This window comes from Leptodactylus fuscus, chromosome 11 (genome assembly GCF_031893055.1).
Source record: "Leptodactylus fuscus isolate aLepFus1 chromosome 11, aLepFus1.hap2, whole genome shotgun sequence".
In the NCBI taxonomy this organism is placed as follows: Eukaryota; Metazoa; Chordata; class Amphibia; order Anura; family Leptodactylidae; genus Leptodactylus; species Leptodactylus fuscus.
Window position 1 is genome coordinate 88810821 of NC_134275.1, and position 144179 is coordinate 88954999.

The window sequence follows — 144179 nt, forward strand, 5'->3', positions numbered from 1 at the left end:
CCCCCTGGAGCTCCTCTGATAGTTGTGCCCCCCTCCTGTATACACACACGGGGTGGAGCGGATGGAGCGGCCCCTGTATATAGGATTGCTCTGCCCCCCTGGAGCTCCTCTGATAGTTGTGCCCCCTCCTGTATACACACACGGGGTAGAGCGGATGGAGCGGCCCCTGTATATAGGATTACTCTGCCCCCCTGGAGCTCCTCTGATAGTTGTGCCCCCTCCTGTATACACACACGGGGTGGAGCGGATGGAGCGGCCCCTGTATATAGGATTGCTCTGCCCCCCTGGAGCTCCTCTGATAGTTGTGCCCCCTCCTGTATACACACACGGGGTGGAGCGGATGGAGCGGCCCCTGTATATAGGATTGCTCTGCCCCCCCTGGAGCTCCTCTGATAGTTGTGCCCCCTCCTGTATACACACACGGGGTGGAGCGGATGGAGCGGCCCCCTGTATATAGGATTGTTCTGCCCCCTGGAGCTCCTCTGATAGTTGTGCCCCCCTCCTGTATACACACACGGGGTGGTGCGGATGGAGCGGCCCCTGTATATAGGATTGCTCTGCCCCCCTGGAGCTCCTCTGATAGTTGTGCCCCCTCCTGTATACACACACGGGGTGGAGCGGATGGAGCGGCCCCTGTATATAGGATTGCTCTGCCCCCCTGGAGCTCCTCTGATAGTTGTGCCCCCTCCTGTATACACACACGGGGTGGAGCGGATGGAGCGGCCCCTGTATATAGGATTGCTCTGCCCCCTGGAGCTCCTCTGATAGTTGTGCCCCCTCCTGTATACACACACGGGGTGGAGCGGATGGAGCGGCCCCTGTATATAGGATTGCTCTGCCCCCTGGAGCTCCTCTGATAGTTGTGCCCCCTCCTGTATACACACACGGGGTGGAGCGGATGGAGCGGCCCCTGTATATAGGATTGCTCTGCCCCCCTGGAGCTCCTCTGATAGTTGTGCCCCCTCCTGTATACACACACGGGGTGGAGCGGATGGAGCGGCCCCTGTATATAGGATTGTTCTGCCCCCCTGGAGCTCCTCTGATAGTTGTGCCCCCTCCTGTATACACACACGGGGTGGAGCGGATGGAGCGGCCCCTGTATATAGGATTACTCTGCCCCCCTGGAGCTCCTCTGATAGTTGTGCCCCCTCCTGTATACACACACGGGGTGGAGCGGATGGAGCGGCCCCTGTATATAGGATTGCTCTGCCCCCTGGAGCTCCTCTGATAGTTGTGCCCCCTCCTGTATACACACACGGGGTGGAGCGGATGGAGCGGCCCCTGTATATAGGATTGCTCTGCCCCCTGGAGCTCCTCTGATAGTTGTGCCCCCTCCTGTATACACACACGGGGTGGAGTGGATGGAGCGGCCCCTGTATATAGGATTGCTCTGCCCCCTGGAGCTCCTCTGATAGTTGTGCCCCCCTCCTGTATACACACACGGGGTGGAGTGGATGGAGCGGCCCCTGTATATAGGATTGCTCTGCCCCCCTGGAGCTCCTCTGATAGTTGTGCGCCCCTCCTGTATACACACACGGGGTGGAGCGGATGGAGCGGCCCCTGTATATAGGATTGCTCTGCCCCCCTGGAGCTCCTCTGATAGTTGTGCCCCCTCCTGTATACACACACGGGGTGGAGTGGATGGAGCGGCCCCTGTATATAGGATTGCTCTGCCCCCCTGGAGCTCCTCTGATAGTTGTGCCCCCTCCTGTATACACACACGGGGTGGAGCGGATGGAGCGGGCCCCCTGTATATAGGATTGTTCTGCCCCCTGGAACTCCTCTGATAGTTGTGCCCCCTCCTGTATACACACACGGGGTGGAGCGGATGGAGCGGCCCCTGTATATAGGATTACTCTGCCCCCCTGGAGCTCCTCTGATAGTTGTGCCCCCTCCTGTATACACACACGGGGTGGAGCGGATGGAGCGGCCCCTGTATATAGGATTGTTCTGTCCCCCTGGAGCTCCTCTGATAGTTGTGCCCCCTCCTGTATACACACACGGGGTGGAGCGGATGGAGCGGCCCCCTGTATATAGGATTACTCTGCCCCCCTGGAGCTCCTCTGATAGTTGTGCCCCTCCTGTATACACACACGGGGTGGAGCGGATGGAGCGGCCCCTGTATATAGGATTGCTCTGCCCCCCTGGAGCTCCTCTGATAGTTGTGCCCCCTCCTGTATACACACACGGGGTGGAGCGGATGGAGTGGCCCCTGTATATAGGATTGCTCTGCCCCCCTGGAGCTCCTCTGATAGTTGTGCCCCCTCCTGTATACACACACGGGGTGGAGCGGATGGAGCGGCCCCTGTATATAGGATTGTTCTGCCCCCTGGAGCTCCTCTGATAGTTGTGCGCCCTCCTGTATACACACACGGGGTGGAGCGGATGGAGCGGCCCCTGTATATAGGATTGCTCTGCCCCCCTGGAGCTCCTCTGATAGTTGTGCCCCCTCCTGTATACACACACGGGGTGGAGCGGATGGAGCGGCCCCTGTATATAGGATTGCTCTGCCCCCCTGGAGCTCCTCTGATAGTTGTGCCCCCTCCTGTATACACACACGGGGTGGAGCGGATGGAGTGGCCCCTGTATATAGGATTGCTCTGCCCCCCTGGAGCTCCTCTGATAGTTGTGCCCCCTCCTGTATACACACACGGGGTGGAGCGGATGGAGCGGCCCCTGTATATAGGATTGTTCTGTCCCCCCTGGAGCTCCTCTGATAGTTGTGCCCCCTCCTGTATACACACACGGGGTGGAGCGGATGGAGCGGCCCCTGTATATAGGATTGCTCTGCCCCCTGGAGCTCCTCTGATAGTTGTGCCCCCTCCTGTATACACACACGGGGTGGAGCGGATGGAGCGGCCCCTGTATATAGGATTGTTCTGCCCCCCTGGAGCTCCTCTGATAGTTGTGCCCCCTCCTGTATACACACACGGGGTGGTACGGGGTGGAGCGGATGGAGCGGCCCCTGTATATAGGATTACTCTGCCCCCCTGGAGCTCCTCTGATAGTTGTGCCCCCTCCTGTATACACACACGGGGTGGAGCGGATGGAGCGGCCCCTGTATATAGGATTGCTCTGCCCCCTGGAGCTCCTCTGATAGTTGTGCGCCCTCCTGTATACACACACGGGGTGGAGCGGATGGAGCGGCCCCTGTATATAGGATTGCTCTGCCCCCTGGAGCTCCTCTGATAGTTGTGCCCCCTCCTGTATACACACACGGGGTGGAGCGGATGGAGCGGCCCCTGTATATAGGATTGTTCTGCCCCCCTGGAGCTCCTCTGATAGTTGTGCCCCCTCCTGTATACACACACGGGGTGGAGCGGATGGAGCGGCCCCTGTATATAGGATTGTTCTGTCCCCCTGGAGCTCCTCTGATAGTTGTGCCCCCTCCTGTATACACACACGGGGTGGAGCGGATGGAGCGGCCCCTGTATATAGGATTGCTCTGCCCCCCTGGAGCTCCTCTGATAGTTGTGCCCCCTCCTGTATACACACACGGGGTGGAGCGGATGGAGCGGCCCCTGTATATAGGATTGTTCTGTCCCCCTGGAGCTCCTCTGATAGTTGTGCCCCCTCCTGTATACACACACGGGGTGGAGCGGATGGAGCGACCCCTGTATATAGGATTGTTCTGTCCCCCTGGAGCTCCTCTGATAGTTGTGCCCCCTCCTGTATACACACACGGGGTGGAGCGGATGGAGCGGCCCCTGTATATAGGATTACTCTGCCCCCCTGGAGCTCCTCTGATAGTTGTGCCCCCTCCTGTATACACACACGGGGTGGAGCGGATGGAGCGGCCCCTGTATATAGGATTGCTCTGCCCCCTGGAGCTCCTCTGATAGTTGTGCCCCCTCCTGTATACACACACGGGGTGGAGCGGATGGAGCGGCCCCTGTATATAGGATTGCTCTGCCCCCCTGGAGCTCCTCTGATAGTTGTGCCCCCTCCTGTATACACACACGGGGTGGAGCGGATGGAGCGGCCCCTGTATATAGGATTGCTCTGCCCCCCTGGAGCTCCTCTGATAGTTGTGCCCCCTCCTGTATACACACACGGGGTGGAGCGGATGGAGCGGCCCCTGTATATAGGATTGCTCTGCCCCCTGGAGCTCCTCTGATAGTTGTGCGCCCTCCTGTATACACACACGGGGTGGAGCGGATGGAGCGGCCCCTGTATATAGGATTGCTCTGCCCCCTGGAGCTCCTCTGATAGTTGTGCCCCCTCCTGTATACACACACGGGGTGGAGCGGATGGAGCGGCCCCTGTATATAGGATTGTTCTGCCCCCCTGGAGCTCCTCTGATAGTTGTGCCCCCTCCTGTATACACACACGGGGTGGAGCGGATGGAGCGGCCCCTGTATATAGGATTGTTCTGTCCCCCTGGAGCTCCTCTGATAGTTGTGCCCCCTCCTGTATACACACACGGGGTGGAGCGGATGGAGCGGCCCCTGTATATAGGATTGCTCTGCCCCCCTGGAGCTCCTCTGATAGTTGTGCCCCCTCCTGTATACACACACGGGGTGGAGCGGATGGAGCGGCCCCTGTATATAGGATTGCTCTGCCCCCTGGAGCTCCTCTGATAGTTGTGCCCCCTCCTGTATACACACACGGGGTGGTGCGGATGGAGCGGCCCCTGTATATAGGATTGCTCTGACCCCCTGGAGCTCCTCTGATAGTTGTGCCCCCTCCTGTATACACACACGGGGTGGAGCGGATGGAGCGGCCCCTGTATATAGGATTGTTCTGCCCCCCTGGAGCTCCTCTGATAGTTGTGCCCCCTCCTGTATACACACACGGGGTGGAGCGGATGGAGCGGCCCCTGTATATAGGATTGCTCTGCCCCCCTGGAGCTCCTCTGATAGTTGTGCCCCCTCCTGTATACACACACGGGGTGGAGCGGATGGAGCGGCCCCTGTATATAGGATTGTTCTGCCCCCCTGGAGCTCCTCTGATAGTTGTGCGCCCTCCTGTATACACACACGGGGTGGTGCGGATGGAGCGGCCCCTGTATATAGGATTACTCTGCCCCCCTGGAGCTCCTCTGATAGTTGTGCCCCCTCCTGTATACACACACGGGGTGGAGCGGATGGAGCGGCCCCTGTATATAGGATTACTCTGCCCCCCTGGAGCTCCTCTGATAGTTGTGCCCCCTCCTGTATACACACACGGGGTGGAGCGGATGGAGCGGCCCCTGTATATAGGATTACTCTGCCCCCCTGGAGCTCCTCTGATAGTTGTGCCCCCTCCTGTATACACACACGGGGTGGAGCGGATGGAGCGGCCCCTGTATATAGGATTGCTCTGCCCCCTGGAGCTCCTCTGATAGTTGTGCCCCCTCCTGTATACACACACGGGGTGGAGCGGATGGAGCGGCCCCTGTATATAGGATTGCTCTGCCCCCCTGGAGCTCCTCTGATAGTTGTGCCCCCTCCTGTATACACACACGGGGTGGAGCGGATGGAGCGGCCCCTGTATATAGGATTACTCTGCCCCCCTGGAGTTCCTCTGATAGTTGTGCCCCCTCCTGTATACACACACGGGGTGGAGCGGATGGAGCGGCCCCTGTATATAGGATTGCTCTGCCCCCTGGAGCTCCTCTGATAGTTGTGCCCCCTCCTGTATACACACACGGGGTGGAGCGGATGGAGCGGCCCCTGTATATAGGATTGCTCTGCCCCCCTGGAGCTCCTCTGATAGTTGTGCGCCCTCCTGTATACACACAAGGGGTGGAGCGGATGGAGCGGCCCCTGTATATAGGATTGTTCTGTCCCCCTGGAGCTCCTCTGATAGTTGTGCCCCCTCCTGTATACACACACGGGGTGGAGCGGATGGAGCGGCCCCTGTATATAGGATTGCTCTGCCCCCCTGGAGCTCCTCTGATAGTTGTGCCCCCTCCTGTATACACACACGGGGTGGAGCGGATGGAGCGGCCCCTGTATATAGGATTACTCTGCCCCCCTGGAGCTCCTCTGATAGTTGTGCCCCCTCCTGTATACACACACGGGGTGGAGCGGATGGAGCGGCCCCTGTATATAGGATTGTTCTGCCCCCCTGGAGCTCCTCTGATAGTTGTGCCCCCTCCTGTATACACACACGGGGTGGAGCGGATGGAGCGGCCCCTGTATATAGGATTGCTCTGCCCCCCTGGAGCTCCTCTGATAGTTGTGCCCCCTCCTGTATACACACACGGGGTGGAGCGGATGGAGCGGCCCCTGTATATAGGATTGTTCTGCCCCCTGGAGCTCCTCTGATAGTTGTGCCCCCTCCTGTATACACACACGGGGTGGAGCGGATGGAGCGGCCCCTGTATATAGGATTGTTCTGCCCCCCTGGAGCTCCTCTGATAGTTGTGCCCCCTCCTGTATACACACAAGGGGTGGAGCGGATGGAGCGGCCCCTGTATATAGGATTGTTCTGCCCCCTGGAGCTCCTCTGATAGTTGTGCCCCCTCCTGTATACACACACGGGGTGGAGCGGATGGAGCGGCCCCTGTATATAGGATTGTTCTGCCCCCTGGAGCTCCTCTGATAGTTGTGCCCCCTCCTGTATACACACACGGGGTGGAGCGGATGGAGCGGCCCCTGTATATAGGATTGCTCTGCCCCCCTGGAGCTCCTCTGATAGTTGTGCCCCCTCCTGTATACACACACGGGGTGGTGCGGATGGAGCGGCCCCTGTATATAGGATTGTTCTGCCCCCTGGAGCTCCTCTGATAGTTGTGCCCCCTCCTGTATACACACACGGGGTGGAGCGGATGGAGCGGCCCCTGTATATAGGATTGCTCTGCCCCCCTGGAGCTCCTCTGATAGTTGTGCCCCCTCCTGTATACACACACGGGGTGGAGCGGATGGAGCAGCCCCTGTATATAGGATTGCTCTGCCCCCCTGGAGCTCCTCTGATAGTTGTGCCCCCTCCTGTATACACACACGGGGTGGAGCGGATGGAGCGGCCCCTGTATATAGGATTACTCTGCCCCCTGGAGCTCCTCTGATAGTTGTGCCCCCTCCTGTATACACACACGGGGTGGAGAGGATGGAGCGGCCCCTGTATATAGGATTGCTCTGCCCCCCTGGAGCTCCTCTGATAGTTGTGCCCCCTCCTGTATACACACACGGGGTGGAGCGGATGGAGCGGCCCCTGTATATAGGATTGTTCTGCCCCCTGGAGCTCCTCTGATAGTTGTGCCCCCTCCTGTATACACACACGGGGTGGTGCGGATGGAGCGGCCCCTGTATATAGGATTGCTCTGCCCCCTCGAGCTCCTCTGATAGTTGTGCCCCCTCCTGTATACACACACGGGGTGGAGCGGATGGAGCGGCCCCTGTATATAGGATTGCTCTGCCCCCTGGAGCTCCTCTGATAGTTGTGCCCCCTCCTGTATACACACACGGGGTGGTGCGGATGGAGCGGCCCCTGTATATAGGATTGCTCTGCCCCCTGGAGCTCCTCTGATAGTTGTGCCCCCTCCTGTATACACACACGGGGTGGAGCGGATGGAGCGGCCCCTGTATATAGGATTGCTCTGCCCCCTGGAGCTCCTCTGATAGTTGTGCCCCCTCCTGTATACACACACGGGGTGGAGCGGATGGAGCGGCCCCTGTATATAGGATTGTTCTGCCCCCTGGAGCTCCTCTGATAGTTGTGCCCCCTCCTGTATACACACACGGGGTGGAGCGGATGGAGCGGCCCCTGTATATAGGATTGTTCTGTCCCCCTGGAGCTCCTCTGATAGTTGTGCCCCCTCCTGTATACACACACGGGGTGGAGCGGATGGAGCGGCCCCTGTATATAGGATTGCTCTGCCCCCTGGAGCTCCTCTGATAGTTGTGCCCCCTCCTGTATACACACACGGGGTGGAGCGGATGGAGCGGCCCCTGTATATAGGATTACTCTGCCCCCCTGGAGCTCCTCTGATAGTTGTGCACCCTCCTGTATACACACACGGGGTGGAGCGGATGGAGCGGCCCCTGTATATAGGATTGCTCTGCCCCCCTGGAGCTCCTCTGATAGTTGTGCCCCCTCCTGTATACACACACGGGGTGGTGCGGATGGAGCGGCCCCTGTATATAGGATTGCTCTGCCCCCCTGGAGCTCCTCTGATAGTTGTGCCCCCTCCTGTATACACACACGGGGTGGAGCGGATGGAGCGGCCCCTGTATATAGGATTGCTCTGCCCCCTGGAGCTCCTCTGATAGTTGTGCCCCCTCCTGTATACACACACGGGGTGGAGCGGATGGAGCGGCCCCTGTATATAGGATTGTTCTGTCCCCCTGGAGCTCCTCTGATAGTTGTGCCCCCTCCTGTATACACACACGGGGTGGAGCGGATGGAGCGGCCCCTGTATATAGGATTGCTCTGCCCCCCTGGAGCTCCTCTGATAGTTGTGCCCCCTCCTGTATACACACACGGGGTGGAGCGGATGGAGCGGCCCCTGTATATAGGATTGCTCTGCCCCCCTGGAGCTCCTCTGATAGTTGTGCCCCCTCCTGTATACACACACGGGGTGGAGCGGATGGAGCGGCCCCTGTATATAGGATTGCTCTGCCCCCCTGGAGCTCCTCTGATAGTTGTGCCCCCTCCTGTATACACACACAAGGGGTGGAGCGGATGGAGCGGCCCCTGTATATAGGATTACTCTGCCCCCCTGGAGCTCCTCTGATAGTTGTGCCCCCTCCTGTATACACACACGGGGTGGAGCGGATGGAGCGGCCCCTGTATATAGGATTGTTCTGTCCCCCTGGAGCTCCTCTGATAGTTGTGCCCCCTCCTGTATACACACACGGGGTGGAGCGGATGGAGCGGCCCCTGTATATAGGATTACTCTGCCCCCCTGGAGCTCCTCTGATAGTTGTGCCCCCTCCTGTATACACACACGGGGTGGAGCGGATGGAGCGGCCCCTGTATATAGGATTACTCTGCCCCCTGGAGCTCCTCTGATAGTTGTGCCCCCTCCTGTATACACACACGGGGTGGAACGGATGGAGCGGCCCCTGTATATAGGATTACTCTGCCCCCCTGGAGCTCCTCTGATAGTTGTGCCCCCTCCTGTATACACACACGGGGTGGAGCGGATGGAGCGGCCCCTGTATATAGGATTGCTCTGCCCCCCTGGAGCTCCTCTGATAGTTGTGCCCCCTCCTGTATACACACACGGGGTGGAGCGGATGGAGCGGCCCCTGTATATAGGATTGCTCTGCCCCCCTGGAGCTCCTCTGATAGTTGTGCCCCCTCCTGTATACACACACGGGGTGGAGCGGATGGAGCGGCCCCTGTATATAGGATTGTTCTGCCCCCCTGGAGCTCCTCTGATAGTTGTGCCCCCTCCTGTATACACACACGGGGTGGAGCGGATGGAGCGGCCCCTGTATATAGGATTGCTCTGCCCCCCTGGAGCTCCTCTGATAGTTGTGCCCCCTCCTGTATACACACACGGGGTGGAGCGGATGGAGCGGCCCCTGTATATAGGATTGCTCTGCCCCCCTGGAGCTCCTCTGATAGTTGTGCCCCCTCCTGTATACACACACGGGGTGGAGCGGATGGAGCGGCCCCTGTATATAGGATTGTTCTGCCCCCTGGAGCTCCTCTGATAGTTGTGCCCCCTCCTGTATACACACACGGGGTGGAGCGGATGGAGCGGCCCCTGTATATAGGATTGCTCTGCCCCCCTGGAGCTCCTCTGATAGTTGTGCCCCCTCCTGTATACACACACGGGGTGGAGCGGATGGAGCGGTCCCTGTATATAGGATTGCTCTGCCCCCCTGGAGCTCCTCTGATAGTTGTGCCCCCTCCTGTATACACACACGGGGTGGAGCGGATGGAGCGGCCCCTGTATATAGGATTGCTCTGCCCCCCTGGAGCTCCTCTGATAGTTGTGCCCCCTCCTGTATACACACACGGGGTGGAGCGGATGGAGCGGCCCCTGTATATAGGATTGCTCTGCCCCCCTGGAGCTCCTCTGATAGTTGTGCCCCCTCCTGTATACACACACGGGGTGGAGCGGATGGAGCGGCCCCTGTATATAGGATTGCTCTGCCCCCTGGAGCTCCTCTGATAGTTGTGCCCCCTCCTGTATACACGGCCTCTGTCTATTACTAAGCTTAGCTGATAGGGGCTGGGGCTCTTCTCCGGTCAGGCTCACTACTGCCCTCTGGAGGGGAGGGGGGCGAAGCAGAGAAGTCTCAGCTGCCGCTGTATGGACAGAAGGAGGGAGCGCGGCAGCCGGTGAGGACACAGATTGTGTTTGCGGGGCTATAAACACAGGAAATGAAGACTTGATATGTTTGTCTACGAGTAAAACCTCTTAGATTTATAACTAATGGTCTGATCTGGTAGAAAAATACCGAGAGCAGGAGAGACAAGGTGATTGTACAACTGCGGACACTGCGATGGCCTTACCATGGGGGGCTCGGATCTTCAGTATACTTGAGGCGGAGGAATGTTAGAAGAGACAGTGGCAATACATGGCGGAGGAGGAAGTCTAGTAGTCAACAATCTCTTATTACACAGGTACACTACCCAAAAGTAGCCTCTAGAAGACTGTTTATAAGGCAGCTGGGGAAGCATTTATACGCCCTCTTGTGGAAGACCGGTGTCTAATCAGACCACAGCTGTATCCATTTTATATCTGCCTGAGATATTCTGTGAATAAAGGGCCAGCCAGGGGTGAACCTGCCCCTTTCGCCGCCCGAGGCGAAGTGCAGAAAGTCGCCCCCCCCCCCTTTGCCGGGAGAGGGGGTGGAGTCGGGGCGGGGCTTAACGGAGGGGGTGGGGTTTAGCACCGTTCGCCGGCAGAGAGCAGGCCCGGAGACTGCCTGCGCTCTGCCTGAGCGTGCGGGGAGGCTGCTGGAGCAGCGCTGCTCCAGTGGCCTCCCCAAACCACCGCTCCGTGCTAAGCCAGTCCAGGACAGCTTGTCCTAGACTGGCTTAGGTTAGCAAAAATGCCGCCCTCCCTGAGGCCCTGGCATAGTGCCGCCTGAAGCGCTCGCTTCAGCTTGCCTCATGGGAGGTGCGGCACTGGGGCCAGCACTATGGAAAAGGAGCAGTAAATGCCCAAGATTTGGCTGCGCTGGTCATGGTGGCCTATGGGGCCCTGTGTGGCATTGAGATGAAGGGGAGGACATCTTTTTCTGTCCCCCTCTCATATAGATTGTAAGCGAACAAGAGAGGAGACAACAACGAAAACATCCAATGAGAAAGAACAAATACTGGGGCGACTCGGCCATCTGCACCTCCAGCATGTGTGTAACTTACACCCTATAGGATTGCGTCACTCATACAATATACTGCGCTCGGCCATCTCCACCCCCAGCATGTGTGTAACTTAAACCCTATAAGATTGCGTCATTCATACAATATACTGCGCTCGGCCATCTCCACCCCCAGCATGTGTGTAACTTACACCCTATAGGATTGTGTCACCCATACAATATACTGCGCTCGGCCATCTCCACCTCCAGCATGTGTGTAACTTACATCCTATAAGATTGCGTCATTCATACAATATACTGCGCTCGGCCATCTCCACCTCCAGCATGTGTGTAACTTACACCCTATAAGATTGCGTCATTCATACAATATACTGCGCTCGGCCATCTCCACCTCCAGCATGTGTGTAACTTACAGCCTATAGGATTGCGTCATTCATACAATATACTGCACTCGGCCATCTCCACCCCCAGCATGTGTGTAACTTACACCCTATAAGATTGCGTCATTCATACAATATACTGCACTCGGCCATCTCCACCCCCAGCATGTGTGTAACTTACACCCTATAGGATTGCGTCAGTCATACAATATACTGCGCTCGGCCATCTCCACCTCCAGCATGTGTGTAACTTACACCCTATAGGATTGCGTCATTCATACAATATACTGCGCTCGGCCATCTCCACCTCCAGCATGTGTGTAACTTACACCCTATAGGATTGCGTCATTCATACAATATACTGCGCTCGGCCATCTCCACCTCCAGCATGTGTGTAACTTACACCCTATAGGATTGCGTCATTCATACAATATACTGCGCTCGGCCATCTCCACCCCCAGCATGTGTGTAACTTACACCCTATAGGATTGCGTCATTCATACAATATACTGCGCTCGGCCATCTCCACCCCCAGCATGTGTGTAACTTACACCCTATAGGATTGCGTCATTCATACAATATACTGCGCTCGGCCATCTCCACCCCCAGCATGTGTGTAACTTACACCCTATAGGATTGCGTCATTCATACAATATACTGCGCTCGGCCATCTCCACCTCCAGCATGTGTGTAACTTACACCCTATAGGATTGCGTCACTCATACAATATACTGCGCTCGGCCATCTCCACCCCCAGCATGTGTGTAACTTACACCCTATAGGATTGCGTCATTCATACAATATACTGCGCTCGGCCATCTCCACCTCCAGCATGTGTGTAACTTACACCCTATAGGATTGCGTCATTCATACAATATACTGCGCTCGGCCATCTCCACCTCCAGCATGTGTGTAACTTACACCCTATAGGATTGCGTCACTCATACAATATACTGCGCTCGGCCATCTCCACCTCCAGCATGTGTGTAACTTACACCCTATAGGATTGCGTCATTCATACAATATACTGCGCTCGGCCATCTCCACCTCCAGCATGTGTGTAACTTACACCCTATAGGATTGCGTCACTCATACAATATACTGCGCTCGGCCATCTCCACCTCCAGCATGTGTGTAACTTACACCCTATAGGATTGCGTCATTCATACAATATACTGCGCTCGGCCATCTCCACCCCCAGCATGTGTGTAACTTACACCCTATAGGATTGCGTCATTCATACAATATACTGCGCTCGGCCATCTCCACCTCCAGCATGTGTGTAACTTACACCCTATAGGATTACGTCATTCATACAATATACTGCGCTCGGCCATCTCCACCCCCAGCATGTGTGTAACTTGCACCCTATAGGATTGCGTCATTCATACAATATACTGCGCTCGGCCATCTCCACCTCCAGCATGTGTGTAACTTACACCCTAGAGGATTGCGTCACTCATACAATATACTGCACTCGGCCATCTCCACCTCCAGCATGTGTGTAACTTACACCCTATAGGATTGCGTCATTCATACAATATACTGCGCTCGGTCATCTCCACCCCCAGCATGTGTGTAACTTACACCCTATAGGATTGCGTCATTCATACAATATACTGCGCTCGGCCATCTCCACCCCCAGCATGTGTGTAACTTACACCCTATAGGATTGCGTCACTCATACAATATACTGCGCTCGGCCATCTCCACCCCCAGCATGTGTGTAACTTACACCCTATAGGATTGCGTCATTCATACAATATACTGCACTCGGCCATCTCCACCCCCAGCATGTGTGTAACTTACACCCTATAGGATTGCGTCACTCATACAATATACTGCGCTCGGCCATCTCCACCTCCAGCATGTGTGTAACTTACACCCTATAGGATTGCGTCACTCATACAATATATTGCACTCGGCCATCTCCACCCCCAACATGTGTGTAACTTACACCCTATAGGATTGCGTCATTCATACAATATACTGGGCTCGGCCATCTCCACCTCCAGCATGTGTGTAACTTACTCCCTAGAGGATTGCGTCATTCATACAATATACTGCGCTCGGCCATCTCCACCCCCAGCATGTATGTAACTTACAGCCTAGAGGATTGCGTCATTCATACAATATACTGCACTCGGCCATCTCCACCCCCAGCATGTGTGTAACTTACACCCTATAAGATTGCGTCATTCATACAATATACTGCGCTCGGCCATCTCCACCCCCAGCATGTGTGTAACTTACTCCCTAGAGGATTGCGTCATTCATACAATATACTGCGCTCGGCCATCTCCACCCCCAGCATGTGTGTAACTTACACCCTAGAGGATTGCGTCATTCATACAATATACTGCGCTCGGCCATCTCCGCCTCCAGCATGTGTGTAACTTACTTCCTAGAGGATTGCGTCATTCATACAATATACTGCGCTCGGCCATCTCCACCTCCAGCATGTGTGTAACTTACACCCTATAAGATTGCGTCATTCATACAATATACTGCGCTCGGCCATCTCCGCCTCCAGCATGTGTGTAACTTACTTCCTAGAGGATTGCGTCATTCATACAATATACTGCGCTCGGCCATCTCCACCTCCAGCATGTGTGTAACTTCCACCCTATAGGATTGCGTCATTCATACAATATACTGCGCTCGGCCATCTCCACCTCCATCATGTGTGTAACTTACACCCTATAGGATTGCGTCATTCATACAATATACTGCGCTCGGCCATCTCCACCCCCAGCGTGTGTGTAACTTACACCCTATAAGATTGCGTCACTCATACAATATACTGCGCTCGGCCATCTCCACCTCCAGCATGTGTGTAACTTACTCCCTATAGGATTGCGTCATTCATACAATATACTGCGCTCAGCCATCTCCACCCCCAGCATGTGTGTAACTTACACCCTATAGGATTGCGTCATTCATACAATATACTGCGCTCGGCCATCTCCACCTCCAGCATGTGTGTAACTTACACCCTATAGGATTGCGTCATTCATACAATATACTGCGCTCGGCCATCTCCACCTCCAGCATGTGTGTAACTTACACCCTATAGGATTGCGTCATTCATACAATATACTGCGCTCGGCCATCTCCACCTCCAGCATGTGTGTAACTTACACCCTATAGGATTGCGTCATTCATACAATATACTGCGCTCGGCCATCTCCACCCCCAGCATGTGTGTAACTTACACCCTATAGGATTGCGTCATTCATACAATATACTGCACTCGGCCATCTCCACCCCCAGCATGTGTGTAACTTACACCCTATAGGATTGCGTCATTCATACAATATACTGCGCTCGGCCATCTCCACCTCCAGCATGTGTGTAACTTACACCCTATAGGATTGCGTCATTCATACAATATACTGCGCTCGGCCATCTCCACCTCCAGCATGTGTGTAACTTACACCCTATAGGATTGCGTCATTCATACAATATACTGCGCTCGGCCATCTCCACCTCCAGCATGTGTGTAACTTACACCCTATAGGATTGCGTCATTCATACAATATACTGCGCTCGGCCATCTCCACCCCCAGCATGTGTGTAACTTACACCCTATAAGATTGCGTCACTCATACAATATACTCTGCTCGGCCATCTCCACCTCCAGCATGTGTGTAACTTACACCCTATAGGATTGCGTCATTCATACAATATACTGCGCTCGGCCATCTCCACCTCCAGCATGTGTGTAACTTACACCCTATAAGATTGCGTCATTCATACAATATACTGCGCTCGGCCATCTCCACCCCCAGCATGTGTGTAACTTACACCCTATAAGATTGCGTCACTCATACAATATACTCTGCTCGGCCATCTCCACCCCCAGCATGTGTGTAACTTCCACCCCATAGGATTGCGTCATTCATACAATATACTGCACTTGGCCATCTCCACCCCCAGCATGTGTGTAACTTACACCCTATAGGATTGCGTCATTCATACAATATACTGCGCTCGGCCATCTCCACCCCCAGCATGTGTGTAACTTACACCCTATAGGATTGCGTCATTCATACAATATACTGCGCTCGGCCATCTCCACCCCCAGCATGTGTGTAACTTACACCCTATAGGATTGCGTCATTCATACAATATACTGCGCTCGGCCATCTCCACCTCCAGCGTGTGTAACTTACACCCTATAGGATTGCATAATTCATACAATATACTCCGCTCGGCCATCTCCACCTCCAGCATGTGTGTAACTTACACCCTATAGGATTGCGTCATTCATACAATATACTGCGCTCGGCCATCTCCACCCCCAGCGTGTGTGTAACTTACACCCTATAAGATTGCGTCACTCATACAATATACTGCGCTCGGCCATCTCCACCTCCATCATGTGTGTAACTTACACCCTATAGGATTGCGTCAGTCATACAATATACTGCGCTCGGCCATCTCCACCCCCAGCGTGTGTGTAACTTACACCCTATAAGATTGCGTCACTCATACAATATACTGCGCTCGGCCATCTCCACCTCCAGCATGTGTGTAACTTACTCCCTATAGGATTGCGTCATTCATACAATATACTGCGCTCAGCCATCTCCACCCCCAGCATGTGTGTAACTTACACCCTATAGGATTGCGTCATTCATACAATATACTGCGCTCGGCCATCTCCACCCCCAGCATGTGTGTAACTTACACCCTATAGGATTGCGTCATTCATACAATATACTGCGCTCGGCCATCTCCACCTCCAGCATGTGTGTAACTTACACCCTATAGGATTGCGTCATTCATACAATATACTGCGCTCGGCCATCTCCACCTCCAGCATGTGTGTAACTTACACCCTATAGGATTGCGTCATTCATACAATATACTGCGCTCGGCCATCTCCACCTCCAGCATGTGTGTAACTTACACCCTATAGGATTGCGTCATTCATACAATATACTGCGCTCGGCCATCTCCACCCCCAGCATGTGTGTAACTTACACCCTATAGGATTGCGTCATTCATACAATATACTGCGCTCGGCCATCTCCACCTCCAGCATGTGTGTAACTTACACCCTATAGGATTGCGTCATTCATACAATATACTGCGCTCGGCCATCTCCACCCCCAGCATGTGTGTAACTTACACCCTATAAGATTGCGTCACTCATACAATATACTCTGCTCGGCCATCTCCACCTCCAGCATGTGTGTAACTTACACCCTATAGGATTGCGTCATTCATACAATATACTGCGCTCGGCCATCTCCACCTCCAGCATGTGTGTAACTTACACCCTATAAGATTGCGTCATTCATACAATATACTGCGCTCGGCCATCTCCACCCCCAGCATGTGTGTAACTTACACCCTATAAGATTGCGTCACTCATACAATATACTCTGCTCGGCCATCTCCACCCCCAGCATGTGTGTAACTTCCACCCTATAGGATTGCGTCATTCATACAATATACTGCACTTGGCCATCTCCACCCCCAGCATGTGTGTAACTTACACCCTATAGGATTGCGTCATTCATACAATATACTGCGCTCGGCCATCTCCACCCCCAGCATGTGTGTAACTTACACCCTATAGGATTGCGTCATTCATACAATATACTGCGCTCGGCCATCTCCACCCCCAGCATGTGTGTAACTTACACCCTATAGGATTGCGTCATTCATACAATATACTGCGCTCGGCCATCTCCACCTCCAGCGTGTGTAACTTACACCCTATAGGATTGCATAATTCATACAATATACTCCGCTCGGCCATCTCCACCTCCAGCATGTGTGTAACTTACACCCTATAGGATTGCGTCATTCATACAATATACTGCGCTCGGCCATCTCCACCCCCAGCGTGTGTGTAACTTACACCCTATAAGATTGCGTCATTCATACAATATACTGCGCTCGGCCATCTCCACCCCCAGCATGTGTGTAACTTACACCCTAGAGGATTGCGTCATTCATACAATATACTGCACTCGGCCATCTCCACCTCCATCATGTGTGTAACTTACACCCTATAGGATTGCGTCAGTCATACAATATACTGCGCTCGGCCATCTCCACCCCCAGCGTGTGTGTAACTTACACCCTATAAGATTGCGTCACTCATACAATATACTGCGCTCGGCCATCTCCACCTCCAGCATGTGTGTAACTTACTCCCTATAGGATTGCGTCATTCATACAATATACTGCGCTCAGCCATCTCCACCCCCAGCATGTGTGTAACTTACACCCTAGAGGATTGCGTCATTCATACAATATACTGCGCTCGGCCATCTCCACCCCCAGCATGTGTGTAACTTACACCCTATAGGATTGCGTCATTCATACAATATACTACGCTCGGCCATCTCCACCTCCAGCATGTGTGTAACTTCCACCCTATAGGATTGCGTCATTCATACAATATACTGCGCTCGGCCATCTCCACCTCCAGCATGTGTGTAACTTACACCCTATAGGATTGTGTCATTCATACAATATACTGCGCTCGGCCATCTCCACCCCCAGCATGTGTGTAACTTACACCCTATAGGATTGCGTCATTCATACAATATACTGCGCTCGGCCATCTCCACCTCCAGCATGTGTGTAACTTACACCCTATAGGATTGCGTCATTCATACAATATACTACGCTCGGCCATCTCCACCTCCAGCATGTGTGTAACTTACACCCTATAGGATTGCGTCATTCATACAGTATACTGCGCTCGGCCATCTCCACCTCCAGCATGTGTGTAACTTACACCCTATAGGATTGCGTCATTCATACAATATACTGCGCTCGGCCATCTCCACCTCCAGCATGTGTGTAACTTACACCCTATAGGATTGCGTCATTCATACAATATACTGCACTCGGCCATCTCCACCCCCAGCATGTGTGTAACTTACACCCTATAGGATTGTGTCATTCATACAATATACTGCGCTCGGCCATCTCCACCTCCAGCATGTGTGTAACTTACACCCTATAGGATTGCGTCACTCATACAATATACTGCGCTCGGCCATCTCCACCCCCAGCATGTGTGTAACTTACACCCTATAAGATTGCGTCACTCATACAATATACTGCGCTCGGCCATCTCCACCTCCAGCATGTGTGTAACTTACACCCTAGAGGATTGCGTCATTCATACAATATACTGCGCTCGGCCATCTCCACCCCCAGCATGTGTGTAACTTACACCCTATAGGATTGCGTCATTCATACAATATACTGCGCTCGGCAATCTCCACCCCCAGCATGTGTGTAACTTACACCCTATAGGATTGCGTCATTCATACAATATACTGCACTCGGCCATCTCCACCTCCAGCATGTGTGTAACTTACAGCCTATAGGATTGCGTCATTCATACAATATACTGCACTCGGCCATCTCCACCCCCAGCATGTGTGTAACTTACACCCTATAGGATTGCGTCATTCATACAATATACTGCGCTCGGCCATCTCCACCTCCAGCATGTGTGTAACTTACACCCTATAGGATTGCGTCATTCATACAATATACTGCGCTCGGCCATCTCCACCTCCAGCATGTGTGTAACTTACACCCTAGAGGATTGCGTCATTCATACAATATACTGCGCTCGGCCATCTCCACCTCCAGCATGTGTGTAACTTACACCCTATAGGATTGTGTCACTCATACAATATACTGCGCTCGGCCATCTCCACCTCCAGCATGTGTGTAACTTACACCCTATAGGATTGCGTCATTCATACAATATACTGAGCTCGGCCATCTCCACCTCCAGCATGTGTGTAACTTACACCCTATAGGATTGCGTCATTCATACAATATACTGCACTCGGCCATCTCCACCCCCAGCATGTGTGTAACTTACACCCTATAGGATTGCGTCATTCATACAATATACTGAGCTCGGCCATCTCCACCTCCAGCATGTGTGTAACTTACACCCTATAGGATTGCGTCATTCATACAATATACTGCACTCGGCCATCTCCACCCCCAGCATGTGTGTAACTTACACCCTATAGGATTGCGTCATTCATACAATATACTGCGCTCGGCCATCTCCACCTCCAGCATGTGTGTAACTTACACCCTATAGGATTGCGTCATTCATACAATATACTGCACTCGGCCATCTCCACCCCCAGCATGTGTGTAACTTACACCTTAGAGGATTGTGTCATTCATACAATATACTGCACTCGGCCATCTCCACCTTCAGCATGTGTGTAACTTACACCCTAGAGGATTGCGTCATTCATACAATATACTGCGCTCGGCCATCTCCACCTCCAGCATGTGTGTAACTTACACCCTATAAGATTGCGTCATTCATACAATATACTGCGCTCGGCCATCTCCACCCCCAGCATGTGTGTAACTTACACCCTATAGGATTGCGTCATTCATACAATTTACTGCGCTCGGCCATCTCCACCCCCAGCATGTGTGTAACTTACACCCTAGAGGATTGCGTCACTCATACAATATACTGCGCTCGGCCATCTCCACCCCCAGCATGTGTGTAACTTACACCCTATAGGATTGCGTCATTCATACAATATACTGCACTCGGCCATCTCCACCCCCAGCATGTGTGTAACTTACACCTTAGAGGATTGTGTCATTCATACAATATACTGCACTCGGCCATCTCCACCTTCAGCATGTGTGTAACTTACACCCTAGAGGATTGCGTCATTCATACAATATACTGCGCTCGGCCATCTCCACCTCCAGCATGTGTGTAACTTACACCCTATAAGATTGCGTCATTCATACAATATACTGCGCTCGGCCATCTCCACCCCCAGCATGTGTGTAACTTACACCCTATAGGATTGCGTCATTCATACAATTTACTGCGCTCGGCCATCTCCACCCCCAGCATGTGTGTAACTTACACCCTAGAGGATTGCGTCACTCATACAATATACTGCGCTCGGCCATCTCCACCCCCAGCATGTGTGTAACTTACACCCTAGAGGATTGTGTCACTCATACAATATACTGCGCTTGGCCATCTCCACCTCCAGCATGTATGTAACTTACACCCTAGAGGGTTGCGTCATTCATACAATATACTGCGCTCCGGTATTGTATGATAAAGAGAATGCAGTTACTGGGACAATCCACAGATCATCGCATGACGTTCTGGTTACAGGACATGGCAGGAAAAAAGTATAAGAAATGTCCCGTATTCTGGACCGTGCGCTATTGTGTGGAGTCGCTGCGGCTATAAGATAAGATAAGATAATCCTTTAATAGTCCCACAGTGCGGATACTCAGCATGTTACAGCAGCCTAGTAATACAGATACAGGATAATACACAGGAATATATTACAGGACACACAGACTGAGGAGAGAAGATATACCAGGAGTCCATAGCAGCTAAGGAACGGGAGAGAAAGAGGAAGACGTCATAATCATAATCATTAGTTCTCTGTGCGGAGTGTCTGCGCTGGGTCTGATGTAGATTATACAGCCTGGTCGCGGTTGGAAGGAAGGACCTGCGATAGCTCCTTCTCACACTTGGGGTGAAGCAGACGGTCGCTTACAGTGCTGCCAAGTCCCATCAGGGTCCCATACATGGGGTGGGATTTGTTCTCCCGCATGGACCTCACCACGGACAGTGTCCTTCTGTCACCCACCACCTGTACTGGGTCCAAGGGGCCCCCCAGGACAGAGCTGGCCCTCCTGATCAGCCTGTCAAGTCTATTTCTGTCCCTGGCTGGTATACAGCGCCCCCAGCAGGCCACACCGAAAAAGATGGCTGAAGCAACCACAGAGTTGAAGAAGGCCCTAAGAAGTGTCCCCTGGACTCTGAAGGCCCTAAGAAGTGTCCCCTGGACTCCCGGCCCTAAGAAGTGTCCCCTGGACTCTGAAGGCCCTAAGAAGTGTCCCCTGGACCCCCGGCCCTAAGAAGTGGCCCCTGGACTCCAAAGGCCCTCAGCCTCCTGAGCAGGTAGAGTCTGCTGTGGCCCTTTCTGTGCAGCGCTTCCAGGTGGTCAGCCCAGTCTAGTTTATTATTGAGGAGCGCACCCAGATACTTATAGGTCCTGACTATCTTACTACATGTTCCTTGGATCTCTACTGATGAAAGGTATAGAAAGTAGAAAGGTATAATAGGTGATAGCTATAACATATAAGGCTGGATCGGGCCTGAGGATACTAATATGGTGGAGCAGCTACGAGACGCAGGAACGTATAGAGAGTCCTATAGAGAGACTCCAGAGGATACGAGAGTGCAAAGATGGCTGTGGTTAGCCGAGAGGTGCAGGAGGCAGAGCCAAGAAAACGTGCAAGGGAGTGTCTGGAGAGAAGTCTCTGCCTTCATGGCTGCTGTTTATACTTGTAGGAGATAACACAGGAATTGCCATGAACAGATGTTGCACTCTGCACCCTAAACACTCCCCGCCTGCTCTCAGTGACTGTATCCTGGCAGATCGCCCTTGTGCTATATAAATACAGAAGGACACAGTACACACAGCGCTGTAGTCACCAGGGACCAGGACACAGTACACACAGCGCTGTAGTCACCGGGGACCAGGACACAGTACACACAGCGCTGTAGTCACCAGGGACCAGGACACAGTACACACAGCGCAGTAGTCACCAGGGACCAGGACACAGTACACACAGCGCTGTAGTCACCAGGGACCAGGACACAGTACACACAGCGCAGTAGTCACCAGGGACCAGGACACAGTACACACAGCGCTGTAGTCACCAGGGACCAGGACACAGTACACACAGCGCAGTAGTCACCACGGAGCAGGACACAGTACACACAGCGCTGTAGTCACCAGGGACCAGGACACAGTACACACAGCGCAGTAGTCACCACGGAGCAGGACACAGTACACACAGCGCTGTAGTCACCAGGGACCAGGACACAGTACACACAGCGCTGTAGTCACCAGGGAGCAGGACACAGTACACACAGTGCTGTAGTCACCAGGGACCAGGACACAGTACACACAGCGCAGTAGTCACCAGGGACCAGGACACAGTACACACAGCGCTGTAGTCACCAGGGACCAGGACACAGTACACACAGCGCAGTAGTCACCAGGGACCAGGACACAGTACACACAGCGCTGTAGTCACCAGGGACCAGGACACAGTACACACAGCGCTGTAGTCACCAGGGACCAGGACACAGTACACACAGCGCTGTAGTCACCGGGGAGCAGGACACAGTACACACAGCGCTGTAGTCACCGGGGAGCAGGACACAGTACACACAGCGCTGCAGTCACCGGGGAGCAGGACACAATACACACAGTGCTGCAGTCACCGGGGAGCAGGACACAGTACACACCGCGCTGTAGTCTCAGGATGGCTCTGAATATTGCAGTAACGCTTCTCCTGGCCACTGGGGTCGCTCTACTCATATATCTCATTAAATGGTGGGGAAGGGTCAAACATAGGAACCTGCCCCCAGGACCGACCCCTCTGCCCGGCCTGGGGAATATCCTTCAGATCAGCACCTCAGAACTACCCCAGTCACTACTTAAGGTAAGTACCGTACAATGATCTGCAATGTTACCGTTATCAGGGCGCTGGTCACACAGGAGCTCCCACTACAAATCTGTTGAAATATCCGGGTGATCCAGTAATGCACAAGGTTATGTTAGATGGGTCACACAACAATAAGCTGATCCCAGGAGGTGCCAGTGCTGGAACCGTCAGCAACCGCCTGATCCTTGTGGGGGAGTCCAGCACCAAGTGTCCAATGTACCTGCAGCACCCCAATATTCATGTGTGAACATGGCCGCCGGGCGCTATTATATGATGTTTTCTCTCTCTAGCTCAGTGAGACGTACGGACCGGTCTATACCATCTACTTAGCAAAGTTTCAGATAGTAGTACTGACGGGATACGATGCGGTGAAGGAGGCGTTGGTGGACCGCGGTGACGTGTTTAGTGATAGGTCAGAAGTAGGAGCCGGAGAATTTTTTTCTAAGGAGTTTGGTAAGTCAATAACATAAAGGACTAAGATAAAACACAAAACAAGTCATTTTATATCATTTCAGTGTGAAGTTTTAATGTGTATAATATATTGTATTTATGACTTTTAATCCTCATAGAATATGTATTCAGGGTTGTCCTATATCAGCCGCCCTGACCCAGTATGTACAGCAAAGTATCCTGATAAAGGGGTTTAGTGAATATCCTCATTTCACCTTGCTACATAGATAACACGCAGCGCCATAATAGTACAGCAGCGGAGCTCTACCTGCTACATAGATAACATGCAGCGCCATAATAGTACAGCAGCGGAGCTCTACCTGCTACATAGATAACATGCAGCGCCATAATAGTACAGCAGCGGAGCTCTACCTGCTACATAGATAACACGCAGCGCCATAATAGTACAGCAGCGGAGCTCTACCTGCTACATAGATAACACGCAGCGCCATAATAGTACAGCACCAGAGCTCTACCTGCTACATAGATAACACACAGCGCCATAATAGTACAGCAGCGGAGCTCTACCTGCTACATAGATAACACGCAGCGCCATAATAGTACAGCACCGGAGCTCTACCTGCTACATAGATAACACGCAGCGCCATAATAGTACAGCACCGGAGCTCTACCTGCTACATAGATAACACGCAGCGCCATAATAGTACAGCAGCGGAGCTCTACCTGCTACATAGATAACACGCAGTAATATAATAGTACAGCACCGGAGCTCTACCTGCTACATAGATAACACGCAGCGCCATAATAGTACAGCAGCGGAGCTCTACCTGCTACATAGATAACACTCATTAATATAATAGTACAGCAGCGGAGCTCTACCTGCTACATAGATAACACGCAGTGCCATAATAGTACAGCACCGGAGCTCTACCTGCTACATAGATAACACGCAGCGCCATAATAGTACAGCAGCGGAGCTCTACCTGCTACATAGATAACACGCAGCGCCATAATAGTACAGCAGCGGAGCTCTACCTGCTACATAGATAACACGCAGCGCCATAATAGTACAGCAGCGGAGCTCTACCTGCTACATAGATAACACGCAGCGCCATAATAGTACAGCACCGGAGCTCTACCTGCTACATAGATAACACGCAGCGCCATAATAGTACAGCAGCGGAGCTCTACCTGCTACATAGATAACACTCATTAATATAATAGTACAGCAGCGGAGCTCTACCTGCTACATAGATAACACGCAGTGCCATAATAGTACAGCAGCGGAGCTCTACCTGCTACATAGATAACACTCAGTAATATAATAGTACAGCACCGGAGCTCTACCTGCTACATAGATAACACGCAGCGCCATAATAGTACAGCAGCGGAGCTCTACCTGCTACATAGATAACACGCAGCGCCATAATAGTACAGCAGCGGAGCTCTACCTGCTACATAGATAACACGCAGCGCCATAATAGTACAGCACCGGAGCTCTACCTGCTACATAGATAACACGCAGCGCCATAATAGTACAGCAGCGGAGCTCTACCTGCTACATAGATAACACGCAGCGCCATAATAGTACAGCAGCGGAGCTCTACCTGCTACATAGATAACACGCAGCGCCATAATAGTACAGCAGCGGAGCTCTACCTGCTACATAGATAACACGCAGCGCCATAATAGTACAGCAGCGGAGCTCTACCTGCTACATAGATAACACGCAGCGCCATAATAGTACAGCAGCGGAGCTCTACCTGCTACATAGATAACACGCAGCGCCATAATAGTACAGCACCGGAGCTCTACCTGCTACATAGATAACACGCAGCGCCATAATAGTACAGCAGCGGAGCTCTACCTGCTACATAGATAACACGCAGCGCCATAATAGTACAGCAGCGGAGCTCTACCTGCTACATAGATAACACGCAGCGCCATAATAGTACAGCACCGGAGCTCTACCTGCTACATAGATAACACGCAGCGCCATAATAGTACAGCAGCGGAGCTCTACCTGCTACATAGATAACACGCAGTGCCATAATAGTACAGCACCGGAGCTCTACCTGCTACATAGATAACACGCAGCGCCATAATAGTACAGCACCGGAGCTCTACCTGCTACATAGATAACACGCAGCGCCATAATAGTACAGCAGCGGAGCTCTACCTGCTACATAGATAACACGCAGCGCCATAATAGTACAGCAGCGGAGCTCTACCTGCTACATAGATAACACTCAGTAATATAATAGTACAGCACCGGAGCTCTACCTGCTACATAGATAACATGCAGCGCCATAATAGTACAGCAGCGGAGCTCTACCTGCTACATAGATAACACGCAGCGCCATAATAGTACAGCACCGGAGCTCTACCTGCTACATAGATAACACGCAGCGCCATAATAGTACAGCAGCGGAGCTCTACCTGCTACATAGATAACACGCAGCGCCATAATAGTACAGCACCGGAGCTCTACCTGCTACATAGATAACACGCAGCGCCATAATAGTACAGCAGCGGAGCTCTACCTGCTACATAGATAACACTCAGTAATATAATAGTACAGCACCGGAGCTCTACCTGCTACATAGATAACATGCAGCGCCATAATAGTACAGCAGCGGAGCTCTACCTGCTACATAGATAACACGCAGCGCCATAATAGTACAGCACCGGAGCTCTACCTGCTACATAGATAACATGCAGCGCCATAATAGTACAGCAACTGAGCCCAATAATGGCTGACGGACGTCCGCTTCACCCCAGGGACCACCGGTCATTATTCTTGTGATTCTGCAGCAAGTCCAGCAATACCTGCTCATCTGCTTTGGGTTAAGGAGATCTGGACCTTACCGGATGATTTCTTGTCTCGCTATTCTTACTTTATGACTGTGCTGAGCTCTTGTTATATTATCTCCTGTCACTTTCTTTATGGTCTTGTCTTCTTCTTCTTTTCTAATTCTAAGACTGGTTGCACTTTCAGGGGTCATTGCAAGCAGCGGAGAAAGGTGGAAAATCCTTCGGCGGTTTTCTCTGACAACTTTGAGAAATTTTGGAATGGGGAAGAGAAGCATTGAAGAAAGAATCCAGGAAGAAGCCGGCTGTCTCATTGAGAAATTTATGAAGGAGAAAGGTGGGCAGAGTTCCAAAATATGGTGTAACATTCATTGGTCACATGGTCTGTTGGCAGACCCATCCAGAAAAACAAGGTAGAGCTGCCATGCTAAGCCCAGGTTGTGCTGTTCTGAACTTTTCCATCCGGCACATCTTTTTCTGTTATGTCACATGTGATGGGGTTGTGGTAATGACTTCATTTATCTGCCCCCTTCATCTACCCCCATTGTAGGTTTGTAGGGGCATTTTGACATTCCTTTTTTTTTTGCCGATTTCTCTTTGGTCTTCTGAGCTCCTCTGCAGGGCTGATCAGGCTCCTCTTGCACAGAGATGATGAAAGTAATGACCGACATCTCTTCATATTTACAGACCATTCCATTAACCCAGAAGACATCCTGAGACTCGCTGTGTCCAATGTCATCTGCTCTGTTGTGTTTGGTGAAAGGTTTGACTACGAAGACCCAAAGTTCTTGACTCTCATATCGTATATTCACAATCTCTCTGAGATGTTTAACAGCCGATCAGGACAGGTAACTATTATACAATATCTAAAATGTAAATGGACAGATTGTAATAATCAAGGATTAGGGTTGAGCAATCGGGATCGGAAAAGATCGGATTCCGATCGGCGATCGAGTAACTTTCATGATCCCGATCTTTTCCAGCGGGATCGAGGTCGGAGGTTATCTCAAGATCGGCTCAACCTTAAAAGTGACTTTTTCCATAGAGAAGCATTGACTAGGGTTGAGGATCGGGATCAGAAAAGATCGATTACAATCGGCGATCGAGCAAATTTCACAAACGCGATCAGGATCAGGATCGGCTGGAAAATGATTGGAAATCGGATTTTAACATCAATCCTGAAATTTCAACCCTATTAAGGATTTGTTACCATTCACTACTGATGGGCGAACTGCATCAGAGCAGATAGTGGATGGCCCAAAAAGACCGGGGCACTGGAGGATGCTTTGGCAAAGCGCAGGCGCAGGGCATCCTATTATTCTTCAGTCTCCAGAGTATAGTAATAAACTTTGGTGGATTTGTCAGTAATCTCCAAAATTTTGGGTTCAGCCAAACCTAAAATTTTGTAAATGTGTAATGAACTTGTTACAAAGTGGTTGGTCCATCTCGATACATATAACATTAGCAATCTGTCTCCATGGTAACAGACTACAAACAAACCCTGTGTTGTCGGATCCTCCCGTCATATTCTCTTCCTTCTGTCTCGTACATCTCACTAAGATACATTTGGTAGATTAGGAAACTATTGTGGACCAGTTATAGTGAGTGCGGCTGCGGGGTCGCACCGTGCAAGGACTGGTTTTAGTTTGAAGAACTTTCGCTATGTTCAGGACTTGCAGACATAACATGGAAGGATTTCTACAATGTTGTCTCAAATATTGTTACTTTTCTATTACTTTTGTTTCTTAAATTAGTTATATAACATGTTCCCGACCATAATGAAGCGCCTTCCGGGTCCTCACCAGACGATGATCAAGACTATGAATACGTTGAATCAGTCCATTAAGGAGATGTTGGATACGCACCGAGACACCCTGGATGAGAACTGCCCCCGAGACTTCATCGATTGCTTCCTCATAAAGATGGAGGAGGTGAGTTTGTAGATGACTGAAAAAACCCTTTTGAGTAACATATTTGAAGGTGCTTATTAGAGATTGGTGAACCTCACTAGATTGGGTTGATGAATATTCCCGAGGTTCTGCCCCAGAGGCCGGAAGTGGCCAGATGCCGCAATGATACCTAGAAAGCGGGACTTAAAGGGAATATAACAGGTTGTTACTTTACTCACCTCCTCTGGGACTCCATTTACTATATTCTGGGATTTGAGGAGACCCCAGAGTGTAATGATGTTTCACGGATGATGAACCCCAAAAGTTTTGGGTTCAGGTAGAGCAGAAAACATTTAGAAAATCTGGGTCCTATCCGAATTGAGTCCTATCCGAATCGGTTTGTTCATCCCAGTGCTAATAACAAATCATTCTATTGGCTGCTAATTCAATCTTGTATTTCTATTCTCTGTTCTGTTCTAAAATCCATCGTGTGCAAAATAATAATCAGTGTTTAATGTCCAGGAAAAAAATAATCCGGACACTGAATTTCACGATACAAATCTAGCGGCGACCATATTAGATTTATTCTTTGCTGGAACGGAGACCACGAGTATGACCCTGAGATACGGCCTCCTTACACTCATCAAATATCCTGAAATACAAGGTAATAACCAGTTTTAGGGGGGGGGGGGGGGGGTAACGTGTGAAAATAACATATCATGCTCCGCTTCTAGGGCTGTAGCTATGGGTGATGCAGAGGTCATATCCCGGCTACACAAGAAGAGACCACTATCATAAATGGCACTGTAGGTGGGTGACCCTGTTATAGATTATTCTTTGGGGTCCAGGAACTGGAACTTAAAGGGGTTGTTCAGGTTCATACATGTCAATGAAGAAAGCAGGGAGGGGGCAGAAAATAAAAATGCATAAATACCTGGGACTGGCTGGGAAAGAAAGAAACAGACATAGAGCAGATTCTCCTCTTCTTACTGTGTGCGGGGTATGGCAGCTAGTCTCCATCCAACAGCTCAGAGAGAACTATCAACTCCAGATACAGCATGCCGAGGGTTACAGTCATATCATGGCCAGGTATAATGTCACTCCTCACATTCACATACTTCAGCAGTTTATCCTTAAAAGTCAACAAGACGACAGGTAGCCTTTAGGATTAATGTCCACCGATAACCCCGAGTCTGGTTCAGTGATAACTTTATTACATATTACATGATTGTTACATTTGTTCCCTTGGCCATCCTGTATGACATCACTTTTATCCATATTGCACCAATTTTACCCTTTGTCCATACCTCCAGCTTTCCCCAGTCCCACTGTCATATTATTGTCCTCTATGATGACTTTACAGAGGTCACTTCATGGTCCTACAGATTTCGGATTGTTGTATTGTTCTGTATGTGTATGAGCTACAAGTATTGTTATATTTCGGTTGATTTAGTTGTCATTGTGCTATGAACACAATACTAGATAATACTAGAAATGTGTCCCTTCTTCTGTTTTTGTTAATTTTAGCAAAGCTCCACCAAGAGATTGACAGTGTAATAGGCAGAGATCGGAGTCCATCCATAGAAGACAGAAGTAAGATGCCCTATACAGAGGCCGTGATCCACGAGATCCAGAGATTTGCTGATATTGTCCCTTCAGGACTTCCCCACGCCGCCAGCAAGGACACGACCTTCAGAGGATATCACATTCCTAAGGTGCAGTATTGTCCTCTTCCAAACCCTTTGACCCCCGCTTCACATCTGTGTTCAATATTCTGTATGGGAAGTCCACTTGGGGATCCCCTGAAAGTAAACCTATACGCAGTTAGCTAAGAAACCTCATGGACCCCATAGATTATAATGGGTTTGTGTGGTTTCCGCACAAAACAAGCGGAGAGAAAAGTGGTGCTTGCAACACAGTACAATACATATTAAGGGGCACAGAAGTACAATATACAGTAATGGCAGAGATCCTATACTATATATTACCCTATACATTACACTATACATTACACTATACATTACCCTATACATTACACCCTACACTACATTAACATTGTAACAAAGCCTCACACATCAATCAGCTAAACAATAGACTTCAGCCAAGCGATTACATCTTACTCCCTGAAGGATTCATATTCCAGCACTCCCGAACATTATCTTATTAATAGAGATGAGCGAGTAGTATTCGATCGAGTAGGTATTGGATAGAATACTACGGTATTCGAAATACTCGTACTTGATCGACTACCACTTGCTGTTCGAATGGAAAAGTTTGATGCAGAACCAGCATTGATTGGCTGAATGCTATACAGTCATCCAATCACCGCTGGTTCTTCTCCTACCTCTAGAAGTCTTCTCCGTGCAGCGTCCCCGCGGCGTCTTCCGGCTCTGAATTCACTCTGCCAGGCATCGGGCCTGGGCAGAGCCAACTGTGCATGTCTGCTTGTAGTGCTTGTAGTGCGGGCATGCGTAGTTGGCTCTGCCCAGGCCCGATGCCTGGCAGAGTGAATGAAGAGCCGGAAGACGCCGCGGGGACGCTGCACGGAGAAGACTTCTCGGAGGATCCAGCCCGACCCTCACTCGTGGACTTGGTAAGTATAATTTGATTGAACGTTGCCTACCCCTGAAATGAGCATTTTCCCCCCATAGACTATAATAGGGTTCGATATTCGATTTGAGTAGTCGAATATTGAGGGGCGACTCGAAACGAATATCGAACCTCGGACATTTTACTGTTCGCTCATCTCTACTTATTAACAAATAACTTTGAAACTCTTATTGAAAAGGAAACAATATTTACCTGTCACCTCTTTGGTGAATTTGGTGAAAAACTGAATTTCCTTATAAATTTCCAGCCTTTCAATAGCCGGCACTAGAGACAGACTCTCCCCTCTTTCCTATATATGAAGAAGATAAAATATTTGCATCCTTTTCTCAAATTCCCCAAGGAAACATTCAGGACTGTTATGTCTCCCCCACCCATACAATGGCCTCCATAAGAAGACATAGTCCTCCCCGATCCACATCAGCGGCCTCTCAGTGCCCTGATTTGCCTGATGAGGGGCGAGGGCTCTGACTCGGAGATCTGCACATGGGTTATCATAGCTTTTTGGAAACGTTTTCTTTGGTTTCTCTTGAGTTAGATCCTAAATCAAGATTTCTGTAAGGGTTTTTCTGCAATGTGTGAATGGGATTAGCCGAAATTCACTTTGCAGGTCCTGGAAAACGCGACATTGTTTTGCTGCAACATTTTCATGATGGCCAAGATCCTGCATTTTCGCAACGTGCGGCCCCAGCCTAATAGACTTGAAATTAAAGGGTTATTATAACCTTCTAATAGGCTCTACTATGAACACAGTTTTCCATCATTGGGAAGTAATTTCCATAACTTTTACCATTTCTAGACATAATTTTACAGATCTCCACATTTTATACATTTTCTTTCAGGGCACCATGGTGATCCCACTCCTGACCTCTGTCCTTAAAGACCCCAAACAATTCAAGAACCCGCATGCGTTTGATCCTGGGCACTTTCTGGATGACAATGGTCGCTTTAAGAAAAGTGATGCCTTTATGCCGTTCTCCGCAGGTAAGAGATTATTACTTCCTAATTATTAATAGTAATCAATGACTGAGGTGGAGCTTGGTAGGAATCTGGGGTTGGACATATAAAATACTTCCAGCATCTTCTACTTTGATCTGGTTGGCGGACCTAGGCTAGGTTTAAAAGCCCCACAAAATACTCCCCCAGCAGCCCCATAAAATACTCCCCCGGCAACCCCACAAAATACTCCCCCAGCAACCCCACAAAATACTCCCCCGGCAACCCCACAAAATACTCCCCCAGCAACCCCACAAAATACTCCCCCAGCAACCCCACAAAATACTCCCCCGGCAACCCCCCAAAATACTCCCCCAGCAACCCCACAAAATACTCCCCCAGCAACCCCACAAAATACTCCCCCAGCAACCCCACAAAATACTCCCCCGGCAACCCCCCAAAATACTCCCCCAGCAACCCCACAAAATACTCCCCAAGCAACCCCACAAAATACTCCCCCGGCAACCCCACAAAATACTCCCCCAGCAACCCCACAAAATACTCCCCCGGCAGCCCCACAAAATACTCCCCCAGCATCCCCACAAAATACTCCCCCAGCAACCCCACAAAATACTCCCCCGGCAACCCCACAAAATACTCCCCCAGCATCCCCACAAAATACTCCCCCAGCAACCCCACAAAATACTCCCCCGGCAACCCCACAAAATACTCCCCCGGCAACCCCACAAAATACTCCCCCAGCAACCCCCCAAAATACTCCCCCAGCAACCCCCCAAAATACTCCCCCAGCAACCCCACAAAATACACCCCCGGCAACCCCACAAAATACTCCCCCAGCAACCCCACAAAATACTCCCCCGGCAGCCCCACAAAATACTCCCCCAGCAACCCCACAAAATACACCCCCGGCAACCCCACAAAATACTCCCCCGGCAGCCCCACAAAATACTCCCCCAGCATCCCACAAAATACTCCCCCGGCAACTCCACAAAATACTCCCCCGGCAACCCCACAAAATACTCCCCCGGCAACCCCACAAAATACTCCCCCAGCAACCCCACAAAATACTCCCCCAGCAACCCCACAAAATACACCCCCGGCAACCCCACAAAATACACCCCCGGCAACCCCCCAAAATACTCCCCCGGCAACCCCACAAAATACTCCCCCAGCAGCCCCACAAAATACTCCCCCGGCAACCCCACAAAATACTCCCCCAGCAACCCCACAAAATACTCCCCCAGCAGCCCCACAAAATACTCCCCCGGCAACCCCCCAAAATACTCCCCCAGCAACCCCCCAAAATACTCCCCCAGCAACCCCACAAAATACACCCCCGGCAACCCCACAAAATACTCCCCCAGCAACCCCACAAAATACTCCCCCAGCAACCCCACAAAATACTCCCCCGGCAGCCCCACAAAATACTCCCCCAGCATCCCCACAAAATACTCCCCCGGCAACCCCACAAAATACTCCCCCAGCAACTCCACAAAATACTCCCCCGGCAACTCCACAAAATACTCCCCCGGCAACCCCACAAAATACTCCCCCGGCAACCCCACAAAATACACCCCCGGCAACCCCACAAAATACTCCCCCAGCAGCCCCACAAAATACTCCCCAAGCAACCCCACAAAATACTCCCCCGGCAACCCCACAAAATACTCCCCCAGCAGCCCCACAAAATACTCCCCAAGCAACCCCACAAAATACTCCCCCGGCAGCCCCACAAAATACTCCCCCAGCATCCCACAAAATACTCCCCCGGCAACTCCACAAAATACTCCCCCGGCAACCCCACAAAATACTCCCCCGGCAACCCCACAAAATACTCCCCCAGCAACCCCACAAAATACTCCCCCAGCAACCCCACAAAATACACCCCCGGCAACCCCACAAAATACTCCCCCAGCAGCCCCACAAAATACTCCCCCGGCAACCCCACAAAATACTCCCCCAGCAACCCCACAAAATACTCCCCCAGCAGCCCCACAAAATACTCCCCCGGCAACCCCCCAAAATACTCCCCCAGCAACCCCCCAAAATACTCCCCCAGCAACCCCACAAAATACACCCCCGGCAACCCCACAAAATACTCCCCCAGCAACCCCACAAAATACTCCCCCAGCAACCCCACAAAATACTCCCCCGGCAGCCCCACAAAATACTCCCCCAGCATCCCACAAAATACTCCCCCGGCAACTCCACAAAATACTCCCCCGGCAACCCCACAAAATACTCCCCCGGCAACCCCACAAAATACACCCCCGGCAACCCCACAAAATACTCCCCCAGCAGCCCCACAAAATACTCCCCAAGCAACCCCACAAAATACTCCCCCGGCAACCCCACAAAATACTCCCCCGGCAACCCCACAAAATACTCCCCCAGCAACCCCCCAAAATACTCCCCCAGCAACCCCACAAAATACTCCCCCAGCAACCCCACAAAATACTCCCCCAGCAGCCCCACAAAATACTCCCCCAGCATCCCACAAAATACACCCCCGGCAACCCCACAAAATACTCCCCCAGCAACCCCACAAAATACTCCCCCGGCAACCCCACAAAATACTCCCCCGGCAACCCCACAAAATACACCCCCGGCAACCCCACAAAATACTCCCCCAGCAACCCCACAAAATACACCCCCGGCAACCCCACAAAATACTCCCCCAGCAACCCCACAAAATACTCCCCCAGCAACCCCACAAAATACTCCCCCGGCAACCCCACAAAATACTCCCCCGGCAACCCCACAAAATACACCCCCGGCAACCCCACAAAATACTCCCCCGGCAACCCCACAAAATACACCCCCGGCAACCCCACAAAATACTCCCCCGGCAACCCCACAAAATACTCCCCCAGCAAAGTTTCACTCAATCTTTCATTGTCTGTGTTTGTTCTGTCTTCTCAGGTAAACGTATCTGCGTGGGAGAAGGTCTGGCCCGGATGGAGCTTTTCCTCTTTCTAACCACTATATTGCAAAGGTTTACCTTGGAGCCCACCGAAGACCGAAGCAATCTGAGTATCGGCCCTGAGCCCAACACTAACGCTTCACGACCTCGTCCTTACCGGATGAAAGTCATCCCTCGGCTTTGAGTTGAAGACAAACTTCTCATACAAATAAAATGTGCACTAGATTTTTTATGTAGGTTGTGAGCCCCATATAGTGATCACAATGTACATTCTTTTTTCCTATCAGAAGCTCACCCTATACAATCAAGTTTACAATAACTCAGAATTAGGGTTGAGCCGATCTTGAAATTTCAGGATCGTTTTTAAAATCCGGTTTCCATTCATTTTCCATCTGAGCCCAATCCCAATTCCGATCCCAATGCAAGTCAATAGGATTTTTTTTTAATTATCGAAGATCGAAAAACAATCCTATTCACTACACAGCATGGAGTCCAAACATTTTAACAATTTTTGGACTCCACGCTGTGTAGTGATTAAAAAAAAAAATCCCCCAGCTACTTAGCCCACCTGGTGTCCACTTACCTGCACAGATCCGCTGCCGCTGCTGTTCTTCTCAGTCCAGTCCTCTCTCACTGACATGCCTTCAGAGCGCCGTGCGCAGCCCCACCTCCCTAGGCTAGTGTTAGAGATGATGGGAATAGGCGGGGCTTGCTGTGGCTCCTAAGCCACAAGCCCCACCTTCTCCCAGCATTTCTAACACTAGTCTAGAGAGGCGGGGGCACGCAGGGCGCTCTGAAGGCATGTCAACGAGAGAGAAGAGGAGCGAGAAGAACGGGGAGCGTCAGCACTTCTGTGCAGGTAAGTTGAGCGATCGGGATCGGAATTCTGTTCCTGATCTTTTTTAGGCGGTATCAGAATTCGATCGCGATCGTGAAATTTACTCAATCGCCGGTCGGGATCCGATCTTTTCCGATCCCGATTGCTCAACCTTACTCAGAATATGAAAATAATAAAACTCATAAAATACAGAATAAAAAGCTGCTGCCATTTACCGCTTGTTCTTTATTATTTGCTACTGTGGTGTTGTGACAATTTCCCGACACCACCTGGTAAGAGGCCACTCATCAGCGATTACTATTTCACTTTGTCATTTCCAATATTATACTATCATTGGCGCTCGCTGTCTCTTCTTTGTTGTATCCTTACAATATATTATCTGTCACTGACTAAGATACTAAATAAAAAACTAGGACCGAAATTTTGCTTCCTTTTAGAACTATTTTCACAAGAAAACAACATTTGTCATTTTCTTACTCTCTAGTGAATGTTACCTACACACTCCGCTATCTCTTCCTTTCCTGGTGACATCATCCTTCTCTTTGTACTGTTCACCTTCCTGTATCTTATCTTTACTCCATGTTACAATGTTACTGTACTATATATAGTATACGGCTGTGATAAGAAACCATAAAAACTCCAATAAAGATAGGAATTCTTCTGTAGACCGATTTCTAAAGAGAGACTACAGATTGACTATTGTGTCTTATGTCTCTTTCATTTTCACTTTTCTTATGGCGCACAATGTCTTGATGTTGTTTGTTTACACTTACTACGTTTATTCAGCCGTCCTTTCTGAACTTACTGTGATGGGAAATATGGGATATACAGGATATACAGGATATATATATATATATATATATATATATATATATATATATATATATGAGAATTCTCCTTACTAGAGGTCTGTAACTTGCTATTTTTTAGGTTTCCCATAAATAATCCAATAAGTACAAAGTAATTTGTATTATATTTTAGAGAATGCCTTGACTTGTGTAGTAAAAGGGCCGATCTCAAGTTGGTAAAAAAGATCTGTCCATTGGCCTTCGTGTGTTCCTGACATAAATCCATATATGTCTAACTCAGATCAGAACAATATGGGGACAAGATGGTGAGAAACTCCTTTGGTTCATTATATAATTACTGTCTATTATTATTTGGAGGTTCTTTGTCCATTGCCATCTCAGCTATATTGTTGCCGTGTTACAATCCACTGAGAGTGTATCGGCAAGTGAAGAGACAGAGCAAGGAACTTCTTCTACTATGGAGCAAATGGTCTCATGTGTCTCGGCAAACTCTTTAAACACTAAGGGTAAGTTCAGACGGGGGCCGGAGGCCGCCTCAGGTCCCGATCCAAAGAACGGGTAGCTGCGTCTGAAAGCCGGTGCACTGCACTGGCATCCAGCCACACACTCTGCTCCAGATTAGGCCCAATGAATGGACCTAATCCGGAGGAGGGAGTGTCTTCAGGCCGAATCGCGAGGCGAAACAGCCTGAAGAATCAGCACCTCCCTTTTTTTTCCGGGAGCCGGAACAAAGTGGCTCCTGGAAAAAAACTCCTGAGCGGCTCCCATTGATTTTAATGGGAGCTATCTTTTTGGTGAAGATTTTGAGGTGAATATGGCCTCAAAACACTAACCAAAAATCTCCGTGTGAACTTACCCTTAGAATGTATTCAACCATTTCCAGCCCTGCCTCTACATCCTCCTATTACAGCTTTGTCTCCAGTGTCACCGTCTCCCAGTCCCAGCACCTTATATAGCCTTCCATTGTGAAGCGAAACAAAAAAAATCTCCAAGTACAGATACTTCCGTGAACACGACGTCCTTGGCTCTTTCTACAGTATCTGCAATGGCTCTTATCACAAATATATGCACATAATCTATACTCACTGTGTACTAAGCTCAAAGTTCATTTGTTGATAAACCGGGGTCTACCACACGTCAAACCGTTGCATCTGAATCTGACAAAGCCGGCTTACACCCATGTCTTCAATTAACATGACCAAACCCATTTGTAATGATCTAGATTTAGCAAAAATTTAAGTTTTTCAATTCATCTTGGACAAATTGGAAAAATGACCGCTGCCATGTATAATATGATGAAGCAGAGCATATAGGAGGAGAATCATAGGATTGGTATGACCTAGAAAGGCTTTTGCCATCATCCTCTGAAAGCCAATGATGAGCGGTGGGTGGAGAAGTCACAGTGATGATGTCACAGAGAGAGGAGCCATGTTGTGAACATAATAGCAGAGAGAGAGCTAAATTTTAGGAGTTTTAGACGTTGGCCTACATACGACCAATAACCCCAGACTACATAATGTGCAGCGGCCATTCACAGCTTCTAGGTATGATTGCCTGCTTGACCGCCCCAGATGAATGTAATTGTTTGTTCTTTAACTATTTACTAATGAATTGTTTTTTTATTGTTTTTTTTTTGCTTGTTCGGTTGATGGATTTCTTTGTATTCAAGGACTGTTGACGACAAACTTTTTAGTTTTAAATAAGAATATTTGACAAAGGATATTACAGGGCATAGTGTGATGAATTCCTTTTTTTTATGTTTCTGTCTGGTAACATTATGAAGGTGGATCCAGGAAGTAGAGCCACTAAACCTCCATTATCAGCCTAGCACTTACCACCATCAGGGGGACCAGAAGGAGTCTGGTATTATCTAGCACCCAGCCATATAGTAATAATCAGGTACTAAGTGTTAGGATTGGGTCCCGCAGGGTTCTCTCTCAGCGCACAGCACCACCTACGGGTCAATCTAACTCTTGCCCTCGGCCTCGGGTAGTGAGGTGTCTGGAATGTAAGTCCAGCCTTCGGCCTACTGAGCATGCTCAGACATTTCGGAGACGCTCAGGGGCTAAGTGCCATTCTTTCCCTACTGTGCATGCTCAGACATTTTGCCCATACTGAGCATGATCGGTGACATCATGGCCACTGCCCTGTTGGGCGGGGACTAGCCTTTATATGGTGTGAGCCAACGCCCGCCCGATACTCACACTTTGACTAACTACCTTGAGACAGGAGGTTAGGGGCAGGTTCCAGTTAATGGTAGGAGCAGTCTCTAGGGATCTAGGTAGGATTCCTGCCAGTGGTAATCAATAGCCATTTAACTCCTCACTTTGTAGCTCCTAGCTATTGCAGGAGCGTGTTTTGTTGCTGATCTGGGGTGAAGTTTAACCCTTGGCAGCCTTGCTGTTTCAGCTGTACTGTGCACCTGTCCAGTGAGGTTAACTGGCAGGTTGTTGTTGCAGCTTGTTCACATTGTGTACCGCGCCACATGACTGCCAGTGCAGTTTAACTGGTAGCACACTATTCAGACCTTCTGGGCCTGTGGACCTTGCTGCAGTGCCTTGCAGACTAGCGGGTCTGTCATTTAAAAATATTATTTTTAAACATATACACAGAACCGTAACACTGGGGCAACCATAGGCTGGTATTATTAGGTTGGGAATGCCTAAGATTGTGGGTCCTCATATCCTAGTAATATTAGGCTGTAGTTGCTTTATTGTATTTATTTGGTTATGAAAAACAGAGGGGGATAAATTATTGATAAAATGACACCGGGTCAAGCTCACAAGTTCAGGTAAATTTGCAGTTAAAAAACTCAAGAATGGAATAAAGGCATCACTTTTCTTACAAAAACCTTTCTCATCCAGGAACTGTCCAGGATCAAACTCATCCGGGTTCTTGAAGTGTTTGGGGGCTTTTCAGGACGAAGCTGAGGACTGGAAACACGATGGTGCACTGAAAGTAAATGTATAAAATATCAAGATTTTTTAAAGTATGTCTATAAATGTTTAACATTGTGGAAATGAGTTCTTCATGGAAGAGGGAAACTGTGTCTAGTGTTACATGCTGGAAGGTCAGAGCAGCGCCTCAATTCCATATGAAACATGAAACGTAACAATGAGGTCGAGCTCGCAGGTTGCAGAGAATCTGATCTTTTCTTCTCTGCTAATTCCACACCTGAGATTGACTCCAAAAATTGGCCTTAATTTGGTGTTGCTGTGAGTGTTCAGACCTTCAGAGGCGTCATTTTTTAAATCATAGATATTACAATTTTACTAATATGGTGGAGCGGCTGCCAACGGTTAAACTATGGTGGAGCGGGCGCAGCTACAAGACGTAGGAACGTATAGAGAATCCTATAGAGGGACTCCAGAGGATACGAGAGTGCAAAGATGGCTGTGGTTAGCCGAGAGGTGCAGGAGGCAGAGCCAAGAAAACGTGCAAGGGAGTGTCTGGAGAGAAGTCTCTGCCTTCAGGGCTGCTGTTTATACTGGTAGGAGATAACACAGGAATTGCTATGAACATATATTGCACTCTGCACCCTAAACACTCCCCGCCTGCTCTCAGATCGCCCTTGTGCTATATAGATATAGAAGGACATAGTGCACACAGCGCTATAGTGACCGGCGAGCAGGACACAGTACACACAGCGCTGTAGTGACCGGAGGGAAGGACACAATACACACAGCGCTGTAGTCACCAGGGACCAGGACACAGTACACACAGCGCTGTAGTGACCGGAGGGAAGGACACAATACACACAGCGCTGTAGTCACCAGGGACCAGGACACAGTACACACAGCGCTGTAGTCACAGGATGGCTCTGAATATTGGATCAACTCTTCTCTTGGCCACTGGGGTCGCTCTACTCATATACCTCATTAAATGGTGGGGAAGGGTCAAACATAGGAACCTGCCCCCAGGACCGACCCCTCTGCCCGGCCTGGGGAATATGCTGCAGATCAGCAACTCCGAACTACCCCAGTCACTACTTAAGGTAAGTACCGTACGATCATCTGCAATGTTACCGTTATCAGGGCGCTGGTCAAGGTAACGAGTATTTGGTCAGACACAAGTATTTCCTATTTAGTTCATGTCAATGGGACTTCTGAAGATGGCTGAGCCTATACTACACTATACTATGTACCGCGCTCCCATAGACTGGGGCACAACTGTCCAACAACCGTATCATTCAGAACAGAGAGCAAAGCAGCCCAGTTTTCAGGATCCTTGGGGTGATCAGACCCCATTATTTGTAACGTATCCCCATTCTGAGATGAATACCGTAGATAGATGGTTACCGTAGATGACAGTACATAGCAGTCTGTATTCTGATGACATTCACAGGGTAAGAGGAAGATCTGAGGCCCCATCGCTGTCCTGTGACAGGACTGATGTGACTTAGGATGGAAGCTAATGTGATGATGAATGTATATGATGGGGATTATGTGCAGTATATAGATATATGTGTATAGGGGATAGGACATTAGTATCACTGTGTATAACGAAAGGTCTTGTGTAATGAGAAGAACAAGGTTATGTTAGATGGGTCACATAACAATAAGCTGATCCCAGGAGGTGCCAGTGCTGGAACCATCAGCAACCGCCTGATCCTTGTGGGGGAGTCCAGCACCAAGTGTCCAATGTACCTGCAGCACCCCAATATTCATGTGTGAACATGGCCGCCGGGCGCTATTTTATGATGTTTTCTCTCTCTCTAGCTCAGTGAGACGTACGGACCGGTCTATACCATCTACTTAGCAAAGTTTCAGATAGTAGTAATGACGGGATACGATGCGGTGAAGGAGGCGTTGGTGGACCGCGGCGACGTGTTTAGTGATAGGACAGAAGTAGGAGCCGGCGAGATTTTATCTAATGAGTTTGGTAAGTCAATAACATAAAGGACTAAGATAAAACACAAAACAAGTCATTTTATATCATTATCAATATATAATTATTAGAGATGAGCGAGTAGTATTCAATCGAGTAGGTATTCGATCCAATACTACGGTACTCGAAATACTCGCACTCGATCAAGTACCACTCACTATTCGAATGTAAAAGTTCGATGCAGAACCAGCATTGATTGGCCGAATGCTATACAGTCATCCAATCACCGCTGGTTCTTCTCCGACCTTTAGAAGTCTTCTCCGTGCAGCGTCCCCGCGGCGTCTTCCGGCTCTTCATTCACTCCACGGGGCATCGGGCCTGGGCAGAGCCGACTGTGCATGTCAGTATTCACCCCAGGGACCACCGGTCAGTATTCACCCCAGGGACCACCGGTCATTATTCACCCCAGGGACCACCTGTCAGTATTCACCCCAGGGACCACCGGTCATTATTCACCCCAGGGACCACCTGTCATTATTCACCCCAGGGACCACCTGTCAGTATTCACCCCAGGGACCACCTGTCATTATTCACCCCAGGGACCACCTGTCAGTATTCACCCCAGGGACCACCTGTCAGTATTCACCTCAGGGACCACCGGTCATTATTCACCCCAGGGACCACCTGTCAGTATTCACCCCAGGAACCACCTGTCAGTATTCACCCCAGGGACCACCTGTCATTATTCTCCCCAGGGACCACCTGTCATTATTCTCCCCAGGGACCACCTGTCATTATTCTCCCCAGGGACCACCTGTCAGTATTTTCCCCAGGGACCACCGGTCAGTATTCTCCCCAGGGACCACCGGTCAGTATTCACCCCAGGGACCACCGGTCAGTATTCTCCCCAGGGACCACCGGTCAGTATTCTCCCCAGGGACCACCGGTCAGTATTCTCCCCAGGGACCACCGGTCAGTATTCACCCCAGGGACCACCGGTCAGTATTCTCCCCAGGGACCACCGGTCAGTATTCTCCCCAGGGACCACCTGTCAGTATTCTCCCCAGGGACCACCTGTCATTATTCTCCCCAGGGACCACCTGTCATTATTCTCCCCAGGGACCACCTGTCAGTATTCTCCCCAGGGACCACCTGTCATTATTCTCCCCAGGGACCACCTGTCATTATTCTCCCCAGGGACCACCTGTCAGTATTCTCCCCAGGGACCACCTGTCAGTATTCACCCCAGGGACCACCTGTCATTATTCTCCCCAGGGACCACCTGTCATTATTCTCCCCAGGGACCACCTGTCATTATTCTCCCCAGGGACCACCTGTCAGTATTCTCCCCAGGGACCACCTGTCATTATTCTCCCCAGGGACCACCTGTCATTATTCTCCCCAGGGACCACCTGTCAGTATTCTCCCCAGGGACCACCTGTCAGTATTCACCCCAGGGACCACCTGTCATTATTCTCCCCAGGGACCACCTGTCATTATTCTCCCCAGGGACCACCTGTCATTATTCTCCCCAGGGACCACCTGTCAGTATTCTCCCCAGGGACCACCTGTCAATATTCTCCCTAGGGACCACCTGTCAGTATTCACCCCAGGGACCACCTGTCAATATTCACCCCAGGGACCACCTGTCAGTATTTTCCCCAGGGACCACCGGTCAGTATTCTCCCCAGGGACCACCGGTCAGTATTCTCCCCAGGGACCACCGGTCAGTATTCACCCCAGGGACCACCGGTCAGTATTCTCCCCAGGGACCACCGGTCAGTATTCACCCCAGGGACCACCGGTCAGTATTCTCCCCAGGGACCACCTGTCAGTATTCACCCCAGGGACCACCTGTCAGTATTCTCCCCAGGGACCACCTGTCAGTATTCTCCCCAGGGACCACCTGTCATTATTCTCCCCAGGGACCACCGGTCATTATTCTCCCCAGGGACCACCGGTCAGTATTCACCCCAAGGACCACCGGTCATTATTCTCCCCAGGGACCACCTGTCAGTATTCACCCCAGGGACCACCTGTCAGTATTCACCCCAGGGGCCACCTGTCATTATTCTCCCCAGGGACCACCTGTCAGTATTCTCCCCAGGGACCACCTGTCAGTATTCTCCCCAGGGACCACCTGTCAGTATTTTCCCCAGGGACCACCTGTCAGTATTCTCCCCAGGGACCACCTGTCAGTATTCACCCCAGGGACCACCTGTCATTATTCTCCCCAGGGACCACCTGTCAGTATTCTCCCCAGGGACCACCTGTCAGTATTCTCCCCAGGGACCACCTGTCAGTATTTTCCCCAGGGACCACCTGTCAGTATTCACCCCAGGGACCACCGGTTATTATTCTCCCCAGGGACCACCTGTCAGTATTTTCCCCAGGGACCACCTGTCAGTATTCTCCCCAGGGACCACCGGTTATTATTCACCCCAGGGACCACCTGTCAGTATTCACCCCAGGGACCACCTGTCAGTATTTTCCCCAGGGACCACCTGTCAGTATTCACCCCAGGGACCACCTGTCAGTATTTTCCCCAGGGACCACCTGTCAGTATTCTCCCCAGGGACCACCGGTTATTATTCACCCCAGGGACCACCTGTCATTATTCTCCCCAGGGACCACCGGTCATTTTTCTCCCCAGGGACCACCTGTCAGTATTTTCCCCAGGGACCACCTGTCAGTATTCTCCCCAGGGACCACCGGTTATTATTCACCCCAGGGACCACCTGTCATTATTCTCCCCAGGGACCACCGGTCATTTTTCTCCCCAGGGACCACCTGTCAGTATTTTCCCCAGGGACCACCTGTCAGTATTCTCCCCAGGGACCACCTGTCAGTATTTTCCCCAGGGACCACCTGTCAGTATTCTCCCCAGGGACCACCTGTCAGTATTCTCCCCAGGGACCACCTGTCTGTATTCTCCCCAGGGACCACCTGTCAGTATTCACGCCAGGGACCACCTGTCAGTATTCTCCCCAGGGACCACCTGTCAGTATTCTCCCCAGGGACCACCTGTCAGTATTTTCCCCAGGGACCACCTGTCAGTATTCTCCCCAGGGACCACCTGTCAGTATTCTCCCCAGGGACCACCTGTCAGTATTCTCCCCAGGGACCACCTGTCAGTATTCTCCCCAGGGACCACCTGTCAGTATTCTTGTGATCCCTCAGTAAGTCCAGCAATACCTGCTCATCTGCTTTGGGATAAGGAGATCTGGACCTTCTTGGATGATTTCTTGTCTCACTCTATGACTTTGCTGAGCTCTTGTTATATTGTTTCTTGTCTGTTCCTTTATCATCTTGTCTTCTTTGTCTCTACTTCTATCACTTATTACACTTACAGGGATCATTGCAAGCAGCGGAGAAAGGTGGAAAATAATTCGTAGATTTTCCCTGACAACTTTGAGAAATTTTGGAATGGGGAAGAGGAGCATTGAAGAAAGAATCCAAGAAGAAGCCCGATGTCTCGCTCAGAAAGTTTTGAAAGACAAAAGTAGGTTGAGGTCCAAAATATCTGTCACACTCCCCGGCTGGTCGTACATAGGAAATAGCTGGTGACCAATATCCATGTAGATGGACTTATAAGAACATTCCCATCATTGTATTTATGTCCATAGCTTATCCCATAGATGCCTGATCGATGAGGTCTCACGTCTATGAACCACCTCAACCTCAAGAACAAGGTTCTGCCCCGACCACAAGTGAATGGACAGTGGCCATGTATGTGCAAGTCTCTCCGATGACTTGTACAGGAGCTCAGGTTGTAGCTGAACATGGCGTCTCTCCATTCACCTGCAGCCACTGACGGGGCCCCTTTAATGTAGGTGACATACAGTCCTATGAAAAAGTTTGTGCACCCCTATTAATCTTAATCATTTTTAGTTCTAAATATTTTGGTGTTTGCAACAGCCATTTCAGTTTGATATATCTAATAACTGATGGACACAGTAATATTTCAGGATTGAAATGAGGTTTATTGTACTAACAGAAAATGTGCAATACGCATTAAACCAAAATTTGACCGGTGCAAAAGTATGGGCACCTCAACAGAAAAGTGACATTAATATTTAGTAGATCCTCCTTTTGCAAAGATAACAGCCTCTAGTCGCTTCCTGTAGCTTTTAATCAGTTCCTGGATCCTGGATGAAGGGATTTTGGACCATTTCTTTCTACAAAACAATTCAAGTTCAGTTAAATTTGATGGTCGCCGAGCATGGACAGCCCGCTCTCAAATGATCTGAAAACAAAGATTGTTCAACATAGTTGTTCAGGGGAAGGATACAAAACGTTGTCTCAGAGATTTAACCTGTCAGTTTCCACTGTGAGGAACATAGTAAGGAAATGGAAGAGCACAGGGACAGTTCTTGTTAAGCCCAGAAGTGGCAGGCCAAGAAAAATATCAGAAAGGCAGAGAAGAAGAATGGTGAGAAGAGTCAAGGACAATCCACAGACCACCTCCAAAGAGCTGCAGCATCATCTTGCTGCAGATGGTGTCACTGTGCATCGGTCAACTATACAGCGCACTTTACACAAATAGAAGCTGTATGGGAGAGTGATGAGAAAGAAGCCGTTTCTGCACGTACGCCACAAATAGAGTTGCCTGAGGTATGAAAAAGCACATTTGGACAAGGCAGCTTCATTTTGGAAACAAAGATTGAGTTGTTTGGTTATAAAAAAAAAAGGCGTTATGCATGGCGTCCAAAAAGAAACAGCATTCCAAGAAAAACACATGCTACCCACTGTAAGATTTGGTGGAGGTTCCATCATGTTTTGGGGCTGTGTAGCCAATGCCGGCACCGGGAATCTTGTTAAAGTTGAGGGTCGCATGGATTCCACTCAGTATCAGCAGATTCTTGAGAATAATATTCAAGAATCAGTGACGAAGTTGAAGTTACGCCGGGGATGGAGATTTCAGCAAGACAATGATCCAAAACACCGCTCCAAATCCTCAGGCATTCATGCAGAGGAACAATTACAATGTTCTGGAATGGCCATCCCAGTCCCCAGACCTGAATATCATTGAACATCTGTGGGATGATTTGAAGCGGGCTGTCCATGCTCGGCGACCATCTAACTTAACTGAACTTGAATTGTTTGTCCAAAATACCTTTATCCAGGATCCAGGAACTGATTAAAAGCTACAGGAAGCGACTAGAGGCTGTTATCTTTGCAAAAGGAGGATCTACTAAATATTAATGTCACTTTTCTGTTGAGGTGCCCATACTTTTGCACCAGTCAAATTTTGGTTTAATGTATATTGCACATTTTCTGTTAGTACAATAAACCTCATTTCAATCCTGAAATATTACTGTGTCCATCAGTTATTAGATATATCAAACTGAAATGGCTGTTGCAAATACCAAAATATTTAGAACTAAAAATGATTAAGATTAATAGGGGTGCCCAAACTTTTTCATAGGACTGTAGATTGTTATGTCACTGGGGATGGGGCGAGAACATGTGATGTGGTTGTGTTCATTTTCTTAGTTTATGTCTTTAATTTTTGTATATTTATTATACAGTCTGCCCCCCCCCCCCTTCCCATAATAAACCTCTGAGGGCATTTTTGCTGGGGCTAATACATTACATTACAGTCTTCTGGTCTACACTGCAGGGATGACCTTGGTGCCGCTATAGGATGTACAACTATGAGCTTACAAAGAAGCGATGAAAGTAATGACCGACATCTCCTTTATATTTACAGACAATTCCATTAACCCAGAAGACATCCTGAGACTCGCTGTGTCCAATGTCATCTGCTCCGTTGTGTTTGGTGAAAGGTTTGACTATGAAGACCCAAAGTTCTTGACTCTCATGTCACTTATTCACGATCTTTCTGAGCTGTTCAACAGCCGATCAGCGATGGTAAATATTATAGAATATCTCTCATGTATATGGATACAATGTAACGATCAAGGATTTATTACCATTCACTACTAGTGATGGGCGAACCCTGTAAGATTATGTTTACAAATAATTGTAATGGACATGGGGTATTCTACTGGAAATTATTTGGGTAGTAATTCAAGGGAAAAACAATGATAAGGACATCATACTAGGCGTTTATTACAGACCACCAGGACAGACAGAAGACATGGATGAGATTTTTTCACAGCAAATGACCACGCTCTCAAAGAAACATGAAATAGTGATCATGGGAGACTTCAATTACCCTGACATTCATTGGGAAACCCACACAGCCAAGAGTAAAGGCTCCATCAAATTTTTATCCTCTCTAGCAGACAACTTCATTGCCCAGCTAGTAGAAGAAAACACGAGAGGAACATCCATTTTGGACCTAGTCCTAACCAACAAAGAGCACATGGTTAAGGGACTACGGGTAGCAGGGACACTGGGATTCAGCGATCATGCTATACTTGAGTTTGGGGTTGCAAGAAGAAGAAGACCTGAGAAGACACAGACTTCAAGGCTCGACTTTAGCAGGGCAGACTTCAAGAGCCTGAAGGCAAGGGTTAGCAGAATTCCATGGTGCAAAATTCTTAAGCACAAAAATGCACATGAAGGGTGGGAAATCTTCCGTAGGGAAATCATTAAAGCACAGGAACTAACAATACCTAGAAGGAAGAAAAATGGGAAGCACCTAAAAATATCAGGATGGATGACCAAAAAATTACATAACCTGCTAAAAAGGAAAAAGGAAACCTACAAAAAGTGGAAGATGGGAAGTATACCTAAGGAAGAGTACACAGCAGTCTGCAGACTCTGCAGACAAGCATCAAAGGAGCTAAGGCTGAACACGAAGTGAAGCTTGCAAAAGAGGCAAAGAGTAAGGTAAAAGGATTTTGGGGATATGTTAAAAGCAAAAGAAAAGTGAAGGAGACCATTGGAGTCCTGAAGAATGACAAAGGAGAAACAGTTAACATGGTGGAACAGCAGGCGGAGCTACTAAATTCATATTTTGTATCCGTCTTCTCCCAAGAAACGAATGGAAATATCGACATTAATGGTGATGGAGATGAGGGGAAGGAGGACTCCAAGCTGACTATAAGCAAAGGTCTGGTAAGAGAGCACTTAGCCAAGTTACAGGAAACCAAGTCCCCAGGACCAGATGATTTACACCCTAGAGTCCTGAAAGAGATAGCAGAGGAAATAACAGAACCCCTTGCTATAATCTTCGGTAAGTCATGGGAAACAGGAGTGGTCCCTTTAGATTGGAAAAGGGCAAATGTTGTCCCCATCTACAAAAAGGGGAAAAGGGACGATCCAGGAAATTACAGGCCGGTAAGTCTGACCTCGATAGCAGGAAAAATCTTTGAGCAAATTGTCAAGGAACATTTACTTCGGTACCTGGATGGGAAGGCATTAATTAACCAGAGCCAGCACGGCTTTATGACCAATAAATCTTGTCAGACTAACCTGATTTCCTTCTACAACAAAATCACTGAATGGTTGGACCAAGGGAATGCCGTGGACATAGTATATCTTGACTTCAGTAAGGCATTTGATAAAGTATCACATAACCTTCTTATTGAAAAAATGATTAAGTATGGCTTTGACAAAAAATCAGTTCGGTGGATTCACAACTGGCTTAATGATCGGGCACAACGAGTAATACTAAATGGCTACACATCCAACTGGAAGAAAGTCAAAAGCGGGGTGCCGCAGGGCTCTGTTCTGGGCCCAGTACTGTTTAATATCTTTATAAATGATCTGGACGATGGAATTATTGGGGAACTCATAAAATTTGCAGATGATACGAAGATAGGAGGAATAGCCAACACTAGAGAGGAGAGAGAGTGTATTCAAAAGGACTTAGACACACTGGAACAATGGGCTGAGGCCAACAAAATGGGATTTAACAGGGACAAATGCAAAGTTCTACATCTGGGTAACAGAAATGTAAAAAACATATACAGTCCTATGAAAAAGTTTGGGCACCCCTATTAATCTTAATCATTTTTAGTTCTAAATATTTTGGTATTTGCAGCAGCCATTTCAGTTTGATATATCTAATAACTGATGGACACAGTAATATTTCAGGATTGAAATGAGGTTTATTGTACTAACAGAAAATGTGCAATATGCAATAAACCAAAATTTGACTGGTGCAAAAGTATTGGCACCTCAACAGAAAAGTGACATTAATATTTAGTAGATCCTCCTTTTGCAAAGATAACAGCCTCTAGTCGCTTCCTGTAGCTTTTAATCAGTTCCTGGATCCTGGATGAAGGGATTTTGGACCATTTCTTTCTACAAAACAATTCAAGTTCAGTTAAGTTTGATGGTCGCCGAGCATGGACAGCCCGCTCTCAAATGATCTGAAAACAAAGATTGCTCAACATAGTTGTTCAGGGGAAGGATACAAAACGTTGTCTCAGAGATGTAACCTGTCAGTTTCCACTGTGAGGAACATAGTAAGGAAATGGAAGACCACAGGGACAGTTCTTGTTAAGCCCAGAAGTGGCAGGCCAAGAAAAATATCAGAAAGGCAGAGAAGAAGAATGGTGAGAACAGTCAAGGACAATCCACAGACACCTCCAAAGAGCTGCAGCATCATCTTGCTGCAGATGGTGTCACTGTGCATCGGTCAACTATACAGCGCACTTTGCACAAATAGAAGCTGTATGGGAGAGTGATGAGAAAGAAGCTGTTTCTGCACGTACGCCACTGGGGACTGGGTCTGGGTCTGGGGACTGGGATGGCCATTCCAGAACATTGTAATTGTTCCTCTGCATGAATGCCTGAGTTGATTTGGAGCAGTGTTTTGGATCATTGTCTTGCTGAAATCTCCATCCCCGGCGTAACTTCAACTTCGTCACTGATTCTTGAACATTATTCTCAAGAATCTGCTGATACTGAGTGGAATCCATGCGACTCTCAACTTTAACAAGATTCCCGATGCCGGCATTGGCCACACAGCCCCAAAGCATGATGGAACCTCCACCAAATCTTACAGTGGGTAGCATGTGTTTTTCTTGGAATGCTGTTTCTTTTTGGACGCCATGCATAACGCCTTTTTTTTATAACCAAACAACTCAATTTTTGTTTCCAAAATGAAGCTGCCTTCTCCAAATGTGCTTTTTCATACCTCAGGCAACTCTATTTGTGGCGTACGTGCAGAAACGGCTTCTTTCTCATCACTCTCCCATACAGCTTCTATTTGTGCAAAGTGCGCTGTATAGTTGACCGATGCACAGTGACACCATCTGCAGCAAGATGATGCTGCAGCTCTTTGGAGGTGTCTGTGGATTGTCCTTGACTGTTCTCACCATTCTTCTTCTCTGCCTTTCTGATATTTTTCTTGGCCTGCCACTTTTGGGCTTAACAAGAACTGTCCCTGTGGTCTTCCATTTCCTTACTATGTTCCTCACAGTGGAAACTGACAGGTTAAATCTCTGAGACAACGTTTTGTATCCTTCCCCTGAACAACTATGTTGAACAATCTTTGTTTTCAGATCATTTGAGAGCGGCCTGTCCATGCTCGGTGACCATCAAACTTAACTGAACTTGAATTGTTTTGTAGAAAGAAATGGTCCAAAATCCCTTTATCCAGGAACTGATTAAAAGCTACAGGAAGCGACTAGAGGCTGTTATCTTTGCAAAAGGAGGATCTACTAAATATTAATGTCACTTTTCTGTGGAGGTGCCCATATTTTTGCACCGGTCAAATTTTGGTTTAATGCATATTGCGCATTTTCTGTTAGTACAATAAACCTCATTTCAATCCTGAAATATTACTGTGTCCATCAGTTATTAGATATATCAAACTGAAATGGCTGCTGCAAACACCAAAATATTTAGAACTAAAAATGATTAAGATTAATAGGGGTGCCCAAACTTTTTCATAGGACTGTATAGTATGGGAGGAATAGAACTAAGTGATAGCATAGGGGAAAAGGACTTGGGCATAATAGTAGATCACAAATTCAACATGAGCCAACAGTGCGGTGCTGCTGCAAAAAAGGCGAATACAATTCTGGGATGTATTAAGACAAGCATTGAATCTAGATGAAGAGAGGTCATTATTCCGCTGTCCTCTTCCCTGGTCAGACCACACCTGGAATACTGTGTACAGTTCTGGGCGCCTCAATTCAAGAAAGACATCGATATATTGGAGCAAGTCCAGAGAAGAGCAACCAAAATGGTGGAAGGTCTGCAAACCATGTCCTATGAGGAGCGGCTAAAAGAACTGGGATTGTTTAGTTTGCAGAAGAGAAGGCTGAGGGGAGATTTAATAGCAGTCTACAAATATCTGAAAGGTAGTCACAGTGCAGAGGGATCTCCCCTATTCTCATTAGCACAAGGAAGTACAAGAAGCAATGGGATGAAACGAAAGGGAAAGAGATACAGATTAGACATTAGGAAAAACTTTCTGACAGTGAGGGGAGTGAGAGAGTGGAATAGGCTGCCACGGGAGGTGGTGGGCGCTCCATCAATGGAAATCTTCAAGCGGAATCTGGATAAACATAAACCTGCACTCGCAGGGGGTTGGACCCGATGGCCCTTGAGGTCCCTTCCAACTCTACCATAAGAATAAGAATAAGAATGTATTTTTTGGAAAATGCTGTATTGTCAAACCCTGATGATGTCAACGACCCTCACATGATGTGTCAGGCCAAAGCGCAGGCCTCAGTGGCCATCTGGGGGCCAGAAGACATGGTGGATGGGTCGGAAAGGCCCGAACACTGAAGGATGCTTTGGCAAAGTGCAGGAAAGGTGAGTATCTTCCATGGCGTCCAATTATTATACCTTAGGCCAGAAGAGACCCCAGAGAATAATAAGAAACTTTGGTGGATTTGTCAGCATTTTGTGTTCAGCTAAAGCTAACATTTTGGAAATTGTGTAATGAACTTGTTACAAAGTGGTTGGTCCATCTCGATACATATAACATTAGCAATCTGTCTCCATGGTAACAGACTACAAACAACCCCTGTGTTGTCGGATCCTCCCGTCATATTCTCTTCCTTCTGTCTCGTACATCTCACTAAGATACATTTGGTAGATTAGGAAACTATTGTGGACCAGTTATAGTGAGTGCGGCTGCGGGGTCGCACCGTGCAAGGACTGTTTCTAGTTTGAAGACCTTTTGCTATGTTCAGGAATTGCAGACATAAAATGGAAGGATTTTTACAATGTTGTCTCAAATATTGTTACTTTTTCTATTTTTTTTTTTTTTTTAATTAGTTACTTACCATGTTCCCGACCATAATGAAGCGCATTCCGGGTCCTCATCAAATGATGATCAAAATTATGGATAAGATAAAACAATTTATTAAGGAGATGCTGAACACGCACCGAGCCACCCTGGATGAGAACTGCCCCCGAGACTTCATCGATTGCTTCCTCATAAAGATGGAGGAGGTGGGTTTGTAGATAACTGATTGGTTTTCGATGAATGTCCCTGAGGTTCTATCACAGAGGCCCGAAGTGGCTAGATGCTGTCGTGATGTCTAGAAACGGGGCGGTAAAGGGAATATTAAAAGTTTTTACTTTTACTCCCCTCCTCTAGGCCTCCAATTATTATATTCTGGGATTTGAGGAGACTCCAGAGTATAATTGTAAGGGAATTGCTAGCTGCTGGTGAACCCTGGGGAGAGGGGCACAAGAGACAGTGAACCCTAAGCTGAAACCCCCCGCTGTCCCTGTCCCTGCCAGTCCTATCCTAAGTAATAGGCAACAACTGGTCGACAGGCCCTTCCTATAGATGTGACGACACAAAACGCAGATAAGACAAACAACAACAAAGGGAGGTCAGCTAGCCGAGGGTCCAGTAACAGTCGAGCAACGCAGTACAGAATCAAAATGCCAAAGAATAGTCAAAGGGTAAGCCAGAGGTCAAGAATAAGAATACAGAAAAGCCAGCTCACACGAGGCAATAGCAGGCACCAATGTGAATGTCAGCAAACAATAAATAGGAAGGAAGAACCCGCCCCAGACCTGGCTGTCAATCACACAGAAAAAACAAGCATTAACCATTAGAGGGGCAGAGGCAAACCAAGGTGAAGGAGATGAGTGTGGTGGTAAATTGGTCAATCAATTACCAAGGTGAAGGAATAGGAACCCAAAGCAAAGTATCAAAACTGAACATGTCAGAATGAGAGCGGATGGCACAGAAGTTCGAGCGGACATAACAACAATAATGTTTCATGGTTGATGAACCCCAAAACTTTTGGATTTTAGCAGAGCACAAAAGTTAGGGAAAAAATTTTTCAAATCCGAATTGGCTCCCGTCTGAATCGGGTTGTTCAGCCCCAGTGATAATAACAACAAATCATTCTATTGGCTGCTAATTCACTGCTGTATTTCTATTATCTGTGACGTCTTAACTTGCGTTGTGTGTAAAAGAATAATACGTTTTTAATTTCCAGGAAAAAAATAATCCAGACACAGAATTTCATGATGCAAATCTAGAGGCGACAATATTAGACTTATTCTTTGCTGGGACGGAGACGACGAGTATGACCCTGAGATACGCCCTTCTTATACTCATCAAATATCCGGAAATACAAGGTAATAACCAGTTTTATTTTTGTTTGTCTGTTTGTTTTGTTAAATGTGAAAATAATATATCCTTCTCCACTTTCACTAGGTTCACACTTGCAATAGGGTTTCCATTCTTCGGGTCCATATAGGAACCCAAAAAAACGGAAACCCAATCCACTTAAAAAGAGGCTACCCCAGAAGCCCATGGACCCCATAGACTGTAATGAGGTTCGCTCAGTTTCCATCTGAGAAATGCGAAGAGTACAGCGCTGCTTGCAGGACGTTTCTCTCAGCATTTATCAAGTGGAATGGGGGATGGAATCCCTGAAATGGAATCCGGGCGCAGGTGTGAAGCTAGCCTTTTAGGCTGCATTCACACAGAGTAACGCCAGGCGTCATTTGTGTGTAATTTGTGTGTCTTTTACGGCCGTCATAAAACGTTTACATAGAGTTCTATAGGAAAAGACGGCCGTCATTGTAAGCAGTAAATTACGGCCGTCTTTTCCTATAGAACTCTATGTAAACGTTTTATGACGGCCGTAAAAGACACGCAAATTACACACAAATGACGCCTGGCGTTATTCTGTGTGAATGCAGCCTTATAGGGTTGTAGATATAGGGTATATTCCTTCTACACAAGAGAGCACTATCATAGGTAGCACATGGCACTGTAGGCGGGTGATCCTGTTGTAGACTTTATTTTGGGGTCCAGGAACTTGATGTTAAAGGGATTGTTCGGGTTCATACGTTTGAATGCAGAAAGCAGAGGAGTTTTAAAAATAAAAATGCATTAATACTAGGGTTGAGCAATCATGTTCGGAAAAGATCGGATTCCGATCGGCGGTCGAGAAAATTTCACGATCGCCATCGTAATTCTAAACATGATCTTTTTAGGTGGGAGTGTATACTCAGTGTGAAACTCCGCTGTGGTTTCATAGGAATGAATGGAAACAGCTGGCACACAGCCTTAACCCTCTGCGTGACGGCTGCGTCCATTCTTTCAAATGGGAGACTAGCTAACATCTCTAGTAGCTACTTAACTGCAGAGATGGCTGGTCCGATGCCCGGTGTTCTCGTTCTTCTTCGCCTCACTGCCCCCTGCCTCCCAGGTTGGTGTTAAAGAGCTAGGAAGAAGGTGGGGCTTGTGGCTTAGGAGAGTGTGGGCGGGTACAGGGCGAGGAGACGTGATGTCTCCCCTCCCAGTACCCGCCCACACTCTCCTAACCTGGGAGTCGGGGGCAGCGAGGCAAAGAAGAACGAGAACACCGGGCACTGGAGCAGCCATCTCTGCAGGTAAGTGGACACCAGGGGGGACTAAGTAGCCAGAGGATTAAAAAAATCCTCTGGCTACTTAGTGATTAAAAAAAATCACTACACAGCGTGGATTCTAACAATTAAAGCGTTCTCTTGTTAGATTCCATGCTGTATAGTGAATAGGATTGCTTTTAAAATCTGATCTCCGATTAGTAAAAAAATCCCATTGACTTCCATTGGGATCGGAATTGGGATTGAGATCGGGTTCGAATGAAAAATTATTGGAAATCGGATTTCGAAATCAATCCTGAAAAGTCAAGATTGGCTCAACCCCAATTAATACTTACCTGCACCATCCCCCTCTGCTCCTGCACTGGGCTGCCCGTAGCCTCCTCTGCTCTGTTGTTATAGAGAGACGCTGCAGCAGTGAAGGCGATGGGGCTGCTGCAGGCATTCATCTCTTTCAGTATACAGAGTTGGGTTTGGTTGCAGCATTCCCATCGATGTGATATAATGCCTGCAGTCACTCTGTGTACAAACAGGCCAGAGATGTCAGACCCCCTGTAGGAACACCGCAGAGGATACAGGTAAGTATTAAAGCATTTTAATTTCTTAAACCTCCACTGCTGCCTGCATTCAAATGTCTGAACCTGAACAATCCCTTTAATATTCTGCTCCTGAATATCAGTCATGTCCAAGAACATCACCAGTTCATCCTCCTCCCCCACTATAACCCAGAAATGCAACAGAATCCATAATAATAGGTCTGAGCTATTGGTAGACTCCGCTCAAGAGGCACGGGCTAGGCAATAGAGGATAGAGTTCTACTTTACGCCCATGGACCAGTGGACACACCGGGGAGATTTTCTAAGCAGAGTACCTCTACCAGGTTATAGTCCTCTCTACATCGAGCTGAAGAGATGCAAGTACATTGAAACAGCTGTCCTCGATTGAGAGACTATACCTGGTGATAATCCCAGCGTCCTTGCAAAACAAAGGCCTCTTGTCATAAGACAGGCTTACACATTTCAGTGAGCGCCCTCTATTGGTTTGCAATACTGAGACAGCAACTGTCTTCCTAATTACATCATGGAAGGCAGATTTGCATATTCTTCCCATAGTTCCTTGCAAAGTGGAGTGCTAAAGGCTTAACAAGTCTCCACACACCTATATGGTGGTCTCTCCCTAAGGAGTGACAATATCCCCGTAACTCTTGGAAGGTCGAGCATGCTGCGAAAGGGAGCAGCCTTTATTGGGTTATTTCACTGGAGTTCTGTCTTCCTAACTACATCAGGGAAGATGCCCCAGTGGGGGTAAACAAGTTAAAAAAAACTACATCAGGGAAGACAGGCTTGCACATTCCAGTGAGCGCTCTCTATTGGTGTGCAATACAGAGGCAGCATCTGACTTCCTAATTACATCATGGAAGACAGATTTGCATATTCTTCCCATGGTCCTTTGCAAAGTGGAGTGCTAAAGGCTTAATGAGTCTCCACACACCTATATGGTGGTCTCTCCATAAGGAGTGACAATATCCCCTTAAGCAGAGTGAGTCAGGATTCTTCATATTTTGCACCAGAAAACAAACAAGTTGTGACACTTTTACAACTGATAAAGACTTTGTGGAAGGTGGTCATGGCCATAGAGATGGTCCTGTCTCATGTACATAGAATTTTGGAGCTGTAGCACATTGTCCACCTCCATATTGTGTCTGTGTTTTGGACTAGTCTAGCTATTTCCTTCTTACACAAAGGTTCTCCCCCTTCTCTATTCTACTTTACCTGTCTCCTTCTACCGGGAACGCGTCGCGCTGTGCCCATAGCCTTCAATACTTCTCTATTGTGCAGGCTTCCAGTGGTAGGGGAGCAGGAGTTCAGTAGTCAGGTAAGGCAGAGGAGGCTGAATACAGCACATGGATAGTCTGTGGGGGGGTTGGGGCTGCAGTTGTTGTCCGGATTCAGGTATCTAAAGACCAGGGAAATGTTCCGTCATATCTCAGGAGCTGCAGTGAAGCTGTAGAGTGTTTGTGGCCAGAAAAGGTGAAGTTCCAAGGAACTGAAAGATCTCCAGCAAGGAGGTCTCCTGGGTGTACAGACTGTATTCAGTTAACTGGACACAATGCTAACACAAAGCAAGAAGTGTCAGGGTCCCTTATATATAGGCAGTCCAATCAGGGCGAACTCAGTAGAAACAGAGGATGAGCCTCACGAGTAGGTGCAACACAATAGTCCAGTAGACAACTATTCAATCAGCTCAGCAAAGAAGGAGACACAGAACAAGGCACCAGGAAACAGGATCAAATCCTGACACCCACATTGCGCAATAGAGATGTATTGTCAGCTTCGGCGATACAGACTCCATTGCACATGCACGTGCCGATGTTATCGGAGGAGGAGCCGTATAATGGAGTGGATGGGGGGGGAGTAGTAGCTTTACTTACATCAGTAAGACTCATTGTTTCCCTATATATGTCCTGCAAGGTCCTGGGACTGTTTGGGAGTGAAAGAAACAGACATAGAGCAGATTCTCCTCTTCTTACTGTGTGCGGGATATGGCAGCTAGTCTCCATCCAACAGCTCAGAGAGAACTACCAACTCCAGATACAGCATGCCGAGGGTTAAAGTCACATCATGGCCAGGAATAATGGCACTCCTCGCATTCACATACTTTAGCGGTAGAGATGAGCGAGTAGACCCTCAATATTTGACTATTCAATTGAATATTGAATCCCATTATAGTCTATGGGAAAAAAAATGCTTGTTTCAAGGGAAACCAAAATTCGACCAATTGGAGTCACCAAGTCCTCAATGACACCCCAGGGAATGATGCCAACACCTCTGCAATGTAACTGGGACAGCAGGGGGAACATGTCTGGGGGCATCTAACACACTGGGACAGCAGGGGAAGCATGTCTGGGGGCATCTAACACACTGGGACAGCAGGGGGAGCATGTCTGGGGGCATCTAACACACTGGGACAGCAGGGGAAGCATGTCTGGGGGCATCTAACACACTGGGACAGCAGGGGGAGCATGTCTGGGGGCATCTAACATACTGGGACAGCAGGGGGAGCATGTCTGGGGGCATCTAACACACTGGGACAGCAGGGGGAGCATGTCTGGGGGCATCTAACACACTGGGACAGCAGGGGGAGCATGTCTGGGGGCATCTAACATACTGGGACAGCAGGGGGAGCATGTCTGGGGGCATCTAACATGCCCAAGTCCCAGGATTACCCCACTATCACAGCCTATCAACTAAACACTCAAACCTCAATATAACCTGTATGGAAAATGGAAAAATACCTGGAAACCTTCTTTCCTCTACATTAGTATGGACAGAAACCCAAATTTAAAGCTAAAGAAAGATTAGCATACACCCCTTTAAATCACATTGCCCACGACAAGCACAGATGACATAGGCAATGGGAAATCCAACAGCCCCCAGCCTTAACTGTCATTGTGTCAGGTGAGCCCTGCCAAACTATAGTGCCCAAATACCTCTGTATGTTAGAAGTATATACTCAGCTCAAAACAGGTATATACCAGGAGATGGGAAAGGTATATTGGGGGGGGGGAAAGGTGGTACGGAATTGGAGCTCTAACATGGGCTTTTGGGAAACTGAACCAAATCTGAAAACCGCTATTCTTATAGATTTGAGGTCAGCTGATTTAGCCAGCCAATGACTGTTGCCTACGTTGTCCTAGTTTCTGTCCCACCTCCCCTGCACAGTCATTGCTGTAAAAAAAAGCGCCAGGGATCGAGCGGTATTCACTCATCACTATTTAGCAGTTTATCCTTAAAAGTCAACCACACGACAAGGAGCCTTTCGGATTAATGTCCACCGATATCCCCGAGTCTATGTCAGTGATCACTTTACTATATAATACATAATTGTTACGTTTGGCCATACTGTATGACATCACTTTTATCCAAATTATACCAGTTTTACCATGTCCCCATACCTCCAGCTTTCCCCAGTCCTACTGTAATATTACATCATATTGTCCTCTATGATGTCCTCTAAACAATCTGATTCCTTAGTTGTCATCGTGCTATGAATACAATTAGAATACAAAGTAATGTTCTGTTTTTCTTAATTTTAGCAAAAATTCACCAAGAGATTGACAATGTAATAGGCAGAGATCGGAGTCCATCGATGGAAGACAAGAGTAAGATGCCGTATACAGAGGCCGTGATCCACGAGATCCAGAGATTTGCAGATATTGTCCCCGCAGGAGTTCCCCACGCCGCCAGCAAGGACACGACCTTCAGAGGATATCACATTCCTAAGGTGCGCTCTGTTGTCTTCCAATCCTCCGGACTCTCTTATCTTTTCACATCAGTATTATTACTGTATATCACTACTATCATAGTGTCTATGATCACTCAGCTCTAGGTGTATCTATAGCAGAGGCTGCTGTGCTGATGATTCGTCTCTGCCCTGCATACACATAGAGCAGACAGTGCACACATACACTTCCGGTGCACGGTGGAAGCTCATTAACATATAAATAAAAATGGACTTATTCAAAATCTGCTGAGGCAATTTAGATACTAAAGGTAGGTGTGGAAAAGCCTTTCTAAAGGCCTCTGGGAAGGTCGGGCATGATGTTAAAGGGAGCACCCCCTAGTGGGCTGCATGACTGAGGCACTGTCTTCCTATATACATCATGGAAGACAGATTTGCATATTCTTCCCATGATCCCTCACAGTGGAGCGCATATGGCTTAATAAGACTCCACACAATTACATGGTGGTCTCCCCCTAAGGAGTGACGATATCCCCTTATCCCTGTCTAGAAGCCTCTCACCTCGGCCAAGTCAGTCTTCTCTGCACCGGGCTGAAGAGATCCAATCAGATTGAAACAGCTGTCCTCGGCTGAGAGACTGTACTTGGTAAAATCCCACATCATTCTAGCAAAGGCCTCTGGGAAGGTCGGGTATGATGTTAAAGGGAGTGCCCCCTAGTGGGCTGCATGACTGAGGCACTATCTTCCTATTTACATCATGGAAGACAGATTTGCATATTCTTCCCATTTCTAAAGGCTATGCAAGGATGTGCTTATCTAAACATTACTTTTCCCAATGATAGAGCCCCTTTAAATGATCACCCTAATTTCTATAATTACTTTTAGGGCACAGTGTTGTTTCCAGTCCTGACCTCTGTCCTGAAAGACCCCAAACATTTCAAGAACCCGAATGAGTTTGATCCTGGACACTTTTTGGATGAGAAAGGTTGTTTTAAGAAAAGTGATGCCTTTATGCCATTCTCCGCAGGTAAGAGGTCATGTCTATGACTGAGATGGAGCGCCATAGGATCCTGGGGTTAGACATGCTAAAATATTCTCAGGACCTCCTATTTTGATCTGGCTGGTGGCCCTAAGCTAGGCTTAATAAGGCCAAAAACATGGCTTGATTTGGTGAAAGGGATTTTCCTGGAGTATAAAATGTATGCTCTATCCTTAGGCGAGGTCATCAATATCATATCAGCAATGATCTGACTCCCTGCGTCCCCACCATCAGCCATGGGCTCAGAAAATCACCACTTCCTCTATACTGGCCGGTGACTTCACAACCTCTGGTCACATGGCCATGCTGTAGCTTCTAATAAATGGGACAGAACCGCAGTACCAAGCACAGCCACTAGACAACATATGGCACTGTGCTTGATAAGCAGTTAAGAGGTCACTGCACTTATCTCAGTGTCACCTCCTTCAAGAAGATTATTGGCAGTTCTGGTTGTCAGACACTAAAGATTTTCTATTGATGTTCTATTTTAAAGGAGTGTCCCCCTTGTTTTGAAGGGATAACCTTGAAATAAATGTTTTTTTGTTTTTTTTTTGTATGTTTGTTTTTTATCACACAATCAATTATTAAGACAAAAAACAGAAAACTTTACTGGACAGAAATATTTGCAATGCTTTGTGGAGTCACCTTTTGCTGAATTTTACAGATATACTGCTGTCACAAAATACTCCCCCGACAGCCGCACAAAATACTCCCCCAGCTGCCCTATAAAATACTCCCTTAGCAACCCAGCAAAATACTCCCCCAGCAACCCAACAAAATACTCCCCCAGGAGCCCCACAAAATACTCCCCCAGCAGCCCCATAAAATACTCCCCCAGTAGCCCTATAAAATTCTCCCCTGACAGCCCTACAAAATACTCCCCAGTAACCCCATAAAACACTCCCCTGACAGCCCCACAAAATACTCCTCTGCAGCCCTATAAAATACTCCCCCAGCAGCCCCATAAAATACTCACCAGTAGCCCCATAAAATACTCCCCCAGCAGCCCCATAAAATACTCACCAGTAGCCCCATAAAATACTCCTCCAGTAGCCCCATAAAATACTCCCCAGCAGCCCCATAAAATACTCCCCTGCAGCCCCATAAAATACTCCCCTGACAGCCCCACAAAATACTCCCCAGTAGCCCCATAAAACATTCCCCTGACAGCCCCATAAAATACTCCCCTGCAGCCCCATAAAATACTCCTCTGCAGCCCTATAAAATACTCCCCCAGCAGCCCCATAAAATACTCACCAGTAGCCCCATAAAATACTCCCCTGCAGCCCCATAAAATACTCCCCTCACAGCCCTACAAAATACTCCCCAGTAACCCCATAAAACACTCCCCTGACAGCCCCACAAAATACTCCTCTGCAGCCCTATAAAATACTCCCCCAGCAGCCCCATAAAATACTCACCAGTAGCCCCATAAAATACTCCCCCAGTAGCCCCATAAAATACTCCCCAGTAGCCCCATAAAATACTCCCCTGCAGCCCCACAAAATACTCCCCAGTAGCCCCATAAAACATTCCCCTGACAGCCCCACAAAATACTCCTCTGCAGCCCCATAAAATACTCCACAGTAGCCCCATAAAATACTCCACAGTAGCCCCATAAAATACTCCCGTGCAGCCCCATAAAATACTCCCCTGACAGCCCCATAAAATACTCCCCAGTAGCCCCATAAAATACTCCCCTGACAGCCCCATAAAATACTCCCCAGTAGCCCCATAAAACATTCCCCTGACAGCCCCACAAAATACTCCTCTGCAGCCCCATAAAATACTCCACAGTAGCCCCATAAAATACTCCACAGTAGCCCCATAAAATACTCCCCTGCAGCCCCATAAAATACTCCCCTGACAGCCCCACAAAATACTCCCCAGTAGCCCCATAAAACATTCCCCTGACAGCCCCACAAAATACTCCTCTGCAGCCCCATAAAATACTCCACAGTAGCCCCATAAAATACTCCCCCAGTAGCCCCATAAAATACTCCCCCAGCAGCCCCATAAAATACTCCTCCAGCAGGCCCATAAAATACTCCTCCAGCAGGCCCATAAAATACTCCCCCAGCAGCCCCATAAAATACTCCCCCAGTAGCCCCATAAAATACTCCCCCAGCAGCCCCATAAAATACTCCTCCAGCAGGCCCATAAAATACTCCTCCAGCAGGCCCATAAAATACTCCCCCAGCAGCCCCATAAAATACTCCCCCAGCAGCCCCATAAAATACTCCCCAGTAGCCCCATAAAATACTCCCGACAGCCCCATAAAATACTCACCAGTAGCCCCATAAAATACTCCCCTGCAGCCACATAAAATACTCCCCCAGCAGCTCTATAAGATACTCCTCCGACCACCCCACAAAATACTCCCCCAGCAAAGTTTCACTCAATCTTTCATTGTCTATGTTTGTTCTGTCTTCTCAGGGAAGCGTATCTGCGTGGGAGAAGGTCTGGCCCGGATGGAGCTTTTCCTCTTTCTAACCACTATATTGCAAAGGTTTACCTTGGAGCCCACCGAGGACAGGAACAATCTGAGTATCGGCCCTGAGCCCAACACTAACGCTTCACGACCTCGTCCGTACCAGATGAAAGTCATCCCTCGCTTATGAGCTGGAGACAAACTTCTCATATAACTGTAAAGAGAAGGTTCTTCACCTCCAGACAAGATGGCTGCTCGAAAGGATATTGATTGAAAAAAATAATAAAAATAACCTTTTTCCACAAAAATTAGTTCATCTCCATTTCTTTTTGTGCAGTGTCCGTGTAAGTGACCAATGTCCAGTCTCTTACCCTATAAAAGGGTTTACATTGATAGACAATCAATGTCTGGACAATGCTTTTCGGTATTTCAAGACCAGTCCCCCATACACTTATTAACCCCATAAGAACCTATGGCCACCACAACCACATTAGCTAGTAAATGCACATCAATGCTGTATATGAAAACCGCAGTTAGCGGGATCATGAAGGTTGGCCCCACTACTTAGGGATTGACTGGTCAATGGTCAAATGGTTTTCACCGCATATCGCCTGTTTATGCAATGCTGCATCTAACCACCTCCTGATGAACCTTAGGATAAGGGAAACGCGTTGAGGTTATTTATATGACTTAGTAAGGGAAGACCACTGGAGAAGTTCCACTCGGTAGTAGAGCAAGTACAGGATTGACAGGGCTCATTACACTTCTGTGGGTATCTTTTGATGATATGCATTCTCATATGCAGCATTTATGTGCATTTCCTAGCTAATGTGGTTGTGGTGGCCATTGGTTCTTACGGGGTTAATAAGTGTATGGGGGACTGCTCTTGAAATACCGAAAAGCATTGTCCAGACCTACTTAGAGGCACACCCTATTTTGAAACACTAGAGCTACCACAACCTACTTATTTCCTCTGACAATCATTGATTGAGGACATTGGGATATTTAGAAGGGGTTGTTGGGCTTGGATTTTAAAGATTCTAATTAAAAGTTATATTTTAATAATTTTGGCCACAAGTAAGGACCTTCATTAGTGTATACCATATTAGAGAAGATGGCGCCGCACTGAGTGGCTGCCTCAATACAGAGCTCCAAGCTGAGAGCAACCTTTATCTTCGTTTTCACTCTTTTTCTCTGTATCTTCAAGAATCCTGTAACCAAGCAAACTAGCACTATGAATTAGCAACTATAAATCGAATGGAAGATCCTGTGGAGTATTTTTTTTTCCCTTTTGTTTCTATTGTTAAGCATGGACAAGACCTGGTTCAGCTGGTTTCCTGTGTCTACACATGTGCCTTTTACCATCCCCCCAGGAGCTAAGGACAGCATGGTCACCATGCAGCATGGAGGAGAAACCTACATGGAAATGCGGACTTCTTCTTTCAAGGAGATGATTTTTGTGTGAAGATGCTACAGCTGACTGGTATTTCTTTCTATTACTGTGGACACGTGGGACTCTGTTACAACCTGGGAACCATCACCCACCTACCCATGTGTTTATGGAAGCTTGGCAAGAGAGCAGCACCCTGTCTACCTGGATGGCTTCAGACCTCTCTGGGCTGTAGAACACAGTGGAAAGAAGAAAGGAGGAGGAGGAGGAGGAAGAGGAGGGCTTGTGATGAAGGACATTTGGGGCATTTTTTTTTGTGGTTATTGAACAATAGCGCTGATGCAAGATACCGAACTATCAGCTGTGAGCAGGAGATCTCACCACCTACCAAAGGAACTACCACATGTTATCATGATAGCTGCATATGTCCCCCACCTCTGCAAAAAAATGTTTCTGCCTGTTATATCTACATGCTGTGACCCCCCTCCTCATGTCCTCTAACCACAGTCGGGCTGTATTATTAAAGGAGTTGTCCCGTCACAAGGCTCCTATCTATAATGCTTGTAAATGTGAATGTAAGACTTTTCCTAAATACATTGCTTCAGCAAAACTGCTTTGTTTGGCCGTTATCTCACTTTATTCATTTTTTTGTGGCCACAGCCCTGACCTAGCTGCTCCTGAGTCAAGTGATGTATCTGCTGCTCTCAGGGGGAGGGAGGAGGGGCTAAGTGCACGGGAGTGAGCCTGGAAGGGGGGGGTAGTTTACCCTTTGGGGGACAGGTGAAGCCAGCAACATCGCTATGCTTCTGCCCTGCATGAAGCCAGCAGCGGCAGAAGCGATGCTGCTATTCCGGGGTGGAGGAGCGGAATAACAGCATCGCTTCTGCCGCTGCTGGCTACATGCAGGGCAGGAGCGTAGCGATGTTGCTGGCTTCACCTGTGCCGGCGTCTAACTCCCCGGCATCCGCTGTAATAGGCGGATGCTGGGGACTGTTAGACGCCGGCACAGGCACATTGCTATGCTTCTGCCCTGCATGAAGCCAGCAGCGGCAGAAGCGATGCTGTTCCGCTCCGGGGTCACATATGCAAAGCCAAGCGGCGAGATGCCGCCGGCCCTGCGTGCAAGCTCATACACCAGTCTAGCCTTCACAATGCTAATACAGAACAGGGTGTTGGGTCTGTATTTGTATTGTGAAGGCTAGACTGGTGTATGAGCGCGCACGCAGGGCCGGCGGCATCTCGCCGCTTGGCTTTGCATATGTGACCCCGCCCACCAATGACGAGACAAAGCCGGAAGACTGAAGATTTTAGAGGAACGAAGACGGGTAAGTATGCGATGTGGGACAACCCCTTTAACATCAATCCGCACAGAGAACTAAATGATCCTGCAGTGTGTCTGTGTTTCTTTCTTTTTCGTTGCTCTGATTCCTAGGATTTCTTTATCTGCCATGAGCTTGTATGTGTTTCTCTCTTGTTATATACTACTGTACCATCTATGAAACTGTATCACTGAATATACCCATTATGGGACTATCAAAGGATTATCTTATCTTATCTTATTACAATCCACTAAGAGTGTATCGGCAAGTGAAGTGACAGAGCAAGGAATCCTTCCAGTATGGAACAGATGGTCTCATGTATCTTGGCAAACTCTCTAAGCACTTCAATCCTATAGAAAGTATTCTCCCATGTCCAGCCCTGACACAGCATCCTCCTATCACAGCTTTGTATCCAGTGTCCCATCTCCCAGTCCCAATAATAACTTATGTAGCCTTCCATTGTGAAAGGGAAAAAAAATCACTAACTAAAAGTATTTCAGTAAATGTGACATTGTCGGCTATTTCAACAGAATCTGCGGCGGCTCTTATCAAAAATGCACTAAATCAGATCACCTGCAATGGCCGCAGACGTGCGCATTGTTTAAGAAATAAAATAATGTGATCCAGATTTGAAGCCTGCAGGTATGGTAGAGAGGTCACATTGATGATGACGTAGCCGCTGTGTCAGATCAGGGGAGCCATGTTGGGAACATAATACCAAGGAGACAAACCAAACCATTCAACGCACTGATAGAGGGAAAAGTATCAAATAAGGCTGTACAATTACAGAATAACAGGAGAGGACTCTGGAGCTTAGATTAGATTAGATTAGAAAGCTTTGTGTAATTTAGCTCAATAGATAGTGGCTCAGGCAGAGGAATCATGGGCGCGGGGGAGGGGAGAAGCGTCCTACTCTCTCTACCCCCCATCCTGACACTTTTTTGCAGTAGTCCATGATTTATCCATTATATACTGTCTGACCTGCCAACTGTAAACCTTGAGTGACAAATCACTTTCTTTGTTAACCATTTGTGTAGCAATGCCCAACACTGCAGTCACATCACAGTAACCCTTTGAGTGTCAAATAATGTTTTTTTATCTGCAGCATTAGAGGAGTTCAGTCTATTTGGGGTTTTTGCAGTCTGTGTGATTGCACATTCACTTGTGTCACATTGCCAGACTTGTATTTTTTTCATGCAGACTGTGTGACTTTCAGGTCAGCTATAGCAGATAACTTAGTACTGGGCCTACATATTGTACTTACGTGGCAGCGGCGGTCGCCGATGACAAATGTTATGGCCTAGTGAAAATAGTCTGAAAAGGAGAGAAAATCCTAAACTAATATTATAAATGTGAACGTTTGTGTGTTTGGATGTTTGTTCCACTATCACGCCGCAATGGCCAAATGGATTTCAATGAAATTTCGCACATACTTAGACTGTCACCCGGAAAAGAACATAGGTGCCTCAGAATCCACGTATATCGCTGACTTTGCCGACAAATTTGGCACCAAATTTGCGGTCCGTGTAGGCTGAAGGACCTCACATGACGTCACCATGTCAGGCGTGGGGCTCCGATTGGACCAGGCCACTACGGGGCTGGAGCTATACAGCAACAAGCCGGCCGCACACTGATATGAACAACATGGCATCGTGCATGCCCGCAGCCGAGAGCTGCACATGCTGGCATCGCTGGAACCCAGCGCGCAGCGTGGACTGGTGAGTCGGCCGGGGCCCCAGGGATCGGCAGGGGTAGACAGAAGGGTGGGGAGGGTGTGTACATGTAGGAACAGGGTGGAAGACGTGGTGTGGGAAGGGGCCCGGAGTCGCAGGTTCGGAATGAAGGTGGGAGCAAGCGAATGGGAGAGCGGGTAGGGAAAAAAGTGGAGCGTCCAGGGGCGAGAGGAACGGTAGTGGACCGGCGGGGCGCAAGGTCAAGTTCCATCGGTGCACTGGTGTTGCATAGGCCTGCTGCACCCACACAGCAAATGCAGGGGGTCATGGGTATAGCTAATTCCAAATAATTTTAGTTCTTGTGTAATCTATTAGTCATAAGGATAGTTCTAGCAATGTAAACCAGTCGAAAATGACTCTAGGATGAGATACAGTATATAATATATTCTATAATAAAACTAACACGGTCAATGCACAAAGTAAATGAAACGAGTATATGAATATTTATGGAAACAATATCTCTCAAATATTAGAGCAGTCTTTTTGTTTTGTGAGGTGAATAACCTCGAGGCTTTATTTGTATGAGAAGTTTGTCTCTATCTCAAAAGCGAGGGATGACTTTCATCTGATATGAACAAGGTCTTGAAGCGTTAGTGTTGGGCTCGGGTCTTATGCTCAGATTCCTTCTGTCTTCCGTGGGCTCCAAGGTAAACTTTTGCAATATAGTGGTTAGAAAGAGGAAAAGCTCCATTCGGGCCAGACCTTCTCCTACGCAGATACGTTTGCCTGAGAAGACAAAAAATGATACAGAATAAACACTTGAGTTAAATTTTAGGAGTTTTAGCAGTTGGGCTACAGTCCACTAATGACCTACGATAACCCCGGACCACATGATGGGACGCAGCCATTCACAGATCCTAGGTATGATTGCCTGCTTTACACGCCCAGGTCAGTATAATCGTTCTTTTAATATTTGGTAATACGTTTTGTTCTATTTTTAGTTATTTTGCTAGTTCGGTTGTTGGAGGACTTCACATTCAAGGACTGTTGATTATCAAATTTTTTCTTTTAAATAAACACATTTCACAAGGGATATTATGAGGCATGGTGCAATGAATTCATCTTCTTATAATTCTGTCTGATAATATTACAGGAGCCAGGCAATAGGCTAACACTAAACCCCAATTATCATTATAGCACTCACCACCATCAGGGGGGCCAGAAGTAGTTGGGTATGATCTGGTATCCAGCCATATAGGAATGATCAGGTACATAGGCTACTATTAATAGGCTGGGAATGCGTAAGACTGTGGATCCTCATACACTGGTAATACTAGAATGTGGTTTATTGTATTTATTTGGTCATGAAAAACAGAAGGGATAAATAATTGGAAAAAAAATGACACAGGGTCATGTTCACAAGTTCAGGTAAATTTGCAGTTAAAAAAACTCATTGCAGTACTGAATGTCAGAAACCGTATTTGTGTCTTGAAACAATACACAGTTTCTTACATGCAGCAATGCAATACCAATTTTAACCACAAATTAATAGAGATGAGCAAGTAGTGAAATATTCGAGATTCAATATTTGCTTCAAGTAAAGCCTCAATATTAGACTACTCGATCGAATATCGAATCCCATTATAGTCTATGGGAAAAAAAATGCTCGTTTCAGGGGAAACCACTATTCGACTAAAGGAGAGTCACCAAGTCCACGAGTAGCAGGAGGAGAGTGTTTAGGAGGAGCGCTGTGCAGTTATTATAGTCTATGGGGTCGGTGCACTTTAACTGCACAGCGCTTGTAATTGCGCTGATATTCCGTTCGGGGGGATCCTCCTGTGGAATCCTTCCTGACGGGAGGCAAGCACTAATGTGAACCGGCCCTTACTCATCCTGCAGAATTAGCATTGATTGGCCGAATGGTATACACTGTATAGCATTCGGCCAATCAATGCTGGTTCTGCAGCAGGCTTGTGATCATGTGATCATATGTAGAGATGAGCGAGTACTATTCGAAACTCCCGTTTCGAATAGCACGCACCCATACGAATGAATGGACGCAGCCTGCACGCAGGGGGTTAAGCAGCCGGCCACTTCTATTCACTCCTATGGGTGCGTTCTATTCGAAACGGGAGTTTCAAATAGTACTCACTCAGTATGTAATCGCGGACCACATACAGAAGCAATGATGGTTTTGTCACTGCTTGTAGTCTCTGTACAGAGAGATCAAAGGGAGCTGGGGAGTTCTGCAATGAGGCAAGAAAGGGAGGAGGAGATCCAACAAAGAAGTTGCACAATGGAATATTTTGCACAAGCAGCACAATTTTTTCTTGACTGTTAATCCTGATACATTATATCAAGCCCAACTTGAGTCATAGCTAAAATTGTGCAAGTTAGCAAGCAGTAATCTCTTACCTGCGGAGAATGGCATAAAGGCTTCACTTTTCTTAAAGCGACCATTGTCATCCAGAAAGTGTCCAGGATCAAACTCATGCGGGTTCTTAAAATGTTTGGGGTCTTTCAGAACAGAGGTCAGGAGTGGGAAGACCATAACTCCCTGAAATAAAATGTATGAAATATCGAGATCATTTAAAGTAAGTCTAGAAATGTTTAAAGGAATGGAAATGAGTTCTCGATGGAAAAGGGAAACTGTGTCTAGTGTTACCTACTGGAAGGCAAGAGCAGTGGTGTAATCCCATGGGTGACCCTTAACATAGACTCAATCCAAAAACTATTGTTCCTTCATGAAGAAAACCCCTCTGTTTCAGAGTTTTTTGCCAATCATCAGTGCAAAGTAGAGTACCAGATGGGTGAGAGGCCATTCCCCATCACTTCTGTGCTATAGTGTAGTGTATGGTGTAATGTATAGTGTAGGATCTCTGCCTTTACTGTATATTGGTGGTTATGTGCCATGCGGGGACTGGAAAAAAGGATTTGTGTACTGTGCAGCGGCCAAATATGGGAAATTTTTGATCTTGGAATGAGGGGGCATGTCCTGCATTTGTTTTTTTTTGGGGGGGCACTTTCTATAATTTGCCTCAGACAGCAGAGAGGCTAGCTTCACCCCCGATTGTGCCTAGCCTTGATTGAGATGAACTAGGTATACATAAGAGCAATATAAAGAAGACACAAGGTGACAAGGTTTGGGAGTCCAGTATATTGCACCTTAGGAATGTGATATCCCCTGAAGGTCGTGTCCTTGCTGACAGTATGGGGCAATGCTGTAGGGAGAAGATCAGCAAATCTCATGGATCACAGCCTCTGTATAAGGCATCTTACTTCTGTCTTCTATCGATGGACTCCGATTTTCACCTATTACCTTATCAATCTCCTCATGGATTTTTGCTAAAAAAAAAAAAAAAACAGAACAAGGGACACTCACTCATATTACTGTATATTATAACTAGAGATGAGCGAGCAGTGAAACATTCGAGATTTGATATTCGTTTCGAGTAGAGCCTCAATATTAGACTACTCAATCGAATCCCATTATAGTCTATGGGGAAAATGCTCGTTTCAGGGGAAACCACTATTCAACTAAAGGAGAGTCACCAAGTCCAGGAGTAGCAGGAGGAGAGTGTTTAGGAGGAGCGCTGTGCAGTTATTATAGTCTATGGGGTCCGTGCGCTTTAACTGTACAGCGCTTGCAGTTGCGCTGATAAAAAGTAAGCTCCCTCGTAACCGCAAGCTGCCAGCTCTCCCGACTAGCAAAGACGAGCCTGCGGCCAATCAAAATCAAAATCAGACCACAATGGAGACTGCTGTGGTCTGATCTTAGACTCCGCCTCCTCAAAGACGAGCCTCCAGCAGAACCAGCATTGATTGGCCGAATGCTGTACACTGGCCAATCAACGCTGGTCAATTCATTCCTATGAGAATGTCTGGCCTCAACCTAAAGGAGCTCTCTGGTCCCAATGGGCAGTGGAAGCAGGGCTAGTGCATAGATGGCATACTGGTGATATCTGTATGCCGCCTATGTCATTCAGTCACGGCCTGTGACACATACATGGTCGTGTGCATGCCGCCAAGCCCTGTTTTTGTCCATTACTTGACTTATAACTGATTCTGCAGTTTTCCCCTCTGCAAACAATAGCTGGAGTCATCAGTTCTCCCTGAGCTGGTGGGTAGAGACTAGCTGCCATACACTGCATACAGTAAGTACAGGAACATCTTCTCAATAACTGTCTCACTCAGAAACAGCCCCATGTAGGACACGTATAGAGAAGTACTGACATGTAAGTAAAGCGATTGTGATAGAAAGCTTCCATTAAAGGGATTCTACCATTAAAACCTTTTTTTCTCTCCCTTACACATCGGAATAGCCGTAAGAAAGGCTATTCGTCTCCTACCTTTAGAAGTCTTCTTCTCCATGCCATTTGGTTAAAATCCAGTTTTCTGCTGGTATGCAAATAAGTTCTCTCACAGCACTGGGGGCAGGCCCCAGCATGCAAACAGCACTGGGGGCGTTCCCAATGCTGCGAGAGAACTCTCCAGCAACGTCTCTATCTTCAGGAACAGGGAAGAAGACGCGGTGAAGACCCCATCCTGAAAAAAATGGAGGTGGCGCTGGAGAGTTCTCTTGCAGCATTGGGGACGCCCCCAGTGCTGTTTGAGCGCTGGGGCCCATCCCCAATGCTGCGAGATAACTCATCTGCATACCAGCGGAAAACGGGATTTTAACCGAACGGCAGGCCAGAGAAGATATCTAAAGGTAGGAGACGAATAGCCTTTCTTAAGGCTATTCCAACGCTTAAGGGAGAAAAAAAAGGTTTTAATGGTAGAATCCCTTTAAGCTCCAGCACCAGTCTAAGTCTATATTTCTTGTCTTATCTCCTGAACTTCCTTTTTACTCCTCTCATTCTCCTCTCCATAGACTTCTATAGGCATATGCTGCCTATAACTACAACCCTATAAGAAGAGTATGATATGATTTTTTCTCCAAAAAAACAAACAAACAAAAAACTGGTCATTACCTTGTATTTCTGGATATTTCATGAATATAAGAAGACCGTATCTCAGGGTCAGACCTGTGGTCTCTGTTCCTGCAAAGAATAAATCCAGTATTGTTGCCTCTAGATTCTTCTCATGAAATTCTGTGTCCGGATTATTTTTTTCCTGAAAATTGAAGTATTATTATTATTATTATTATTATTATTATTATTTTATACAATGTGACAAAATGTAACAATAATGACCAATAACATTAAATATCACTACATCAGCCTATGGAAGGATTTCTTATAACATTCTACAGTAATTTTAAAGATTGTTGACTGTTTTTTCTATAGACTCCTGTAATGGGCCACTGCCACCCCGGAATTGCTCCTAAACTCTAGGGTTGAGCCAATCTTGAAATTTCAGGATTGTTTTTAAAATCCAATTTCCGATCATTTTCCATTGGAACCCGATCCCGATCCCAATTCCGATCCTAATGCAAGTCATTATTTTTTTTAATAATCGAAGACCGGAATTTAAAAATGATCCTATTCACTACACAGCATGGAGTCCAAAAATTGTTAAAATTTTTGGAATCCACGCTGTGTAGTGATTAAAAAAAATCCCCTGGCTAATTAGCCCCCCTGGTGTCTGCTTACGAGCACAGGTCCGCTGCCGCTCCCCGTTCTTCCCAGTCCGGTCCTCTCTCACTGACATGCCTTCAAAGTGCCGTGCGCAGCCCCACCTCCCTAGGGTAGTGTTAAAAATGATGGGAGTAGGTGGGGCTTATTGTGGCTTAGGAGAGTGTGGGTGGGGAGATGTGAGTGCATCACTCACGTCTCCCCTCCCAGTACCCACCCATACTCTCCTAAGCCAAAAGCCCCGCCTTCTCCCAGCATCTCTAACACTAGTCTAGGGAGGCGGGGGCGCACACGGTGCTCTGAAGGTCAATGAGAGAGGACTGGGAAGAACGGGGAGCGGCAGCGGATCTGTGCAGGTAAGTTGAGTGAAGTTCATGAGTAGATAGATACCATCTACTGTTCTGTTTCCTCCCTGCTGTGCCATATACTGGTCTCTGCTACATCTCCATAACTGTACATTGACTTGTCTATCTACTCTTCTGCTTCGTCCCTGCTTTACTGTATACTCAGCTCTGCTACATCTCAGATGTAGCAGAGCTGGGTATACAATGAAACAGGGAAGAAGCAGAAGAATGGCAGGCTTCGGTAAATCACTCTGTGCTGTGCTGCTGTGAGATGAGCGAGTACTATTCGAAACTCCCATTTCGAATAACACACTCCCATAGGAATGAATGGATGCAGCCGGCATGCAGGAGGTTCAGCAGCCGCTTCCATTCATTGCTACGGGAGTTTCAAATAGTACTCGCTCATCAGATACTATAGCTTTTCCTGCAATGATTGGCCACTAGCCAAGCATTGTGGGAAATAACCTCCAACCTTGACCCCGCCGGAAAAGATTGGGATCAGAATTCCAATCGCGATCATGAAATTTATTGGATCGCCGATCGGAATCCGAACATTTCTGATCCCGATCGCTCAACCCTACTAAACTCTTTATCTGGTGATGTAGGACGGATTAGTCACATCGTGAGTTTTGCTGCTGAGAAAATGAACCATTATTGTATATGTAAATGTCATGTTTGCTGTACCCGGGCAGGGTCGCACCTTCTGGGTAGCCACTTTTTTTAAGGTTGTCACGCAGTCCTGCTCCCAAGTCTAACATGTCCAATGGACAGGGATTTGCAGCAATCACAAAAGCGAGAGGTGTGACCCCGCCCTGAGTGCACCCAACAGCTCATTTGCATATGGAATATAAATGTCATTTATCAGCAGTGAGATTGTACATTGATACAAGGAAGGTAAATTCCTTATTCCAGCCCTACAATAGTATATACGGGGTGTAGAAGCCGTTCTGGTCGTTGCAGACTCTCTACCCACCTGTTCCATCCTTATGAGGAAGCAATCGATGAAGTCTCGGGGACAGTTCTCATCCAGGGTCGCTCGGTGCGCGTCCACCATCTCCGTAATAAACTTTCTCAGATTATCCATAAGTGTGAACATCATCTGGTGCGGGCCCGGAAGGCGCTTCATTAGGGTCGGGGAGATGTTATATAACTAATTCGAGGAAGAAAGGAATAGAACAAACTCTAATGTTCTTCTATTAGCTGAATGTACATTATATACAATGTAGCAATAAAGGTTTTTCATTGACTTTTTATTGTTTTTTCGTTGTTTTCTGTGATAAGATTTCAGGCTACAGCAGTTTAACCAGTTGCAGGAGTTCGGGTTATGTCTGCTACCTCTGTCATTGTTCAATCGCTTAAAAGCATAAGCAAACCTTTACCAAAAATTATTTGGAGATATCTAGAGATGAGCGAACAGTGAAATATTTGAGGTTCGATATTCGTTTTGAGTAGAGCCTCAATATTAGACTACTCGATCGAATATCAAATCCCATTATAGTCTATGGGGAAAAAATGCTCATTTCAGGGGAAACAATTATTCGACTAAAGGAGAGTCACCAAGTCCACGAGTAGCAGGAGGAGAGTGTATAGGAGGAGCGCTGTGCAGTTAAAGCGCACGGACCCCATGATAGTCTACGGGGTCTGTGCGCATTAACTGCACAGCGCTAGGAATGAATTGACCAGCGTTGATTGGCCAGTGTACAGCATTCGGCCAATCAACACTGGTCCTGCCGGAGGCTCGTCTGTGAGGAGGCGGAGTCTAAAATCAGACCACAATGGAGACTACTGTGGCCAATCAACGCTGGTCAATTCATTCCCTCGTAACAGCAAGCTGCCAGCTCTCCCGACTGGCAAGGACGAGCCTGTTGCATAACCAGCGTTGATATGCAGAATGCTATACACAGTAGTTACTGTAGTTACGCCACTGGGCGCCATTAAACCTCCTCCATAATGGTTATGGATTTAGCCGAACAAAGGTCTGTTGACCGAAACGTTGCAATTTTTTTTTTTTTTTTTTTTAAATGTAGATTGGTAGCCCCACATAGAGCTCACAATGTACATTTTTCCCTATCAGTATGTCTTTGGAATATGGGATGGAAATCCATGCAAACACGGGGAGAACATACAAACTCCTTGCAGATGTTTTTTTGTCCTTGGCGGGATTTGAACACCAGGACTCCAGCGCTGCAAGGCTGCAGTGCTAACCACTGAGCCACCGTGTGGCCCCGAAACGTTGCAATTTTGTCAACTACGATAACAATTTTTTCATCTACTACTCTGCGTAACTTTCTTCCAAACATATTTTTGAAAATGTTTTCTTCCCAAGCAAGATTTGGTGGGTGTAGCAATATTTATGCTCTTAAATCCTCCTGAAATGACTCCTGTGAGGTCTCCCCACCGCTAGTAGTGACCCCTCCCCCAATAGTGACATCTCACACATTACACATATTAGATGATATTTACCATGGCTTTACGACTTTGGAGCAGCTTAAAAAGATCGTGAAAATTTAACATGAGAGTCACAGATTTTTGGTCTTCATAGTCAAATCTCTCCCCAAACACAACGGAGCAGATGACGTTGGACACAGCGAGTCTCAGTATATATTCGGGGTCAAGAGGAGTGTCTGTAAATATAAGGAGATGGTCAGCCATTACTTTGACAGATCTGCTGGGACACAGGTATTGATGACCTATGATTAGGATCATCACCGATATCTGCCCCCCGCCCATCAGCTATCGAAGAGACCACAACATTACAATAAGTGCTGCAGATCATTCACTACCCACCAAACACAGCGCTGTGCATTAGACGTTGTCTTGGCTGGGTCTGAGCTACAAACAGACCATGTGACTAATGAACATGATGGACATGGCCTGTGAACTAGTGACAGCACCTTGTAGAGTCGCTTTTGCACTTTCCAAAGATGTCTTTCCTATTCTGCATTGCAGCTCCTTTATCCTTCATTCCTTCTTTCACACCATGTATATTAGCTTTGTTTAGCTTGTATATAATAATATATCCTTGTATTCAGTGCTCAGTATACAGGTCACATATGGGACTATCCTGCTGACCTTGTAGTCTAATATACCCAGCGAGAAACAAATCCCTTTTATCGATACGAGGACGGTTTGGGATCTCTTTGTATCCTAATTTTTACTATTTTTAATAAGTAATAAGTATAATAAAGAGACGGATTATTTTAAATGTAACTGTAATAACTCCAAGTGTTTTTTTTATTTCGGATGTATAGCTATAAGAGACGTTGTTTCTCTGAAGTTTGCATCTATCTGTTAGAGTGATACTGATATTCCTGCTGACGGACTCCCTTTAATTTACAATAAATACAGGAGGAAAGTACAGACCCTGGTAATGATGACTATGAGATGTATAGTCTGGTGTTACTGAAGCTGTTGTTAGGCATCAACTTCAAAGGATCAGCCGATCTGTTGACACAATGGAGGAAAGAAGAACCAAATATGTTGGGTTTAGACCAGTTCATTCCTTTGCTCACCCATCCCCTTTCTACATGTTTATGGATATGAAGGTACATCGTATCGCATAGGATATGCCGTAAATGCATTGATAGATGGGGATCCCAGCTTTGGGACCTGCATCTACCTCGAAAACGGAGTGGAGTGTTGGTCGGTCGGAAGTGATTGTAGCGGCTGTGCAAGTAATTGCAGAAGCTCACCCATACGTGGCCACTATCCATTCACTTGTAGCATGGACAGGGCCCTGTTCTTGGGATTGAGGCAGGTCACAGAGGTGGGACCCCATCTATCAGGCATTTATAACATAGGCTATGGATACAGGCTGAGATGGGAATGTCCCTGCAAGTCTATACACATATGTATTGGTGACCATTTCATATAGAGGCCAACCTGGGAGTATGAGAAATATTTTGGACCTGGACACACCTTTTTCTTTCATAAGTTTCTCGGTGAGACAGCCGGCTTCCTCTTGGATTCTTTCTTCAATGCTTCTCTTCCCCATTCCAAAATTTCTCAAAGTTGTCAGAGAAAATCGCCGAATGGTTTTCCACTTTTCTCCGTTGCTTACAATGATCCCTGGAAGTGCAACCAGTGTTGGAATTTGCAAATCGAAACAGATAAGAATGAATATAGCAAAGTAAGATCAATGATACATTGTGTCACTGCCCAACATTGACTGAGTCCACCGAAAGTAGATGTGCAGGTCTTGTTGGGATCATTGAGGTATCACACGGATGCTGAGAGGGAGAATCCCAGGGTTGAACAGATATCCAGTCTGCCATTTTTAAAACATTTATTGAGCACTGTTTTATTTGAGAGTTAAGATAAAACTTTTTTCTTATTTTCTTCCTATTCACTCGAATGAGGGCAGAGCGGCAAGTTCTCCTTTATACAGTGGACAAGGCCTTCTGCTCCCCGGCTGCCTGGCTCATCTGATCTGTGCTGATACTGATATTCTATCCTCAGGATAGGTCCTCAGTACACAATATATCCTCCAGCCTAGAAAAAGACCAAACTAACATCTCGCCCAACAGATACTCTTGCTGTGGACCCGCGGCCTTACTTACTGATCCCTGTTCCCGCTCCTGGCCGCCTCCGCTTCCCTTTCTGCCCCCGAGGGGCCCAGTGCATCTCATGTGACGTCGCTTTCAGCGAAGTCCTGGTACTGTTCATGTATGTAAACATAGAGCAACACCCCTGTCACTGGACGATGCCTAAACTGTATCCCCATCTATACCAACCGATAGGAAACAACCTGCAATACCATGCAAGCCACCTGATATAAAAACTCCTTCTAAGCCTCCTTACCGAGATATTGCCCTATACATACAAGGTAAGGGGGTTCAGGGTGACTGATATAGGACTAACCTGCAAATATATCGCATAAGGACTGACCTGAGAACTTCTGGAATAATTCCCCAAATCTGCTATTTGCTTTATATCAAACATGACAAAATATTCATTATACATTAAAATCATTAAAAAATGACCAGTTATTGTTATTTTAGGCATTCGTGTTATCGGCTTACCAAACTCCTTAGAAAGAATATCCCCGGTTCCTATTGGTGCCCTTTCGCTAAACACGTCACTGCGATCCACCAACGCCTCCTTCACCGCATCGTACCCGGTCAGTACGATTATCTGATACCTTACAACGTAGAGGGTATAGACCGGTCCGTACGTCTCACTCAGCTAGAAACAGAGAATAGCCTACTAATATTATAAAAGTGAAAGTTTGGATGTTTTTTGTGTTTGTTTCTCTTTCACGCAAAAACGGCTGAGCGGATTTGGATGGAATTCGACACGCAGATAGTCTGTAACCTTGATTAACCTATAGGCTACTTTTTATCCTGTAACAACAAAGTGAACCAGCCACACAAAATATATGAATAAAAATTAACTTTTATTAAGTGCTCCTAAAAAGGTGTAGCAACATATATACATACAAAATATATAAACAAACATAAAACAAAATCATATAGGGGTAGACAATGCTACAAATACCAACTTGTCAGCCATGGAATGTACACTGGATGGCAACACTAATATCATGGTACAAAGGGCTCAACCATAGCTAAGACTGAAAGTGTCCAATAATAAAGTGTTGTAAATGGAAAGAACAAATAATCAGTGTAATAACCCACAGATAGCTATGAGACTGCCCACATAGGATGAGCCAAGATTAGCCTCCAGACATACCAACAGTAAAGGGACCCGCCGCGCGTTTCACCTGTGCTTGACAGGCTTATTATTGGACACTTTCAGTTAATTTTTATTCATATATTTTGTGTGGCTGGTTCACTTTGTTGCTATGGTCATTTACCCACACATAATTTGTTATATTTGCCTCTATTGTTTACTACTTTTTATCCTGGTAAATGACATGGCTTCAAGACTGTTATGAATTTATGTTAATATACTATACCATCCTACTAATATTAAACTACTCTTGCCAGCAGGACAATCGTTCAGCTACTTGCAGTTTGCTGATAAAGCCAGTTCTGTTATCTCTCTATTTAAACACACAGATAACACTGAGTCCATTGTGTACAAACATCTGCATATTATCTGATCTGCATAAGTGTTCTGTGTCCTGTTCAGCCAGAGGGAGGAGGGGGGAGAGGAGGGAGGAGGGGCGTGGGGGGAGAGGAGGGGCGTGGGGGGAGAGGAGGGGCGAGGGGGGAGAGAAGGGAGCAGGGGGAGAAAAATACAGGAAGTGAGAAGCAGACACAGCAGGCAGAATGCTGAGACACTGAGATGGAAAAACCCCTTTGATCTAAATTGGCAGTTTGCCAATTTTAAACATGCCAGGAAAATGAAATTTTAATGTGTTGCAATATTCTCAAAAAACAAGACCTATGAAGGAAGCCAGAAGTCTACACACTTCTTCTCAAGCAGAGCTGAGGAGGATTGAGCAAGCTAGGTGTCAGGCGACTCTTAGACCAGCCAAAACGTCGGAGCAGGTGGATCATCGATGCCAACAACACACAGACGAAGTCACAGGCAGAAGCTAGTATAATATAATTGTGTATGTAACACGTGTTATAGGTCTGAGCAGGAAGACAATACCTAGAGATAAGGATACTGTAGAGTGAGATTGATGAGATTTTCTCTGGAAACGTTTTCTGGATCTCATAAGAAGGGTCTACAGTCCCCACACAAGCTGCTAATATACTAACAAAGAATACGATACCCGGGCAGAGCAGCTCTCTGGAAGATACAACATGTCCATGCACTAGATTCATTTCAATGGCCACCGTGCAATGCTTCATGTCCCCTGTGGGGGTGCTGCAGACACATTGAATACTTGGAGTTGGATTCCTTCGCAGGTGGTTGCTGATGGGGGTTCTTTCCGCAGTATTTTTATAGCATTTTTGCAGTTTTCCTTTACAGAATTTCCATTATTCCTATATGGAAAATGTTGACATTTCCGTAGGTATATTTGACATGATGTGCTTTTCAAAAATGCCACTATTTTGGAAAACACAGCTTTCCCGCTGCAGAATGACAGCAAGCACAGATCAAAAATATACCATACAGATGAGGATACAGGACAGATCAGGGCACAGGATAGATCAGGGCACAGGACAGATCAGGGTACAGGACAGATCAGGGCACAGGACAGATCGGGGCACAGGACAGATCAGGGCACAGGACAGATCGGGGTACAGGACAGATCAGGGCACAGGACAGATCAGGGTACAGGACAGATCAGGGTACAGGACAGATCAGGGCACAGGACAGATCAGGGTACAGGACAGATAGGGGCACAGGACAGATCAGGGCACAGGACAGATCAGGGCACAGGACAGATCAGGGTACAGGACAGATAGGGGCACAGGACAGATCAGGGCACAGGACAGATCAGGGCACAGGACAGATCAGGGCACAGGACAGATCAGGACACAGGACAGATCAGGGTACAGGACAGATCAGGGCACAGGACAGATCAGGGTACAGGACAGATCAGGGTACAGGACAGATCAGGGCACAGGACAGATCAGGGTACAGGACAGATCAGGGTACAGGACAGATCAGGGTACAGGACAGATCAGGGTACAGGACAGATCAGGGTACAGGACAGATCAGGGCACAGGACAGATCAGGGTACAGGACAGATCAGGGCACAGGACAGATCAGGGCACAGGACAGATCAGGGTACAGGACAGATCAGGGTACAGGACAGATCAGGGCACAGGACAGATCAGGGTACAGGACAGATCAGGGTACAGGACAGATCAGGGTACAGGACAGATCAGGGTACAGGACAGATCGGGGCACAGGACAGATCAGGGTACAGGACAGATCAGGACACAGGACAGGTCGGGGTACAGGACAGATCAGGGCACAGGACAGATCAGGACACAGGACAGATCAGGGCACAGGACAGATCAGGGCACAGGACAGATAGGGGTACAGGACAGATCAGGGCACAGGACAGATCAGGGCACAGGACAGATCAGGGCACAGGACAGATCAGGACACAGGACAGATCAGGACACAGGACAGATCAGGGCACAGGACAGATCAGGGCACAGGACAGATCAGGGCACAGGACAGATCAGGGCACAGGACAGGTCAGGGCACAGGACAGATCAGGACACAGGACAGGTCGGGGTACAGGACAGATCAGGGCACAGGACAGATCAGGACACAGGACAGATCAGGGCACAGGACAGATCAGGGCACAGGACAGATAGGGGTACAGGACAGATCAGGGCACAGGACAGATCAGGGCACAGGACAGATCAGGGCACAGGACAGATCAGGACACAGGACAGATCAGGGTACAGGACAGATCAGGGCACAGGACAGATCAGGGTACAGGACAGATAGGGGCACAGGACAGATCAGGGCACAGGACAGATCAGGGCACAGGACAGATCAGGGCACAGGACAGATAGGGGCACAGGACAGATCAGGGCACAGGACAGATCAGGGCACAGGACAGATCAGGGTACAGGACAGATAGGGGCACAGGACAGATCAGGGCACAGGACAGATAGGGGCACAGGACAGATCAGGGCACAGGACAGATCAGGGCACAGGACAGATCAGGGTACAGGACAGATAGGGGTACAGGACACATCAGGACACAGGACAGATCAGGGCACAGGACAGATCAGGGTACAGGACTTACCTTAACCAAAGACCGTGGTAGTTCTGAGATGCTGAGCTGAAGGATATTCCCCAGGCCGGGCAGAGGGGTAGGTCCTGGGGGTAAGTTCCTATATTTGACCCTTCCCCACCATTTAATGAGATATATGAGTAGAGCGACCCCAGTAGCCAGGAGAAGAGTTGCTGTAATATTCAGAGCCATCCTGTGACTACAGCGCTGTGTGTATTGTGTCCTGCTCTCTATATATGGCCAGGACTAGGACGAGCTGCCAGAATACAGTCACTGGGTGTGTTTAGGGTGCAGAGTGCGATGTACTAGAAATGTTAGGATATTTAGCATTCAAAGGGGTTTTCTGGTCCCAAAGTCAAGTCGTTCTTAGCTCCCCAAGTACTTTGTTCGCCCCCTCTGTCCTCCTGGTGTCTGTATGGGAGGCATTGCACATTGTTTACACCGGGCTCTGCCTGTTCCCTACATTTCCTATGCTATTTCCCACAAGTATCAGAGTTCCCTGCTCTAGTAGATCTGAAGGAAGAAGAAGCAGCAGCAGCGACTCTCCAACCACTGCCCTACAAGTTCTCCTCGCTCTGCCCCTCCACCTCTCACCTAACCACTGCCATATTACCATTGTCGTGTCACATTCAGACCTGTAATAATTTTGTTATTGCTCTTCACTTAACCTTTCTTCAGCCGCACTCTCCAACTCTTACCCTCATATTTAAGAACTGTGAAGCACCAAACACCACATATACCCATGTATGTAGGGGATGGAGCAGTCCTGTCCTATAGTATTGGTTTGTTTTATTTGGAACTGTTTTGGTTTATTGGGTTGTGAACTTCACATTTTCAGGATAGATCAATAAGAGATCAGTGGAGGTCCAACACCAAGAGGGAGCCATGGCGCCTGTGCAAGCACCTTGTCCTCTTCGCTGTTTGCATCACACACCATCTGATTCCAACCAATTATGCAATGCCATTAACTTTTATGGAAAGAGCCTGTAGAAACATTGTACGGTCTCTATGTATCAGATGGATAGCAAAGTATACAATGAAGAGATCAAAGCTCTTGACCCCGCTGACCTCTTATCGATGACCTATCCAAATCTATGTACATACCTACGTAATACAGGTTTGTGCATCTAATTCCGCCTCGATCAAGACACCACTGATTGCTATCTGGACCTGTCATGTGCTATTGGACTAATACTCAAAACCCTGGAGATTCAACACAAAGACATGATGGAAAGGAGGGCTATAGGAAAATTGAAAAAGAGGTGGAGAATATTCATCTGCAGCGTGATGAACACCAAAAACACTGTCACTGGTGGGTTGTGGCAAGAGGCGAGGAAAAGGCAGTTCCCTACCCGGAGAACAAATGCAGGCTTGGTTACAAGTATAATAAATCAATAAGGAGTCTCAAGGCAAAGCGAGAATGTCCCATGAATTTAAGCAACTAGAGCCATATTGTTGAGATTGGGTGAAAGATACCTTAGATGTTCTACTTTATTAATCTCAAGAGACCATCATTTTTGGCATGGTTATGAATAGAGTATACAGAAGGGAAGGAGTCTGAGAGATTGGGCCAATATTTTTGAAGGTCAATTGAATGCCAGTTTGGAGCTACCAGTTAACCTTGATATCTCCATTTATGTCTGTGGCCTTACTATTACACTGAGGCAGCATGTCCACTGTCTTGGGGTTGTATTTGATTCAGATCTCACCTTTACCCAGGGTTGTACTGGCCCACCGGGGAACCGGTGAATCCCCCAGTGGGCCTCGAGCATTAGTCCACATGTTCCCAATGCAAATGCATTGGTCAGGGGCCCGATCAGGCCCCTAACCATGATGATCTGTCCCATGTTTCCAATGCGTTTGCATTGGGAACATGAGTACTAGTAGTGCTAAAGGGCCGGATTGCGGACCTGAAGCTGCATGAAAATGGCTGGCGTTGCGCAGCAGCAGAGAACATGCTTGTAGTGTAGCTGAGCTTGTGACGGACAGTTCCAAGAGCCAATAGAGTTGTAGTTTGTTGCTGTTAGCGTCACCAGTGTCTTGACGGTGTCCGCAGCGGCAGGATTGAGCAGAGGGGAGCAGCAGTGGGAAGGCAAGTAACACACACAGACAGGCAGAAACACACGCACACACTTTTGCCCCCAAATGTTTAAATTTCACTGACCCCCTTTGAGAACTACAACCCCCAGCAGCTGCAGATGCCATGGAGCTGTTGAAAGTTGTAGTCCCCACCCCACAGCTAATTTCCCACTGTATTGTTATGCTGGTGCCTGCTCTAAGGCTCCAGCATAACAATACCTAAGTTGCAGAAATTGCTGAGGACTTTTCTGTCTGTAACTTTCAGTTTGAAAATGGCGGACACCTGGCGGACCTCATTCTAGTCAATGGGGTCTGTCAGTGTCCATGTGTAACCACCATTTTAACAGTCCACCTCTTCATCATTTGGTTTCTCCAGCCTAGTTAAAGAATAAACTTTACCCTGGACAACCCCTTTTAAAGAGGACCTTTCACCTCCTGGGGCACATGCGGTTTAATGCACCGCTAGAAATCTAACAGTGCGCTGAATTCATCGCACTTTCCCATTCTGTGCGCCTGGTGAAGAGTTATCGGTGCCGGTACCATAGCTCTTCACTGTCAGAAGGGGGTTTCTGACAGTCATTTGGGGACGCCCTTCCTCACAGCGCTGCCTATAGCACTATACTGTCAGAGGGGGCGTTGCTTACCGCCCAGCCATGACGCTGCTCATCATCGCTGAGTGGTAAGCAATGCCCCCTCTCACATTACAGCGCAATAGACGCTGCTGTGAGGAAGGGAGTCCACGACTGTCAGAAACCCCCTTTCTGTCAAACCGGTAACCAGACGCTTGTGTCAGCTGATGTATCGGTTGCCCATGCATCACAGAATACAGTATAAAATTATCATTCTGACCAACAAATCTATCCATAGCTCTGTACCCCTCTTTATCTCCTCTTGTCACTGTTTACCACTTTAATCGTCCTCTCTGGTCTGCCAATGACCTTAGACTTGCATCCTCTGTTATCCGAAAATCCCAATCCTGTCTCCAAAACTTTTCTCGAGCTGCACCGGTGCTCTGGAATGCTTTACCCTGGACAATCCAATAAATCCGCAACTACAGCATCTTCAAAACTGTCGTAAAATCCCATCAGTTTGGTCAAGCATGTGACCTGATCTGAGGTGTAGAACAATACTTGCTATCCTTCCTCCTCTGTTCCTCAGATCCGCTCCTCTCCATCTAGAAGTTACACTGCACTCCTTGCATTTAGTATCTGTTTATTCCAGGGTCCCGGCTGGTGACGGCTCCTACAGCTTCAGTTACATAACCTTTTCTATTAAAAGATGGCTGGACCATTGTAGCAAACAAGTCCTCTGACCTCTTGTGTCCTTCCTATCTCCTCATAGAATGTAAGCTCTTGTGTCCTCCTACCTCCTCATAGATTGTAACCTTTTGTGAGCCTATTGTTTGATACATTTATTTCTTTGTCACATTGTATTGTCACATTGTTCATGTGTCCTCTGATTTGTAAAGTGGTACGGAATATGTTGGCTCTATAGAAATAAAGTGTAGTATTATTATTACTGTACAAACACAGACTCAGGGGAGAGGCTTCTGGGGCATAGACAGGATAGATTAAGGTAATATAGACCAATAGGTAGTGGCTCAGGCAGAGAAATCATAGGAGTGGGGGGAGGAGAAACTCACTGCTCTGCGACTGCCCACCCCTCTCCTACATAGAGTCCGGCCTGCCAAATCGCTTTTTTTTTCAGTAGTCCATGTTTTATTTGACTGTCAGTGACAGTCATGGATGACGTTTTATAACAGAGACTGTTTATTCTGGATTTTGAAACATTTTATTTATTTGTTTATTTTATGTTTTACAATATTCTGTGTCATCTATTAGTTTATAAGGAAAGATATAGCAATGTAAATCAGTAGAAAATCAGTCTAGTGTGAGATATAGTATATAGGACACTTCTATAATAGAACTGACCAGGTCAATGCACAAATTAAATGAAAAAAATATATATTAAAATTTGTGAGAAAAAGTCACTGTTGTTTTTTTCAATCAATATCCCTCAAAAATTAGAGGAGTCTTCTTGTTTTGTTATGGGAAGACTCCCCAGGCTTTATTCATATGGAAAGTTTGTCTCCAAATCAATAGCGAGGGATGACTTTCATCTGATATGAACGAGGTCTTGAAGCGTTAGTGTTGGGCTCGGGTCTTATGCTCAGATTGTTTCGGTCTTCCGTGGGCTCCAAGGTAAACTTTTGCAATATAGTGGTTAGAAAGAGGAAGAGCTCCATTCGGGCCAGACCTTCTCCTACGCAGATACGTTTGCCTGAGAAGACAAAACATTATACAGAATAAACACTTGAGTTAAATTTTAGGAGTTTTAGAAGTTGGGCTACAGTCCACTAATGACCTACGATAACCCCGGACCACATGATGTGACGCAGCCATTCACAGATCCTAGGTATAATTGCCTGCTTTTATTTGGTAATACGTTTTGTTTTATTTTTAGTTATTTTGCTAGTTCGGTTATTGGACGACTTCATATTCAAGGACTGTTGATTATCAAGATTTTTCTTTTAAATAAACACCTTTCACAAGGGATATTATGAGGCATGGTGCAATGAATTCATCTTCTTATAATTCTGTCTGATAACATTATAAAGGTGGAGCCAGGCAATAGGCTAACACTAAACCCCAATTATCATTATAGCACTCACCACCATCAGGGGGGCCAGAAGTAGTTGGGTATGATCTGGTATCCAGCCATATAGGAATGATCAGGTACATAGGCTACTATTAATAGGCTGGGAATGCGTAAGACTGTGGATCCTCATACACTGGTAATACTAGAATGTGGTTTATTGTATTTATTTGGTCATGAAAAACAGAAGGGATAAATAATTGAAAAAAAGTGACACAGGGTCATGTTCACAAGTTCAGGTAAATTTGCAGTTAAAAACTCATAGCAGCAATGAATGTCAGAAACCGTATTTGTGTCTTGAAACCATACACAGTTTCTTACATGCAGCAATGCAATACCAATTTTAACCGCAAGTTGACCTATCATGTTAGCTCAGCCAAAAGGAAGCAATTACAGCTATACGCAGTGAATGTAGGTTTTACTGTGGTGCCAGGTTACGTATGCTCGTTCAATAGTAGGTGAATGACCACAAGTAACCCTTGTTAGTGCAAGAAAGTCCCTGCACTAGTGTGCAACAGAGATGTTCCCAAATTATTAGTTTTATTAATAAATGTGGCACTTTTCTGGCTAAAATTAGTGCAGGACTCTTTCAGCAGTATAAAGAGTCCCTGTACTAGGCAAGGTTAATCACACTCATTCTCCTCCTGTGAATAATCGTATGTAATTGTATGTAATCCCACCACATACAGTAGTGATGATGGCTTTGCCACTGTTTGTAGACACTGGACAGAGAGATGGAAGGGAGCTAATAAAACAAGAAAGGGAGGAGGAGATCCAACAAAGAGGTGGAATAAAGGAATAGTTTGCACAAGTTGCACAATTTTTGTTTTTTACTGTTAATCCTGTTACATCATTTCAAGCCTAACTTCAGTCACAGCTAATTCTCTGCCAGTTAGGAAGTAATAATCTCTTACCTGCGGAGAACGGCATAAAGGCCTCACTTTTCTTAAAGCGACCATTCTCATCCAGAAAGTGCCCAGGATCAAACTCATGCGGGTTCTTGAAGTATTTGGGGTCTTTCAGGACAGAGGTCAGGACTGGGAAGACCATAACTCCCTGCAAGAAAATGTATAAAATATGGAGATCTCTGCCGTTACTGTATATTGTATGTCTGTGCTATATAATGTAGTGTAGGGTGTAATGTATAATGAGATGCTTATGGACACACACACAAACGATATGTAAAATACACCAGTGCAAAACTGGACAATTCTTATGGGGCCACTACACAGACAAAAATGAAATATACCCGTGCAAAGTCAGGTCCTCCTGCTAGTATATATATATATATATATATGGATAGAGAGAGAGATCTATATACATATATGAGCAGTGTAAGGTCCAGAATACCGCACCTTAGGAATGTGATATCCCCTGAAGGTCGTGTCCTTGCTGACAGTATGGGGCAATGCTGTAGGGACAATATCAGCAAATCTCTGGATCTCGTGGATCACGGCCTCGGTATACGGCATCTTACTTCTGTCTTCTATTGATGGACTCCGATATTCACCTATTACATTGTCAATCTCCTCGTGGATTTTTGCTAAAATAAAATGAAAAAAAAACCAACAAAAAAAACAGAACAATTCACTCATATTACTGTATATTACAACTGTATTCATAGCACAATGATAACTAAACCTCATACAAATGACAGAACAATACAACAATCCAAAATCTATAGACCCATAAAGGGCCTCTGGGAAGTCATCAGTATAGATAATATGACAGAGGGATTTGGGGACGCTGGAGGTTTAGGCAAACTGGCAAATTCAGTTACGTGTGGACAAAAGGTCCTACAGGTGAGTCAAGAAAACATATTTACAGCTGAGGCCACAAATTGCAGATTTTGCTGTATTTTTTGAGCCACAGTCCTCACAGTTCTCCCTTCTGCTAGATCCAGTCCTTACATTGGGAACCAAAATGCAGCTTTTCATGAATGTCTGGCCTCAGTCTAAAGGAGCTATCCAGGGAGTCTGGAAACAGTTCTTATCTATGGGGTTTGCAGAGACCGAATCTAGGAATTCTAGGCTTGTTCTAACTCCAAGTCTTCTTACCTATACCGTGGGGGATGGTTTTATTAATAAGATAATTAAAGTAATCATTACCTGTGAACATAGAAGACATATGACCCAGAGGCGTAACCATAAGCAGCCCAGAACCATTATACACTATGTGTATATATATATATATATATATATATATATATATATATATATATATATATATGGTCCTAGGAGCCCTGACAGTGTCATACACTATGTATTATAGATATATATAGTCCTAGGAGCCCTGACAGTGTCATAAACTATGTATTATAGATATATATATGTAGTCCTAGGAGCACTGACAGTGTCATACACTATGTATTATAGATATATATATATATAGTCCTAGGAGCCCTGACAGTGTCATACACTATGTATTATAGATATATATAGTCCTAGGAGCCCTGACAGTGTCATACACTATGTATTATAGATATATATAAACCTAGGAGCCCTGACAGTGTCATATGCTATGTATTATAGATATATATAGTCCTAGGAGCCCTGACAGTGTCATACACTATGTATTATAGATATATATAGTCCTAGGAGCCCTGACAGTGTCATACACTATGTATTATAGATATATATATATAGTCCTAGGAGTCCTGACAGTGTCATACACTATGTATTATAGATATATATAAACCTAGGAGCCCTGACAGTGTCATATGCTATGTATTATAGATATATATAGTCCTAGGAGCCCTGACAGTGTCATACACTATGTATTATAGATATATATATAGTCCTAGGAGTCCTGACAGTGTCATACACTATGTATTATTGATATACACTCACCGGCCACTTTATTAGGTACACCTGTCCAACTGCTCGTTAACACTTAATTTCTAATCAGCCAATCACATGGCGGCAACTCAGTGCATTTCGGCATGTAGACATGGTCAAGACAATCTCCTGCAGTTCAAACCGAGCATCAGTATGGGGAAGAAAGGTGATTTGAGTGCCTTTGAACGTGGCATGGTTGTTGGTGCCAGAAGGGCTGGTCTGAGTATTTCAGAAACTGCTGATCTACTGGGATTTTCACGCACAACCATCTCTAGGGTTTACAGAGAATGGTCCGAAAAAGAAAAAACATCCAGTGAGCGGCAGTTCTGTGGGGGGCGGAAATGCGTTGTTGATGCCAGAGGTCAGAGGAGAATGGCCAGACTGGTTCGAGCTGATAGAAAGGCAACAGTGACTCAAATAGCCACCCGTTACAACCAAGGTAGCCAGAAGAGCATCTCTGAACGCCGCACAGTACGTCCAACTTTGAGGCTACAGATGGGCTACAGCAGCAGAAGACCACACCGGGTGCCACTCCTTTCAGCTAAGAACAGGAAACTGAGGCTACAATTTGCACAAGCTCATCGAAATTAGACAATTGAAGATTGGAAAAACGTTGCCTGGTCTGATGAGTCTCGATTTCTGCTGCGACATTCGGATGGTAGGGTCAGAATTTGGCGTCAACAACATGAAAGCATGGATCCATCCTGCCTTGTATCAGTAACGGTTCAGGCTGGTGGTGGTGGTGTCATGGTGTGGGGAATATTTTCTTGGCACTCTTTGGGCCCCTTGGTACCAATTGAGCATCGTTGCAACGCCAAAGCCTACCTGAGTATTGTTGCTGACCATGTCCATCCCTTTATGAGCACAATGTACCCAACATCTGATGGCTACTTTCAGCAGGATAATGCAATGCCATGTCATAAAGCTGGAATCATCTCAGACTGGTTTCTTGAACATGACAATTAGTTCACTGTACTCCAATGGCCTCCACAGTCACCAGATCTCAATCCAATAGAGGAGCATCTTTGGGATGTGGTGGAACGGGAGATTCGCATCATGGATGTGCAGCCGACAAATCTGCGACTGCAACTGTGTGATGCCATCATGTCAATATGGACCAAAATCTCTGAGGAATGCTTCCAGCACCTTGTTGTATCTATGCCACCAAGAATTGAGGCAGTTCTGAAGGCAAAAGGGGGTCCAACCCGTTACTAGCATGGTGGACCTAATAAAGTGGCCGGTGAGTGTATATAGTCCTAGGAGCCCTGACAGTGTCATACACTATGTATTATAGATATATATATAGTCCTAGGAGTCCTGACAGTGTCATACACTATGTATTATAGATATGTATAGTCCTAAGAGCCCTGACAGTGTCATACACTTTGTATTATAGATATATATATAGTCCTAGGAGCCCTGACAGTGTCATACACTATGTATTATAGATATATATATAGTCCTAGGAGCCCTGACAGTGTCATACACTATGTATTATAGATATATATAGTCCTAGGAGCCCTGACAGTGTCATATACTATGTATTATAGATATACAGTCCTATGAAAAAGTTTGGGCACCCCTATTAATCTTAATCATTTTTAGTTCTAAATATTTTGGTGTTTGCAGCAGCCATTTCAGTTTGATATATCTAATAACTGATGGACACAGTAATATTTCAGGATTGAAATGAGGTTTATTGTACTAACAGAAAATGTGCAATATGCATTACACCAAAATTTGACCGATGCAAAAATATGGGCACCTCAACAGAAAAGTGACATTAATATTTAGTAGATCCTCCTTTTGCAGAGATAACAGCCTCTAGTCGCTTCCTGTAGCTTTTAATCAGTTCCTGGATCCTGGATAAAGGTATTTTGGACCATTTCTTTCTACAAAACAATTCAAGTTCAGTTCAGTTTGATGGTCGCCGAGCATGGACAGCCCGCTCTCAAATGATCTGAAAACAAAGATTGTTCAACATAGTTGTTCAGGGGAAGGATACAAAACGTTGTCTCAGAGATTTAACCTGTCAGTTTCCACTGTGAGGAACATAGTAAGGAAATGGAAGACCACAGGGACAGTTCTTGTTAAGCCCAGAAGTGGCAGGCCAAGAAAAATATCAGAAAGGCAGAGAAGAAGAATGGTGAGAACAGTCAAGGACAATCCACAGACACCTCCAAAGAGCTGCAGCATCATCTTGCTGCAGATGGTGTCACTGTGCATCGGTAACAATACAGCGCACTTTACACAAGGAGAAGCTGTATGGGAGAGTGATGAGAAAGAAGCCGTTTCTGCACGTACGCCACAAACAGAGTCGCCTGAGGTATGAAAAAGCACATTTGGACAAGGCAGCTTCATTTTGGAAACAAAAATTGAGTTGTTTGGTTATAAAAAAAAAGGCGTTATGCATGGCGTCCAAAAAGAAACAGCATTCCAAGAAAAACACATGCTACCCACTGTAAAATTTGGTGGAGGTTCCATCATGCTTTGGGGCTGTGTGGCCAATGCCGGCATCGGGAATCTTGTTAAAGTTGAGGGTCGCATGGATTCCACTCAGTATCAGCAGATTCTTGAGAATAATGTTCAAGAATCAGTGACAAAGTTGAAGTTACGCCGGGGATGGATATTTCAGCAAGACAATGATCCAAAACACCAAAGCTCCAAATCCTCAGGCATTCATGCAGAGGAACAATTACAATGTTCTGGAATGGCCATCCCAGTCCCCAGACCTGAATATCATTGAACATCTGTGGGATGATTTGAAGCGGGCTGTCCATGCTCGGCGACCATCTAACTTAACTGAACTTGAATTGTTTGTCCAAAATACCTTCATCCAGGATCCAGGAACTGATTAAAAGCTACAGGAGGCGACTAGAGGCTGTTATCTTTGCAAAAGGAGGATCTACTAAATATTAATGTCACTTTTCTGTTGAGGTGCCCATACTTTTGCACCGGTCAAATTTTGGTTTAATGCATATTGCACATTTTCTGTTAGTACAATAAACCTCATTTCAATCCTGAAATATTACTGTGTCCATCAGTTATTAGATATATCAAACTGAAATGGCTGCTGCAAATACCAAAATATTTAGAACTAAAAATGATTAAGATTAATAGGGGTGCCCAAACTTTTTCATAGGACTGTATATATAGTCCTAGGAGCCCTGACAGTGTCATACACTATGTATTATAGATCTATATAGTCCTAGGAGCCCTGACAGTCTCATACACTATGTATTATAGATATATAGTCCTAGGAGTCCTGACAGTGTCATACACTATGTATTATAGATATATATAGTCCTAGGAGTCCTGACAGTGTCATACACTATGTATTATAGATATATATAGTCCTAGGAGCCCTGACAGTGTCATACACTATGTATTATAGATATATATAGTCCTAGGAGCCCTGACAGTGTCATACACTATGTATTATAGATATATAGTCCTAGGAGTCCTGACAGTGTCATACACTATGTATTATAGATATATATAGTCCTAGGAGTCCTGACAGTGTCATACACTATGTATTATAGATATATAGTCCTAGGAGCCCTGACAGTGTCATATGCTATGTATTATAGATATATATATAGTCCTAGGAGCCCTGACAGTGTCATACACTATGTATTATAGATATATATATAGTCCTAGGAGCCCTGACAGTGTCATACACTATGTATTATAGATATATATAGTCCTAGGAGCCCTGACAGTGTCATACACTATGTATTATAGATATATATAGTCCTAAGAGCCCTGACAGTGTCATACACTTTGTATTATAGATATATATAGTCCTAGGAGCCCTGACAGTGTCATATACTATGTATTATAGATATATATATATATATAGTCCTAGGAGCCCTGACAGTGTCATACACTATGTATTATAGATCTATATAGTCCTAGGAGCCCTGACAGTGTCATACAGTATGTATTATAGATATATAGTCCTAGGAGTCCTGACAGTGTCATACACTATGTATTATAGATATATATAGTCCTAGGAGTCCTGACAGTGTCATACACTATGTATTATAGATATATATAGTCCTAGGAGCCCTGACAGTGTCATACACTATGTATTATAGATATATATAGTCCTAGGAGTCCTGACAGTGTCATACACTATGTATTATAGATATATATAGTCCTAGGAGCCCTGACAGTGTCATACACTATGTATTATAGATATATATATAGTCCTAGGAGCCCTGACAGTGTCATATGCTATGTATTATAGATATATATATAGTCCTAGGAGCCCTGACAGTGTCATACACTATGTATTATAGATCTATATAGTCCTAGGAGTCCTGACAGTGTCATACACTGTGTATTATAGATATATATAGTCCTAGGAGCCCTGACAGTGTCATACACTATGTATTATAGATATATAGTCCTAGGAGTCCTGACATTGTCATACACTATGTATTATAGATATATATATAGTCCTAGGAGCCCTGACAGTGTCATACACTATGTATTATAGATATATATAGTCCTAGGAGTCCTGACATTGTCATACACTATGTATTATAGATATATATAGTCCTAAGAGCCCTGACAGTGTCATACAGTATGTATTATAGATATATAGTCCTACGAACCCTGACAGTGTCATACACTATGTATTATAGATATATAGTCCTAGGAACCCTGACAGTGTCATACACTATGTATTATAGATCTATATAGTCCTAGGAGTCCTGACAGTGTCATACACTATGTATTATAGATCTATATAGTCCTAGGAGCCCTGACAGTGTCATACACTATGTATTATAGATATATAGTCCTAGGAGTCCTGACAGTGTCATATACTATGTATTATAGATATATATATAGTCCTAGGAGCCCTGACAGTGTCACACACTATGTATTATAGATATATATATATAGTCCTAGGAGCCCTGACAGTGTCATATACTATGTATTATAGATATATATAGTCCTAGGAGCCTTGACAGTGTCATACACTATGTATTATAGATATATATATAGTCCTCGGAGCACTGACAGTGTCATACACTATGTATTATAGATATATATATAGTCCTAGGAGTCCTGACAGTGTCATACACTATGTATTATAGATATATATAGTCCTAGGAGCCCTGACAGTGTCATACACTATGTATTATAGATATATATAGCCCTAGGAGCCCTGACAGTGTCATACACTATGTATTATAGATATATATATATAGTCCTAGGAGCCCTGACAGTGTCATACACTATGTATTATAGATATATAGTCCTAGGAGTCCTGACAGTGTCATACACTATGTATTATACATATATATAGTCCTAGGAGCCCTGACAGTGTCATACACTATGTATTATAGATATATATAGTCCTAGGAGCCCTGACAGTGTCATACACTATGTATTATAGATATATAGTCCTAGGAGTCCTGACAGTGTCATACACTATGTATTATAGATATATATAGTCCTAGGAGCCCTGACAGTGTCATACACTATTATAGATATATATAGTCCTAGGAGTCCTGACAGTGTCATACACTATGTATTATAGATATATATAGTCCTAGGAGCCCTGACAGTGTCATACACTATGTATTATAGATATATATAGTCCTAGGAGCCCTGACAGTGTCATACACTATGTATTATAGATATATATAGTCCTAGCAGTCCTGACAGTGTCATACACTATGTATTATAGATATATATAGTCCTAGCAGTCCTGACAGTGTCATACACTATGTATTATATATATAATCCTCGGAGCCCTGACAGTGTCATACACTATGTATTATAGATATATATATAGTCCTAGGAGCCCTGACAGTGTCATACACTATGTATTATAGATATATATAGTCCTAGGAGTCCTGACAGTGTCATACACTATGTATTATAGATATATATAGTCCTAGGAGTCCTGACAGTGTCATACACTATGTATTATAGATATATATAGTCCTAGGAGCCCTGACAGTGTCATACACTATGTATTATAGATATATATATAGTCCTAGGAGCACTGACAGTGTCATACACTATGTATTATAGATATATATATAGTCCTAGGAGTCCTGACAGTGTCATACACTATGTATTATAGATATATATAGTCCTAGGAGCCCTGACAGTGTCATACACTATGTATTATAGATATATAGTCCTAGGAGCCCTGACAGTGTCATACAGTATGTGAAAATTTAAAGATCCTGCGCCCCAATGTCACATCTATACAGGGTCACCACTTACTGGGCCTGGTGGTATTTCTTATACTGGTGCCTTCTTATGTGAATGGAATTTCATCCCCCCAAACACCAACATCCAAGTGAGACTGCTGCCTATCACTACAACCCTATACGAAGAGCATGATAGGATTTTTTTCAATTAAAAACAAAACAGAACTGGTCATTACCTTGTATTTCTGGATATTTCATGAATATAAGAAGACCGTATCTCAGGGTCAGGCTTGTGGTCTCTGTTCCTGCGAAGAATAAATCCATTATTGTCGCCTCTAGATTCTTCTCATGAAATTCTGTGTCCGGATTCTTTTTTTCCTGAATTGAAACTTTATTATTATTTTACACAATGTTGACAAAAAAAACCCATAATAACTAGAGATGATCGAGTAGGTATTCGATAGAATAGTACGGTATTCAAAATATTCGTACTCGATCGAATACTACTCGCTATTCGCTGTAAATATTCGATTCAGAACCAGCGTTGATTGGCCAAATGCTATACAGTGTATAGCATTCGGCATATCAACACTGGTTCTGCAGCAGGCTTGTCCTTGCTAGTCGGGAGAGCTGGCAGCTTGCTGTTACGAGGGAGCTCACTTTTTCTCATAGGAATGCATTGACCACCATTGATTGGCCAGTGTACAGCATTCGGCCAATCAACACTGGTTCTGCCAGAGGCTCGTCTGTGAGGAGGCGGAGTCTAAGATCGGACCACAGCAGTCTCCATTGTGGTCCAATTTTAGACTCCGCCTCCTCACAGAAATGCCTCCGGCAGAACCAGCGTTGATTGGCTGAATGCTGTACACTGGCCAATCAACGCTGGTCAATTCATTCCTATGACAAAAAAAGTAAGCTCCCTCGTAACAGCAAGCTGCCAGCTCTCCCGACTAGCAAGGACGAGTCTGCTGCAGAACCAGTGTTGATTTGCAGCAGGCTCAGCTTTAATAGTCAGGAGAGCTGGCAGCTTGCGGTTACGAGGGAGCTGACTTTTTATCAGCACTGTGCAGTTAAAGCGCATAGACCCCGTAGACTATAATGGGGTCCGTGCGCTATAACTGCACAGCGCTCCTCCTAAACACTCTCCTTCTGCTACTCGTGGACTTGGTGACTCTCCTTTAGTCGATTAGTGGGATCCCCTGAAACGATCATTTTTTCCCCATAGACTATAATGGAATTTGATATTCGATCAAGTAGTCAAATATTGAGGCTCAACTCGAAACGAATATTGAATCTCGAATATTTCACTGTTCGCTCAACTTTAATAATAACATTACATATCACAGCATCAGCCTATGGAATGATTTCTTATAACATCCTCCAGTATTTTTGAAGATTGTTGACTGTTTTTTCTACAGGCTCCTGTATTGGGCCTCCCCGGAATTGCTCCTAAACTCTTTATCTGGTGATGTAGGACGGATTAGTCACATCGTGAGTTTTGCTGCTGAGAAAATGAACCATTATTGTATATGTAAATGTCCTGTTTGCTGTACCCGGGCAGGGTCGCACCTTCTGGGCAGCCACTTTTGTTTAAGGTTGTCACCCAGTCCTGCTCCCAAGTCTAACATGTCCAATGGACAGGGATTTGCAGCAACCACAATAGAGAGAGATGTGACCCCGCCCTGAGTGCACCCAACAGCTCATTTGCATATGGAATATAAATGTCATTTATCAGCAGTGAGATTGTACATTGATACAAGCAAGGTAAATTCCTTATTCCAGCCCTACAATAGTATATACGGGGTGTAGAAGCCGTTCTGGTCGTTGCAGACTCTCTACCCACCTGTTCCATCCTTATGAGGAAGCAATCGATGAAGTCTCGGGGACAGTTCTCATCCAGGGTCGCTCGGTGCGCGTCCACCATCTCCGTAATAAACTTTCTCAGATTATCCATAAGTGTGAACATCATCTGGTGCAGGCCCGGAAGGCGCTTCATTAGGGTCGGGGAGATGTTATATAACTAATTCGAGGAAGAAAGGAATAGAACAAACTCTAATGTTCTTCTATTAGCTGAATGTACATTATATACAATGTAGCAGAGGTAAACCAAAAAACATTTTTCCTTGACTTTATTTTTCCGTTGTCTTCTGCGATAAGATTTCAGGCTGCAGAGATTTATCCATTTGCAGAAGTTCGGGATAACTTGAAGAGACTTTTGGGGTATAATAGTAAAACGTCCCCTGTACATCCAGTTCGGACCAAACAATGTCAGTGAGATACAAATTGTCCCTAAATCCTCCTGAAATGACTCCTGTGAGGTCTCCCCATCGCTAGTAGTGACCCCTCCCCCGATAGTGACATCTCACACATTCCACATATTAGATGATATTTACCATGGCTTTAGGACTGTGGAGCAGCTTAAAAAGATTGTGAAAATTTAACATGAGAGTCACAAATTTCTGGTCTTCATATTCAAATCTCTCCCCAAACACAACGGAGCAGATGACGTTGGACACAGCGAGTCTCAGTATATATTCGGGGTCAAGAGGAGTGTCTGTAAATATAAGGAGATGGTCATTAGTTTGATGAGCTATGATTAGGACAGATCTTCAGTACTAGATAGGTGGGAGTCCGATATCTGCCCCCCGCCCATCAGCTATCGAACAGACCACAACATTACGATAAGTGCTGCAGATCGTTCACTACCCACCAAACACAGCGCTGTGCATTAGACGTTGTCTTGGCTGGGTCTGAGCTACAAACAGACCATGTGACTAATGAACATGATGGACATGGCCTGTGAACTAATGACAGCACCTTGTAGAGTCGCTTTTGCACTTTCCAAAGATGTCTTTCCTATTCTGCATTGCAGCTCCTTTATCAGGAAACGCAGCATCTTTGGGACCTGCATCTATCTCGAAAACGGAGTGGAGTGTTGGTTGGTCGGAAGTGAATGGAGCGGCTGTGCGAATAATTGCAGAAGCTCACCCATACGTGGCCACTATCCATTCACTTGTAGCATGGACAGGGCCCTGTTCTTGGGATTGAGGCAGGTCACAGAGGTGGGACCCCATCTATCAGGCATTTATAACATAGGCTATGGATACAGGCTGAGATGGGAATGTCCCTGCAAGTCTATACACATATGTATTGGTGACCATTTCCTATATAGACCAGTCTGTAAATATGAGAAATACTTTGGACCTGGACACACCTTTTTCTTTCATAAGTTCCTCGGTGAGACAGCCGGCTTCCTCTTGGATTCTTTCTTCAATGCTCCTCTTCCCCATTCCAAAATTTCTCAAGGTTGTCAGAGAAAATCGCCGAATGGTTTTCCACCTTTCTCCGTTGCTTGCAATGATCCCTGGAAGTGCAACCAGAAAGAACAGAATGAAACAGATAAGAACTAATATATCAAAGTAAGATCAATGATACATTGTGTCACTGCCCAACATTGACTTAGTCCACCGAAAGTAGATGTGCAGGTCTTGTCAGGATCATTGAGGTATCACACGGATGCTGAGAGGGAGAATCCCAGGGTTGAGCAGATATCCAGTCTGCCATTTCTTAAAATTATTGGATCACATATCAGAAGGTAAAAGTTTCACAACAGAGCAGAGATCACATATCAATAGGTGAAAGTTACATAATATGCCGGCTTGACCCACGTGATGTCACTAAATAGGTCCAAAGACAACAGGGAGTTGTGCCAGAGCCTAGGAGAGGTGAGAAACACTGATTTTTATGTTCTCACCGCCCCTGGGCCTCCAATCACTAAACTCTGGGGTCTGAAGACCGCCGAGTATAATAATAGCAGTTTCAGTTTGGATGTATTCAGACCAATCCTAAGGCCGGGGCCCCACAGATCGGAAATGCCGTGATTTGCCCGCAGCGGAGACACTGTGGGAAAAATCGCGGCATTGTACAGTGCAGGCAAAGTGGATGTGATTCATGCGAATCCAATCCCCACTTTGAGGAAAAGTTTAAAGCGCGGACACGCTGCAATTTGTAAAATCGTTGCAGCTTTGCAAATCACAGCATGTCAATTGTATCTACGGAAACGCCGGCGGCTTTCCCATAGACATAATGTTAAGAGAGAGTAAGCAGAGGAAAACTTTGTGAACTTTCTCTTAAAAGCGCTGCGGAAAGAACCGCAATGGGATCACGCAGCGATTCTTCCCACAGCGCTTTAGTGCTGCGTATACGGCCCGTGAGGCCTTAGCCTAACTGCCAGGTGAACCTTGCGAGATAAATTTTGCAGGGTTCGCCCAGCAGATACTCTTGTTGTGGGCCCGCAACCTTACTTACTGATCCCTGTTCCTGCTCACTGCCGCCTCCGCTTCACTTTCTGCCCCCCCAAGGGGCCCAGTGCGTTCTATATGACGTCGCTGTCAGCAAAATCCCGGCACCGTTCATGTATGTCAACATAGAAACATATAATACTATGTTTTGGGGTTTTATTTTTAATAGAAATAGTCCTACCCTTGTCACTGGACGATGTCTAAACTGTATCTCCATCTATACAAATGGGAAAAAAACCTGCAATACCATACAAGCAACCTAATATTTATCCCCTACGCCTCCTTACCGAGGCACTGCCCTATACATACAAGGTAAGGGGGTTCAGGGTGACTGATATAGGACTAACCTGCAAATATATCACATAAGGACTGACCTGAGAACTTCTGGAATAATTTCCCAAAACTGATATTTGTTTTATATCAAACATGAAAAAAAAAATATTCATTATACATTAAAATCATAGAAAACGTTATTGTTATTTTAGGCATTCGTGTTATCGGCTTACCAAACTCCTTAGAAAGAATATCCCCGGTTCCTATTGGTGCCCTTCCGCTAAACACGTCACTGCGATCCACCAACGCCTCCTTCACCGTATCGTACCCGGTCAGTACGATTATCTGATACCAGGCAATGTAGAGGGTGTAGACCGGTCCGTACGTCTCACTCAGCTGGAGAGAATATATAATATAATAGTGTATGTAACACTGCAGCCATTGTCATACATGTGTATTATAGGTCTGAGGGGCTTTTAGGGCAGTGATGGGGAACCTTTCAGAAACCGAGTGCCCAAACTACAACCCAGAACCCACTAATTTATCACAAAGTGCCAACACAGCAATTTATCCTCAATAATGTGCGGATCCACAATTACAGACCTGCAAAATATGGTCATACGAATGGGGCTTTATAGAGCTTTCTGCTCCACTGTGACCCCCACACAGTACAATCTGCTGCACAGTGGACCCCACACAGTATAATCTGCTGCACAGTGGTCCCCACACAGTATATTTTGCTGCATAGTGGTCCCCTCACAGTATAATCTGCTGCACAGTGGTTCCCACACAGTATAATCTGCTGCATAGTGGTCCCCTCACAGTATAATCTGCTGCACAGTGGTTCCCACACAGTATAATCTGCTGCATAGTGGTTCCCACACAGTATAATCTGCTGCACAGTGGTTCCCACACAGTACAATTTGCTCCACAGTGGCCCACACACAGTATAATCTGCTGCAGAGTGGCCCCCACACAGTATAATCTGCTGCAGAGTGTTCCTCACACAGTATAATCTGCTTCACAGTGACCCACACACAGTACAATCTGCTGCACAGTGGCCCCCACACAGTATAATCTGCTGCACAGTGGCCCCCACACAGTACAATCTGCTGCACAGTGGCCCCCACACAGTATAATCTGCTGCACAGTGACCCCCACACAGTACAATCTGCTGCACAGTGGTCCCCACACAGTATATTTTGCTGCATAGTGGTCCCCTCACAGTATAATCTGCTGCACAGTGGTTCCCACACAGTATAATCTGCTGCATAGTGGTCCCCTCACAGTATAATCTGCTGCACAGTGGTTCCCACACAGTATAATCTGCTGCACAGTGGTTCCCACACAGTACAATTTGCTCCACAGTGGCCCCCACACAGTATAATCTGCTGCAGAGTGGCCCCCACACAGTATAATCTGCTGCACAGTGGTCCCCACACAGTATATTTTGCTGCATAGTGGTCCCCTCACAGTATAATCTGCTGCACAGTGGTTCCCACACAGTATAATCTGCTGCATAGTGGTCCCCTCACAGTATAATCTGCTGCACAGTGGTTCCCACACAGTATAATCTGCTGCACAGTGGTTCCCACACAGTATAATCTGCTGCACAGTGGTTCCCACACAGTATAATCTGCTGCACAGTGGTTCCCACACAGTATAATCTGCTGCACAGTGGCCCCCACACAGTATAATCTGCTGCACAGTGGTTCCCACACAGTATAATCTGCTGCACAGTGGTTCCCACATAGTATAATCTGCTGCACAGTGGTTCCCACACAGTACAATTTGCTCCACAGTGGCCCCCACACAGTATAATCTGTTCCACAGATGGGTGCCCAAAGAGAGAGCTCTGAGTGCCACCTCTGGCACCCGTGCCATAGGTTCACCATCACGGTTATAGGGGCTCTGCAAATGTATCATGGCTCCTGAAAATAATTCCTGCAAAATCTGCCCTCCAAAGCCCAAATTCCCAAAGCCCCTTCCCTTCTGCGCCCTGCCATGTGCAAAAGCAACAGTTTAACCCCACGTGTGAGGCAGTTCCGTACCCCAGAGAAATTTCGCAACAAATTGTGTCATACATGTTTTACATTAATATGGTCCCTAAAAAATGTGTTTTGAAAATTTTTGGGAAATTTTGAAAATTGCTATTATAGTAATATTTATTAGCTACATTTTGGTGGTCTCATTATCTGGCTCAGCCTTTCTCATTTTGAAACTGCAATTTTTTTTCCACATTTTTACAAAATTTCCTATTTTCGATAAATAAATGCAAAAAAAATATCTACAAGAGGTTATCGCTAGCATGAAGTGCAATGTATCCTGATAAAAATATCAAAATCATTTTGGTAACAAAGTTATTCTTACTTAAAGTGACACATATCAGATATGAAATATAAGGCTGTCTCTTTAAGGCTAAGGCCCCACCTACAGGAACGCCTCAAAAAAACTGCCCAAAAATTGCAGAGGAAATGCATTGTGGTTTTTTTCTGCAGTGTTTTACGGCTGTGACTCGCTACGTGGGGCTTTAGCCTTAAGATAAAAGTAGTTGTGTCCTTAAATGGGTTTTCCAATGTCAGCAAGTAAATGTTATTTGTTTGTGTAGTGTAAAGTTTACAATTCTCCAATATTCTGCTGACGGTTTTCTAGATCTCTGCTTGCTGTCATTCATTCTGCTTGTTGTCATTCATTCTGCTTGCTGTCATTCATTCTGCTTGTTGTCATTCATTCTGCTTGCTGTCATTCATTCTGCTTGCTTCCAGTGGATAAAAATCAGCCCCAGGACATGTGATGAACACAGTGGTGCTCGGCTCTTTACAGGACAGCACTCTGATTAATGTGACGCAACTGATGTGACGAGTCGTGTACTGAGGTGTCCGTCACATCACAAGATCATGGATGGATCTACTGGAAGCAGAATGACAGCAAGCACAGATCAAAAATATACCGTACAGATCGGGGTACAGGACAGATCAGGGCACAGGACAGATCAGGGCACAGGACAGATCAGGGCACACGACAGATCAGGGAACAGGACAGATCAGGGTGCACGACAGATCGGGTACAGAACAGATCGGGGTACAGGACAGATCGGGTACAGGACAGATCAGGGCACAGGACAGATCAGGGTATAGGACAGATCAGGGCACAGGACAGATCAGGGTACAGGACAGATCAGGGCACACGACAGATCAGGGTACAGGACAGATCAAGGTACAGGACAGATCAGGGCACAGGACAGATCGGGGTACAGGACAGATCGGGTACAGGACAGCTCAGGGCACAGGACAGATCAGGGTACAGGACAGATCAGGGCACACGACAGATCAGGGTACAGGACAGATCGGGGTACAGGACAGATCAGGGCACAGGACAGATCAGGGCACAGGACAGATCAGGGTACAGGACAGATCAGGGCACAGGACAGATCGGGGTACAGGACAGATCAGGGCACAGGACAGATCAGGGCACAGGACAGATCAGGGTACAGGACAGATCAGGGTACAGGACAGATCGGGGCACAGGACAGATCGGGGTACAGGACAGATCGGGGTACAGGACAGATCAGGGCACAGGACAGATCAGGGCACAGGACAGATCGGGGTACAGGACAGATCAGGGTACAGGACAGATCAGGGCACAGGACAGATCAGGGCACAGGACAGATCAGGGCACAGGACAGATCAGGGCACAGGACAGATCAGGGCACAGGACAGATCAGGGCACAGGACAGATCAGGGCACAGGACAGATCAGGGCACAGGACAGATCAGGGTACAGGACAGATCAGGGCACAGGACAGATCAGGGCACAGGACAGATCAGGGCACAGGACAGATCAGGGTACAGGACAGATCAAGGTACAGGACAGATCAAGGTACAGGACAGATCGGGGTACAGGACAGATCGGGGCACAGGACAGATCAGGGCACAGGACAGATCAGGGCACAGGACAGATCAGGGTACAGGACAGATCAGGGTACAGGACAGATCGGGGCACAGGACAGATCGGGGCACAGGACAGATCAGGGTACAGGACAGATCAGGGTACAGGACAGATCAGGGCACAGGACAGATCAGGGCACAGGACAGATAGGGGTACAGGACAGATCAGGGCACAGGACAGATCAGGGCACAGGACAGATCAGGGCACAGGACAGATAGGGGTACAGGACAGATCAGGGCACAGGACAGATCAGGGTACAGGACAGATCAGGGTACAGGACAGATCAAGGTACAGGACAGATCAAGGTACAGGACAGATCAAGGTACAGGACAGATCGGGGTACAGGACAGATCGGGGTACAGGACAGATCAGGGCACAGGACAGATCAGGGTACAGGACAGATAGGGGTACAGGACAGATCAGGGCACAGGACAGATCAGGGTACAGGACAGATCAGGGTACAGGACAGATCAAGGTACAGGACAGATCAAGGTACAGGACAGATCAGGGCACAGGACAGATCAGGGTAAAGGACAGATCAGGGTACAGGACAGATCAGGGCACAGGACAGATCAGGGCACAGGACAGATCAGGGCACAGGACAGATCGGGTACAGAACAGATCGGGGTACAGGACAGATCAGGGTACAGGACAGATCAGGGCACAGGAAAGATCAGGGTACAGGACAGATCAGGGCACAGGACAGATCAGGGTACAGGACAGATCAGGGTACAGGACAGATCAGGGCACAGGACAGATCAGGGCACAGGACAGATCAGGGTACAGGACAGATCAGGGCACAGGACAGATCGGGGCACAGGACAGGTCGGGGTACAGGACAGGTCGGGCTACAGGACAGATCGGGGTACAGGACAGATCAGGGCACAGGACAGATCGGGGTACAGGACAGATCAGGGCACAGGACAGATCAGGGCACAGGACTTACCTTAACCAAAGACCGAGGTTGTTCTGAACTGCTGACTTGAAGGATGTTCCCCAGGCCGGGCAGAGGGGTAGGACCTGGGGGTAAGTTCCTATATTTGACCCTTCCCCACCATTTAATGAGGTATATGAGTAGAGCGACTCCAGTGGCCAGGAGAAGTGTTGCTGTAATATTCAGAGCCATCCTGTGACTACAGCACTGTGTGTACTGTGTCCTGCTGTATATAGGACCAGGACTAGGACGAGCTGCCAGAATACAGGCACTGGGTGTGTTTGGAGGGCAGAGTGCAATGTACTAGGAATCCTGTGATGTTTAGTATTTAAAGGGCTTTTCTGCTCCCCAAGTCATTCTTAGCTCCCCAAGTACTTTGTTCGCCCCCTCTGTCCTCCTGGTGACTGTATGGGAGGCATTGCACATTGTTTACACCGGGCTCTGCCTGTTCCCTGCATTTCCTGTTCTCGTTCCCACAAGTTCCCTCCTCTATTAGATCTGAAGGAAGCAGCAGACACAGCCTAAAAGATCTCCTCGCTCTGCCCCTCCACCTCTCACCTAACCACTGCCATATTACCATTGTCATGTCACATTCACCCCTAATATCATTATTTTATAGTTCATCGCTTAATCTTTCATCAGCCAGGGATGGAGCAGTCCTTTCCTATAGCATTGCTTTGTCTTTATGGAACTGTTTTGGTTAATTGGGTTGTGAACTTCACGTTTTCAGGATAGATCAATAAGAAATCAGTGGAGGTCTAACAGCGAGGGGGAGCCATGGCGCCTGGGCAAGCACCTTGTCCTCTTCGCTTTTTGCATTGTACGCCATCTGGTTCCAATCGATTTTGTAACTTTTATGGAAGGAGCCTGTACAAACATTGAACGGTCACTATGTATCAGATGGTGAGCAAAGGATATAATGTTTTATATTATATATAGTATATTATAGTATATAATGAAGAGGTCAAAGCACTGTAGCACTTTTATACAGTTGACCTGTGTTGACCCCCCTGACCTCTTATCGATGACCTATCAAGAGCTATGCACATATCTACGTAATAGAGGTGTGTCCATCTAATTCCTTCTCCATCAAGACACTACTCACTGCTATCTGGTCCTGAGATGTGCCATCAGACTTCTACTCAAATTAGTAAGGGGTCTCAAGACAAATGTCCCATGAATTTAAGCAACTAGAGCCATATTGTTGAGCGGGGTGAGAGATACCTTAGATGTTTTACTTAATAACTCTCACGAGACTGTCGCTCTCACCATGGTTATAAATCCAGTATACAGAAGGGAAAGAGTCTTAGAGATTGGGACATGGATTGGGATATTTTTGAGGGTTTGAGGGTCAGTTGAATTCCAGTTTGGAGCTCTAAGTCCAACCAAGGACCCCGAACATTGGGCCAGTACAGCTGATACTGGACGGTGGAATTATAAATTATTATTATTATGGAGACCGACAAATCCATGTTTCTCCTTGTCCTACTATAATGCCGACAGATAAATTATACTCATATAATCCTTGCGTAAATCCTCAGTTGATGCCGGGCCTCCCATGTTCAGAAAATTAATCTGTGAAGCATCACCTTCATGTTTCAGATACATCTGATTCTCCCTCAGTGTATCCCAGCCCCAGAGGATACAATGATATAATCCATTACTCCTCATGCAATAAAAGTCAACAAGACAGGAGAGAGACAAGAAAGAGGGAGTTGGGGAGGGGACAAAGTGGAAAAGTCCAAAAGTCCCATCATTCCAGCATGTCGGAACAGGGAAACAGCCCAAAGTGCCAGCATATCGGATAAGAGTGCTTCCAGGGTCACCTGATATCTTCAGACTCCCCCATTACCCACCCAACTAGGGGCAGCTAGGAGAAACTATGTACAACAACAAATCACAGAAGGGAGAGAAGGAGAAGAAGAGGAGGAGGAAGAGGAGGAGGAGGTGGAAGAAGAGGAGGAGGGGGAAGAGGAGGAGGGGGAAGAGGAAGAGGAGGAGGAAGTGCAGGAGGAGGAAGAGGAGGAGGAAGAGGAGGAGGAAGACGAGGTGGAAGAAGAGGAGGAGGGGGAAGAGGAAGAGGAGGAGGAAGAGGAGGAGGAAGAGGAGGAGGAGGAAGAGGAAGAGGAGGTGGAAGAAGAGGAGGAGGGGGAAGAGGAAGAGGAGGAGGAAGAGAAGGAGGAGGAGGAGGAAGTGGAGGAGGAGGAAGAGAAGGAGGGGGAGGAAGAAGAGGAGGAGGAAGAGGAGGAGGGGGAAGAGGAAGAGGAGGAGGAAGTGGAGGAGGAGGTAGAGAATGAGGAGGAGGAGGAGGAAGAGGAGGAGGGGCAAGAGGAAGAGGAGGAGGAAGTGGAGGAGGAGGAAGAGGAGGAGGAAGAGGAGGAGGAAGTGGAGGAGGAGGAAGAGGAGGAGGAGGAAGAGGAGGAGGAAGAGGAGGAGGAGGAGGAAGAGGAGGAGGAGGAAGAGGAAGAAGAAGAAGAAGAAGAAGAAGAAGAAGAAGAAGAAGAAGAAGAAGAAGAAGAAGAAGAAGAAGAAGAAACATGGAGAATCAAGTTGCATGTTCAGGAGTGACATGGAGAAGGTTGTCCATAAAATGAATCTCGTTCACTCTGGTGGTGGAGAAGTAATCAAGCAGGATTGTCGGCCAAGGACCAGCACGACACGTGACTGCGGCGTGTAAACTGCTCAGGCACTATGGGTGCTGACATTTTTAACAATTGCCACATTCTGGAACGTCTTCAGAGGGTCGGCGATTGGTTGCCATGACAGCTGGGAGCCAATTGCTTGAAAACACTTGGAGACAGACATCTCAGAAAAATCAAACCTTGAGGTTCTTGACCTCACAGAACATGGAGATTGCTCTATGTCCATAGTATATTGATGGCAGTGAATGTAGATATTTATAATATCCTGTATCTGACCCTATAGAAATTCTGAAATGGTTTTCATTGATGTAGAATATACCGCCATTCTAATAAGACCAACTCCTTATACTGACGTAGACTTATTACACGTCCAAGGAAAAGGAAACTCAACAAGAACAAACTAAGCCCAAAACAGCTGCGATGGCTGTGTAGTGAGAAGGTTTACCTGGAGATGGTAAAAATGGGATCTGTCCAACGGTCCGAAAAAAATAAGCGTATGGGAGGATGAAGAAGAACAAAACAGAGAGCAGAGGAGGTCGGAGAAAAGTTCTGGATAAAAAGATTTATGATACATCTAGAAAGTGCAACGTTCATGCTGTGACCAGTTCCTATTTCTGCTATGAGGATCGTTGATGACTAAGACCAGATGTCACCACAAATATATTCCCAAGTACAATGTTTCATATTTCCATGTTACAATTCACTGGAAGTCTATGAGCTAGTGGAGTGACAAAGCAAGAAACTTCCGATATGGAACAGATGGCTCCAGGGGTCTCTAACCAACAACTCAATATTCTACATAGATTCTGCAATGGCCCTTATCACAAGTGCACCCCCCTCATCTGTATTACATGATATTACACAAGTGCACCCCCCTCATCTGTATTACATGATATTACACAAGTGCACCCCCTCATCTGTATTACATGATATTACACAAGTGCACCCCCTCATCTGTATTACATGATATTACACAAGTGCACCCCCTCATCTGTATTACATGATATTACACAAGTGCACCCCCTCATCTGTATTACATGATATTACACAAGTGCACCCCCTCATCTGTATTACATGATATTACACAAGTGCACCCCCTCATCTGTATTACATGATATTACACAAGTGCACCCCCCTCATCTGTATTACATGATATTACACAAGTGCACCCCCCTCATCTGTATTACATGATATTACACAAGTGCACCCCCCTCATCTGTATTACATGATATTACACAAGTGCACCCCCCTCATCTGTATTACATGATATTACACAAGTGCACCCCCCTCATCTGTATTACATGATATTACACAAGTGCACCCCCTCATCTGTATTACATGATATTACACAAGTGCACCCCCTCATCTGTATTACATGATATTACACAAGTGCACCCCCTCATCTGTATTACATGATATTACACAAGTGCACCCCCCTCATCTGTATTACATGATATTACACAAGTGCACCCCCCTCATCTGTATTACATGATATTACACAAGTGCACCCCCCTCATCTGTATTACATGATATTACACAAGTGCACCCCCTCATCTGTATTACATGATATTACACAAGTGCACCCCCTCATCTGTATTACATGATATTACACAAGTGCACCCCCCTCATCTGTATTACATGATATTACACAAGTGCACCCCCCTCATCTGTATTACATGATATTACACAAGCGCACCCCCTCATCTGTATTACATGATATTACACAAGTCCACCCCCCTCATCTGTATTACATGATATTACACAAGTGCACCCCCTCATCTGTATTACATGATATTACACAAGTGCACCCCCCTCATCTGTATTACATGATATTACACAAGTGCACCCCCCTCATCTGTATTACATGATATTACACAAGTGCACCCCCTCATCTGTATTACATGATATTACACAAGTCCACCCCCCTCATCTGTATTACATGATATTACACAAGTGCACCCCCCTCATCTGTATTACATGATATTACACAAGTGCACCCCCCTCATCTGTATTACATGATATTACACAAGTGCACCCCCCTCATCTGTATTACATGATATTACACAAGTGCACCCCCCTCATCTGTATTACATGATATTACACAAGTGCACCCCCCTCATCTGTATTACATGATATTACACAAGTGCACCCCCCTCATCTGTATTACATGATATTACACAAGTGCACCCCCCTCATCTGTATTACATGATATTACACAAGTGCACCCCCCTCATCTGTATTACATGATATTACACAAGTGCACCCCCCTCATCTGTATTACATGATATTACACAAGTGCACCCCCCTCATCTGTATTACATGATATTACACAAGTGCACCCCCTCATCTGTATTACATGATATTACACAAGTGCACCCCCCTCATCTGTATTACATGATATATTATTATTATTATTATTATTATTATTATTATTATTATTATTTATATAGCACCATTAATTCCATGGAGCTTTACATTTGGGGGTTACATACAGTACACAGAATATACAGGTAGATATCATACTAACAGTGATCGGCTGGCACAGTGGGGTAGAGGGCCCTGCCCGCGAGGGCTTACAATCTATGAGGGAAGGGGGTAGAGACAGAAGGAGAGGGGGAGACTGTACAGATGGGGGTGCGGTGATAGTGTTATTGGGGGGTGGAGGCCTTCCTGAATAGGGGAGTCTTCAGGGCCTTCTTGAATCCTGTGATTGTGGGGGTCAGTCTTATGTGTCGTGGTAAGGAGTTCCAGAGTATGGGGGATGCACGGGAGAAATCTTGGAGGCGGTTGTGTGAGGAGCGGATGAGGGCAGAGCGGAGTAGGAGGTCATTGGAGGATCTGAGGTTACGTGTGGGCAGGTAGCGGGAGATGAGGTCAGAGATATATGGAGGGGACAGGTGAGGTCAGAGATATATGGAGGGGACAGGTGAGGTCAGAGATATATGGAGGGGGCAGGTGAGGTCAGAGATATATGGAGGGGACAGGTGAGGTCAGAGATATATGGAGGGGACAGGTGAGGTCAGAGATATATGGAGGGGACAGGTGAGGTCAGAGATATATGGAGGGGACAGGTGAGGATGAGGTCAGAGATATATGGAGGGGACAGGTGAGGTCAGAGATATATGGAGGGGACAGGTGAGGATAAGGTTAGAAATATATGGAGGGGACAGGTGAGAATGAGGTCAGAGATATATGGAGGGGACAGGTGAGAATGAGGTCAGAGATATATGGAGGGGACAGGTGAGGTCAGAGATATATGGAGGAGACAGGTGAGGATAAGGTCAGAGATATATGGAGGGGACAGGTGAGGATAAGGTCAGAGATATATGGAGGGGACAGGTGAGGATGAGGTCAGAGATATATGGAGGGGACAGGTGAGGATGAGGTCAGAGATATATGGAGGGGACAGGTGAGGATGAGGTCAGAGATATATGGAGGGGACAGGTGAGGTCAGAGATATATGGAGGGGACAGGTGAGGTCAGAGATATATGGAGGGGACAGGTGAGGATGAGGTCAGAGATATATGGAGGGGACAGGTGAGGTCAGAGATATATGGAGGGGACAGGTGAGGTCAGAGATATATGGAGGGGACAGGTGAGGTCAGAGATATATGGAGGAGACAGGTGAGGATAAGGTCAGAGATATATGGAGGGGACAGGTGAGGATAAGGTCAGAGATATATGGAGGGGACAGGTGAGGATGAGGTCAGAGATATATGGAGGGGACAGGTGAGGATGAGGTCAGAGATATATGGAGGGGACAGGTGAGGTCAGAGATATATGGAGGGGACAGGTTGTGGATGGCTTTGTATGTTAGCGTTAGTAGCTTGAACTCAATTCGCTGGGCTATAGGTAACCAGTGGAGGGACTGGCAGAGGGGAGCAGCCGATGAAGATCGAGGGGTGAGGTGGATTAAGCGAGCAGCGCAGTTTAGGGTGGACTGGAGGGGGGCGAGGGTGTTTGCTGGGAGTCCATGGAGAAGGGTGTTGCAGTAGTCTAGGCGGGAGATTATGAGGGCTTGGACGAGCATCTTCGTAGTTTCTTTTTTTTTTAATGTAGATTGTGAGCCCCACATAGAGCTCACAATGTACATTTTTCCCTATCAGTATGTTTTTGGAATATGGGATGGAAATCCATGCAAACACGGAGAGAACATACAAACTCCTTGCAGATGGTTTTTTGCCCTTGGCGGGATTTGAACACCAGGACTCCAGCGCTGCAAGGCTACAGTGCTAACCACTGAACCACCGTGTGGCCCCTCATCTTAGTAGTTTCCTGGGTGAGGAAGGGGCGAATTCGGTGGATGTTCTTGAGCTGGAGGCGGCAGGAGGTGTTGAGGGCTTGAATATGTGGCTTGAAGGATAGTTCAGAGTCCAGGGTTACCCCAAGGCATCGGGCCTGTGGGACAGGGGTAATTGTGGTTCCATTAACTTTGATAGATGGGTCAGGTGGAGGGGCCATACAGGATGGGCTGAAGATGATAAACTCTGTTTTCTCCATGTTGAGTTTGAGAAAGCGGGAGGAGAGGAAGGAGGCTACGGCTGCTAAACAATCTGGAATTCTGGCCAGTATTGAGGTCATGTCTGGTCCAGAGATGTAGATTTGGGTGTCATCGGCATAGCAATGGTACTGAAAGCCATGAGATTCTATGAGATGGCCTAGGCCAAGGGTGTAGATGGAGAACAGGAGGGGTCCTAGGACGGAGCCTTGGGGGACACCTACAGAGAGAGGACGAGGTGAGGAGGTGGTGTGCGAGTGGGAGACGCCGAATGTGCGGTCGGTGAGGTATGAGGAGATCCAGGAATGGGCCAGGTCTGAGATACTAAGGGATGAGAGAATTTCTAACAGGAGGGAGTGGTCAACTGTGTCAGAGGCAGAGGAGAGGTCAAGGAGGAGGACAGAGGAGAGGTCGAGGAGGAGGACAAAGTAATGGCGCTTGGCTTTGGCAGTTAGCAGGTCATTAGTGACTTTTGTTAGGGCAGTTTCAGTGGAGTGCCGGGGTCTGAAGCCTGACTGAAGTCTGTCAAAGAGCAGGTTGGATGAGAGATAGGAGGAGAGTTCGGAGTGGACATGCTGCTCAAGAAGTTTTGAGGCGTACGGGAGTAGTGAGATGGGATGATAGTTGGCAGGAAAGGACTGGTCGAGGGACGGTTTCTTAAGTATAGGGGTGACAGTGGCATGTTTGAAGGCTGAGGGGAAGGATCCATTGGTTAGGGATAGATTGAAGAGATGGATTAGGGCTGGAGTAATGACTTCAGTGAGCTTGGGGATGAGATGTGACTGGATCGGGTCGAGCACGCAGGAGGTGAGGTGGGATTTGGAGATTAGGGAGGAGAGTTTTTCGTCAGTTATGGAGGAGAAACAGGTCAGGGATGAGGAACAGTAAGTAGTTGGGTAGAGGGGTTGTCGGGGGAGTAGGGTGAGGCTGTCTCTGATGGTGTAAATTTTAGTTTTAAAGTAAGAGGCAAAGTCGTCAGCTGAGATAAGTGATGTCGGAGGGGGGGCGGGAGGACGGAGGAGGGAGATGAAGGTGGAGAAGAGCTGTTTGGGGTTGAGAGAGAGTGCAGATATGAGTGTGGTGACGTAGACCTGCTTTGCAGAGGTGAGTGCGTTCTTAAATGAGAGAACTGCCTCTTTGTACCTGAGGAAGTCTTCCTGGGAGTGGCTTTTCTTCCAGAGGTGTTCTGCAACCCGCAAGGCACGTCTCAGTTTTTTAGTCAGGTCAGTGTGCCAGGGTTGTCTATTGATCGGTCGGGCTCTGGTGTATGTGTAGGGGGCCACAAGGGCTGAGGTAATGGTGGTATTATAGAAGGCAGCAGCGGCATCTATGTCCTGGATTGAGGATATGTCAGCGAGTGGTAGGAGAGAGTGCCCCCCTTTATGTGGGGGGCAGAGAAGGACCATTGGGAGAGACCAAAGGAGGCGGTGAGGGACAGGAGACTGGAGGCAGAAGGGTGGTCTGTGTTAATGGGGATGTTGAAGTCACCCATGATGATGGTGGGGGTGTCTGTGGATAGGAAGTGTGTAAGCCAGGTGGTGAAGTGGTCGATAAAGGCAGCGGTAGGTCCCGGCGGAGGTTGGAGGGTGAGTAGATACGAACAGAGTGCACTTCAAAGGATGGGGGGGTGAGGGCAGGTAGCGCCTGGATAGGGGCAAATGAGCACTTGTCTGACAGGAGGACGCCTACACCTCCACCAGGTTTGTTGTTGGGGCGGGGGGTATGTGAGAAGTGCAGACCTCCATAGGAGACGGCGGCGGGGGAGGCGGTGTCTGAGGGGGTCAGCCATGTTTCTGTGAGACAGAGAAATGTAAGTTTATTAAGAATAAAAAGGTCGTGGATGCAGGTAAGTTTATTACATACGGAGCGGGCATTCCATAGTGCACCAGGGAGGGCGGGGGGAGGGGTAGGGGTGAGTGTGATTGGTTTGAGATTTCGGAGGTTCCGTGTGCTAGCGCCAGGTGTGGGGATTTGCTGGGGAGGTCCAGGGTTAGGAGATATGTCACCAGAAGTAAGGAGGAGCAGGGAGAGGGACAGCAGGTGTAGGTAGGAGAGGCTGCGGGGGGGTTGTGTGTGTCTGGGGCGGAAAGCCTGCAGGTGTGTGAGGAGCAGAGAAAGTTATATGGTGGGGTAGGAGAGAGGGAGAGATGAGGAGGTAGTTACTGACCAGGCTGGTTTGGGGTGGAAAAGTGGTTTTTACAAGGATTGGGAGAAGAACAACAGTGATTAAGGTGAGAAGCATTTCTGTTACAGCAGTTTACAGCAGTTAGTTTGTCTTCCCTTCTGTTCCAATTCTGGTTCAATTCTGGCATAATTCTGAAGCTACACTTAGTTGCACAAAGGATTGCACACTGGATTGCCAGATGACCAAGGCCAGATGACCAGAGGCCTTACATTTATACCAGCCAGAGTTTGTCAGATGTCTATCAGGTGTGACTAGGATGTGCATATAAGCAGACGCAATCAGGCCAGAATCAAAGTAAAGGAAATGAGACCAGGGGGAGCGCAGCAGGGTGTACAGACAGGGGGAGCCCGGCAGGGTGTACAGACAGGGGGAGCCCAGCAGGGTGTACAGACAGGGGGAGCACAGCAGGGTGTACAGACAGGGGGAGCGCAGCAGGGTGTACAGACAGGGGGAGCGCAGCAGGGTGTACAGACAGGGGGAGCCCAGCAGGGTGTACAGACAGGGGGAGCCCGGCAGGGTGTACAGACAGGGGGAGCCCGGCAGGGTGTACAGACAGGGGGAGCCCGGCAGGGTGTACAGACAGGGGGAGCGCGGCAGGGTGTACAGACAGGGGGAGCGCGGCAGGGTGTACAGACAGGGGGAGCCCGGCAGGGTGTACAGACAGGGGGAGCGCAGCAGGGTGTACAGACAGGGGGAGCGCAGCAGGGTGTACAGACAGGGGGAGCGCGGCAGGGTGTACAGACAGGGGGAGCCCGGCAGGGTGTACAGACAGGGGGAGCACGGCAGGGTGTACAGACAGGGGGAGCCCGGCAGGGTGTACAGACAGGGGGAGCCCGGCAGGGTGTACAGACAGGGGGAGCGCAGCAGGGTGTACAGACAGGGGGAGCGCAGCAGGGTGTACAGACAGGGGGAGCGCGGCAGGGTGTACAGACAGGGGGAGCCCGGCAGGGTGTACAGACAGGGGGAGCACGGCAGGGTGTACAGACAGGGGGAGCCCGGCAGGGTGTACAGACAGGGGGAGCCCGGCAGGGTGTACAGACAGGGGGGAGCGCAGCAGGGTGTACAGACAGGGGGAGCGCAGCAGGGTGTACAGACAGGGGGAGCGCAGCAGGGTGTACAGACAGGGGGAGCCCAGCAGGGTGTACAGACAGGGGGAGCGCAGCAGGGTGTACAGACAGGGGGAGCACAGCAGGGTGTACAGACAGGGGGAGCCCAGCAGGGTGTACAGACAGGGGGAGCCCAGCAGGGTGTACAGACAGGGGGAGCCCGGCAGGGTGTACAGACAGGGGGAGCCCGGCAGGGTGTACAGACAGGGGGAGCCCGGCAGGGTGTACAGACAGGGGGAGCGCAGCAGGGTGTACAGACAGGGGGAGCCCGGCAGGGTGTACAGACAGGGGGAGCGCGGCAGGGTGTACAGACAGGGGGAGCCCGGCAGGGTGTACAGACAGGGGGAGCCCAGCAGGGTGTACAGACAGGGGGAGCCCTGCAGGGTGTACAGACAGGGGGGAGCGCAGCAGGGTGTACAGACAGGGGGAGCGCAGCAGGGTGTACAGACAGGGGGAGCGCAGCAGGGTGTACAGACAGGGGGAGCCCAGCAGGGTGTACAGACAGGGGGAGCGCAGCAGGGTGTACAGACAGGGGGAGCCCGGCAGGGTGTACAGACAGGGGGAGCGCAGCAGGGTGTACAGACAGGGGGAGCCCAGCAGGGTGTACAGACAGGGGGAGCGCAGCAGGGTGTACAGACAGGGGGAGCCCGGCAGGGTGTACAGACAGGGGGAACGCAGCAGGGTGTACAGACAGGGGGAGCCCGGCAGGGTGTACAGACAGGGGGAGCCCGGCAGGGTGTACAGACAGGGGGAGCCCAGCAGGGTGTACAGACAGGGGGAGCGCGGCAGGGTGTACAGACAGGGGGAGCCCGGCAGGGTGTACAGACAGGGGGAGCCCAGCAGGGTGTACAGACAGGGGGAGCCCAGCAGGGTGTACAGACAGGGGGAGCCCAGCAGGGTGTACAGACAGGGGGAGCCCAGCAGGGTGTACAGACAGGGGGAGCCCGGCAGGGTGTACAGACAGGGGGAGCACGGCAGGGTGTACAGACAGGGGGAGCCCGGCAGGGTGTACAGACAGGGGGAGCCCGGCAGGGTGTACAGACAGGGGGAGCCCGGCAGGGTGTACAGACAGGGGGAGCGCGGCAGGGTGTACAGACAGGGGGAGCGCGGCAGGGTGTACAGACAGGGGGAGCGCGGCAGGGTGTACAGACAGGGGGAGCGCGGCAGGGTGTACAGACAGGGGGAGCACGGCAGGGTGTACAGACAGGGGGAGCGCGGCAGGGTGTACAGACAGGGGGAGCGCAGCAGGGTGTATAGACAGGGGGAGCCCGGCAGGGTGTACAGACAGGGGGAGCGCAGCAGGGTGTACAGACAGGGGGAGCGCAGCAGGGTGTACAGACAGGGGGAGCGCAGCAGGGTGTACAGACAGGGGGAGCGCAGCAGGGTGTACAGACAGGGGGAGCCCAGCAGGGTGTACAGACAGGGGGAGCCCGGCAGGGTGTACAGACAGGGGGAGCCCGGCAGGGTGTACAGACAGGGGGAGCCCGGCAGGGTGTACAGACAGGGGGAGCCCGGCAGGGTGTACAGACAGGGGGAGCCCGGCAGGGTGTACAGACAGGGGGAGCACGGCAGGGTGTACAGACAGGGGGAGCACGGCAGGGTGTACAGACAGGGGGAGCCCGGCAGGGTGTACAGACAGGGGGAGCGCGGCAGGGTGTACAGACAGGGGGAGCCCGGCAGGGTGTACAGACAGGGGGAGCCCGGCAGGGTGTACAGACAGGAGGAGCGCGGCAGGGTGTACAGACAGGGGAGCCCAGCAGGGTGTACAGACAGGGGGAGCGCAGCAGGGTGTACAGACAGGGGGAGCCCGGCAGGGTGTACAGACAGGGGGAGCCCGGCAGGGTGTACAGACAGGGGGAGCCCGGCAGGGTGTACAGACAGGGGGAGCCCGGCAGGGTGTACAGACAGGGGGAGCCCGGCAGGGTGTACAGACAGGGGGAGCCCGGCAGGGTGTACAGACAGGGGGAGCCCAGCAGGGTGTACAGACAGGGGGAGCCCAGCAGGGTGTACAGACAGGGGGAGCGCAGCAGGGTGTACAGACAGGGGGAGCCCAGCAGGGTGTACAGACAGGGGGAGCCCGGCAGGGTGTACAGACAGGGGGAGCCCGGCAGGGTGTACAGACAGGGGGAGCCCAGCACGGTGTACAGACAGGGGGAGCCCAGCAGGGTGTACAGACAGGGGGAGCCCGGCAGGGTGTACAGACAGGGGGAGCACGGCAGGGTGTACAGACAGGGGGAGCACGGCAGGGTGTACAGACAGGGGGAGCCCGGCAGGGTGTACAGACAGGGGGAGCGCGGCAGGATGTACAGACAGGGGGAGCCCGGCAGGGTGTACAGACAGGGGGAGCCCGGCAGGGTGTACAGACAGGAGGAGCGCGGCAGGGTGTACAGACAGGGGGAGCGCAGCAGGGTGTATAGACAGGGGGAGCCCAGCAGGGTGTACAGACAGGGGGAGCGCAGCAGGGTGTACAGACAGGAGGAGCGCAGCAGGGTGTACAGACAGGGGGAGCACAGCAGGGTGTACAGACAGGGGGAGCCCAGCAGGGTGTACAGACAGGGGGAGCCCAGCAGGGTGTACAGACAGGGGGAGCCCGGCAGGGTGTACAGACAGGGGGAGCCCGGCAGGGTGTACAGACAGGGGGAGCCCGGCAGGGTGTACAGACAGGGGGAGCCCGGCAGGGTGTACAGACAGGGGGAGCGCAGCAGGGTGTACAGACAGGGGGAGCCCAGCAGGGTGTACAGACAGGGGGAGCCCAGCAGGGTGTACAGACAGGGGGAGCCCAGCAGGGTGTACAGACAGGGGGAGCGCAGCAGGGTGTACAGACCGGGGGAGCCCAGCAGGGTGTACAGACAGGGGGAGACCGGCAGGGTGTACAGACAGGGGGAGCCCAGCAGGGTGTACAGACAGGGGGAGCGCAGCAGGGTGTACAGACAGGGGGAGCCCGGCAGGGTGTACAGACAGGGGGAGCACAGCAGGGTGTACAGACAGGGGGAGCCCAGCAGGGTGTACAGACAGGGGGAGCCCAGCAGGGTGTACAGACAGGGGGAGACCGGCAGGGTGTACAGACAGGGGGAGCACAGCAGGGTGTACAGACAGGGGGAGCCCAGCAGGGTGTACAGACAGGGGGAGCCCAGCAGGGTGTACAGACAGGGGGAGACCGGCAGGGTGTACAGACAGGGGGAGCCCGGCAGGGTGTACAGACAGGGGGAGACCGGCAGGGTGTACAGACAGGGGGAGCGCAGCAGGGTGTACAGACAGGGGGAGCCCAGCAGGGTGTACAGACAGGGGGAGCCCGGCAGGTTGTACAGACAGGGGGAGCCCGGCAGGGTGTACAGACAGGGGGAGCCCAGCAGGGTGTACAGACAGGGGGAGCGCAGCAGGGTGTATAGACAGGTATCACAACTGATAGAATGGCTACAAAATGAGACATACCAACAGAATGCTTGATTGATAATAGCAGGTACAGAGAAATACAGTTAGACTGGACACAGGGGTGACACTGAAGATATATGTTCATGTGATAGAGACATACCAACAAGTGCACCCACATCATCTGTATTACATGATATTACACAAGTGCACCCACATCATCTGTATTAGACTAAGCTCGAGGTTCAAAGTTCATTTGGAATGAAAAAAGGAATATTAACTATTTTAACCCCTTCATGCCAAAGGCCAATTTTCGTTTTTGCGTTGCTGTTTTTCTCTCGCCATATTCCATATTTTTTTGAATTAAAAAATATTAGTTTACAGAGTCACCTGATGGCTGATGGTTTGCAAAATAAATTGTACTTTGTAATGGCGCCATTCAATATCCTGAGCAATGTACTCGGGTCGATCACGGCGATATACATATATATAGCTACCTGTATTCTGAGGGTCGGGTCGATCACGGCGATATACATATATGTAGCTACCTGTCTTTGTGCCGCCATGTTGGGACTCCTGTAACTGTTATACATTTTACGTATTATTCAGTATAACGAAGGAATTTTTTCCCCTGACTTGTCTCCCAAACTAAACTCCCCATCATATAATACAGTACGTTGTAGTTTGTGTTAATAAAACGCTTCCGGATTATTTGTATTCTTTATATTACTATAGGGTTGGGTACAATGCATTTGGCACTTTTACACTAAAACTGTCATGAAATTTAAACATTGACCATGAATATTTGCAGGAAAGAAAAGTCATTTTATTGTTTTTTCAATAAGAAGATTAGAGCAGCCATCTTGTTTTCTGAGGTCGAGAACCTTCCGTTTTCAGTTATATGAGAAGTCTGTCTCATAAGCGAGGGATGACTTTCATCCGGTACGGACGAGGTCGTGAAGCGTTAGTGTTGGGCTCGGGTCTTATACTCAGACTGTTTCTGTCTTCTGTGGGCTCCAAGGTAAACCTTTGCAATGTAGTGGTTAGAAAGAGGAAGATCTCCATACGGGCCAGACCTTCTCCCAAGCAGATACGTTTACCTGAGAAGACAGAACAGACATACTCAAGAAAAAGTTAAGTTAAAGGGGTTGTTAGTTTTAGAAAACCAAAACTGTGCCATGTGTTGTATGGTGGCCGTGCTCGGTACTGCAGCTCAACCCTGAACCTCAGCCTGGTCATGTGACTAAGTGATGTGATGTCACGGGCCTGAGACGTTCAAGTTCCATGACCGATGGTGGAGATGCTGGACCTCAATGATGTAATACTAAGGACTGGTCACCCATATAGCCCCCCAAATCACCTCTAACCCTTTCAAGTCATGTTTTATTCTTAGTAAACCTATTCTAGATCCTCCAGCTAGATGTAAATAAGTGATCCAGAATTTTTTTTCATACACCAAACCCCAAAATCATACTCAAGTTCCGTCCCAGTTTTTTTTAGGAAGTAATAAGTCCTTACCTGCAGAGAATGGCATAAAGGCATCACTTTTCTTAAAGCAGCCATTCTCATCCAGAAAGTGTCCAGGGTCAAACTCATCCGGGTTCTTGAAATATTTGGGGTCTTTCAGGACAGAGGTCAGGACTGGAATCACCAAGGTGCCCTGAAAGAAAATGTATGAAATATGGAGATTTTTAAAAAATATTTCTATATATGTTCAAAGATATGGAAAGTAGAGAGGAAATGGGAATCCAATTATCGGAAGGAGATGACCCTGAAATTCCACGAGTGATTTGTGACAGGTCAGGTCATTGATGTGGATTGGAGAGACCATGAAATAGGTATAAGGAGATGCAGCTGGATCATGGTGCGAGCCATCATCACCAAGAAGCCATAGAAGCCTTGAGGACAACCCAATAATAATTTCACTTCCTATTCTTGGGTGACAAAACCCCAAAGTTTTGTGTTCGGGTCAAACCTATAACTGGTAAAATGTGGGTTGAATCTGGTTAGATGGGAACCAGTTTGCTCATCTCTAGTGGCCACTAAGGTTTATCATTGTGCAGCCCCTTCTGGTTGAGCAATTAGAGTTTTTATAGCTTTCGTGCACCTAGATTGCCACTAATTATGCAGTGGGGTTGCGGAGTGACTCTTATTGAAGAAGAGAGGTGTTCCTCAGATAGGATTGACTCAAGCAGTTTACCATGAGGACTATCGTTGGAGTCAACTCAAAGCAATATTCCATTTACTATGTCTTTAATTCTCAGGTGGTGAAATCTCTTGGGCACTCTATGGTCCCCGGCCAGTGGCATAACCAGGAATGGCTGGGCCCCATTCTTGCACTAGCTTACGCTTCTCTTTAAGTTTGTGATTTGACGACTGTTTGTAGATAAAGGTAATTTCAATCAACAATCACCTTCTCCAATATGGAATTTCTCGTGAAGGTGATTTCTCGGTTTTTCTGTACAGAGCCTTGATACACACAGAACAGATATACATAAATAAGAGTAGTCCAAGGAAGAAACGCTGAAAATCTCTGTGGATTTCTACACTTAAATATGATAATACTGTATATGAAGAGCCAACGGAGTCCATAACTCTGGAAGACGACAATGTTGTACCTTAGGAATGTGATATCCTCTGAAGGTCGTGTCCTTGCTGGCGGAACGGGGAACTCCTCCAGGAATGATATCCGCAAATCTCTGGATCTCGTGGATCACGGCCTCGGTATACGGCATCTTACTTCTGTCTTCTATCGATGGACTCCGATCTTTGCCGATTACATTCTCAATCTCTTTTTGGATTTTTGCTGAAATTTACGAAAACAAACTGTATAAGGAGTTTTCTTCTCATGTGTATAGTAAAGGCAGTTTCTTGAGGTGGAGAACATTACTAAAACATGGACTGGTGAGGTTTTTGGACTTCACAGATATTCAGGATTGGAGTTAGAACTTAACATTTCCTGGGTCCTAGAGCAAAGTCTGTAAGAAAGGTCCTTCCAGGGCCATGTGCTATCTCTATCACTATTTATAAGGAATTTGGACCCCAATGTTATCCCAGAACTCCCTACAAGTCTATCGGAGGAGTAAGATGGATTATATCACATATTATAAACATAAAACTGGTTGTTACCTTGTATATCTGGATACTTCATGAGTATAAGGAAACTGTATCTCAGGGTCAGGCTTGTGGTCTCTGTTCCAGCAAAGAATAAGTCAAATATCGTCACCTCCAGGTTTTCCTCGTGAAATTCTGTGTCCGGATTCTTTTTTTCCTGGGAAATAAAACTTTATCAATACCTTACATGATGCTGATATAACAGAAGGTAAAGATACAATATTACCTTCCCACCCGTACAATGACTTATTAGAACATATTCTACACATTGTTACTTGTTATTGACCCCTTCACATGTTCTACCAGTTTCCTACAAACCCACCTCCTCCATCTTCACGAGGAAGCAATCGATGAAGTCTCGGGGACAGTTCTCATCCAGGGTGTCTCGGTGCGACGTCACCCTCTCTTTAATAAACTGTTTTATCTGAGCCACAAGTGTGAACATCTTGAGGTGAGGACCCGGAATGTAACGCATGATGTTTGGTATGATGTTAAGTAGCTAATTTAGGGGGGAAAAGTCATAGAAAAAGCAAACATTTATTTTTCTGTTAGTTAATATCCTATGTGAATACATGATATACTTTGATATTTCAGTTATTTTTGTTATTTTTGCAGGTAATAGGTCCTATTTACTTACCAATCCTGGCTCCTGATCACGGCCGCCATCACGTCTCCTTCTGCGGAGGGCGCTGTGAGCAGGAGTCGGGATCAGTAAGTCCTCAGGCCCCACAAACACTATTATTATACCTATACACTATTATTATATCTTTTCAGACCCCCGAGTATGATGATCGGAGGCCCAGGGGAGGTGAGGGAACATAACAGTGTTACTTACCTCTCCTGGCTCCAGACATGATCGGGGCTTGCATCCACATGCATTGCAAGCCCCCTGCTCACGTGACGTCCCATACGTCATTGAAGATATTTTTTCAAGATTGCATAATTCCCCGAGTCTCGGATTATTATACTCTGGGGCCTGAAAAGACCCCAGAGTATAATAATTGTTCATGGGTGTCTACAATGGGGTGTAATACTGTGTGCAGGGGCCACTATGAGGTATAATACTGTGTATAGGGGTCACTATGGGCATAATCATGTGTGCAGGAGGTTGGTCGGATCTTTGGGGGGGGGGGCTTCAGTTGGGGTCTTTGGCAGAATTCAGTTGGTCTAGAGGGGTCTCATATCAAAAGTTTTTCACGAGGCCCCGCCATTCCTAGTTATACCACTGTCTGTAACCATGGAGATACATTGCTAAAGTCAACGGTAGTAAATTACAGTGGGCAAACCGGCTTAGAACAAGCTGGACTCATTGAGACTTTCCAATGAACCCAAAATTTGGGGGGTTTCTTTTCCATGAATCCATCAAAGTTGGGTTCTTTTCAGACCAGTGAAGGTGTCTGAAAACTAAAAAAAAAAAAAAACCCTTATCTTTGCTGAGCTTGGCCTTTCCATCCTCCAGCATTCCAGTCTCTTTCCCAGCAATCTCCTTTCATGCCTATAAGTTGGCCTCAGTGGTCATGTGAGGGCTTCCAACCACATCACAATTTAACCCTATGATGTATCCTCAAAGTGTAATGACGTCAACAAAATCCACATGACCTCTGAGGCCAAATTGTAGGACCCAGAAGAGATCTGGGGGTCAGGAAACATGGCGGCCAGCCCGAGAACAACCAAACAAGACCCAACAAGCTCAGGCTAAAATTTCTTGGAAAACCTCACAATTTTTTTGCAAAATTAATCAGGAGAGGTTTGACCATCATTGGTGGTGACTGGTAGTAAGTCCATGATCTGTACATTGCCCCCATATACATGATAGATGTTCTACAATATTTACCTGCCCTAATTGGCTGTTGAACAGCTCAAAAAGATTGTGAAAATGTAACATGACAGTCAGGAATTTTTGGTCTTCATAGTCAAATCTTTCACCAAACACAACGGAGCAGATGACATTGGATACAGCGAGTCTCAGCATGTGCGATGGGTTAATAGGAACCTCTGTAAATATAATGAGATGGTCAGTCATGACTTTTATGGGGGTCTCCAGGACTATGAGATCGATGATCTATGCTTAGGGTAGCTGTTAGGTATCCTGTTAGGCTTTTGGCTGCTGCAAGAATCCCAGAAGACAAAAAGGAAGACAAGGACAGTGAGCCATAATACTAGACCCATCTAGAAGACCCCACCTGCTTTCTTCAGCGACTCTAAGCAGTAGAGGACAACTGGGCGACGGTCCCTTCCTATGACACAAGTGCAAACACAAACGCAGACAAGACAAACAGACATGGAGAGTCTTCCGGCTTGGCCATACTTAGAACTTCCATATGAGTAGTTGGAGAGACTCACACGTACATGGCCACTGTCTATTCACTGTAGCTGTGGATGGGACCCTGTTCTTGAGATAGATGGTGGACGCTCATCTATTGTCTATTCCTTTAGGTCTGCACACATAGATATCAGTCACCAGATATTTCAACAGCAAATATGACAAATATTTTGGACCTCAGCCCACCTTTCTCCTTCATAAATTTTTCAGCGAGGCAGACGGCTTCTTTTTGGATTCTTTCTTCGATGCTCCTCTTTCCCATTCCAAAACTTTTCAAAGTTGTCAAAGAAAATCGCCGAAGGATTTTCCACCTCTCTCCATTGCTTGCAACGACCCCTAAAAGTGCAACCAGCTTTAGAATTAGCAGAAAAGACAAACAGCCTATAACACAGTAAATAATATACCAAGAATTCACCAAAGTAAGATAATCTTATAGTGTATGGTCTCACCGCTCAACATGGACAGACGTAAAACAGCATGCAACTGCTCCTCCACCCAAAGTAAACATGGCGGTATTGCAGGGCTTATTGGGGTATCACAAGACTGCTGGCAGGGCCAACCCTGGGGTTACGCAGATGTTCAGGGGGAAATGTTTTCTTTTTTTCTTTTTTTTTTAAACACTGTTTACCTGAACTCAAACCTTTTGGGGTTCACACATGAGTCGCTATTACACTCTCTTTAGACTCCATAGTATAGAAAGTGGAGTCCCAGGGGAGGTGTGGAAACTAGAGATGAGCGAGTACTGTTCGGATCAGCCGATCCGAACAGCACGCTCCATAGAAATGAATGGATGCACCTGGTACTTCTGCTTGTATTGGGTTTCCACTAGAGATGAGCCGAGCCGAACAGCACGCTCGCATAGAAATGAATGGACGTAGCCGGCATGCGGGGGGTTAAGTGCGCCGGCTACGTCCATTCATTTCTATGCGAGCGTGCTGTTCGGCTCGGCTCATCTCTAGTGGAAACCCAATACACACATACTCATCTTCTATCACCTTTGCTGGGCTTCCATGTCCTCAGGACCTTCCTCCAGCTTCCTGGCTGATATCACGCACCCAATGGGGCCACACAGGCTTGTGATAATCACGTGGGGTTCATTAAAGTGTCATGACATCAGAGTACCCCATGTGACCCTAAAGACCCATCATAGGCCTCAGCGGTCCTTCAGGGCATGTGATATCAGCTAGGATCCCAGAAGAGGTTGGAAAAGAACCCTAAGGAAGTGCTCAACACCATGGAAAAGCCCAGAAGATGTGAGCATCAGTGTTTTTGGGTTCCGACACCTCTGCTGGGCCTCTATCATGTGTGGTCTTCTAGAGGGACTCCAGAGTATTAGCATAGCACCTGCAATTCATGTCAAATAAACTTGACCTGAAATGAAACCACCGGAAGGACCCACAAATATTTGTCAAATGAATGAGGTTCACCCATGTTGGACGCCCACAGAGCAGGTACTTCGGGCCTATCCTGAGAATGGGTCATTGGTTTTAAAAAAAATTCCCCCCCCAGCCTGGAAAAAAACATTTAATGACGGGACTGCAGAGAGCCCACTTGGTGTTAGTATGGACTGGCAGGGATGATGATGGAGGTGACCAAATGCACTCTCTGATCCATGGGCATAGGCTGCAGTCCCCAACAAGGCGCATGGACAAGAGAGGCGCTGATTTATGGAAAAGAGCAAACTGTACTACAGGTACAAGGTAAGGAGCGTCAAGGTCTCATATCGCAACCTTGTAACCTAAGCACCAACCTGAGAACGTCGCAACTTCTTTTGTGTTTTAATAAATAGGATAAAAAATAAGATATTTCCACCATTATAGACTGAAATAGCAGGAAACGTCTTATGTTATTGTAAGAAGCAGCCAGAGAGATGAGATGGGAGTTGTCGTCAGGGGTCGGGATCTCATACAAACCTATATATAGTAGAGACACTGATGCTCCATTATCCTTACCAAACTCCTTAGACAGAATCTCCCCGGTTCCTATGTCTCCTCTATCACTAAACGCATCACTGCGATCCACCAGCGCCTCCTTCACCGCATCGTACCCGGTCAGTATTACCATGGGATAGTTTGCTATGTAGAGGGTATAGACCGGTCCGTACGTCTTACCAAACTATAGAGATAGAGGATACATTATATAGCAGCGTATGTAACACTGCGGCCATTGTCACACATGTATTATCAGGAAGAGAATTCCTAGAGAGGAGGATCCTGTACATGAGAATCCCATGAGATCAGGGACCCGATAATCCTGCTCAGACTGCTAATACAGAAGATATACAGCTAGTAGAGGGATTGTCCATTATATTTACTAGAGAACAACTCTCTGGAAGATACAACATGTTCATGCATTACATTGTTCCATTCATTTCACTGGCTAGCCTGCAATACTTCATGTCCCCTGCGGGGGTGCTGCAGGAAAAGTGAATACTTAGTGCAGGATACTCCCATAGGTAACATCTGATGGTTCCAGCACTGGCAGATTATTGTTATGTGACCCATCTAACATAACCTTGTTCTTCTCAGTAGACCTTTCACTATACACAGTGATACTAATGTCCTATCCCCTATACACATATATCTATATACTGCACATAATCCCCATCGTATACATTCATTCTAGCCCCGCGAGTCTCAGCAGAATACAGGCGGCTGCTTATGGCGGTTTTATCACATTGAGATACCATCACAGATTGTCAATGAATGGATTTTCCATGGAAATCATCAAATTGAGATTTGTAGATTATTAATGTTAATTAATTGGGATTAATAATTAATGGGGTCCTGGAATTCGGACCACCCACTGATCTGGTATAGAGAATAGGTTCACCCCTGTATGTGACTAAGAAGAGTAGAATTATAGATCAGGGCACAGGACTTACCTGAACGAAACACTGGGGTAGTTCTGAGTTGTTGATCTGAAGGATATTCCCCAGGCCGGGCAGAGGGGTAGGTCCGGGGGGTAAGTTCCTATGTTTGACCCTTCCCCAGCATTTAATGAGGTATATGAGTAGAGCGACCCCAGTAGCCAGGAGAAGAGTTGATCCAATATTCAGAGCCATCCTGTGACTACAGCGCTGTGTGTACCGTGTCCTGCTGTATATATATAGGACTAGGGCGAGCTGTCAGGATACAGGCACTGGGTGTGTTCAGAGCGCAGAGTGCGATGTATCTGATATTCTCTGATATTTGTGGTGTCAGAGATAAAACATGTCTCCAATCTTCCAATCACCTGCTGAGTTTCGTGTATGTCCTCTTAGTACCTCTTTTTGTCCCTGCGGGAGGCGTTATACATTGTCATTGCCTGCTCATTGCATTTCCTTTGCAATTTCATCAGAATTCCCTCCTCTAGCAGATCTGGAGGGAGATGAAGTTGTGTCCAAACACTGCAAGATCTCCTAGCTCTACCCCATGACACCCTTCTCCTACCCACGGCCATCTTAGCACCCTTGTGTCCTAGCTCTACCCCATGACACCCTTCGCCTGCCCACGGCCATCTTAGCACCCTCGTGTCCTAGCTCTACCCCATGACACCCTTCGCCTCCCACGGCCATTTTAGCACCCTCGTGTCCTAGCTCTACCCCATGACACCCTTCGCCTCCCATGGCCATTTTAGCACCCTCATGTCCTAGCTCTACCCCATGACACCCTTCACCTGCCCACGGCCATCTTTGCACCCTTGTGTCCTATCTCTACCCCATGACACCCTTCGCCTGCCCATGGCCATCTTAGCACCCTCGTGTCCTAGCTCTACCCCATGACACCCTTCACCTGCCCACGGCCATCTTAGCACCCTCGTGCCCTAGCTCTACCCCATGACACCCCTCACCTGCCCACGGCCATCTTAGCACCCTCGTGTCCTATCTCTACCCCATGACACCCTTCGCCTGCCCACGGCCATCTTAGCACCCTCGTGCCCTAGCTCTACCCCATGACACCCTTCATCTGCCCACGGCCATCTTAGCACCCTCGTGTCCTAGCTCTACCCCATGACACCCTTCGCCTGCCCACGGCCATCTTAGCACCCTCGTGCCCTAGCTCTACCCCATGACACCCTTCACCTGCCCACGGCCATCTTAGCACCCTCGTGCCCTAGCTCTACCCCATGACACCCTTCACCTGCCCACGGCCATCTTAGCACCCTCGTGTCCTATCTCTACCCCATGACACCCTTCACCTGCCCACGGCCATCTTAGCACCCTCGTGTCCTATCTCTACCCCATGACACCCTTCACCTGCCCACGGCCATCTTAGCACCCTCGTGTCCTATCTCTACCCCATGACACCCTTCGCCTGCCCATGGCCATCTTAGCACCCTCGTGTCCTATCTCTACCCCATGACACCCTTCGCCTGCCCATGGCCATCTTAGCACCCTTGTGCCCTAGCTCTACCCCATGACACCCTTCACCTGCCCACGGCCATCTTAGCACCCTCGTGCCCTAGCTCTACCCCATGACACCCTTCACCTGCCCACGGCCATCTTAGCACCCTCGTGTCCTATCTCTACCCCATGACACCCTTCACCTGCCCACGGCCATCTTAGCACCCTCGTGTCCTATCTCTACCCCATGACACCCTTCACCTGCCCACGGCCATCTTAGCACCCTCGTGTCCTATCTCTACCCCATGACACCCTTCGCCTGCCCATGGCCATCTTAGCACCCTCGTGTCCTATCTCTACCCCATGACACCCTTCGCCTGCCCATGGCCATCTTAGCACCCTTGTGCCCTAGCTCTACCCCATGACACCCTTCACCTGCCCACGGCCATCTTAGCACCCTCGTGTCCTATCTCTACCCCATGACACCCTTCACCTGCCCACGGCCATCTTAGCACCCTCGTGTCCTAGCTCTACCCCATGACACCCTTCACCTGCCCACGGCCATCTTAGCACCCTCGTGTCCTAGCTCTACCCCATGACACCCTTCACCTGCCCACGGCCATCTTAGCACCCTCGTGTCCTAGCTCTACCCCATGACACCCTTCACCTGCCCACGGCCATCTTAGCACCCTCGTGTCCTATCTCTACCCCATGACACCCTTCACCTGCCCACGGCCATCTTAGCACCCTCGTGTCCTATCTCTACCCCATGACACCCTTCACCTGCCCACGGCCATCTTAGCACCCTCGTGTCCTATCTCTACCCCATGACACCCTTCACCTGCCCACGGCCATCTTAGCACCCTCGTGTCCTAGCTCTACCCCATGACACCCTTCGCCTGCCCATGGCCATCTTAGCACCCTCGTGTCCTATCTCTACCCCATGACACCCTTCGCCTGCCCATGGCCATCTTAGCACCCTTGTGCCCTAGCTCTACCCCATGACACCCTTCACCTGCCCACGGCCATCTTAGCACCCTCGTGTCCTATCTCTACCCCATGACACCCTTCACCTGCCCACGGCCATCTTAGCACCCTCGTGTCCTAGCTCTACCCCATGACACCCTTCACCTGCCCACGGCCATCTTAGCACCCTCGTGTCCTAGCTCTACCCCATGACACCCTTCACCTGCCCACGGCCATCTTAGCACCCTTGTGTCCTATCTCTACCCCATGACACCCTTCACCTGCCCACGGCCATCTTAGCACCCTCGTGTCCTAGCTCTACCCCATGACACCCTTCACCTGCCCACGGCCATCTTAGCACCCTCGTGTCCTATCTCTACCCCATGACACCCTTCACCTGCCCACGGCCATCTTAGCACCCTCGTGTCCTAGCTCTACCCCATGACACCCTTCACCTGCCCACGGCCATCTTAGCACCCTCGTGTCCTAGCTCTACCCCATGACACCCTTCACCTGCCCACGGCCATCTTAGCACCCTCGTGTCCTATCTCTGTACCATGCTGGTAGTATACAGCAGTATTCAGGACTTGTGCTACACAACATTCTCCAGAGCTGTAGGTGGATGGATCTTTATAGACAGTTTCTTAAGCAGCAGAATAGCTGTACAGTTCCCAAATTGCGCCCCAGGCCATGGTTGGTGTTCTTGGCCAGTGTGGTCTTCTTCATCATCCGCCCCTGTCTGTGTGTGTAATATATGAAGGGCCCCATCTCAGCTCTTTTAAGATACCCCAGTCCAATTTGCAGTCTCTCTCGGTTCCCGTTCCTGTCCAGGACTTCATCGTTGCCACCACATCTCTGCAGCCACATAATGACCCTGGATCTGATGGTTTTACCAATAATTATTATATACAGTTTTCTGTTATTCTGGCTTCTCACTTTACTGTCTCCTTTAATAAAGCCTGAAGGGACGTTGCTTTCCATCGGCGATGTAAGAGACTGCCATTATAACCCTGTCAACACCTGGACAGGATCCCACTACCCGTCCTAATTTTTGTCCAATCTCCCTGGTTCTGGCAGACCGCCTGTATGATGTCTTACCCTCTTTGGTTCAATCCCAGGTGGGATTTGTGGCTCAAACTCCAGAAGGGACTACTAGACCGTCCCTAGATCTCATCCAGTTGTCCTCTTGATCGCCTTCTCTGTTCCTAGCCTCGGATGTGGAGAAGGCATGGACAGATGTGGACAGATGTGGCTTTCTCTGATCGGTTTTATATTAGTAACGTTATAAGTCATGGGTCTTCTTTGTCACCAATAATGTTCACCTTAGTCAAGGAGCCTTTAGCAGAAGCCGTTCACGAGGATGCCCAAATTTCTGGTATCACTAGTGACAATATAACTCATAAAATAGGTCTCTATGCAGATGATTTCATCCCCTCTGTTGTGAATCCATCCATTATCATTCAATCGATATTACAACGATTTGGATCTATATCTTATCTAAAGTCAACAATAGCAAATCACAATCCCTTACCCTTGGCATCGATAGCAAAGCTCAAACTTCTATTTCCCATTTAAATGGCAGAATGTTCCATGACCATATCTCGGGATGTCCATAACTAGTCCTAGTTCAGCACAATCCTCCCAAAATGATATCCCATTACTTACAAAGGTTTCTAATCGATTGGAGAAGCTTAATCATTCAGTATTGTCATGGGCAGGCTGCATGGCACTGGTCACACCGTTAGTCTTACCGGTGATCCTTTATATAGTCACAACAGTTATTGCGCCCTTATCGAGTAGCGATCTCCTCCGGCTACAAAGATTCATCACAAATTTTATATAGAACAGGAGAAAACCTAGGATTCAATTTTCCACAATGCCGGGATTGGAGTATGGGGATCCCTGATGTTAAGAAATTACCAAATTACATTCTGGAGGAGGATCCCTCACCTTTAAGATGGGCGTCCATAGAAAGAGAAGTTGCTGGAATCCCAATGGTTTCCTTTCTGACTCCTCCTTCAACCCCCTCCAAAGATGCGTAACCCCTTACAAGCCATAGTCACATCTAGGATTGCAGGGGTCTCTCTTCTTAGGACTAACTGTAAAGAGAACACAAAATCCCGTCTACAATATTCACATTCCAACCTTCCTTTCCATTAAGAAATTGGATTGATCAGGGGATTGCGCAGATCAAACACTTAATATAATGTAATATGGATGATGTGAGTGCACGTGTGTAATATAATGTAATATGGATGATGTGAGTGCACGTGTGTAATATAATGTAATATGGATGATGTGGGTGCATGTGTGCAATATAATGTAATATGGATGATGTGGGTGCATGTGTGTAACATAATGTAATATGGATGATGTGGGTGCATGTGTGTAATATAATGTAATATGGATGATGTGGGTGCACGTGTGTAATATAATGTAATATGGATGATGTGGGTGCATGTGTGTAACATAATGTAATATGGATGATGTGAGTGCACGTGTGTAATATAATCTAATGGAGATGATGTGGGTGCACGTGTGTAATATAATGTAATATGGATGATGTGAGTGCACGTGTGTAATATAATGTAATATGGATGATGTGGGTGCACGTGTGTAATATAATGTAATATGGATGATGTGAGTGCACGTGTGTAATATAATGTAATATGGATGATGTGGGTGCACGTGTGTAATATAATGTAATATGGATGATGTGGGTGCACGTGTGTAATATAATGTAATATGGATGATGTGAGTGCACGTGTGTAATATAATGTAATAGAGATGATGTGGGTGCACGTGTGTAATATAATGTAATATGGATGATGTGGGTGCACGTGTGTAATATAATGTAATATGGATGATGTGGGTGCACGTGTGTAATATAATGTAATATGGATGATGTGAGTGCATGTGTGTAATATAATGTAATATGGATGATGTGGGTGCACGTGTGTAATATAATGTAATATGGATGATGTGAGTGCACGTGTGTAATATAATGTAATATGGATGATGTGAGTGCACGTGTGTAATATAATGTAATATGGATGATGTGGGTGCATGTGTGCAATATAATGTAATATGGATGATGTGGGTGCATGTGTGTAACATAATGTAATATGGATGATGTGGGTGCATGTGTGTAATATAATGTAATATGGATGATGTGGGTGCACGTGTGTAATATAATGTAATATGGATGATGTGGGTGCATGTGTGTAACATAATGTAATATGGATGATGTGAGTGCACGTGTGTAATATAATCTAATGGAGATGATGTGGGTGCACGTGTGTAATATAATGTAATATGGATGATGTGAGTGCACGTGTGTAATATAATGTAATATGGATGATGTGGGTGCACGTGTGTAATATAATGTAATATGGATGATGTGAGTGCACGTGTGTAATATAATGTAATATGGATGATGTGGGTGCACGTGTGTAATATAATGTAATATGGATGATGTGGGTGCACGTGTGTAATATAATGTAATATGGATGATGTGAGTGCACGTGTGTAATATAATGTAATAGAGATGATGTGGGTGCACGTGTGTAATATAATGTAATATGGATGATGTGGGTGCACGTGTGTAATATAATGTAATATGGATGATGTGGGTGCACGTGTGTAATATAATGTAATATGGATGATGTGAGTGCATGTGTGTAATATAATGTAATATGGATGATGTGGGTGCACGTGTGTAATATAATGTAATATGGATGATGTGGGTGCACGTGTGTAATATAATGTAATATGGATGATGTGGGTGCACGTGTGTAATATAATGTAATATGGATGATGTGGGTGCACGTGTGTAATATAATGTAATATGGATGATGTGGGTGCATGTGTGTAATATAATGTAATATGGATGATGTGAGTGCATGTGTGTAATATAATGTAATATGGATGATGTGAGTGCATGTGTGTAATATAATGTAATATGGATGATGTGGGTGCATGTGTGTAATATAATGTAATATGGATGATGTGTGTGCACGTGTGTAATATAATGTAATATGGATGATGTGAGTGCATGTGTGTAATATAATGTAATATGGATGATGTGGGTGCACGTGTGTAATATAATGTAATATGGATGATGTGAGTGCATGTGTGTAATATAATGTAATATGGATGATGTGGGTGCACGTGTGTAATATAATGTAATATGGATGATGTGAGTGCATGTGTGTAATATAATGTAATATGGATGATGTGGGTGCACGTGTGTAATATAATGTAATATGGATGATGTGAGTGCATGTGTGTAATATAATGTAATATGGATGATGTGGGTGCACGTGTGTAATATAATGTAATATGGATGATGTGGGTGCATGTGTGTAATATAATGTAATATGGATGATGTGGGTGCATGTGTGTAATATAATGTAATATGGATGATGTGGGTGCACGTGTGTAATATAATGTAATATGGATGATGTGGGTGCATGTGTGTAATATAATGTAATATGGATGATGTGAGTGCATGTGTGTAATATAATGTAATATGGATGATGTGAGTGCATGTGTGTAATATAATGTAATATGGATGATGTGGGTGCACGTGTGTAATATAATGTAATAGAGATGATGTGGGTGCATGTGTGTAATATAATGTAATATGGATGATGTGAGTGCATGTGTGTAATATAATGTAATATGGATGATGTGAGTGCACGTGTGTAACATAATGTAATATGAATGATGTGGGTGCATGTGTGTAATATAATGTAATATGGATGATGTGAGTGCACGTGTGCAATATAATGTAATATGGATGATGTGGGTGTACGTGTGTAATATAATGTAATATGGATGATGTGGGTGCACGTGTGTAATATAATGTAATATGGATGATGTGAGTGCACGTGTGCAATATAATGTAATATGGATGATGTGGGTGCATGTGTGCAATATAATGTAATATGGATGATGTGGGTGCATGTGTGTAATATAATGTAATATGGATGATGTGAGTGCACGTGTGCAATATAATGTAATATGGATGATGTGGGTGCACGTGTGTAATATAATGTAAAATGGATGATGTGGGTGCACGTGTGCAATATAATGTAATATGGATGATGTGGGTGCACGTGTGTAATATAATGTAATAGAGATGATGTGGGTGCACGTGTGTAACATAATGTAATATGGATGATGTGGGTGCACGTGTGTAATATAATGTAATATGGATGATGTGGGTGCATATGTGCAATATAATGTAATATGTATGATGTGAGTGCACGTGTGTAATATAATGTAATATGTATGATGTGAGTGCACGTGTGTAATATAATGTAATATGGATGATGTGGGTGCACGTGTGTAATATAATGTAATATGGATGATGTGGGTGCACGTGTGTAATATAATGTAATATGGATGATGTGGGTACACGTGTGTAATATAATGTAATATGGATGATGTGGGTGCACGTGTGTAATATAATGTAATAGAGATGATGTGGGTGCACGTGTGTAATATAATGTAATATGGATGATGTGGGTACACGTGTGTAATATAATGTAATATGGATGATGTGGGTGCACGTGTGTAATATAATGTAATAGAGATGATGTGGGTGCACGTGTGTAATATAATGTAATATGGATGATGTGGGTGCATGTGTGTAATATAATGTAATATGGATGATGTGGGTGCACGTGTGTAATATAATGTAATATGGATGATGTGGGTGCACGTGTGTAATATAATGTAATATGGATGATGTGGGTGCATGTGTGTAATATAATGTAATATGGATGATGTGGGTGCACGTGTGTAATATAATGTAATATGGATGATGTGGGTGCATGTGTGTAATATAATGTAATATGGATGATGTGAGTGCATGTGTGTAATATAATGTAATATGGATGATGTGAGTGCATGTGTGTAATATAATGTAATATGGATGATGTGGGTGCACGTGTGTAATATAATGTAATAGAGATGATGTGAGTGCACGTGTGCAATATAATGTAATATGGATGATGTGGGTGCACGTGTGCAATATAATGTAATATGGATGATGTGGGTGCACGTGTGTAATATAATGTAATAGAGATGATGTGGGTGCACGTGTGTAATATAATGTAATATGGATGATGTGGGTGCACGTGTGTAATATAATGTAATATGGATGATGTGGGTGCATGTGTGTAATATAATGTAATATGGATGATGTGAGTGCATGTGTGTAACATAATGTAATATGGATGATGTGGGTGCATGTGTGTAATATAATGTAATATGGATGATGTGAGTGCACGTGTGTAATATAATGTAATATGGATGATGTGGGTGCACGTGTGTAATATAATGTAATATGGATGATGTGGGTGCATGTGTGTAACATAATGTAATATGGATGATGTGAGTGCACGTGTGTAATATAATCTAATGGAGATGATGTGGGTGCACGTGTGTAATATAATGTAATATGGATGATGTGAGTGCACGTGTGTAATATAATGTAATATGGATGATGTGAGTGCACGTGTGTAATATAATGTAATATGGATGATGTGGGTGCACGTGTGTAATATAATGTAATATGGATGATGTGGGAGCACGTGTGTAATATAATGTAATATGGATGATGTGAGTGCACGTGTGTAATATAATGTAATAGAGATGATGTGGGTGCACGTGTGTAATATAATGTAATATGGATGATGTGGGTGCACGTGTGTAATATAATGTAATATGGATGATGTGGGTGCACGTGTGTAATATAATGTAATATGGATGATGTGGGTGCACGTGTGTAATATAATGTAATATGGATGATGTGGGTGCACGTGTGTAATATAATGTAATATGGATGATGTGGGTGCACGTGTGTAATATAATGTAATATGGATGATGTGGGTGCATGTGTGTAATATAATGTAATATGGATGATGTGAGTGCATGTGTGTAATATAATGTAATATGGATGATGTGAGTGCATGTGTGTAATATAATGTAATATGGATGATGTGGGTGCATGTGTGTAATATAATGTAATATGGATGATGTGTGTGCACGTGTGTAATATAATGTAATATGGATGATGTGAGTGCATGTGTGTAATATAATGTAATATGGATGATGTGGGTGCACGTGTGTAATATAATGTAATATGGATGATGTGAGTGCATGTGTGTAATATAATGTAATATGGATGATGTGGGTGCACGTGTGTAATATAATGTAATATGGATGATGTGAGTGCATGTGTGTAATATAATGTAATATGGATGATGTGGGTGCACGTGTGTAATATAATGTAATATGGATGATGTGAGTGCATGTGTGTAATATAATGTAATATGGATGATGTGGGTGCACGTGTGTAATATAATGTAATATGGATGATGTGGGTGCATGTGTGTAATATAATGTAATATGGATGATGTGGGTGCATGTGTGTAATATAATGTAATATGGATGATGTGGGTGCACGTGTGTAATATAATGTAATATGGATGATGTGGGTGCATGTGTGTAATATAATGTAATATGGATGATGTGAGTGCATGTGTGTAATATAATGTAATATGGATGATGTGAGTGCATGTGTGTAATATAATGTAATATGGATGATGTGGGTGCACGTGTGTAATATAATGTAATAGAGATGATGTGGGTGCATGTGTGTAATATAATGTAATATGGATGATGTGAGTGCATGTGTGTAATATAATGTAATATGGATGATGTGAGTGCACGTGTGTAACATAATGTAATATGGATGATGTGGGTGCATGTGTGTAATATAATGTAATATGGATGATGTGAGTGCACGTGTGCAATATAATGTAATATGGATGATGTGGGTGTACGTGTGTAATATAATGTAATATGGATGATGTGGGTGCACGTGTGTAATATAATGTAATATGGATGATGTGAGTGCACGTGTGCAATATAATGTAATATGAATGATGTGGGTGCATGTGTGCAATATAATGTAATATGGATGATGTGGGTGCATGTGTGTAATATAATGTAATATGGATGATGTGAGTGCACGTGTGCAATATAATGTAATATGGATGATGTGGGTGCACGTGTGTAATATAATGTAAAATGGATGATGTGGGTGCACGTGTGCAATATAATGTAATATGGATGATGTGGGTGCACGTGTGTAATATAATGTAATAGAGATGATGTGGGTGCACGTGTGTAACATAATGTAATATGGATGATGTGGGTGCACGTGTGTAATATAATGTAATATGGATGATGTGGGTGCATGTGTGCAATATAATGTAATATGTATGATGTGAGTGCACGTGTGTAATATAATGTAATATGTATGATGTGAGTGCACGTGTGTAATATAATGTAATATGGATGATGTGGGTGCACGTGTGTAATATAATGTAATATGGATGATGTGGGTACACGTGTGTAATATAATGTAATATGGATGATGTGGGTGCACGTGTGTAATATAATGTAATAGAGATGATGTGGGTGCACGTGTGTAATATAATGTAATATGGATGATGTGGGTGCATGTGTGTAATATAATGTAATATGGATGATGTGGGTGCACGTGTGTAATATAATGTAATATGGATGATGTGGGTGCACGTGTGTAATATAATGTAATATGGATGATGTGGGTGCATGTGTGTAATATAATGTAATATGGATGATGTGGGTGCACGTGTGTAATATAATGTAATATGGATGATGTGGGTGCACGTGTGTAACATAATGTAATATGGATGATGTGTGTGCACGTGTGTAATATAATGTAATAGAGATGATGTAGGTGCACGTGTGTAATATAATGTAATATGGATGATGTGTGTGCACGTGTGTAATATAATGTAATATGGATGATGTGGGTGCACGTGTGTAATATAATGTAATATGGATGATGTGGGTGCATGTGTGTAACATAATGTAATATGGATGATGTGTGTGCACGTGTGTAATATAATGTAATAGAGATGATGTGGGTGCACGTGTGTAACATAATGTAATATGGATGATGTGGGTGCATGTGTGCCATATAATGTAATATGGATGATGTGGGTGCACGTGTGTAATATAATGTAATATGGATGATGTGGGTGCACGTGTGTAATATAATGTGATAGAGATGATGTGGGTGCACGTGTGCAATATAATGTAATATGGATGATGTGGGTGCACGTGTGTAATATAATGTAATAGAGATGATGTGGGTGCACGTGTGTAATATAATGTAATATGGATGATGTGAGTGCACGTGTGTAATATAATGTAATATGGATGATGTGAGTGCACGTGTGTAATATAATGTAATATGGATGATGTGGGTGCACGTGTGTAATATAATGTAATATGGATGATGTGGGTGCACGTGTGTAATATAATGTAATATGGATGATGTGAGTGCACGTGTGCAATATAATGTAATATGGATGATGTGAGTGCACGTGTGTAATATAATGTAATATGGATGATGTGGGTGCATGTGTGTAACATAATGTAATATGGATGATGTGTGTGCACGTGTGTAATATAATGTAATAGAGATGATGTGGGTGCACGTGTGTAACATAATGTAATATGGATGATGTGGGTGCATGTGTGCCATATAATGTAATATGGATGATGTGGGTGCACGTGTGTAATATAATGTAATATGGATGGTGTGGGTGCACGTGTGTAATATAATGTGATAGAGATGATGTGGGTGCACGTGTGCAATATAATGTAATATGGATGATGTGGGTGCACGTGTGTAATATAATGTAATAGAGATGATGTGGGTGCACGTGTGTAATATAATGTAATATGGATGATGTGAGTGCACGTGTGTAATATAATGTAATATGGATGATGTGGGTGCACGTGTGTAATATAATGTAATATGGATGATGTGAGTGCACGTGTGTAATATAATGTAATATGGATGATGTGGGTGCATGTGTGTAATATAATGTAATATGGATGATGTGAGTGTACGTGTGTAATATAATGTAATATGGATGATGTGAGTGCATGTGTGTAATATAATGTAATATGGATGATGTGGGTGCACGTGTGTAATATAATGTAATATGGATGATGTGGGTGCATGTGTGTAATATAATGTAATATGGATGATGTGGGTGCATGTGTGTAATATAATGTAATATGGATGATGTGGGTGCACGTGTGTAATATAATGTAATATGGATGATGTGGGTGCACGTGTGTAATATAATGTAATATGGATGATGTGGGTGCATGTGTGCAATATAATGTAATATGGATGATGTGAGTGCACGTGTGTAATATAATGTAATATGGATGATGTGGGTGCACGTGTGTAATATAATGTAATATGGATGATGTGGGTGCATGTGTGCAATATAATGTAATATGGATGATGTGAGTGCACGTGTGTAATATAATGTAATATGGATGATGTGGGTGCACGTGTGTAATATAATGTAATATGGATGATGTGAGTGCACGTGTGTAATATAATGTAATATGGATGATGTGAGTGCACGTGTGCAATATAATGTAATATGGATGATGTGGGTGCACGTGTGTAATATAATGTAATATGGATGATGTGAGTGCACGTGTGTAATATAATGTAATATGGATGATGTGAGTGCACGTGTGTAATATAATGTAATATGGATGATGTGGGTGCACGTGTGTAATATAATGTAATATGGATGATGTGAGTGCACGTGTGTAATATAATGTAATATGGATGATGTGGGTGCACGTGTGTAATATAATGTAATATGGATGATGTGGGTGCACGTGTGTAATATAATGTAATATGGATGATGTGGGTGCATGTGTGTAACATAATGTAATATGGATGATGTGTGTGCACGTGTGTAATATAATGTAATAGAGATGATGTGGGTGCACGTGTGTAATATAATGTAATATGGATGATGTGTGTGCACGTGTGTAATATAATGTAATATGGATGATGTGGGTGCACGTGTGTAATATAATGTAATATGGATGATGTGGGTGCACGTGTGTAATATAATGTAATATGGATGATGTGGGTGCACGTGTGTAATATAATGTAATATGGATGATGTGGGTGCACGTGTGTAATATAATGTAATATGGATGATGTGGGTGCACGTGTGTAATATAATGTAATATGGATGATGTGAGTGCACGTGTGTAATATAATGTAATATGGATGATGTGGGTGCACGTGTGCAATATAATGTAATATGGATGATGTGGGTGCATGTGTGTAACATAATGTAATATGGATGATGTGAGTGCATGTGTGTAATATAATGTAATATGGATGATGTGGGTGCACGTGTGCAATATAATGTAATATGGATGATGTGGGTGCATGTGTGTAATATAATGTAATAGAGATGATGTGGGTGCACGTGTGTAATATAATGTAATATGGATGATGTGTGTGCACGTGTGTAATATAATGTAATATGGATGATGTGGGTGCACGTGTGTAATATAATGTAATATGGATGATGTGGGTGCACGTGTGTAATATAATGTAATATGGATGATGTGAGTGCACGTGTGTAATATAATGTAATATGGATGATGTGGGTGCATGTGTGTAATATAATGTAATATGGATGATGTGGGTGCACGTGTGTAATATAATGTAATATGGATGATGTGGGTGCACGTGTGTAATATAATGTAATATGGATGATGTGGGTGCATGTGTGTAATATAATGTAATATGGATGATGTGGGTGCACGTGTGCAATATAATGTAATAGAGATGATGTGGGTGCACGTGTGTAATATAATGTAATATGGATGATGTGGGTGCATGTGTGTAACATAATGTAATATGGATGATGTGGGTGCACGTGTGCAATATAATGTAATAGAGATGATGTGGGTGCACGTGTGTAATATAATGTAATATGGATGATGTGAGTGCACGTGTGTAACATAATGTAATATGGATGATGTGGGTGCATGTGTGCCATATAATGTAATATGGATGATGTGGGTGCACGTGTGTAATATAATGTAATATGGATGATGTGGGTGCACGTGTGTAACATAATGTAATATGGATGATGTGGGTGCATGTGTGTAATATAATGTAATATGGATGATGTGGGTGCACGTGTGTAATATAATGTAATAGAGATGATGTGGGTGCATGTGTGTAATATAATGTAATATGGATGATGTGGGTGCACGTGTGTAATATAATGTGATAGAGATGATGTGGGTGCACGTGTGCAATATAATGTAATATGGATGATGTGGGTGCACGTGTGTAATATAATGTAATATGGATGATGTGGGTGCACGTGTGTAATATAATGTAATAGAGATGATGTGGGTGCATGTGTGTAATATAATGTAATACGGATGATGTGGGTGCATGTGTGTAATATAATGTAATATGGATGATGTGGGTGCACGTGTGTAATATAATGTAATAGAGATGATGTGGGTGCACGTGTGTAATATAATGTAATATGGATGATGTGAGTGCACGTGTGTAATATAATGTAATATGGATGATGTGAGTGCACGTGTGTAATATAATGTAATATGGATGATGTGGATGCACGTGTGTAATATAATGTAATATGGATGATGTGGGTGCACGTGTGTAATATAATGTAATATGGATGATGTGGGTGCATGTGTGCCATATAATGTAATATGGATGATGTGGGTGCACGTGTGTAATATAATGTAATATGGATGATGTGAGTGCATGTGTGTAATATAATGTAATATGGATGATGTGGGTGCATGTGTGTAATATAATGTAATATGGATGATGTGAGTGCACGTGTGTAATATAATGTAATATGGATGATGTGGGTGCATGTGTGTAATATAATGTAATATGGATGATGTGGGTGCATGTGTGCCATATAATGTAATATGGATGATGTGGGTGCACGTGTGTAATATAATGTAATATGGATGATGTGGGTGCACGTGTGTAATATAATGTAATATGGATGATGTGAGTGCATGTGTGTAATATAATGTAATATGGATGATGTGAGTGCATGTGTGTAATATAATGTAATATGGATGATGTGGGTGCACGTGTGTAATATAATGTAATATGGATGATGTGGGTGCACGTGTGTAATATAATGTAATATGGATGATGTGGGTGCACGTGTGTAATATAATGTAATATGGATGATGTGGGTGCACGTGTGTAATATAATGTAATATGGATGATGTGGGTGCACGTGTGTAATATAATGTAATATGGATGATGTGGGTGCACGTGTGTAATATAATGTAATATGGATGATGTGGGTGCACGTGTGTAATATAATGTAATATGGATGATGTGGGTGCATGTGTGTAATATAATGTAATATGGATGATGTGGGTGCACGTGTGTAATATAATGTAATATGGATGATGTGGGTGCACGTGTGTAATATAATGTAATATGGATGATGTGAGTGCACGTGTGTAATATAATGTAATATGGATGATGTGGGTGCACGTGTGTAATATAATGTAATATGGATGATGTGGGTGCACGTGTGTAATATAATGTAATATGGATGATGTGGGTGCACGTGTGTAATATAATGTAATATGGATGATGTGGGTGCACGTGTGTAATATAATGTAATATGGATGATGTGGGTGCACGTGTGTAATATAATGTAATATGGATGATGTGGGTGCACGTGTGTAATATAATGTAATATGGATGATGTGGGTGCACGTGTGTAATATAATGTAATATGGATGATGTGGGTGCATGTGTGTAATATAATGTAATATGGATGATGTGGGTGCACGTGTGTAATATAATGTAATATGGATGATGTGGGTGCACGTGTGTAATATAATGTAATATGGATGATGTGAGTGCACGTGTGTAATATAATGTAATATGGATGATGTGGGTGCACGTGTGTAATATAATGTAATATGGATGATGTGGGTGCATGTGTGCCATATAATGTAATATGGATGATGTGGGTGCACGTGTGTAATATAATGTAATATGGATGATGTGAGTGCATGTGTGTAATATAATGTAATATGGATGATGTGTGTGCATGTGTGTAATATAATGTAATATGGATGATGTGGGTGCACGTTTGTAATATAATGTAATAGAGATGTCCGTGGAATCAGTGGAGGTGGTCTTATTATAACGATGGTTTATTCTACGTTTTGTGACATCCGATTATTCTTTATTATTAATTGGATGGAACTATCTATAGGGTTAGATACGGGATATCATCCACATCTACACTCACTGCCACCAATGTGCTATAGACATACAGCAATCGCCTTGTTCTGTGAGGTCGAGAACCTTCGGGTTTGATTTGTATAAGTTTGTCTTCAAATCAAAAGCCAAGGGATGACTTTCATCTGGTACGGACGAGGTCGTGAAGCGTTAGTGTTGGGCTCGGGTCTTATACTCAGACTGTTTCTGTCCTCGTTGGGCTCTAAGGTAAACCTTTGTAATATAGTGGTTAGAAAGAGGAAGATCTCCATCCGGGCCAGACCTTCTCCCACGCAGATACGTTTACCTGAGAAGACAGAACAAACATTCTCAAGAAAAAGTTAAGACATAGGGGTTGTTTGTTTTAGAGAACCCAAACTGTGCCATGTGTTGTATGGTGGCCGTGCTCGGTACTGCAGCTCAATCCTATTCATCTGAATGTGACCGAACCTCAGCATAGTTGTGTGACTAACAGATGAGATGTCACTGGCCTGAGACGTTCAAGTCCCACGACCTCTACAAACAACCGATGGTGGAGATGCTGGACCCCAAAGATGTAATACTAAGGATAGGTCACTCATATAGCCTCCAAAATCCACTTTAACCCTTTCAAGTATGCCTTTAGTCTTCCTAACCCTAGTCTAGATCCACCAGCTAGATCTAAATAAGTGATCCTGAATTTTTTTTT

The 144179-nt window shown here is 46.5% G+C and overlaps 4 protein-coding genes and 1 pseudogene across 5 annotated transcripts in view; 2 read left to right on the top strand and 3 right to left on the bottom strand.

The window, feature by feature from the left end:
* The first annotated feature begins 22792 nt into the window (after positions 1 to 22792).
* On the top strand, positions 22793 to 35406 carry LOC142184154 (cytochrome P450 2H1-like). Its single transcript, XM_075258885.1, has 9 exons — positions 22793 to 23113; positions 23407 to 23569; positions 26526 to 26675; positions 27026 to 27186; positions 28093 to 28269; positions 28750 to 28891; positions 29755 to 29942; positions 31677 to 31818; positions 34714 to 35406. Exons 1-9 carry the CDS (start codon positions 22934 to 22936, stop codon positions 34896 to 34898), a joined length of 1488 nt encoding a protein of 495 aa, XP_075114986.1. The 5' UTR covers positions 22793 to 22933; the 3' UTR covers positions 34899 to 35406.
* A 4542-nt stretch (positions 35407 to 39948) lies between these two features.
* On the top strand, positions 39949 to 62872 carry LOC142184140 (cytochrome P450 2C8-like). Its single transcript, XM_075258869.1, has 9 exons — positions 39949 to 40355; positions 41080 to 41242; positions 44541 to 44690; positions 46902 to 47062; positions 52343 to 52519; positions 53527 to 53668; positions 59001 to 59188; positions 60032 to 60173; positions 62622 to 62872. The coding sequence occupies exons 1-9, from the start codon at positions 40176 to 40178 to the stop codon at positions 62804 to 62806; spliced, it is 1488 nt and encodes a 495-aa protein (XP_075114970.1). The 5' UTR covers positions 39949 to 40175; the 3' UTR covers positions 62807 to 62872.
* A 4673-nt stretch (positions 62873 to 67545) lies between these two features.
* Positions 67546 to 81758, bottom strand: LOC142184152 (cytochrome P450 2C8-like; annotated as a pseudogene).
* Positions 81759 to 85451: 3693 nt separating this feature from the next.
* On the bottom strand, positions 85452 to 105148 carry LOC142184137 (cytochrome P450 2C8-like). The gene is made up of 9 exons (XM_075258864.1): positions 104756 to 105148; positions 100096 to 100258; positions 98503 to 98652; positions 97682 to 97842; positions 97132 to 97308; positions 95525 to 95666; positions 87628 to 87815; positions 87187 to 87328; positions 85452 to 85897 (listed from the first exon to the last, which is right to left on the bottom strand). The coding sequence occupies exons 1-9, from the start codon at positions 104933 to 104935 to the stop codon at positions 85713 to 85715; spliced, it is 1488 nt and encodes a 495-aa protein (XP_075114965.1). The 5' UTR covers positions 104936 to 105148; the 3' UTR covers positions 85452 to 85712.
* Positions 105149 to 119458: 14310 nt separating this feature from the next.
* LOC142184139 (cytochrome P450 2C8-like) overlaps positions 119459 to 144179 on the bottom strand; it is a 41857-nt gene continuing 17136 nt past the window's right edge. The window contains exons 1-9 of one of the 2 annotated variants that reach the window (XM_075258867.1): positions 126865 to 127044; positions 125933 to 126095; positions 124167 to 124316; positions 123492 to 123652; positions 121980 to 122156; positions 121673 to 121814; positions 121162 to 121349; positions 120062 to 120203; positions 119459 to 119643 (exon numbers count right to left, since the gene is read on the bottom strand). In XM_075258867.1, coding sequence (XP_075114968.1) covers positions 119459 to 119643; positions 120062 to 120203; positions 121162 to 121349; positions 121673 to 121814; positions 121980 to 122156; positions 123492 to 123652; positions 124167 to 124316; positions 125933 to 126095; positions 126865 to 127044 — 1488 coding nt within the window. Of the gene's footprint in view, positions 119644 to 120061; positions 120204 to 121161; positions 121350 to 121672; positions 121815 to 121979; positions 122157 to 123491; positions 123653 to 124166; positions 124317 to 125932; positions 126096 to 126864; positions 127045 to 144179 lie in introns of those variants that run through there. The other variant, XM_075258868.1, reaches the window with a different exon arrangement.

Bases quoted from the DNA above. Each gene is read 5' to 3' on its own strand.
- LOC142184154 (XM_075258885.1), top strand. From the start codon at position 22,934: ATGGCTCTGAATATTGCAGTAACGCTTCTCCTGGCCACTGGGGTCGCT. The intron at 23,570-26,525 runs GTAAGTCAATAA...TTGCACTTTCAG, and splicing joins ATTTTTTTCTAAGGAGTTTG to GGGTCATTGCAAGCAGCGGA. The intron at 28,270-28,749 runs GTGAGTTTGTAG...TTTAATGTCCAG, and splicing joins TCCTCATAAAGATGGAGGAG to GAAAAAAATAATCCGGACAC.
- LOC142184137 (XM_075258864.1), bottom strand. From the start codon at position 104,935: ATGGCTCTGAATATTACAGCAACACTTCTCCTGGCCACTGGAGTCGCT. The intron at 87,816-95,524 runs GTAATGACCAGT...ATTTTATTTTAG, and splicing joins GAAATATCCAGAAATACAAG to CAAAAATCCACGAGGAGATT. The intron at 85,898-87,186 runs GTAAGAGATTAT...TTGTCTTCTCAG, and splicing joins CTTTATGCCGTTCTCCGCAG to GCAAACGTATCTGCGTAGGA.
- LOC142184140 (XM_075258869.1), top strand. From the start codon at position 40,176: ATGGCTCTGAATATTGGATCAACTCTTCTCTTGGCCACTGGGGTCGCT. The intron at 47,063-52,342 runs GTAAATATTATA...TTTTTTAATTAG, and splicing joins TCAACAGCCGATCAGCGATG to TTACTTACCATGTTCCCGAC. The intron at 60,174-62,621 runs GTAAGAGGTCAT...CTGTCTTCTCAG, and splicing joins CTTTATGCCATTCTCCGCAG to GGAAGCGTATCTGCGTGGGA.